Below are 116511 nucleotides of genomic sequence, written 5' to 3'. Positions count from 1 at the left end.
TGTTATCTCCTTATCAATAGTTAACAAGGGAAAGTGGGAGCTACAGTAATAACTACAGTGAAAGGTTATATAATATCGATTAAGAGTAAGATACCTGGACAGATCACGACAGAATGAGATGAAGAGTAAAGTAGGTAAAAAGTAGAAAATTTGAAATCGCAAAAGAGACTGATAGAGGGAAGATTAAATCGCCACTTGAACGGCTCCAAAACATCAGTTCTCATATGTAGTAAAACAACCTCTTGTGTTTTTTTTTTTTTGTTCATCCAGATTTCAGCGAAGCATCAACTTTAATCCACGGTACTCATCTTCGCCGAAGACAAAGGCGACAGATTCAGTCGGCGCGTGGCGTTCGATCAAGCGATGTATCACCGTCCCGCTATCCCAGTGGGACGTAAATAGGCTCAATTTTCTGAAACAGGCTTGTCTGTTACGTAACACGCGTTAATGGAAGAGTACAGTGCCAATGCATTGTCAGAGACGAGAGTGGAATTTACATCAATTATCAATGAGACTAATTTATATTTTCTCTGCCTTATGTTATTGCTCATTCTTTCCATTCGATCTCCATCTTTCAAGTGTCTTGATCAGAATCTTGCTTGACTCTTGAATTCATTCTCACCGATCTCACCCAAGATTTGTTCAATAATTCTCTGTTTCACACTTATCATTTTATATATCTGTTTCTGTATATTTAATCTCAATTTTATTTTTTTCACTCTATCATTATTTCCATATATCTTGCTGGCTCTTCACGTATCATTTCTTTCTCTCTGTTTATTTCTCACTCTCTCACCCCTCTCCAGCTCTTTCCCCTTTCATTCATCCCTCCATCTCCTTTCTCTTATTGTTCATTTCTTTTTATCTTCTCTCATTATTTTGTTTTCTCATCTCTCTCCTTTCTCACATTCATTCATCCCCTCTACAACTGTTCATTATATCTCTATATTCACTGTGATTGTTACATTGTAATCTTTCCTCATTTATTCACCCCCTTCCTCCCCCTTATATTCTCTATTGAAGTGTTCATTTCTCTCTCTCGCTCACACACACACTTCCCTCCATCATTGCATCTTTCTCTCTATCTTCTATCATTCATTCACTCATTTATTCATTCACTCATTTATTCATTCACTCATTTATTCATTCACTCATTCACTCATTCATTCATTCACTCATTCATTCATTCACTCAATCATTAATTCATTCACTCATTCATTCATTCACTCATTCATTCATTCACTCATTCATTCACTCACTCACTCATTCATTCATTCATTCATTCATTCATTCATTCATTCATTCATTCATTCATTCACTCATTCATTCATTCACTCATTCATTCATTCATTCACTCATTCATTCACTCATTCATTCACTCATTCACTCACTCATTCATTCACTCATTCATTCATTCATTCAATCATACACTCTTCCTGCCGTTCACTTATGTTCCGTTTAGCCTTCCCTCTTCCCAATTTCCTTGCCATTTTCATCTCACATCATTTCACAGTTTAAACTTGAAGTATGCAGAAAAGGAAGATGACTTTATGAACAGGCAATTTTATCATAATCCAAATACGAACGAAAATGTACAAAAACCTGTTTTGTATACAAAACAAAAATTGATCCCCAAGATACACATGTAAGTTTTTGTAACTCATGGAGTGTTCAATGTACATTGATAATAATTTTGTAATTTACCACAAATCATAATTTAAAAAAAAGGTGATCAACATCTTTTCTTCTATAGGAACACTTGTTTTACCATCAAAAGAAAACACATTTTTAAGTTGGTAATGTCAACAGTCTATCTTTCTCTTCATTATTTTAGCTGACAATATCTTTATCTGAAGTTTATTTCCTCCCATAATTTAAATAAAATAAATTATCTCAATTACCAATTCTCCGGAGGGTTTGCAAAAAAAATCTTCCCTTCTCAAATATAAATTCATAGATTCCAGTGATTTATTAAAAAGAAAAAAATAGTCAAACATCTAAAAAAAAATCGTCTACATCATCATTTTCTCCAAATGATGAAAACTATTCATACAGCTTTATCTAAACTTTAGTGTTCATAACCTTGTGGACAAATAGTCAATTATGCCACTGTTAATGTTGTATATGATTGTAAAAGAGAATAGAGAGGGGAAAAAGGGGGAAAGGGAAGGAGAAAAAAAAGAGAAGAGGAGGAAATAGAAGATAAAAAAAGAGAGGAAATAGAAGATAAAAAAAGAGAGGAAGAGAAGAAAAAAGAGAGGAAGAAGGGGAAAGACGAGAAGAAAAAAAGGAGAGAGGAAGAGAGAAAATAACAAAAAAAAGGAGGAAGAGTGGGAAAGGAAGAGGAGAAAAGAGAAGGCACGGGAAAGAAGAGAAGAAAAAGAGAGAGGAAGGAGAAGAAAGGAAGAAAAGAAAAAAAAGAGAGGAAGGGAAGGGGGGAAAAAGAGGAAGAGAGAATTTTCTTTTGGTGCATTTCAGCATTTTCATGCCAATTATTTGGTCGAGCATGGTGGAAAACCTCCAAACATGGTAGTCCAAGATATGTCCAAATCAGTGGAAATCAGCCTGGTTCATAACCGTTTGGAACCAGGCCAAGTTACACAGATTTCAAAGCAGCTAGGTAGGAACTCATAAGGCCACATCTTGGGTCCAATCAGACAAATTCCAACCAAATTTTGGTTGTGGATGATTGTCATCATGCTCCGCCAAAGAATGCTAAAAAAATGCTGAGATGCAAAGATATCATTGCTTCGGTGCTATATGGGGGTAATCCCGCATGGTCTGCAAAAAGAAATTTGAAAGAAAAAAAAATTCTAGATTATTTTGGAAAACTCTCAAAAGCTAAATTATGTGCCTAATTGAATTTCATACACAATTTAATAATAAGGACAGAACTACAAACATAAAAAAAAGATAACGCCCTAATGGATATCTGGGCACTATCTTACAAACAGAGTTACGATTGATCCAATCAATCACAACTGTATGGCAATCCATCCATACCATATTTTTTTTCTCCAGGAAATGTGCACAATCTCTCCAGGAAATGTGCACAATCTCATTAGTAAACAAAGTGAATTACACTGAATCTTCAAGAGAACAAGGTATGTATGAATATACATCATATCTAGGAATTATTTTGAACAAATCTGTGTTTAAGACGATGATGTTGCTAGCCATCCATACTTGTGGTTGATCGGATCAATCGCAACTCTTTGTGAGACAAGGCCAAGATGTTATAAAGTATAATCACAAAAAAGCCTCATAAACCGAGTATTATTGGCTAATGTAGAATATAAAAATTAAATGTGACATAAACAAATGTTCACACTACATTGAACTGAAAGATTGACAAATTCAGAATTTCATTTTCAGCATCAATATATAATGAATGAAAGAAATGACCCCTTTCATTCTTTTTATGTGAAAAGGATGTTTGATTTCACAATAAAAAACTTTCCCATTCTATTCACGCTCATTTGGATTAATGCTGTTTGTAAAGTCTTTTTTTCCCTCAGTCATTTCAAGGAGTTTCCAGTCATGACCCCTTTCTCATATTATTATTATTAACATAATAGCTGCCATTTCATGACGTCCCAAATGTGATAAGTAAGAAATTGAATATAACTCCACCACTTTGCTTGTGTCCCTACGCGGTGCATTTAAGAATTCTTGGTTGAAGTCACTTGCATTTTAATTCCAGGAGGAATATTTCCTTCCACAGGTTTACTACCCACAACTACAGGAGCAACAGACGGTGCACTGATGGAGCTTACAGCAGTATTTGTGGCATTAGGTACAGTGAAGACGATCTGCTTTGGACTTGGTGCTGAACCAGGAGCCAACCTTGGAACCGTTACCACACTTTTTTTCCCACCAACGGGCTGAATATTCTGTAAAACATTCTCACTCACAATTGCAGCTGGGGCAATTTGTCCCTGTGGCAACCCCCCAATCACATTATTGAGAATGATGGGCATATTGCCAGCTTGAATAGGTTGTTGTGGCATCTGCGAGACTTTGACCGTCTTGCCGTTGCTGCCTTGCTGTCCGGGTGTGACCTGTATGAAGAACTTGCTACCCTGCTGCACGGGCTGCCCAAGTGCTTGGACCAATGAAGACATGGGCAACTTGTTTGATCCCATCTGTAATTTGAAAGGCATGTTAGGAGTGCCCTGATTTTGTATTCCACCGCTGATACCAGGGTTGGCCTGCACGGTGAGGTTGGAAGTAGGATATGCCATCTGTATCCCTGGTTTGCTAGTCCCAACATAAACTACATTAGGTTGCTTGGACACATCATTCCTTGGACCAGGAACAAAATTCACAGGTTTCGTATGAGAGTTGATTACAACTTGCCCCGTAGAAGCATTCTGGCCGATGACTTGTGGCCCATTCTGTTGCACTGGTGGCATGTACATCTGCACACAAGAGTAAAACACCAAGTTAACAATACAGCAGATTTTACCAAAGGTGTAACATGTCAAATAATGATTTAACCTAGTGTTTAATTATGCACAAATGTGACACAAATATCTAAATATCTTATCCACTTTTGTTGCTCTGAATCTATTAGACACTGGGAATAATAAGCTTGAAACAGGGATTACAGTCAAGATTAGATATAATGGCTGCATGTATGGGATAAAGAGCCACATACATAAATGATAGCAATTGCTTCATATAAAAGCAATCAAAAATAATATAGACACCAAGCAAAGGACTTATCAAATCTGTATGCGTAGTATACAGGCACTTTCTGTTGCTTGTCTTTTGCACTCATCTGTACACATAGAAAAAGATTACTTGAAAGACATATTGATAGCAGACTCAAGGAATTTCTAGCTGCAAAAAAAAGCAAAGTTTCTGCTGGAAATTATGCATAAAAGGATGGGTTTTTTTTTCTTCTTTTCTTGTTATTGTAAGCATTTGCTGATGTTTTTATAGCCCTGGCCTGGGAAGAGAAGGTGATGGGTAGATTGTACAGGGGAACCTTTTTTTGTTGTCAAAAATTTAATGAAATTCTCCTTCATTTACGACTGAAACCCATTTTTTTCGGGGGGTGTCAGATTTTTCTTTACAAACCACTACCACCTTTTTCCCAGGCCCCTGGGCAATTTTAGCGAATTAATTTCTAAAAATTTAAATAAAATGAACTGAATTGATGATGGAATCAATACAAAACACATTTTTGTTGTGATCCTTTACCTTTCATATCATTAAACACATCAGTTGCAATGTACTTGTCAAATAGTGTAGTAGGTTTCACGGTACACCATGTATCTTTCTTGGGCAAGTGTTGGTCCTGAAAAGGACCCTCCAATCTCGACGTTTCGACAAGTGTGTTCTTGTCGTCCTCAGGAGAATGGGAGAAAGAGATTGGGTGGTCCTTTTCAGGACCAACACTTGCCCAAGAAAGATGCATGGTATACCGTGAAACCTACTACACTATTCTTCTTCGCCATGGAAACCTTCAGAAGTTATACTTGTCAAATATTGCGCATCTTTTGAGACCTCATTTGCTTGTAATGTGCAGTGAACATGGTTCAAAATTTACTTAACATATTGTAATTGGGTGTTGGACTAACAAATTTGCGAATAACATGATTTTGATTATTTTTATTACTAGGATTAAAGTTGATTAATTTTATTCTTGTTGTAACATGCATATCATCACCAACATATCTAACTGAAAAATACTAAAATGCAAGAAGTAAATAAAATATAATACATAAGAAATTAGAATAAAGAAATCATGGAATAATAAGAAAAAATTATCATCCTTATCACTTTCTTAAATATCTACATCGGGAGCTTTACAAAGCTTTAAAAAGACTGTTATTTTGATGACTGAATTTAGAAAGCTCAAGATTTTGGCTGCCAATTGCGCGATCATGATAAAAATCAGCACAAACCCTGTCCACAACATTTTCTCTATAATCCCATTCCTTAAAATATTCCCCCAAAACAGGATTTTCCACTATTCTTTTATTTATGCATAAAAAATAAGTTTATGTAGACAACATGTATACCAATATTCATTGCGAATGCGCAAACCTCTGACAATCATCAAATTTTGTTTGGCGGGGGATATAATAAAAAGGAGGTACGTGGGTCTGTACAAGAGATATATTAGGAGGACAAATCTTACCACCTTAGAGGGTGTCTGTGTGATTATCTTTGATGCAGGATTGACTTGCTGGGTTCCCATTGGAGAGGTCATGGATGCCATCTTCACATTCTGACGAGATGCAACATTTCCTGATGGCTGTGTCCACGAGCGATTGGGAATGTACTGGCCAGGATTGGGCTTCCTCAAGGCATTAGGGTTACTGGTAGTATTGCTTGTAGGAAGTGTATATGTTTTCTTCCGCGCAACCATAGTTGGATAATCCTGCAGAGAGCATATTGTTTATTGATTAAATGAATGGTAAATGTATTTTTTTGTCTTCTGTTTCTATAGCATGACATCATTTGATTTCCTTTGCAGTCCCCTGCATTGGCTACCTTCTCTCACCTGTGACCTTGCCGTGTGTATTTTCATGTCATTTCCCAAAGGGATTGGATCTTTTTGTCGTGACTGGGTCTATCAATTTCCTACTCTTTCCACAGATCTTCCTTTTGATGTCCTTTCTCTGAAAAGAATGTTTACATTGTTACTGCAACACATGTGTAACCTGACTGGTGAACCACCCATCCCCCCTTTTTGTGTATTTGTACATGTGGATGATGCACATTCCACAATGATCCCCCCCGGGGGATAAAGATGATTCATACCTCAGGGTCGGGTTCCCATGTTGGGTCATCATTGTCGCTTTCTTCACCACCAAAACCATACTCTTTCAGCCATGCTTGTTCTTCCTCTCTTACCCTCTTCTTCTTCTTTTTCTTCTTTCGACAGGGGTCATATGGATCCTGAATAAAATAGAATAAAATGATTGAAAGACGATACATGTTTATGACTGCTATTATTTCATGTTCATAAGAGCTAGAATTAACAGAGCTCTGGGGAACATTTCATGAAAGGACTTGTCAGATGTTTTATGCGACGAGTCCTGTTTTATCTGACAATGACCATGGGAAGTGTATCAGTTTTCAGACCTGACAAATTGTCAGACAAAAAATGTTGATGAAATACTCCCCAGGTGTGCATTTAATATCAGATTTCACTCAGTCTTCAATAAAAATATTTCAATATATTCAGGTAATAAAAAAAATCAAGAAAAAAATATGCTTCATTTTAACCCTAAGACTGAGGGGGGGGGGAAATTTTTCGTGATAAATCCGCCACGCAAATTTTATTGACCGCATCGCTGACCTATTGCCTCAAGTCTCGCCCTACTCTTGAGAACAAATTGTGAATCTGGGTACACGGTTCTGAAATTATGCAACATTTTGTAAGTGCATGCTGACTCAAAATTGCTCAAAAACATGAATTCATGTAGTTGTACTTATCTATTCAAATAGTGTTTTTATCCAAAATTCATAAATGTATTATTAATTTTCCTTTCACTGATTAAAATCAAATAATTTCATCTTATTTATGGTCAAAATAAAGTCCCTAACAATTTCCATTGAAAAAAACAATACAAAATAAAAAGTCGAAAAACAAAGAAATACATAAGAAATTTAGAAAACAATTAAATAGATAATTTATGCGATGTTGAGATTTTTTAAAAAGTTCATATGATCAGATTTTTATAAATAGTCTGTGAACCAAAAATTAGCATTTTAGGGGCATTATTTATTTAATTAGAGCAAACTTTTGATTTTACTCATAAACTAGCATAATTAATTCGGAATGAGATTTTTTGCAGAATTTGATTTTACAGTTTTATAGATTATACCATGGGTAATGCGCGTGCCAATTTTCGTCGTGATTTACGACCAAGATCATGGGGTAGGGGGGGGGGGCTGAATCAGCCCCCCCCCAAGTCTTAGGCATCAAAATAGCCCAGTCTATTCAGGGTTAAATCACACATCCCGTATAATCTTAATTGATGCAAATCAGTAGAACACTCATGAGAAAAACTCTCAGGAATTGAACTTACCACTACTGCAGAAGGGGCAAATGGGAAATTCCCAGATTTCTGCTGACACTTCTTCTCATGCTTTTGCCAATGACGCTCCTGACAATTATAACTACAATAGCTAGTGTTCCAGCAGCAAAAGTAATTAGCTTCCTGACGGCAACTTGCACACTGCAAAAGAAATAACAAATGGTGAAATATGAAAAAACTATTATTACTCTGAGCAACCATGAATATCTGATTTCCTTTAATTTGAATTTATCTTTCCTACATTTTTTTCAATAACTGGAGCACAATATATTTAACTGTCAATTAATATCAGCCTTCTTTTTTTGGGGGTGGGGGTGGACTTGGTGACCCTCAATCATCATTGCCCTATTGAAAAACACAATTCACCCGAGTGACATGAGGTGTGTCATCAAGTAAATACAAGAATAACGAGTTCATAATACTCTACAGCATCATACACAGCATGTGTGGTTATGGGTCATTTTAAAACCTGATGAAAATACATATTTAGCAAAGCCACTCTCAATATTACTCAACAAAAAGGAAAAAGACAGTCAATGTTCTAGAGCTGTCAAACTATGAAAATCTGAACATTTAGAAATTCTTGTGCTTTGGTGAATAAAATTGATATATTGTTCCTGTCAGTAATGCACTTTTGGTGTGATTTACGTTTCTCTAGAGAGGTCCTAAGACTGTTATTTTCCATAATAATTAAACAACGCCCATCATTATTTATTCACATGCTTATACAACAAAAAATTGTCTTAGTACCACTGACAAGAATTTTAAGGGTAGCAAGACTGGTTAAGGTGGGAACCCAAAACAACTGCCTTCTCAGCTGATGCAAGGGCTGCTCTCATTATTATGATGCAAGGGCCACTCTCTATCTATGTCTTACCCATTGCTTTCCCTTGGTGTCAAAGATAGCATCTTTCCTCTGTAGGTCAAACTTTCTCTTCACCTTATTCAGCTTGCAATCTTTACTGTATTCCATCACTTGACGGATCTCTGCTGCAGCTAGATCTACAAGTCAAAAAAGGATAATCAAGGTGACTGTAGTGCTGCAAAAATTAAGATTTTTGCACGATTAATTTTTTGCGTTCTGCCCAAAATTGTAATTTCATGTGTAAATAAATCCCTGAAAGGCTCTTTTTTATTTGCTCAGAGACTTTCTGACAGACTCTGATCATCTCCATATTAAAAAGAAGTATCAAAATGCTTTCTTCTGTATTGCATTGTTCTTTTATTTCATATATATATATTTCCTTATTTTTCGACTTAAAAAAACAAGAATTTTGATGAAATTGTCAGCGATACTTTTCTATTTACTTATAACTTACAATTCATTCAATTCTAGATAAGGAAAGTAAAAAGAATTCTCTAGTTATGAAGTGGTTGGAAACAGAATTTGCTAGGGATTAGGGGTTTCACATCCACTTTTACAAAATGTTGCGCATGATAAGGTATAACAAATTGGGCTCAAAAGACAATTTTGGCACCATGCAGTGAAAGTCAACATGCAAATTTTTTTAATCCTAAAATTCCCACTGGAAGATAACTCAATAATGTAAGAAGCTCAAGCAAGGTTTTAGGATTTCTTTTCTTTCAGGTCTCTAACAGCTTGCAAAATTAGATTTGAAGCCAAATTCTGGAAGGACACTTGCTAATTGCCACAATTCTTTAAAAAAAAAACCCTCAATTTGTACTTACTGTTACAGTGCATCATTTCCTTCTCTTGAAGTTCTTGCTTTGCTTTGAGTGAAATTACTTCTCTCTTCAGATCAAGGACAAGCTTCTTGATTTCATCACTAGCATCCTCAAGACTAGAATCAAGCTCTTTAAAAGACTTCACTGCATCATCAACAACCTACAATAACAAGAGATGTAGATCAAAAGACATTACAAGGCCTGTTTTTTTATTATCAAATTGGCATCTGGCTACAGTTACAGTATCACTGCACAGTACTCTGTTTTTAAAGGGGCCTAGGTTTTCAGATCACTTAGTTTGGCTTTCAAATATCACCTGCCACGGCCTCAATCAGAAAAAGAAACATAAATACTTGGGTTGGGGTTGAATATGGAGCAGGCAAACATGGATAGGGTATTGGGTTTAATAATGCTGTGGCAGCAATAACCACTGAAGCATAAGTATGTGGCTCATAATACATCAATGTTAAATTGGTTTAGTCAACTTGCTTATGCATAGATCTGTATACCATGAAGAACTACCTGTTCACATATCTTTATTTGAAATCAGATGTAATTTACATAATTAAAAACGTGTGGGCTGACTGATATCTAATGAGGTTTATCTTTACCTTGGCAATTAACATTTTGTAGTCTGGATCCATTTCCACAGGTTTTGGAGTTCCATCCATTAACTGTTTAGAACTCTTTGACAGTTCTGCAACTTTCTTGTCTCCCACTGCTGGTATCTTCTTGGCCTCTTGACTGCTTTCTTTGTCCTTAGCTTCTTTGTCCTTTGCTTCTTCTTGTTTAGCTTCTTTGTCCTTTGCTTCTTCTTGTTTAGCTTCAGGCTCTGTTGATTCACTAGAAGATATGTCCTGACTGACCTTGGGTTGTATCCCTTCTGGTTTCTTTTCCTTCTGGTCGTTAGTGTTTGCAGGAGTAATGTCTGTATCCCTTGTGATCTTCGTTTCATCATCTGGTTTATTGCATTTTCTTGTGGCATCTTCTTTCTTCTCTTGATCGCCCGACTCGTCATTTCCTTCATCAATGAGTAATGCCCCATCTGAGGAATCCCCATCATAATCATCAACATCTTCACCAACATCATCTTCATCATCATCATCCTCAATATCATCATCAATAGAAGCTTTGTCATCCATGACTTGGGTTGACTTTGCCTGGGCTGGCATGTCTTTCAACTTTTCATCTGATTGAGACTCATCATTCTCTATAACCTTAGAAGACTCTGCCAAAGTCTGATCATTTGTCTTCTCTTTCTCATTGCTTTCATCACCCCTCAATCCTCTGGAATTGATTTCCTCACTATCACCGACATCTTCTGTCTCCATTGCAAGACTATCCTTTTCAGATATAACAGGACTGTCCACACCGTCTTCAAGTGTCTTGACTACCTCTTTCAAAACCTTATGAGAATCTTTGAGCATCTGATTCACTTTACTTTCTGTCATATTTTCTCCTGCATACTCATCAGTTGCATCATCCATGGTGCTTGTGTCGTTAGAAGGGCTTGCAGCCTGAAAGGATGCTTTCTCTGTTTCCTCTTCCTCATCATCAACCTCACTCTCCATTGTTTCATCTCCTGTCATATCAGCATCATCCAAACCATCCTCTTCGTCTCTGCCTCCTTCATCTCCCAGCTCTTCTTCCATATCCTCATCAATGCCTAGGGATGCCTTACAGGTGTCGATGGTCTTGCTCAGGTTAAGAAGAAAGGTGTCCTTTCTAGGCGTTGACTGATTAGATTTCACCTCTTCTTTAGGGATGCTTGAACTTGCTTCAGATGAATTCACATTGGACTCTAGATCATCAAGTTTAGGAAGGCGGCTGGGTAGAATACTAAACTTGTCATCATCTTTGGCGACGAGTTTCTTTGAGACTGGAGAATCAATGGTCTCGACAGTGTGAGTACCTTCTTCCTTTGTGACATCCCTGGGACAAGTTTTAAGTTTATCAGGATCTTCCGCATCTGGTTCTACAGTACCTTGTCCTGTTCTTCCTGGTGATAGGTTGCTATCCTTGTCTGAAGACATCCTTGGCATCTTCTCAGGCTGTTGAGGAGACTCAGAGACTTTCCTTTTTCTGTCAGTATCAATGGATTGTCCCTCATCGTCATTCTGGTATTCCTTGCCTGCTGTATCAGAGTGTTCACCCTCATCCTCCTTCACTCTTGACTGAGTCACATTTTCATTAGAATCGTCAATATGCTTCTTTTGAAAGCCCTTCTCTGTTTCTTGGTCCGCTTTTCCCTCCTCATTTTGCATTGTCAGGAATTCCCTTGAAGCATAGCTATGCTCCAAATCAACATGGTATGGAGACTGTGAGGAGTCTCCTGTTACATCCAGCTCACTGCCATCCAGACTAGATCCTGGAGAGGAGTCTGTCTTCATCTCCGTCAATGCATCCGCTTTCCCATCTGTCTTATCATCCTCCACACTAGAGGCAAGAGAAATATCCATTTTGTCATCTGTCTCTTCCTCTTTCTCCTTCTTAGAGGCCTCTTCACCATTTTCAACAGCCTTCGCCTTCGATTCAGCATTCTTTCCTGCATCAGTCAGGCACTTGACTTTTCCATCGGGCATGACTGCCAGAGAGCTAGTTGTGTAGCGCTTGTTGGGATCATATGGAGTCAGGTGAGGGGCATACTTGAAGGGGTGACCTTGCTTTTCCTCCAGTTTCTTGATATGAACCTCTGCCTCCTTGATGGCAGCATTAAGTCCTGTTAGTCTCTTCTTTGAGGCTGGGAAGGGGATCTTGGTAGAGTATTGGAAGCAGTTGTGAGCTGGGATCATGGCTCTATCGTGCTGTCCAAAGAATCTAGCTTCAATGAGACCATCCTCTTCCTTCATTGCCTGCATTAAAAAAACACACAGATATGATCAGTGGCCAGATGATAGGAATACTGGGGTTGATTAAGAAAGCTTAAGTATTTTGGACTGTTACACTTAATTCAATTCAATTCACTTAATTAAATAACTTTGAATGTTTAATCAAGTAATGTTTGGGAACAAAATTAGAATATTTACGTTTCAGAACTAAAATGATTCTATTTCAATGCAACAAAGCAGTGCACAGTGCTACTCCTTGCTAACAGGACGTACAATCTACTTGATAAAGTTCTGACAACTATCCTCAGACTGATTCTTTGGCCACATGCTTCTAAGAGATGAAATTGAAAATAAGAAACTTTGACTTTGGATAGACAAAAGACAAAGAATAAGTGTGCTGAAACTGAGAGTACAATTGAAAAAATGTAACATTGTATATTTCATTGTATTTCATTATTACTTCAATGATTGGGTGGGGGTTGAGAATGGGTTGAAAATATGCAAATTATAAATCAAACACATTATACTAACCTTAGCAGGCCAGAAAGGGAAACCATGCAGCTTGGCCCAGATCAGTGGATGAGGCTTGGTCTGAAATGTCAAAGCAAACTTGATAAGTCATTAATCAATTTCAAAAGTTTGAATTCACAATTTTAGAAACGAATATTAAATATCAAATGAATTATTCTCGTTTGACAGATGCAAAATAAAAAGGGTTAATTTATATACCTCTCAACACATATCATAAAAGCAGGTGCAGCTATAAACTCTAAATTCATTTAAACAAAAGACAAAGAAAACTGGTATGCATTTAGCTGAAAAAGATATCATGAAGGACTACAAAAATATATATCTTTTTGAAAATGCTCAACAGATGATTTAGGTGTATAATGAAGCTAACAATTATGATACAGTAACATAATGTTGTAACCCGCACCCGTTGCGGTACGGGTTAACCTGCCGGTATGCCTCAGATCGCGGGTTGCGGGCCGGGCCGAGTTCATTCTCAAACCCGCAGACTGTCATGCGAAAAAAAGGGAGAATAAACGACGCATAATAAAAACATTCACAGTGAAAATTGAGTTAAGATCATGTGCTTCTTACGTGGCAGATTCTTTTAGAGACGTAGATATTTCCTTTTAAAAAATGCTGGCGTATTTTTGTCTTGTGAATAGTGAACAGGACTGAGTCTGAGACAGTTCATTATGATAAATACATCGAGTAATCGAGTTGCTCTTTCAAAGGCCAGCGCCTGTGCATGCAGCGCAGTCAAAAGCAACCGCATGGGCCAATGAAACTCGATGTTGAGTTTCCCGTCCCATTTTTTCCAGCTCATAATGAGGAACCGATTTCATTATTCATTACTTTCAGAAGATGAAAGTTTGACTTCTGTTTATTCTGTGGAACTTGAAGCCAGGGAAAAATTTATCATTTTTTTCGGGGGCTCCATTTTCATTTTTCTTGGTAATATTTCAGGAACTCTTTTCAAATGCTACGTTTTTGTATTTTGAGGAAATCCTGTTCACTTATTAAATTAATTATTACTTGTTGTTTAATATTGTATGATTTTTAAAGTTTTTTTCATGCTTAGAATCTTGGATGTGGGTGTGTTTGTGTGGGTGAGACTGTGAGTTGAACTTGATATAAATGAATTTAATATCTAATTTTTACTCCATCTAATTCCAGTACTTGGCCATGTAATAAAGGCCCACATACCCTAGACAGCTGGCAGCCGTCTGTTTCGAGGAGTTTTTTAACATTTTTTTTTTAATTTCTCCTCGTACACAGACGGCTCGCTATCGTGCAGCCACCATTAGGGGACTTGCAATGCAAAATCCCCCCATCGGGGCTTTTCAATTTTTGTCTTTAATGAATAAAAATTTCGAAAATTATAGTGACCAGAGTGCAAATTTATATTCCCTCTTGGCATCAATTGCCAAAAAACGGAGAAAAATGAAGTTAAAAGGAACAAAAACAGTGACTTACCTCGGCTGTCGCGCAAATTCACTTCCCCGTTTTATCCGATCTTAAGTACATAAACATATGGCCATTGAGTCCCCTGTACAGATCGCGCTAGAACTTCGGTCTCTGTATTTGGTGAGTGAAGCCAACGAAGTTCAGCTGAACAACCAACAAAACAGAGACCGAAGCTTTTGGTCTACACATACCCTTACTTTTCCTGAAGTTCTTTGAAAATGCAGATCTCCACAAAAATTGTCTTTCTCTATGGGGGAGTCTAAATTTGGTGATAATGAACTCATTAATAACTTAAATATACATGACAATGAAGAAATCATCAAACTTCATTGGCAGTTTTGAAAAATATACCCGAAATATAAACTCTGTCTGAAGCAGAAAATCACCATCATTGAGGCCTTTACATGCAGAGTGAATTGTACCCCAGAGCTCTGGCAGAGAGACAGAGCTCAGACTAGCTAGCACAAGCGCCAATGCGTACGTGGGTGAGCCTCCCGTCGGCTTTGTAACAGATTGAGCTTTGATGATTTTTTTTTCTGATATTTACCTCATTCTCTGGAAAAATAAAACAAATGATTTTTAAGTTATAATTAGCAAATAAGATAAGTTATTTTGGATGTTACTAGGCCGTATAATAACTCACCAACGCGAGGTTACTAGATTTTGGGATTTATTGAGGTACATGTAGCTCAACCTTACCTCGAGCGATGTTCGTGCAGGCTCCACCACTTCTACGGTTGTTGAGTTGAGCCTGCACGAACATCCCTCGAAGTATGGTTGAGCATGCAGCGTCATTCCATTCACAAAAAAAGAAAGAAAAGATTTACAGGTATATACAAGATATACAAGTAATTGTGTTACTGAAAAGCTTATATTAATGTTTTAAATCAGTTTTGAATCTAGATATCCAAATAGTTTATTTTCAGAATTTGATTTTCAAACGCGGGCCAAATTTCATAACACAGGCCGGCGACGGGAAACTAAACATCGAGTTTTAGCGGCCATATTATCGAATGAAATACAAAAACAGAAGGAAATAATATAGAGATAAACGAGAAGAAAAAATTGACTGTATCATTATCCAGGTATTTATTGCAATTTTGATTACTTTATAGACGAGGTCCCATAGAATTGAATATTGTAATTATGATAGTTGTGAGTCGCAGTGTCGACCGACCTGGACTGAAAAACAACATTGCCGTCTGCCGATCCTTGCTGGGCAGCCTGGGCTAGCTAGCGCGCTGAGCTGCGGCTCGCAAGTAGCTCCGATCAGAGGCGTTAATTGCGTAATGCTTTCAATTTCGAGATCAGAGCGGACCCATTTCGTGGTACAAAGTCACCCAAAAAACATTTTCTCTTCGGAATAAAAGGCGAATTTGCAAATTGTAAGTAAATTCACTCTAGGCTAGGTAGTAGTAGACATATATTTTCCTGATTTGAGCCTGTATAGTGTGGGGATTGCAGAAATAATGTTTTTCATTTTTCAAAGATAAATTGAGTTGCGGGTTAAAACCCGACGGGTCAGCGGGTCCCGCTTGCAAATTATTGGATTATACGGGACGGTACGGTTCGGGTTTTCACTTGCGGGTTACAACATTACAGTAACATAGAGCAAACAGGTGCTGTGGCCTTAGAGGAGGTTCTCCAATATGCAAACATAAACCAAAGAAAGAAAATTAATCCTTAACTGAACAGGTTCCAAGGGTGGGGGTTTTTCTTTTAGAATAAGTGGTTTTCGTGATAAAATCTGAATGCAAATTTTCCCAACATGTCATATTTATTTAGCTGTCACATCTCGCACAGTTCGAGACCTTTTCATGATGATTGTGTCGACCACTCCATAGGTAATTTTGCTGATAATTGGCTTTGCATGTAAATCACATATTTTGTAAAAAAATATTGTTAGATATTTGCCCCTCGGTTTCCCTTCAGATTAAAAAATTCAACATAATGCTGAATAATATAATCAATAACAAAATCAGGAGAATATAATGAAATGCATAGGGAAATAAAGAATGTAGAAATGCATTGAAACTTAGATATCATAAATCCCATTAATCAAATTCATCGATCATACGCGGCGGGAGTATTTCATGAAAATAAGCAAGAAAATGAGAAATATTGGAATTCATTTTTGATGTGCCTATTCACATAATCTGCATACAGTGAGCCTACAAGACATGGATACTTACACAAACTTCAGAGAACCACTGAGGTTGTTTACAAACAGCACCTAGGTAACAGTCTGGACATAACTCAACCTCAGCCATCTAAAATAATAAAACAAATAATTCATTTTCTAATAAGGTGAACAACATGGGATAAGATGTGGAGGAACAATCTAAAAATATGAATATCTGAAATTATCTGCAAACAAATAAAAAAAAATGCAAAAAAAATTAAGTTCCTCCTAAATCAAAATGGTACAAATTTACCCTGAAAATATTTTGAGCATAGTCATTTTGTAGAAGTATTCTTACACTTATTCAGCAATGGGTGTAAAATTGAAGTTCATCCCTTTCGTCATTCATGCAAGGGCACAAATTTAAGGAAACATTGTCACTTTGGAAACTTCACAATAGACATTCTAATGCAAGCTTTTTATTAACCGGGCGCAATCTTGTTCCTGGTCAGAGGGGTTTTGCGCCTAGTTCCTCCGAAAACTAGTATGCCAGGGCGCCAGAAAAATATCACAAATTGGCGCCCGGTACACTATAGCCTATAATATAAGCGGAGGCTGCAGTAAGTGTCTTTGCTGTTATGTCAGCATAACAGCAAAGACAATAACTGCAGCCTCTGCCTTGATTGTAAGCTAGGTACACTACGGCAAAATGCGCAGCCGACCGCCGTATACGAGGACGATAGACATAGCATTTTGCAGTTTTGATGTGCAGTCGACAGATTTAAAGTTTTGGAACTGACTGAATTTTTAAGAAAAAGTTGGGGCTCCTGGTTCCATCAATGTGGCTCCTGGTCATCCAAAAAATCAAGGGGACCAGGAGCCACTTGCCTTCAAATGTGGCTCCTGGTCTACGCCGAGTTAATAATAAGCTTGTTCTCATGTCCTCTGAATCTTTTTATTATTATTATTATTTATTTGGCGTCACCTGTGCCTGGGAGGCGAAGAGCGAACTGAATCACTATGACCCGCAGGTCTCTCCTCCCGATATAACTGATTGGGGGAAATGCAGGTGGACCACTACACCGGGGTTTCCCCCTACTCTTATACGAATAGTGCAGTGGGTTCTTAACGTGCAAAGGTGGTGACTCTCCTCTACACGGGGCCTCCATTTAACGTCCTATCCGAGGGACAGAGTGTTTTCCATTGTAACATAGCCTGCATCTATGAAACATGGGAGAGACGTCTACACACAACGCACCGGCTTCAGTCATCCGCCCGGGGTGGACTCGAACCCACGATCTTTGGTTCGACGGGCAGAAGCGTTACCGACTGAGCCAACACCGCTCTCCGCTTTGTATTTACTGTTGTCTACAATGATGTGTGCTTACTCAACTGTAAAATCAAAATTATCACAAGTCTACAAACCAATTAATTATACATTTTGTAACAGCATCTGTTTCTTTTCATAATTTCAAATACTTAGGAAGGAAGAACATTACAAATATCCCCCATATTATCTCCATCAGTTTACAAGACAAAATAACTCTTAGCAAAGATGTGACTGGGTGCAACAATAAATGATAAATGAACATACCAGAACACAGAATATATAACAATTTTTTATTAAAAACGGCTCTTTTGAAATTCAAAAAGTGACAACTTTGTCATGATTTACAGCGCCCACTCCTGCCAAAGCTAATGGATGACTTAGATTCCTACACAGAAGTTAGTAAAGTATAGGAACAATTTGAATAAGCAATTTTGCTATAAAAACTACATGTATTTCACCATTTTGATCTAGTTTCACCATTTTGATCTAGGAAAAATCTTAATTTTACGAGGATGCACTGCATAACCTACCTCTGTTTCACAAGCCTTTAAAAAAGATTTTGCAGCATTGCTGTACCTATTTCCACCTGCCAAAATAAAATGTTAAATATATTCATACAAGTTGTTCAAGAGTCAAGACTCTTACTCTCATTTCTAGTACTAAAACATGATAAAAGTACATATTATTTGAAACAATTACCCTAAAAATGTGTTTTAATCCATTATGATTTAAATAAACTACTTTGTTTCAAAATTGATGTCATAACTGCGAGGTCTACTCAATCTAACACATGATTTACAATAATGGTAAATAATAATATTATAGGGTATTTATATTGTGCACATATCCACCTTGTTAGGTGCTCAAGGCGCTCCTATATTACCCGGCTAAGCTAGGCGTTCATAGCGCACACAGCTTGTTAAGGAAGTACTTCCTACCGGTACCCATTTACCTCACCTGGGTTGAGTGCACATTGTGGATCAGTTTCTTGCTGAAGGAAATTATGCCATGGCTGGGATTCGAACCCACGACCCTCTGTTTCAAAGTCCGAAGACTAATCCACTGGGCCACAATAAGGTTTGAATATCAGATTGAGAACTGTGTTTGTACATGCCGAATGCCCCTCCCCCCAAAAAAAAAATTATTAATAATAATTATAATAAAATATATGAATAAAATAAACATTTTTTTGAATTTTTATTAAAAAATCAAAAAAACTTTTATGTTGCAACAAAGAAACCCATTTGTTACTGCTCTTGGGAGACAAGAAGAGGTTTCAATCAGCAAAGTGTCCTTTTGTACATGCTTCAGATATAAGTCATAATATAATAGAAAGAAACTCAAAAGATAGCTTTGGCAGACACAGTCTACATTATAGAAAGTTTTCAGGTAAAATGCTATGCATCACATCCTTAAATGCATTTTCATGACATTAGTACCATTAACAACAGTTCTGATGGAAAATCTGCCCTTCTATAAGCAAACCTATAAACACAGTATCAAACCTAAGCTTATCCCAAATTCAAATCGTCATATTATCACCCCCCCCCCCCTCGAGACAAATGTCACCCTACCCCGCACAATATTTGAGAAGTAAAGACATAGCAAATTTAGCAGGTGATACCTTCTTATCACACCCCTGGGGGCCGTTTCATAAAGCTGTTCGCAAGTTAAGAGTGACTTGAAGAACGACTGGTGATCCTTTCTCACGCGACAAACCTTCGCCTACGGTGTATACCATTTACCAAAAGAAAGGATCGCCAGTCGTTCTTAGAGTCATTCGTATCTTACGAACAGCTTTATGAAACACACCCCTGTATTGCTATAAATGACTACCCTCAAACTTACCTCCAAAATACACAAAGGCATTGTGAACAATCCATTTGGCATCAGCAAGGAATGATTCCGTGGAGCCATACGATCTACTCTGCACATTCTGAATAGGATAGTGTATGAAAAGAAATAATGAGGTCATAGGATTACTCATATGTCCAAGTTTTATGAACTAGATTCATAAACATTCAAAGTTACGATGGTAATTCAACACCTTCCCCCCAACATGGCCAAAGTTCATTGACCCTAAAATGATCTTTGACCTTGATCATGTGTTCTGGAACTCAGGCAGGATGTTCAGTAATACTTCACTACCCTTTTGTCCATGTTTTATGAACTAGGTCCATGTAATTTCTAAGTTATGATTTCAAAAACTTAACCTTAAGTTAAGATTTTGATGTTCATTCTGCCAACAAGGTCTAAGTTCATTGACCCTAAATGACCGTTGACCTTGAAACCAAAGCAGGATGTTCAGTAATACTTGAATACTTTTATGTCCAAGCTTATGACAGATAGTCAGTGAAAATAACAATTTGTTATATTAAATGCTCTGCTGATTGTGGAAAGAGTAATTTTTCAGTAACAAATTCTGTATGAATAAGTTATAAAAAGTAACTGTTTCCTGATGAAAAGGAGTGTTGGTGATATTAATTCATTGCTATTCAGAAGTGAATAAATAAAAAACAAAACACTAATAATATCCTTTTCTTTGAAAACACTTAAAAGTATGTAAAAGATAATGCCCGGGTACAGGTTATCTGTAATATACTGTAATAGATGTAATAAAGAGTAGAATATTAAAATAGACAAAAAGGTCATTGATTCACTAAAGAATTAAAAGCATAAGGCACCTTTGGAACAGTTCAAGCATGCCCGAGGCTTAGCCGAGGGTATTTGGACCATTTCAAAGCCAACAACTGTGGGTAATTACATGTATATGAATGCTCATGAATGAAATATGTGTATTACAGGTTTCATAAGAAAGTGATATGCATCTTTATTTATCATTTCATAAACCATCCTCATCTCAAGTCAAAATTTTGACCGGTCACTAGAACTCGTCATTAGTACCAGCCTGTCAGTAGCAAATTTGCCTTTGGTTAAACACAAATGACTGGTCACATGATATATGTCATCCAATCCTTTCATTAGACTTATGTCACCATTCTTTAGTACCTTTTCCATTAGAGATAGGTCCATGGGATGGAAGATAAACTGTCTGTAATCTCGAAACTCTCGAAGGTCATCAATTGGTGTAAAGAGCAGAGACTAGGGACAAAATACAGAATGTCAAGATTAATAACGAGTCAAGTTATTTTCAGTATTCAAAAACGAATCTCATTTCATTTTTTTTAATAAATATGAGCTAAATGCTTTTAAGCCTGAAGAAATAGATCATAGACCATAAATAAAAAACTGTGACTTCTTGATTAATCTTCACCACCACAGCACTAGCGTCCTTTGGCAAGGCGTTTATCTAAATTTGCCACTCTCGACCCAGGTGTAGTACATGGTTACCCGGTAGGAAGAATTCCTTGAATGCTCGATGCGCCCGATCAGGGTAGCCGTGCTAAAGCCGGGTAATAGTATGCAGCACTTAGAAACATTTGCATTAAGCGCTATATAAATGTTGCATATTATTATTATTCACACAACAAATTGAATTAAGGCAATCATCCTCAGTCGCAAAAAAGAACTTGTCCATACCTACACAAATCTTATAAATATAGCAATTTCTGGTACTATCTGACATCAGTATATACATGTAGGTGGCAACATATATCTAGACTTGTTACTTGCATTGAAACAGCAAGCCCAAAGACAGAAAGGGAAAAGTCTTTAAACACAAGCAAAAACTTACATTTGTGTATCGTTTCATCTTTCCAATGGCTGTACGTAGAACCTTTGCCAGTTTATCAAGAGAAAGCGAAGCCATAGCATTGGATTGCGTCTCTGTACATTCTGCATCTGTGATATTCTGATATTAAACATTATATTGACATGATAAGAACAAAGATTAGTTCATTGTAAAGAAGAACAACAAAAAATGTTGCTTTGAATATATCGTACACAACACAAACAACTATCCCTAAATGCACTTCTATGCATTGATCACTATATAAAAATCATAATTGAAAAGTAAACTCATGCACCAAAATCAGAACTGACTCAAAGATTCTTCATGAAGTTTTATTTTATATAAAACTTGTTTAGAAAAGGAAAGCTAAATGTTCTTTTGAAAACATTGCTAGAGATGCTTTATAATGACCTGCTTTTTACAGAGCTCATAAAACACATACAATGCTATTTCTTTACCAATATTGTCTTGTTTATTTTCAACTTGGACCATCATAAAATATGACCAGCCTGCCATCCCCAAACCAACAATAAATTTCCCAAAATGAATTTTGAGATATTCATTGCGATTGAAAAAGCATATCCTGAGCTTTGAAATTATACATATTTTTAAAAACAAGATTTGAAGTTTGAATTCACTCAAGCATATGTGCATACTGTGTCATCGTGGTGAAACTTGGAAGCAGTCTGCAATTTTTTTTTATTGTCTTTCATTCCACTTTACAAAATTCAAATTTTGACAGTATGCAAAAGACAAATTACTCTTTCATATGAGGTTATTTTAAATTTCTTACTTTTTGAAGACCAAAATTTTGATTTTGGCTACATTGAGAGAACCATTAATGGTGGCTTATTATTGGTTTAGGGGTGGATGGTCTCGAATGGAAGATAGGGAGTACATGGTGATGCTCATAGATGTATTCTTTTCTTGCAGCCTTATGCCAGGCACAGAGTAACATAGCTCAAGAGACACACAATATTTGCAGATTTCAAATATGACAAGACATAACTCAAGTTAAGGACATGCAATGTACAGTGTCTGCATCAAATTAGCAATAAAAAGATGTGTTGGTTCTTGGTGACAAAAGCAACCACTAGAAATAATATTCTAAAATTACTTTTTGTAAGTTTGATTCATTAACAGCTTTATGCAAATGGTGCTGAGCAATTGCTTGGTCATGACTTACTTTTTGATACCATAGTTTGGAAGAGCATGATCATCTTTGAGATTACAGCAGATGATGATGATGATAAAATACCTCCACAACCCAAATATGGAAGTAATCAGTCCTTGGAATTCCAAGATATGACCTCATGAATACATAATAAGCCCCACTGAAATCAAGGTATTATTGGCCTCGTTCCTTACATTTAGAACTAGGCCAATAATAAATTGACTTCAATGGGGCTAATTATGCATCCATGAGGTCACATCTAAGGCCCCCATTGACCGATTCCCATCAAATTTTGGTAGTGGGTGCCCTGCCAAGATATGGCATGAAAAATGCTGAAATGCAAAAAAAGTTGTTTGTGACGTCATCAATTCGGTTCTCTATTAGGAGTGGATGGGTAAGAGATGTGACTTCTCCTTTTGCATGAAGTTCTTACCTCACATTCCAGACACACCCAGTCTGGTTGAGGACAGGGAACATTGGCGCAGGTGTCGTGGTAGGCCCTCGGACAGACATTACAGTACAAGAATTTACCATCATACCTCTGGTTGTGGCAAATCCAGCAGTAGAAGTCATTGTGTGGATGCTGAAAGTAATTGGTGGGAGTCATGTCAAAGATGGATAAGGCTAATATCTACACAGCAAGCAGGCTATACTGCCCACCATCAATCATTTGGGTAACATATCTTCTGGTTCAGTTTCTGGCACTAGCCTACATTATGCAACTTAAGATCCATCATTCTGGCATTTTGGCAGATAACTCAACCTATTGGCACAAGAAAAACACTGAACAGGCTCAAATCTATCACATTTTTCTTAGGGGTAAAGGTGGAAATTTAAAGCACAAAGGATGGCAAACTATGCCAAATGATCACCCTGGCCTACTTACTTTCTATGATGATTTAATGCATACATATATAGCAAGCATAGAGGAAACTATGTTGCCTTGCTTTTTGACATTTGACCTGTCCAATTGAGTAATGATATTGAAAGTATTGATCAATATCAGTATAGAGGGTGGTATGAATTAAATAGTTCAAAGATACCTATTAAGAACCCAATTTAACGGATCACGTCAAGTCCAAATTATAAGTGATGCAAATAATACAAAGACACCATTGAAGAGTAAGCACTGTCATTATAACTGTGAATAAGTGTAAACAGCTTCTTATTAACACAAGCACAAGGAATTGCAGATTACCGACAGAGCCTCCGAGAATAGACAAATGAGTAAAAAAAATAATGACCAAATAAAATTACGGAGAAAATCAAGAAACAATACGAAAACAAAGAAAGGGGGAGAAAGGAGAATGCAATGGTGGAGTAAGAAAATTACATTAATGCAGGAGAGACAGAGAATGAGAAAAAGAGAGTAAAAAGAAGAACTTGTATTGAAGACAGTTGAAATGAAAAAGAGGATACTGAAAGGACAAGGAAAAAATAATGAATACAGAGAACAGAAAATGAAATTAAATGATATCATCAACAAGAGAACAGTCATAATATTTCCAAGTAATGTATGAACGTCCACTTCATGACAGACATCCTCTATAGGAAATTTATATTCTGTATAGCTTTGTGGATGGAAAGTTGCTACTTACTAGATTCTTGATAACTTTAGGAACAGGAACCTTGTGTTTTGAGCGCATAAAGTCAGCTGCCAGCTTCGTTACAGATTGTGTAGAATTTGCTGCAGTATTCAGTGATGCAGGAAGTTTCTTTTTCTTTTTCTTCTTCATCTCTCTTCGTTTATCTAGAGGGCAAAACATAGAGAAGCCTGGTCAGTAAAGAGCATTTTGTTTGTCAATGACTCTTGTCAAAAGAAGTCAGTGTAGTCAAACACACTTGTTCCCAATCATTTTCCCTGTGACCCACTTTGATTTTGTCAGAACCAGTATACCAATAAAAATACTTGAGAAATCTAAACTGATTTCACTTCTCACATTTTTTTTCACATGACATTGAATTTCAAATCTTACAAATTAAAACAATAGAAAAAAAGCAATTTGCATGCTGGATTTCTAAGTTTTCTTGCTTGTATTCATGACCTCAATAATTCAAATATTACTTAATCAAACAGTCAGTAAGCTGCCATATTTGACCCCCATACCAAGATTGTGCAATAAATTAGCACCATCTCGAGGGGGGGATATAATAATAATAGCCAATTTCATATAGTGCTTTTCCCAAAATGGCCCAAAGCGCTTTACCGCATATTGTTGAATATAATGAATAAGGTAAATTAAGCAGAAATGGTGTAGTAATGTAAGAGGCAGATACACAGAAGCAAGAAAATTGAGAAATCTTGCACTCAATTAAAATAGAGAATAGTAGTTAATTAATGATTCCTGATACCTTTTTCTTTGACTGTCTCTTCCTCAGCTGCCTTTCTTTTGGCTCTGCAAAAGAATGAAAGTATATTGTTCTAGACTGTACAACAAAAGATGTAATATTTAAAATTTATCTGGATTTGTACAAGGCATGATCACATTACACCAGGCATATTTCTGCACAAAATGAAGAAAATTTTTAAAAAGGACTCAACAAATTTTTACAGACCAACACCATATGCCCCTTCCCCTCCTCCTCATCATCATTAATATCATCAAGATCATATTCATCTAGTAAATTAAAAGGTTTTTTTTTAATGATTTTCATACAGATCGAGCATACTGATCTTATGATTTTCATTACAGATCGAGAATACTGATCTTAAACAAATAGGAGTAATGCCGAAAATTTGTTAAACAAATCATATTCATCTAATAACTCATCATTGTCACCATTATCATCCTCATCAACATCTTCAGACTCATCAGAAACATCATTGACCTTCTATAGCATAATTTTTAATCATCATTTTTAATCTTTGTTACCATCATTTTCCTAATCATGAGTTTATTTTCATTTAAATGTTATGAAGTCTTCTTTTGTAAGAAAATGAGAAGCCTTTAAACCTAAATGATATTAATGAGATTATCAATTATTCCTACCCTGCATTGGCCCGATGTGTCCGTCGAAGTGCAATTGGTACGATCTGACCAGCATCACTGAAATCCATTTTGTCGTTTATTCCCCCTGCTGTTCTTCAAGTTTTCAACTGTTACCACATGCCTCCTGGGTAATACTTGACCAATGAGAACCCCCGAAGGAGGAATACCCTAAAATAAAATAAGAAAACTTTATCTCAATTTCCATTTAATATAAAATTTAAGAGAATGAACCCTGAAAAAAAAATGAGTGAAAGAGAGAAAAGGAAAAATGTAAAGTGACAGCGGATGGAGCAATGGGAGCTTTTTTCCGAAACTTTATCAGCAATCACTTCCTGCCAGCTGTCAAGAGGGACAAGGAGGAGTACTAGTAGTCTACTCTTGTACGACGGACACGAATCCCATATAACTGTTCCCGTCATCAAGGAAGCCAGGAGGAACAGACTGACACTCTTTCTTCTGCCTTACACTTGCTAGAACCACTTGACATGGGATGTTCTGGGCCTATGGAGTGTCATTTCAACCGCCAATGTGCATCCATATCCAGGCATGGTGATTTTGAGGCACATCATCGGGCTCATCTCGCCCGCTTACCTGAAATCAATGACCCACACCAACCTAAAAGCGGCCTTCAGAAAGACTGGTGTTTGCCCATTCAATACATCTAAGGTGGACACCAAGACAGCAACTAGGCCCAGTGTGGTGACTACTCCACCAGACAATCATCCAACTCAAGATACTCAGCTAACAGACAAATCACCATCAGAGAAGTTTCTGTTGAAGAAGAGACCAGTGACCCCATCACCATCTACCACTACAAGAAAAAGGAAAGCACCTTCATATGAGTCAGGTGAGGTGGCAGTAACTGAAAACGGCATATTCCTAAAGATATTCAGAAGACACCAGCAGCAGGATGAGCACCATCAGAGAAACAGTCAACAAGCAGGACCTAGACAACCCAATCCATGTCCAATACCACCTCCACCACCAACACCATCGCCAACTCCCATGAGTTTGAGAGAAGACGACGACGATGATTCATGCTGCCAGTGTAAACAACATTCGCCACCTCGTCACCTCATAGATGGAGGGGTCTTCATCATCAACTTGGTTCAGTGTAATAAGTGCCATCATTGGCTTCATCTTGATCTGCTCACCAGTCATTCACGTAGGAAGAGATGAAAGATTTATCTGTTGATGTTGTGTGAATGAACCATAACCTGCTGTTATATTCCGACTTTTTCTCATTATATCATTCTCATCTCATTTCGCCTTTCACTTTCTAGCCTCTCACATTTACCAATTCTATCTGTTTTGCTGAATCTTATTATTCAGTCATTATATTTTGTGAATGATGTTTCACGATGATTATGCAAATATACAAATACATATAACATGTAAATATTTTTATATGTGAATATGCAAATATATATGTAAAAAAAATTAAAGATGTGCATGGGTTTATAATGTAAATATGAAAATATAACTCACTGTGACACTTTCATTCATTTTATCGCTTAAGATGTCGATAAAATGAACGGTTTTATTCAAGTATTCACCAAGTGAGACTTCTTTTGATTATGTTTATAATTCTGTTGTTTGCTTGTGATCCGATTGAGATGAAATTGGTGTAAAGTTTATCTGATGCCATTGTGGTGGTTGGATTTTTAAACATGCATATGATTGGTTAAATGGTGTAAAATTTGGGTGAATGTGGTAAACTATGCCAATATAATGCACATAAAAGACAGAAATGGGTGTATTATGCCTGATATAAATTAGAAAATCATCAGCTTGGCCTCTGAGATTGTGGTTTGCACTTATCATATTTGATGATGTGAATATTGCAGGAGTAAAGAAATCTTCACTGACCCCCCCCCCCCCCCCGGAAAAACATACTGATAATGGATAATGAATAAAAAATCATTATAAAATAAAATTAAAATAAAACAGACCTAAATGAAAAGAAATCATGAAAAACAAGAATGTCGCAAAGGTGCGCACATAGTATGCCGACATGTAACACCGAAAATTTTAAAAATATATTGAGTGGAATTCTCTTTGTGCACAATCACTAACCAATATTTTTTTAAAAATTTTATACTTAAATCTATGTAGTCATCGCACTTACGCATATGCGCATTGCAAATTAGCACACTTTTTTTTTTTTACCGAACTTCGGAACCAGGCCTTTAAGTTCGGTTCGGAAGTGCCAAGTTCGGCAAACTTCCGTTCGGTTCGGCTGCAGCACTAACAGTCTTCTGCCACTACCGTATGATAGTGGGCCCCAAGTCTGCGCACCTAACAATTTGAGTTAAGATTTAACATGAATTTCTTCTCATTTCACAAAATCTTTTGGTTAATAGTGTTCCTTATAAGTGTACCAAATTTCTCATTAAAATTGAAAGAAAATATATGATTTTCTTGAAAAAACCATGGGCAGTCATTTTCAGATTGAAAAAAAAATGGGACCCCATGTCTGCGCACTCATTCACATTGCACACGATTCGGGGATTTTGATGACAAAGGCTGCATTTCGACTTTGACTTAGGCTGTCACATAAAATGCCCTGAACTCATTATTTTTCCACCATTTTGAGTCAGATTTTTTTTATGTCTACTCTATGTATTGCATATATGTGTAAAGTTTGTGCTCATTGCTTATCTTTTTTTACTAGAATCGCGCAGATACGCGGGTGCGCAGACTTGGTGGACCACACAGACATGGCCTAGGGGGAACTGACCATACTTTCATTTCAACAACCCGGAGTCAAATTTCATCCTTACTTAGTTTCTATGAATTTTTCAAAAAAATAAACGGCATTATCGTGATATAGGGAACCACCGTTCACTTCATAGAATCATACAGCAGCGCTTTATTCAGTCACACGCACGGTTCCCTAAGCTATTTCCACCTCCATTTTGTACACAAGTGCGCGTACACAAATCTACGAGTGGTTCCCAAAAGCACGATTTGGCCAAATAAACTATAAAGTGCCACTTTTCACAAGTATGTATATGGCCATGGGAATCAATATGGCCCATGTCTGTGACACATTATCTTGCGTTTGCCTCTAACGTTTGCGTATATGCCCCTATTAATTTGATTCCCGTGATCCTTTGCGGTGACATACGCCCTCATGCAAACGCGCGCGATCGTCTTGCATGTCAATGTCAGTCAACTTATCGTTAGCTTAGAAATGAAAAGGGATTTTGATGACTTACTACTGGAGCAATGCGTTCTCCAGACACTAAATACCGCGATGAAATGCCACTTACAAAACTCAGACAGTGATTCAGTAACAACCCACAAAATACTATCACAGAGTAACGGTACTAGAAGAGCAAAATTGTGTGGGGATGATAGGCATACGACCACGAAAAAAGGCCTTCATACGACGGATGTACAGATTTTATGGTAACCTCAAAAATCAAAATTGAAAAGGATTTTTTCCTAAGGTTTTTTTGAAATGAAGATTCAAGGAGGGTTACTTTCAAAGCATGGGTTTAATTAGATTGGGTAGATTTCACATCACTTGATTATCTAAATATATAAATCTGCTAGATATGATTAAAACTAAGAAATTTTATTTATGAATTTTCATCAAAAAATAAAAATGCTTCTATTCTATCGCGTTTTCTGATCGATACACAGCTCATTTAGTTTTCTTAGATGAATACTTGAAAAGAAAGCGAATGAATCACTCTTTCTGGTTATATATATCGGTTAATTTTTTTTCTTTATATTTTGACCACAACATAATTATTTTCCTTGCATAGCAGTATAAGCAAAAATAAGGATTACTTTAGGACTGATATGTCTACTTCCAGAACATATATCTGGCATTTCATATCCGACCATCAAAGGGTATGCTGACAGCCTTCTTGAAACAGGAATATAACCCAACCTCGTTCTTCTAAAAGAGATCTTATTCCCCGATCTTACTATATATATTTTTCTCCATTTGGACATAGGGAGTTCAGTGACAGCTAGACCTAATTCCGACTAGTGGATCTGTTACCTCCTCCCTCCCCCCCCCCCCTCGTCGATGTATTTTAGGGTAAGTCCAACACCTACATTTGCTTTTTTTTCTCAAGTCATTCTCGGAATGATATTTTACTTCATGATTATATGTAAAAACATGCACAATGCGTTTCAATGTTTGTTTTTTTACTGCACAGAGGGAAAAGCGAAAATCTCCAACTTCTGCTTAAGACCATTCCAAATTATGATTGCCCGATAATTGTTCTTGCCACTTTTCAATCTACTCATCAAATTGCCAATTTGAAATTTTTTTACAGTCGCAGTGATCTCAATTTTCAAACATAAAAGGGGAAGTCCACCCAAACATAAAGTTCATTTTGACAAAAAGAGAAAAATCATAAAAGCATAACATTGAAAATTTCATCAAAATTAGATGTAAAATAATAGTTATATTATAGTCTCAGTTAATTTCACGAAAAAGTTACATGCACATCATGGACGGTATGCCCAATGAAGAGACTGATAACATCACCCACTCCCTATTTCTTTTGTATTTTATCATGATATACTTTGATATTTTCCTTAGTGTCATATAAAGAAAATGTTCATCCCTAAACATGTGGAATTAGTATTGTTTTAACACATTATACTTCAGTCAAGTTGGTCACTATTACAAAATCCGTAAAAAAATGAAATATTTTAGATGCAAACATAAAAAACAAAAGAAATAGAAAGTAAGGGACAACATCAACTCTCTCACTTGTATATCACTGAGCTATGAATATAACTGTTTTGTGAAAAACACAAAACTTTTAAATGTCATAACTTTCTTACTTTACATCCGATTTTAATGAAATTTTCAGCATTATGCTGTTTGAGGTTTCTCTATTGATTCAAATCAACATTTTTCTCAGGTGGAATTGACCTTTGTTAACTTTATTATGCCACATCAATTTCTCTCAGACTTTCACCACTCTACTCTGTTATGTTTTCCTTCCACACATTTCATTTGCAAGGTTGATTGGTCCTTTAATTAAATGCTGATAACTTTTAAATTGCCTTCCAAGCTCTGAATACAATTCAAGTATGGCTATGCTCTCATGAATGTCATTATTCTAGAATTTATATTACCCACATCACAATCATTCCACATTTTTCTCTTCCAATAAACAAACATAAATGCATTCTATAGATGTCATTTGGAGCTGTTTTATTCTACAGAACATACATATACATACCCAGGACCAAAATCCAGTTGAAACCAATTAGAACAAAACCAATTGAAACCAGTTGGCCAACTGGTTTCAATAGGGAAATTGGAACAACTGGTTCCAATTGAAAACCAGTTGCCAACTGGTTCCAGTTAAAACCAATTGGGCAACTGGAACCAGTTGGCTATTGGTTTTCAGTTGGTTCCAGTCGTTCCAATTTCCCTATTTAAAAACCAGTTGAATCCAATTGGAGGCAACTGGTTTCAATTGGTTCCAGTTGAAACCAGTTGGAGGCAACTGGTTTTCAACTGGAACCAGTTGAAACCAACTGGTTTCCAACTGGATCCAATTGAAACTTCCAGTTGGAATGAACTTAATTAGTTACAAATTAATTAGCATTTGCACTAACTATTGCTCATGCCAACACAGAAGCAGTGTTATTTGTCTATATTAATACCAATGTAAAGGGCATTGATAAAATACAGACTTTCATATGTATATATTCATATTGGAGTTCTTCAAATATATGTATTTTTATTTGATGTAATTTGGTAACAGTTAGTGGTGTACTAATTATCTTTCAATCTGTTTTAATTATAATCTATAACATTTATGAACATGGTTTTCACTGCTAAGTATTGGAAACACTTATCTGAAAAAAGTGTGGAACGTCAAATCGAAAAAAATAAATAGATACATTGTAAATTATGATGAATCTCATAAAACATTAATCTGTGCACACTGGCAGAAAATATGCAAATTAACTGGTTTCAATTGGATCCAGTTGGGTAACTGGAAAATTTCCAATTGGAAACCAATTGGAAATCATTTCCAGTTACCCAACTGGATCCAGTTAGGATTTCCAGTTACCCAACTGGTTCCAGTTTTATTTCCAGTTACCCAACTGATTCCAATTAGAATTCAGTTACCCATTCCAGTTAGAAGTCATCTCCAGTTACCCAATTGGTTCCATTTAGGTTTTCCAGTTACCCAACTGAGTTAGAAATCATTTCCAGTTGGAAGTCATTTCCAGTTACCCAACTGGTTCCAGTTAGGATTTCGAGTTGCCAACTGGTTCCAGTTAGGATTTCCAGTTACCCAACTGGTTCCAGTTAGGATTTCCAGTTGCCCAACTGGTTCCAGTTAGGATTTCCATTTACCCAACTGGTTCCAGTTAGAAATCATTTCCAGTTGGAAGTCATTTCCAGTTACCCAACTGGTTCCAGTTAGGATTTCCAGTTGCCCAACTGGTTTCAATTGGTTTCAACTGGAAATTGTTCAATTCCAGTTAAAACCAATTGAAACCAGTTGAAACCAATTGAAACCAATTGAAACCAGTTGGAAATCCAACTGGTTTCAATTGGATTTTGGTCCTGGGTAAAGTCCGGGTTATAATTAAGCAAGGTGCCACACGAAAAAGGAGAAATTTTCATATAGTGCTTCTAGACCAGTTTTTTACGCTGAATATGAATATATGAGGTAACCAGGCTGTATCCTGAAAATTAACCTGTGAGGGCGCTTTTTTCAAAATGGCCGCCAAATTTTCAGAACATTTGAATTTTCGTACATAGATTTTGACATAAACATTCAATTGCCACAAAATTAGTGTCATATGAAAGACAAATAAATTTCCTACAATTTGGTACCATTTATAGGGGATAAGTAGGTCATATGGCTGAGATTTTAAGTAAAATTTTGTCATTTTTTCCCAAAAATTGAAAATTTTGCAAATACATGATTTTGCATAATTCTAAGAAAAATGAATCAATGACCTTGAAATGTTCCAGAAAACTTTATTGATATACTATTATTATGTAGATGAAATTTCAACTCTGTATCATTCTTCTTAGCAAATTTATAAGGTATCAAACTTGAATACTTCAATTTCAGAAATGTCGCTTTTTGTATGCATTTCCATAGACTAATACGTATAACATGTATAATATGTATAATGTATATAGTTAAACATTAAATCCAATTATCTCCGCTCGTTAGTCACTTGGATAGTTAAGAGTAGGCTTTTCTATATCAGTTACATAAAACAAAATGTTGGCACATCAAGGCCTAACACTCTCATGGGGTGGGGAAGTTGAAGCCCCCCCCCCCCTTTGGCTATATTATGTTGTTGTATATTGCCTATGAATCACCCATTGAGGCAAAAAGCATTTTTGCTATACAGTAGAGCCACTTTAATTACTTTGAAACCACTTGGAGAGGAAAAGAGTATTTGAACATTGGTTTGACTTTTAAAAAATCTGAGCTAGAAGATCACACTTGTCACCTGTGTCTGTGATATGTTACAAAAATGAAGCCCAGAAAAAAATGTGTTCAAAAATAATTATCAAGTGCTTCAAAAATTGAAATATAAAGTGACCGGAAACACCATCTTAATTTCATCCCATACACTTATGTGTACTATTTAGGTGTCTATAAGACGCCTATTTACAAAATCGGGGTTTCCCTTGTAGTTTTAGCTTTTCATTCTCAATAATGGTTGTTTTCAAGGTTTACTAGTTCTAATACATGCACTTGTACACATGTTTAATCTTGGTTTGGGAATTTTTTAAATCGGCTGCTCACAAAGTTAAACAATACCTTTAAGCTTTTTAGCTACATCGAAAGTAGTGACATGTACATCGAAGCCAACCCCTCTGGGGGGGAGGGGGGGAGGATCACCCCTCCCCCTTTTGCTTATTGCCAATTTATTTGGAAATTCACCATTTTGGACCCAACATTGAGGAAAAAAAAGCGTTTGTGCATTATAGTGTTTTATTGCTTTGAGAGAGTAGTGTGTTCTACCAGCTACATAAATAAGCGCTAGCACATCGAACCCTAGCACTATAAGGGGCTGTCTAATGTCACCCCCTCCTCTATATCATGTATTTTGCCTATTTATTGAAAATTTCAACATTTTGGATCACCCATTGAGGCATATTAAGGGGCGTTTCTATATCATACAGCCAATTTTATTTTCTTGTAATTACTTAGAGAGAAAAGCGTAGGCTTTGCTCTATCAGCTACATATTATTAGGAAGTGCTGGCACATCGAAACCTATCCCTCACACGGGCTGATAAGTCAACCCCCCCCCTCTATTATCATGTATAATACCTATTTATTGGAAATTACACCATTTTGAATCGCCCATTGAGGCAAAAGTGCGTTTCTACTATACAGCCAATTTCGTTTTCTTGCAATGACTTGGAGAGGATAGAGTAGGCTTTGCTCTATCAGATACAAATACATAAGTGCTTACAAAGAAAAGCCTACCCCCTCCGGGAAGCTGTTGAAATTAACCCATCCATTTTGCATTATAGCATATTTATTGAAGAATTCACCATTTTAAAGCCCCCATTTAGGCAAAAAGGCGTTTCTGATATATAGCCCTGCCACTTTTACTGCATTGAAACCACTTAGGGATGAAAGAAGAGGTTTTTGCTTTATCAGCCACATATAAAGAGGTGCAGGCAAATAAAAGCCTACTTCCTTCAGGGGACTGTCGAAATTACCCCCATCCCCTCGAAATTCACCATTTTGGAGCCCCCATTTAGGCAAAAAGGCGTTCCCGATATATAGTTCTGCCACTTTTAATGCCTTGAAACCACTTAGGGACGAAATAATAGGTTTTTGCTTTATCAGCCACATATAGAGAAGTGCAGGCAAATAAAAGCCTACCCCCTCCAGGAGGCTGTCGAAATCACCCATCCCTTTTGCATTATTGCCTATTTATTGAAAAAATCACAACCTTGGAGCCCTCATTGAGGCAGAAAGTCATTTCTGATTATTTTTCTGCCGTTTTTTACCCTTTAAAACACTTGGAGAGAAAAAGAATAGGCTTTGCTTTAACAGCTAAATATAAAGACATGCTCGCAAATTAAAGCCTATCCCCATCAGAGGGCTGTTGAAATCATCCCACCCCTTTTTTTTATTATTGCTTATTTATTGAAAAATTCACCATTTTGGAGCCCCCATTGAGGCAAAAAGGCGGTTCTGATAAATAGCTCTGCCACTAGTACCGCCTTGAAACTATATGGAGAGGAAAGAGTAGGCTTTCCTCTAACAGCTACATATAAAGAAGTGGCTCTACTATATACTAGAAACACGTTTTTTTCCTTAACGGGGGTTCCAAAATGGCGATTTTTACAATGAATTGGCAAAAATCGTAAAAAAGGTGGGGTAACATAATTATAGTCCCCTGAAGTGAGTCAGGCTTCGATATGGCAGCAATTTGTTCTATATAGCTGAAAGAGGGGAACCTATTCTTTCCTCTCCAAGTGGTTTCAAGAAAGAGAAATTGTGTGTTTTATACAGCAGAAGTGCATATCGCCTCAATGGGGCTCAAAAATTTTGAATTTTCAAATAATTAGGCAATAATGCAAGAGAGGTTGGGTGATTTGACAGCCGCCCAGATGGGTAAGCTTGAATGTGCCAGCATTTCTTTATAGAGCAAAGCATGTTCTTTGTTCCTTAATTGGTTTCAAGGCAATAAAAGTGGCAGTACTATTTATCAGAGATGCCTTTTTACCTCAATGGGGGCTCAAAAATGGTGAATTTCCAATAAACAGGCAATGACGCAAAGGCGTGAGGGGGCTGATTTCGACAGCCCCCAGAAGGGTCCGGCTTTTATTTGCCAGCACAAAATTATGTAGCTGATAGAGCAAAGCCTATTCTTTTCTCTCTAAGTGGTTTCAAGGCAATAAAAGTGGCAGAACTATATATCAAAGACACCTTTTTGCTTCAATGGGGGCTTTAAATGGTGACTTTTCAACAAATAGTCAAATAATGAAAATTAGTTGGGTAACTTCAAAAGCCACCTGAAGGAGATAGGCTTCGATTTGCCAACACTTCTTTATATGGAGCTTGTTATGTATATAGATGTAGAACACAATAGACATGCCAGCTGGCAGAGAGTAACTCAGAGCATAACTATTATGCTAATACATGTACCAGTGAAAGTAAGCAGAGCTAGCCAGTGACATTGGAACAATAGATGTATGCACCTGCCTAACATTTCTACTTTAGGATGAATGCCATTGTTGTTCCACTACACTGCACTTCACTTCCAGCAGCCAAGCAGCTAGCATGGACACACCCTTACCTCTAAGGTAATAATACAGACCAATACATGCTATAGTGGGTATAAGATATAACAGTGGCGACGAGGTAACAGAACTCCACCATGAATTTCGGCCGCATTGAAGAGTTTCAACCTGAAGCAGGGGATTTTCAAACCTACATTGAGAGATTTGAACAATTTCTCAAGGCAAATGATGTGCCAGAGGAAAAGTATGTGGCAGTATTTTTGAGTGTGATAGGTGCAAAGTCTTATGCATTGCTCAAAAGCCTTCTTAGTCCTGAGCAGCCTTCACAGAAGACATATTCAACTTTAGTTTCTACTCTAACTGCTCACCTCTCTCCAAAGCCTTTGGTTATTGCGGAAAGATTCAAGTTTCATCAGCGTAACCAGCTTCCACATGAATCAATTTCTGATTATTCTGCAGAATTAAGACGCTTGTCAAACACATGTGAGTTTGGTTCCTTCCTTCTAGAAGCATTAAGGGACAAATTTGTGTGTGGTCTTCAAAATCGTGTAATTCAGAAGAAGTTATTGAGTGAAGCTGATCTCAAGTTTGACAAGGCATTGTCATATGCATTGGCCATGGAATTGGCAGACAAGAATACACGTGAAATGAAGGGAGAAGCTGTTGGAGAAAGTGAAGTGAAGAAGGTCGGCGCAAGTAGCATCAGATATAGTTCTCGAGCAAAGAAGCAGCAGAAAGGAGATACAGTTCTCACTTTAAAGAAACAGTCTGCGCACACTTCTAAGGAGAAAGGAGTTTGTTATCGATGTGGAAAGGGGCAACACAATCCATCAGTCTGTAAGTACAAGTCGTACAAATGCAACAACTGTGGAAAGATTGGGCACTTAGCAGCAGTATGCAAGAGTAAGTCAACCAAATTTGTTGTTTCTGAATTGCGAGAGGAAGATGATTGTGAAACGCGTACCCTTGGGTTATTCTCTCTGTCTGAGAAGTCAAAGGAAGATGCACTCAGAGTGACTGTTGAAATAAATGATAGACCAGTAGTTATGGAAGTTGACACTGGTGCATCAATGAGTGTGATTCCAGCAGACTTATATCATGAAAAGTTGAGGCACATTGTTCTGGATAAGCCTACGTACAAATTCAAATCCTACTCAGGGACATTGCCTCTTTTGGGGCAAGCCCAAGTCAAAGTTCGATATGGTGACAAACTAATGTCTAATGTTTTGATAGTAGCAGATATCAAGGACCAGCCAGCAATTCTTGGAAGGAATTGGCTCGATAGCATCCAGCCAGATTGGAGATCGGTGTTCAAGGTGACAACAGTGAAGAAAAAATCATTGAAGGAAAATATTCGACAGCATGGATGTCTGCCTGAGATTCAACAGAAACATCAGGCAGTGTTCGAGCCAGGTCTTGGAACCATGACAAATCACAAGGCCAAGATCAGAATCAAATCTGATTCTCAACCTCGCTTCAATAAAGCACGACCAGTACCGTATGCTTTGAAAAATAAGGTAGAAGCTGAACTGGAGAAACTGGTTGAACAAGGAATTCTCATTCCAGTATCACATAGTAATTGGGCAGCTCCGATTGTTGTTGTGCCGAAGGCTGACAAATCAATACGAATCTGTGGAGATTATAAGACGACAATCAACCCTGTTTTGGATGTAGACAAATATCCCTTACCAAACCCTCAGGACTTGTTTTCAACTCTGGCAGGTGGATGTTATTTCACCAAGCTTGACTTATCGCAAGCATATCAGCAGATGACTCTAGAGGAAAATTCTCGGGAATATCTGACAATTAACACACATCGTGGACTTTTTCAGTATACTCGACTTCCTTTTGGAGTGGCAAGTGCCCCTGCCATTTTTCAAGCTGCCATGGAGCAAGTTTTACAAGGTCTAGAAGGTGTCGTGTGCTTCTTGGATGATATGCTCATTTCAGGGAGGACAGAATCAGAACATCTCTCAAGATTGGATGATGTACTTCGACGTCTGGAGCAAAATGGTCTTCGACTAAAGTTGTCCAAATGTGAGTTCATGAAACCAACGGTAAAGTACCTAGGTCATGTGGTTGATTCGGAGGGTTTGCATCCCACCGAAGAGAAGGTTCAAGCTGTGAAAGATGCACCAAGACCGAAGAATGTGCAAGAGCTACGTTCGTATTTGGGCATGCTGCAGTACTATGCAAGATTCCTGCCGAACTTGTCTTCAGTGATCCATCCACTCAATGAATTACTATCAAGCAAAACACCATGGAAATGGACTCATGAATGTGAGAAAGCATTCGAGGCTTCTAAAGATGAATTGGTATCTTCTCAAGTGCTTGCACATTATGATGTGGATCTTCCTCTAGGCCTCGCCTGTGATGCTTCACCATATGGCGTTGGCGCTGTTCTTTCACACATTATGCCAGATGGAGAAGAGCGACCGATTGCGTTTGCATCACGGACATTAACTAGCAGTGAGAGGAACTATGCACAGCTAGAAAAGGAAGCTTTGGCCCTGATCTTTGGAGTGAAAAAGTTTCACCCTTACATATATGGTCGTCAGTTTACGCTTTTGACTGATCACAAACCACTAGTTACCATACTAGGTCCAAAGTCTGGAGTTCCAACGATAGCAGCAGCTAGGATGCAGCGTTGGGCCCTAGTTTTGTCTGCGTACAGCTATGATATCAAGTACAAGGGCGGTGCACAGCACATGAATGCAGATGGTTTGTCTCGACTTCCTGTTCATGTGAATCATGCTAAGGATGAGGAAGAGAGCATTTTTCATTATACTCAACTGGATGAGTTACCCCTGACAGCACAAGAGATTGCTGCAGCTACAGCTAATGACCCTATACTATCACAAGTGTTGCAGTATACACAGAGAGGATGGCCCAACTCAGTGGATGATGGTGGTCTTAAACCATATTTTCATCGCCGACATGAACTTTCAGTTGAGCAAGATGTTTTGATATGGGGACTAAGAGTCGTCATGCCTGCATGTCTGCAGTCTAAGATGCTGACAGAGTTACACGATGGGCACATCGGTATGAGTCGTATGAAGAGCTTAGCAAGGAGTTTCTTCTGGTGGCCTAAATTGGACAATAACATTGAATCACTGGTGAGGAATTGTCACAGTTGTCTTAATTTGAGGAATCAACCAACTGAAGCACCACTTCATTCATGGAAATGGCCTTCAAGAGTTTGGGAGCGAGTTCATGCAGATTTTGCAGAACTAGATGGTCAGCATTTCTTCTTGCTAGTTGATGTTTACTCCAAGTGGATGGAAGTGTATCCGATGAAAACGACAACAACTAGTGCCATGATTGATGTGCTGCGACACATATTTGCTATACATGGTCTACCTGAACACTTTGTTTCGGACAATGGACCACAGTTCATTTCTGCACAGCTCGCTGAGTTTTTCAAGTTGAATGGTGTGAATCACATTAGAGTTCCTGCTTATCATCCTTCTTCTAATGGAGCTGTTGAACGTTGTGTACAAACTTTGAAGCAGAATCTGAAGGCATACAAAGAGAGTGGATTGACTACTCAACATAAGATTGCCAATTTTCTCTTCACTTATCGCAATACTCCACATTCCCTAACTGGACGTACACCGGCTGAATTACTATTAAGGAGACAACCACGTACTCGTCTGAGTCTCATCAAACCTTCCTTGGCTGAAATTGTAGAAAAGAAGCAAGCTGCTATCAAGAAAACACATGATAGAGGGAGTAACAGCATTCGTCATTTTGCACCAGGTCAGCAGGTGATGGTACGTGCATACAGAGGGATGAACAAGTGGGACTATGGAACCATTGTGAAAGCATTGGGACCAGTAAGATATGTTGTGCAAGTTCGTAATAAAGAAAGACATGTTCATCTTGATCAGATCATTAGGGGACCCGTAAAGGACCTTCCTACATCTACTTTAGAGGATGATGATGATATCCCTCTTTCACTAGCTTCATATGACCAGTCTGACGGACAAACATTATCACCTCAGAAACAAACTACATCTGAAGGAGGATCACGCAGATATCCTGTCCGTGATCGACGTCCACCGGACAGGCTGGACTACAAATAAAAAAAAAAAAAAAAAAGAACAAGAGTGCATGCATACATATATTTTTGTTTAACTCCAAGAAAAAAAAAAAAGGAACCAGATGCATGCATTAATTAAATTATTTTGCTAGACCTGCAAGAAGGAGGAGTATAGTTTTGTTTGTGTATATCCAAGACGGAGCAGCATTTGATTTGATTTACTCATTTACAAGGAGGCAAATATTTTTGTGCAAAAAGGAAAATAATACATTGGAAGTGCTTAAGGAAAAGTTAGTGATAATTCATTTGGATGATTTCGATGATGATCAACAAACACCATATTTTTGGATGATGATACTTCATTTGGATGATTTTGATGATGATCAACAAACATCATATTTTTGGATGATGATCGATGAACAAGCAATGTGATGTGGGAGGAAGTGTTATGTATATAGATGTAGAACACAATAGACATGCCAGCTGGCAGAGAGTAACTCAGAGCATAACTATTATGCTAATACATGTACCAGTGAAAGTAAGCAGAGCTAATAGAGCAAAGCCTACTCTTTCTTCTCCAAGTCATTGCAAGAAAATAAAATTGGCTGTACTATATAGTAGGAATGCGCTTTTGCCTCAATGAGTGATCCAAAATGGTGAAATATCCAATAAATCAGCAATATACATGATATAGAGGGGGGGTTACTTAGACAGCCCCCGAGAGGGCTAGGGTTCGATGTGCCAGTGCTTATTTATATGAAGCTGGAAGAACGAAGTCTACTCTATCCTAAGTGATTTCAAATCAATAAAATGGGGTGTGCAACAAAGCACAAACGCTCTTTGGCCTCAATGTTGGGTCCAAAATTATGAATTTTCAAATAAATATGCACTATTAAGCAAAAGCCCCCCCCCCCCCAAGAGGGGTATGCTTCAGTGTGCCACTTCTTTGGATGTAGCTGGTAGAACAATTAAAGCCTACTTTTTCCTCTCAAAGTGGTTTCAAAGCAAACAAAGTGGCTGTACTGTAGTAGAAATGCCTGTTTTTGCCTCAATGGGTGCTTCAAAAAATAGTGATTTTCCAATAAATAGGCAATATACAACAACATAATATAGCCAAAGGGGGGGGGGGCTTCAACTTCCCCACCCTATGAGAGTGTTAGGCCTTGGTGTGCCAACATTTTGTTTTATGTAGCTGATAGAGAAAAGCCTACTCATAACTATCCAAGTGATTAACGAGCGGAGATAATTTGATTTAATTTTAACTACAGTATACATTATACATATTATACATGTTATACATATTAGTCTATGGAAATGCATACAAAAAGTGACATTTCTGAAATTGAAGTATTCAAGTTTGATACCTTATAAATTTGCTAAGAAGAATGGTACAGAGTTGAAATTTCATCCACATAATAATAGTATATCAATAAAGTTTTCTGGAACTTTTCAAGGTCATTGATTTATTTTTCTTAGAATTATGTACAATCATGTATTTGCAAAAATTTTTGGAAAAAATGACAAAAAATTCACTTTTCTACTTAAAATCTCAGCCATATGACCTACTTATCCCCTATAAATGGTACCAAATTGTAGGAAATTTATTCGTCTTTCATATGACACTAATTTTGTGGCAATTGAATGTTTATGTCAAAATCTATGTACGAAAATTCAAATGTTCTGAAAATTTGGCGGCCATTTTGAAAAAAGCGCCCTCACGGGTTAATTTTCAGGATACAGCCTGGTTACCTCATATATTCATATTCAGCGTAAAAAACTGGTCTAGAAGCACTATATGAAAATTTCTCCTTTTCCGTGTGGCACCTTGCTCAATTATAACCGTACAATAGCGAAAGACGGACTAATATTACATCAACTGGTTTAATGCCATTTTCCAGCTGACCCTGGTAATCAAGATACAAAGCTTATGGGAATTACACTGTAGTCATCAGGTTTAACATGTATCAAATATAGAAATACTTGTGAAGAAACCTGATCCATAGCCTATATTAATTCGTTTGTACGCACCACGAACTGTCCTCTCTGGAATAGATAAGGGTGCTCTGTCGCGCCTCGCGATTTCACCACAAACCTTCCGCTCTGTTACAATGCCCACTGTAGTGTAAAAATTCACTTCAAGAAAATATAAAGATACGGGATGAAACTTTGGAACTTGAACTTTTTAACGAAGACACTAGTAATAATTTGCTCTCTTTGCAGGTGCACTTATTGCTGGTTTTAAAAAAGCTTTTCTTTAAATGCGTTTTCTGCAAAACTAACTTTCGCATCGAAGTGCGCAGAGAGGACGGTTCATGATGCGTGCGACGAATTGTTAAATCATTAACAACTTCTCAGTCTCTTTGAGTCACTGTATCCCAAAGTTCAGTGGCATAAAAAATAATTATTGATAGCAGATTAGCAATTAATGTTAAATCATGGAAAGCTTCATCTAAAACTAATGGGATTTTAATTCTATGGGCCATGGGATGGAAATAACAGAAACCAATAACTTGACATTGTTTTAAAGGGAAATTCAACCCAATAAAATCAAACACATGACATTACAAACTTATACAAAGATATATCATTACATGTCACCTTTGGCTCTAGCACCTATCATGATTCAAGTTTATTATTTGTTTCATATGTAAAAACATTGTTATCTTGGAGTGTTGATCCATGTGTTGGAGGGGGGGCATAAGTGAAAAAAAAGCGTGCTGAATAATTGACAATATGGTATGTTTAATAGAATTCTCACGTTTAGTGGTTTTAAAGTGCTTTCCAACGTTTTTAAACCACAATTTTGTATTGCATATTAAAAATCTAAAGTGATTTTGATTCATTCAAGCCAACTTGCAACTGTTGTAGATTTATACTGTTTTAATCATAATTCAGATATTATTATTAACACTTATTACATAAGTCATGCAAACAATTAAGAAGGTCTTTAACCTGTTCTGCAATAGGCTTGTCTAGTAATGCAATTTCTAGAACAGAAGTATTCTTCCATGGAACCCACAGTATCTTTTTTTTTTATTCAGTGTAAAATACAGCAGAAATAGCAATCAATATCAATAAATTATTGCTCTAAACCCAAATCTTTTCTTTTAATAAAAACCTTTGATGGCCATTTGCTTTGTCTACAATTCATTCAATAAGGGCTACTTTCAAAGAAAAAGAATTACATGGATACATCACTGGATGCAATTAAATCTATTTTCTCAACCACTGCCAGAAGTTCAAGCTGAACCTTCAAATCTTTTATAAGTTTTTGAGAGACAGATCTGTATCCAGGTACAAATTTACCTCTTTATCTACCTTTGATCCCATGACCCAAATGGTAAATGATAGTGAATTTAAACTTAATTGCTAGGAAAGCATGAATGCTATGCTAACCTTGTAAGCAAGCAACCAGAGAACCGACGGCTTAAGGCCCTCTCCAAGGGACCCGGTAATGAGGATTAATGCCTTACCAAAGGGCACTAGCGAACCAAGTGGAAATCGAACCCGGGTCACCGGAATACAAAACCCCCACTCTACCGACTGATTTATCGCACCTCTGATCAGATCACCATCAAATAAATATGCAAAATGAGGCAAGGTCGAAGTTGGTTCTTTTGGTATTATGTTAAAAATGGTGCAGAGAAAACATTTTTCTTCACCAACCCAAGATAGAGAACTTTCACATTGCAATATTCAAATCCAAGTGATCTCCAAGTTAAACTCCTTCAAGAATACTTGATTATCCAGGGCTATTGTCCATCAGTCAGGATAAAACATGTTGCATTCAACAAAAAGTTTGTCAAAGTCATTATATGGCTTTTATCAAAATCTTCCTAAGCAACTGATGAGCACATCCCTCAGCTGTTTCCTCAGCTTTTCATTCCCCTCACAAAAGATATGTGTTGACCCCTCCTCTAGTTGTATAATGGTATCTTCCGATTCCTGTGTGAATGGGAGAGTAATATGAACTTCTTCAGATATCGTGCTACAAAATGATGCAATAAAATGATGAAGGAAACATCACATTGTAATAAATGGAACCTGTCTCTCAAGGTGAACACACATCATACTCAGCCTAAGAATTGACCAAGTGATTGTTAATTATAAAATTACAAGATAATTTCATGGAATGCATTTGTATATAATTACAAAAAAGTATGTGGTACAGTACAATGTGAATTCAGTTGTTTAAAAGAACATTTTCATTCATTTAACTGATTATTACAAAATTATTTTGTCTTCAAGACCTTTGCAGAGGTGTTGTGGACTAGTCTCTGGACTATGAACCACAAGGTCCGGGGTTCGAATCCCACAGCAGTACTTGTGCTCTTTGGCAAGGTGTCTTTCTATATTTGCCACTCTCCATGCAGGTGTAGTAAATTATTATTTATATAATTACTATTATTTAATTTTTGGCACCTAGACAAGTCATATATGCTAACACAACTGACAATCAAAACAGCAACTATATTAACATATTCAAAACAGGACTTTGTCAAAAAGATGACAGAAATGAACTCAATCCAACCAAAATGAAAACTTTGTAAAAAAAAAATGCAAAATGAGTGTTATAAATTTGATCTGTAAAAAATTTGCTTTCAATGTAGGATTTTTTTCTTTAACTATCCTGAAAATGGTTAATCTTCTGGGCTTTGTAACACAAATTTATGATTTTCATGCTTGATTATATTGATCAAATCAACTGTTGATGAATTGCATAGGGGAGCAATATTGTCTTACCAAGTGAACTATATGACCTGATCCTGTGCTTTCTACCTTAACATCAGCAATGCCATTCTATAAAGAAATAGATAAAGAGATTAAACATAATCACACAACTAGTAATTCTTCAGAAAATGTGTATGTAAGTGGGGGCGTTGATCTGCAAAATTTTGTATCTAAAGGACAAATCTTCATCAAATATTTTTGGATGAGCACAAAAGGTAGTAAGAATACAATAGGAAAATTAAAATTAATAAATGTATATTAAACCTTAGATCGATATATACAAACTTGAAATACTTGAATGAAACAATCATAATTTCAAAGAAATTGTTAATGATTTTCAACATGTTGATAATAGTCCTGCCGAGATACAGTACTTTGGAGACATTTCATTTATATGGTACAATCCTGAAAATGTCTGAGAATTTGTTTCATGACATATTATTGTTTTGTCTTGTTTTGTCATTTGTTGTGAATATTGTTTTGCGCACTATGCATACACCCATTATTACTTCATTTGTCTTTCTTCAAACTATTTGCTGTGTTTGTATCACTGTCATTTATTTGTTATGGATCCCATTGCTTTTCAAGCCACTGTTTTCAAGGGTGCTTGATCCTCACATTTTACAATGTATATATTTAATACTTGTGTGACTTTTATCTAATAAGTAAATTGAAGTGAATTGAATTATGAAAACTATTATGAAATACTATTTTTATTTTCATTTAAAGCAAGTACATGAGTTGAGTAATAGAAATTCTTAAAGATTCGATAAGTAATATCAACAGGCATTCATACCGAGGCAAGACTCTGGACAAACTCTTCCATGTCAATATTACCATAGACATAGTTCTTAGGATGAGAGGTAAACACTTTGGGTGTGGTCTCTTCTTCTCGTTTTCTCTTTCTCTGAGGTTGACCAGAGCCAAGCTGTAGGCTGGCTTGAGGTGAAGGCAGCTCCTGAAAATTGAAAACATTGCTTTTAAGTCAACCAATAACACCAAAATAATTTTATCGCACCATTATCTAGATGTTGCAATGCTCAAATTACTATCTGCTTCATGTTTATATGAATTTCCAATTGAGGCCAAAAGTTATGAGTACTGTAGTTTGTCATAAGGAAATCCCCCCCCCAAAAAAAAAAAAAACCCTGCCTCATTCTTCAAACAAAAAAGAAAAGAAATAAGAATGTAACCATCTGGTTTATTTACTTGAATATTTCAAATGATCCTTTCGCCAACACTTATCCAAATGAAGATGGGTGAGTTTTTAAAGTTTACCCAATCAGCTAAAGAAAATTCAAAATTTGAGTGATAAATTCATTATTTTCAATTTGTGGCTTTCACCCTCTTCAGAATATAACACCAGAAACTGCTTTTAAACCCTTTGAAAGTTTCAAAGCATATGACAATAACGGGAACACCCCGACAAATTACTTGTAACTTATGAAGCTTTCCCTGGCGAAAGAGATAGAGAATTGTTCTTACCTCTAGAATAAACTTGTTGTCATGGAGATTAAGTTGACCAGTAACAGTGGACACCAAGACACCTGGTTGAAGTTCTACTGGAGATAGACTGCTGGCAACCTGCACGATGAAAGACATGAGAAAGCATGATGAATATCACTGCATTGAATTTGCCAAATTCTGGATCCACTGCTGAAAAACTTCCCACCATATCATTCTTATGACAAGACCTCATGGTTTGGTTCTTATTATTCTCTTCCAAGCCACGCAAAGGACTGAGACGGGCCAAAGCCAGTAAATTATCTGACCCAGTGACAGTCTAAAGACCTTTTCAATTCTGGCAAATAAGTGAAGGTATTATTATTCAAGAGCACATGCCAATGTGCCACTCCACAATGTTAATTCTGATGACTTCATGAGACCAGGGCCTCGTCTTACAAAGTGTTGCAATTGATCTGATCAACCGCACCTATGGTCGAACCAGCCACATCAACATCTAGAAGGCAAATTTGTTCAAAACATTTTCTAGACATAAGGTATATTCATACATTCATCGTTTTCTTGAAGATTCAGTGTGATTCTTTGTTTACTTGAAGATTGTGCAAATTTCCTGTAGAAAAAATTATGATAAGGATGGATTTCCACACACTTGAGATTGATTTGATCAATCATTACTCTTTGTAAGACGAGACCCAGTATGTTCACTTCTGTGATGTGGGGTTCATTAATGCGATGATACATTTCTTGCTTGGCGCCTTTATCTTTGGTAGGAGATTTAAACTGAAAACGATGATTAACACAAGAAATCCAAGCCTGGGGCGGTATTCTGAACATTGTCTTTTCTCTATATTTTATCTTATCTCAGAGATATGACAAAATCGGTATTCTGGTGGATGTCATAACTTTTGTCACAAACAGTGTCATAAATTTTGTCTCTTCTCTTTAGCGTGCAGCAAAAATATGCGGCTTTAAATGCGCGTAATCTTTTTATACAAGCAAAAGATATGACAAAAGTTATGACAGGAGTTATGACAGGGTGGTAGCTGTCATAAATTTTGTCATATCTTTTAGTACCAAATATCCCGATACCCTGCCGACTGAATGTCAAGCAAACAATTATATTATTTAGATTAGATTGTGGTATTAGTTTCACTCATCTTCCATGACAATTTTCAAAATTATTTTTTCATGCTACAATTAGTTAGGCCCTTCATATGAATTCCTCTTTTTTCTCTGTTTTTCTTCTTTTTTTTTCTACTTCTCCTCTAAAATCCTTCACAGCTCCCTGTCTCTCTTTGTAATTAAGCGCATCAATATACGCGTAGTTGCGCGATGCCAGCAACTGTTTTGGGGATACGCCCTACTTGCCACCGGGCTTTTCTATTGGCTAGAAGGGCTCCAACCGGGAACTAACGATGATTTTGATTGGTTTGCTTCCGAAAAGATGTGTGGGAACTTTGAGAGATATGACAGGGAAAAGACAATGTTCAGAATACCGATTTGTGACAATCATAGCGCTGTCACATCTCGGACAGAATGACAAAATTTATGACAAAAGTTATGACAGAGTTACAGAATACCACCCCAGGTTCCTAAAGGTGCTGTGGATGACATTTTAGGGTTTAAGCGACTAGTCTTTTTATAAGTCACTTGCTTTATATACAAATCATATTAGACATGAGGCCTTGTCTGAATGAAAACTAAAGCAATTTAGCATAAATATGATTTATGAAGCTTTGATATGGAGATGATTGTAGGTTGCTAACACCACAGTAGTAAAAATAAATAGAAATTTATCAGTAACTACATCAGCCAAACTTGATGTTGCAGTTAAAGATAGTTTCCATCTCAGCACAACGTGTCTTCAGCCAAGGACAGTGAGATAATAACCTTACCATATGAAACAATGTACAGTTCATTACACAGTGTTTACATATAACTATCCATCCTGTGTAGACCAGCACCCAAATCAATTTAACATTATCATTTTCAGGTATCCCCTATATTTACCTCAGGTGTAATCTCAACCTTCTCATATCTCCTCTTCACTAGTAACCCAATGACATCATCACGATTGTATGGTGTAGCTGCAGGCTCCTATCACACAGAAAAATACATATATCAATCTTTTTAATGAAAAATTCACGAAAGCATGGTATTTATTGGAAAGGTAGGTAGGTATCATTCCATCAATTATGGGGCATGTTTCTTTTCAATAATAGTTTCTTGACAAAATCAGGGCTCATATTCCATAAGCGACAGAAGCAATTTGCTTCAGTTTGAGCATTTTTCTTAGCATTTTGCTTGTCTATGAAATCTTTTCTAATGATATTTTATAAACTTTGGGATATCATTCTTAACTCAGACGTTATTGTTAAGCCAAATATAAAATCCTATGACATCATGAAAAAATTGCAACGTCACACAACTTTTGTCACAAAAGTAACAGCTTCCCCGGGAAAAAGCATTTTATGTAAAATAACAAGGCCTTGTTATCCAAAAGACTAACATTGTAAGATTACTACATACCACTTCTACAACTAGATCTGTTCTCAAAGGATGGGATTCTGGTGGATTGGTGTAAGATTCAGGTAAGACCACTTGTAGAGGCTGTCAATTAAAAAAAAATTAGACGAAACACTCAAATTTTTCATTGATAGATTTGGAATAAACCATCAGGACATAATTTGGTGATATCTGCTGACTTTTTTTATGAATTCTTCACTATTAAGTCAATCAGTTTTTATAAAAGATGAAAAATAAGAGAAATTGTATGAAATACATGGATATAATGTGATGTTAAATGCCAGCAGCTCCCTAATATAATACATTAAAATCGGTACCAAAATCAATAAACATGTAATACATACTTTCAAATATTGTTCATTTCTCAGAAAAGTGAAACAGATTTTATCACTGAATTCCATACATAATTAGACAATGCGAAAAATGCCATACATGATTCTATTAAAGAAAAACATTTAATAGCCAAAAACCATGAAGATATAGAAATTCATATAAAAACATTGGGTAGGTGCTTGCAGGTGAAATTACAAAATTAAAACTTAAAGCTGTAAAAATCATAACTGTTATTATTCATAGATTTCGCAATGCTACTTATCAAAAAGCATCTGAAAAAAGCACCTATGAAATTATAAATCTTAACTTGCTTTATGCCTCAAACAGCATTTTGTATCCTTTATAAAAAGGTTCTATATAAATCCAATCTATTATAACTAATTTTTCTGCCGATGATGATAATTAATGAAATCTGGTGATATTGATGGCAATGAAAAGGCAAATAAAATCATATTCAATTTTACAATACTGTAAGTATTACCACAGTTGATGATGGATAATTATCAGATCACTATAGGGGATGGGGAGTGTTAAACTGATACGATGATTATTGTTCTTACCTTGAGATCTTTGATTAACTTGTTTGCTTGAGGAAAGGTAAGAGCTGTATCAATGGGACAGTAGCAAGCCTTCATTGCTAACGGTTGGTATGGGGCCAGAGCATCCAGGTACGCAAACTCAGGCTCTATTCAACAATGAACAATATGTAAGATTATATCCGGGTATAGTTACATCAATGGCAGATCACGGTGGGGGTACAGGGGGAGCATGCCCCTCTATATTTCAAGAATCATCCATTCAACATACATTTTGATATTATATTTAAATCTAAGAAAATAGTAATCCGTGCCCCTTTATGTTCAAATGAGCCATAAATTTGCGCCCCTTCTGTTTCAAAATCCAGTATTCACAAATACATGTAGTTACATCTCATGCACATGTCAATGATGTTACTCTATCTATATATTATTGTGCTAATAAACATGAAAATTCCTTCTGTAGACGGTTCTCTCCAATTAAACTACACTAAAAAAAAAAATCAGTCTTTAACCCTTGACGTGCCAGATAAACTGCAGCTCTATGGGATTTATGGGTATCATTTGGTGACAGATGACAACAGCAGCATGGCACAAGTTAAAGACAGGTAATTCTTAGAACATCCTAGCTAGTTTAACTATATATTGCATTGTAAATCCAACTCACCAATAAAGAGTACTGTATTGTTACTATTCTTGCCCCACATCTCCATGAAGTGAACGGCATCTCCCATTCTTAGAGAGGGGTGTCCAGTGAATACAACGCAGGGTGTTTTGAATTGGTTGCTAAATTCACCTGTATGAATAGACAATGAAGATAACTTTTGAACAAAATATACAATCTGAATCGGATGTAATCAAATTCCATTACGTTTGATATCAATTAAAAGTTTATTACATTTAATAAATTCAAAAGGCATTATGATAGTTAAACAGCTCAATTGTTCATTAAAAAGACATGCCTGGAACAAAAAAGGTTTCCTTTTAAATTCTTGGTTTAACATAGATCACATTTTCTTTGCAAAGATTTAGACACTGCAAATACATAAACAAACTCTGATAATGTAATTGAACAATAAAAATATGGGCTTCATGAATATGTATTGTTATGCACCCTGTTCATGTATATTTATGACAAATATCAATTAAAGATCAAGTCCACCCCAGAAAAATGTTTACTTGAATGAATAGAGAAAAATCAAACTAGCATAATGCTGAAAATTTCATCAAAATCAGATGTAAAATAAGAAAGTTATGACATTTTAAAGTTTCACTTGTTTTTCACAAAACACTGACATGCACGACTCAGTGACGTGCAAATGAGACAGCCGATGATGTCCCTCACTCACTATTTCTTTTGTTTTTTTATTGTTTGAATTATACAATTTTTCATTTATTACAGATTTGACATTGAGGGCCAACTTGACTGAACCATATAATGTAAAGTAATGGTAATAGTACATATTCAGGGAGGAATTTATTGCTGTTTCACTTGACAATGGGGAGTTAATTAGAATATTTCATATAATAAAATACAAATGAAATAGTGAGCGGATGATGTCATCAGTCTCCTCATTTGCATACCAACCAGGACATGCATATAACTATTTTATATTACTATGCATATTACAATTTTGTAAAATTAAGTGAAACTTTAAAAATGTCATAACTTTCCTATTTTACATCTGATTTTGATGAAATTTTCAGTATTATGCTTATTAGATTTTTCTCTTTTGATTCAAATCAAGTTTTTTGTTTGGGTGGACTTGTCCTTTAAATTTGATTGCACATATTTTTCAATAATTAAAAAAGAAATATATAGCAGTCTTTATCGTGTAAACATTCAAATAGGAGTGAGATATTTTTTTTTCTTTCAGGTAAATATAAATTTTTAAGGAAATCAACTAAAAAACAAAAGTAATGTGAAATATGTAAGCCCAAGAGAGAAATAGCACAATCCACACCACCTTTTATATCGTATCAAGTACTGTTATCATTACTATCATTATCAAACATATAAAGACCAAATACAAGTAATGGGATAAGTTGCATGGTATAATTGTTTTAGAAGTTACCAAGGATTCTAGCATTGATCCCCACATCCAGATACATGCTCTTTCAGTGTGACAGTGATCGCCACTATCACTGACAAACTCATTCCAGTGATCATGTCTTGACACACTTACAGAGTACATTATGTGTATAGTAATAGTGCAATCAAAAGCAACTTACCATGCACACTTGGGAAGTGTTTTAACCTGCCATTCTTAATCAGTTCTGCATGAGGGAATGGAGGTTCTGGTAGATAAACCCTAGATTGCTTCGATCCACACAGCCTGCTCAGAAAAAGAGATAGAGGGGGGGGGGGTGGGGAGAAAAAAGGTTTTACACTTGTCTTAGGTTGAGTCAAAGCAATTAGTATGCTTGCCCTGTATCACCAAGTTTAGCACTTAGTGATTCATCTGCATAATTTACATTGATCATTCTATAAAATCAAGCATATATATCAACTGTATGAACAATATCAAAACTTTACGTAACAGGCACCATGAGAGAATTAGAGCGAGGATTAAATTCTAAGTTTTAAATGCAAAGTCTAGCTTTGGTAAGGCTTCAAACACAATAAAACATACTTCCTTGTTTTTAGTAAGGTAGAATAAAAGTTAGAATTGAAACATTGTGATTCTTTCCGCTCACAGAACATGGACAAAAATAATCAAGACCTGTCACTCATACAACTATTAGTTCAGTACCTATAACATTTATGATAACCAATCCATCTTGACTTGTATTAAAAAGAAATGCAGAGGAAAGGGCCATCAGTATAATATGGATATAAGACAACTTTGTTATTCATGTGAAGTAGATCCTCAAATAGTCATACATAAGATAAGCAACATATGAACAGTGAATATAAAAAAATGCAGATGAACTAATTTTCTGATCATCTAATACCATAATGGCTAATCCCACTTGGTCTACTATGACTTGGTATAGTTAGTTTGTTCCAATTATCACTTGTACTTAATATCATTTTGACTAATACCCAGTTGGTCTAATTTCCATTTATCTACTTATCATTTTGCACTTTATCAAATGAAAGTTTGGTTCATAAACAGTTCATCTAATTACATAGACTAAGTTGAGTTAGGCAGGTGGATATTGTAAATGGGTAAAGCATGTCTGAATGAAGATCCACAGAATTTATATTACACTTGGTAGAGTGTCTGTCTCACAACTGGCAGGTCAGGAGTTGAAACCCAAACCACGTCAGATCAAAAGACGTTACGGATGGAAGTTGCTGCTAACCTATTTGACGTTCAATGAATTAAAGGATAGAGCAACGTTGATCTGCAGAGCTGCCAACCTGAATATGATCATTTCAGTATTATAAAAGCTGATAATCAGTATTTTGGTGAGGAAATCAGTATTTTTAAAGAAATACCATAGAACACTACATAAAACTGGAACTTTAGAAATCAGTATTTTGCATGAAACCATCAGTAATCTTCTCATTTTTCAGTACTAAATATGGAAAACCATTACTGCTTGGCAGCTCTGGATCTGGCACTTAACAGTGGCTGCCGGGCCCATGATCGATTGGGCAAAATTAATTTTCATAGTAATTGAATTTCAGATATCTATTTCAAACAATAGATGGATGGGCTCAGACCAAATGTAAGTATACACACTAGTTGTAGACAAACTAAGATTAGACCATGTGAAATGAGAACAAACCAAAGGTAGATAAAGTGGCCCATATTCTGAGATCGGGTTTAATTTAAGCTCTGGTTTAAATACGTGGTTTAACTAAGGATAGCCAATACAGGCATACATGTACATCTATAACACTTACATTTCAATGTATCAGCTCATTTTTCCCTCAAATCATTTGGATGGATAAATAAGATAGCTTTTGTCACCATTCACAAGTTACAAAAGAACAGAGTAAACATAAACAAACACTGTAAGGAAAATTTAGACAGATTTGGCTTTCCTTAAGTTTAGGACAGGGTTGAACCATAGTCCTAGGTAAGCCTGACTTCAAAATATGGGCCACTAAGAGTAGACCAAGTGGCAATTTACCAATGTTTTTACTACATACCATTCTGACAGTATCTGTGAGAAAGCTAAGGAACTTTCTGCTACAGGTGAGATGAAATAGAGAGGTGTTTGCCAATGTTTTTACTACATACCATTCTGACAGTATCTGTGAGAAAGCTAAGGAACTTTCTGCTACAGGTGAGATGAAATAGAGAGGCATTTGCCAATGTTTACCAATGTTTTTACTACATACCATTCTGACAGTATCTGTGAGAAAGCTAAGGAACTTTCTGCTACAGGTGAGATGAAATAGAGAGGCATTTGCCAATGTTTACCAATGTTTTTACTACATACCATTCTGACAGTATCTGTGAGAAAGCTAAGGAACTTTCTGCTACAGGTGAGATGAAATAGAGAGGCGTTTGCCAATGTTTACCAATGTTTTTACTACATACCATTCTGAGAGTATCTGTGAGAAAGCTAAGGAACTTTCTGCTACAGGTGAGATGAAATAGAGAGGTGTTTGCATCAGACCTACACTCTCCATGTAACCAGCAAGACATTCAAATAGATCATAGATCACACCAGAAGGATAGCATGGGACTAAGACATTTCCTCCACTCTTGATGGTCATGGCTAGATAGGGGTAAAGACAATGGATATCGTTATCTTACATTAATCCATTTAATGACATAAAATAATAATTTAAAAAAGAATAAATTTGAAATGAAAATTGAAAACATTCTGTTCTGATGCATCAACATGTCTCGATTAATTCATAAAATTATGTGAAATGGAGAAAAATTAATTTCTGACATTCAGCTTTAGTTTATGGCATTTTTCAAATTCAATATTTAATGAACTCCTCTGTTGTTAATGAAAGTACAACCTAAACTAAATTCACAGATATTATAAAGAAGGGTACTTTTCCAAGTTTTTATATTTTAATTTATAAAGTATGTTAATTGAATGAACAATTGATTGCATATCCATAAGACAGAAAGGAATTAGGATGTGACTGATCAACATCTTTAGTCCATCATGGTCAGCTGCAGACAACCAGGAGATATATAAGGAGCATTGTATAAGACAAACAGTCACTAATTTTCAACGACAACTGTTATAAGCTACTGATATCCATGCATCTGATTGGCTAATATTAGACTCACTGAGTGTGCTGCAGAACTCTCCCAACATGCTATCAGGATTGTGTGCTGGAGTCTGTGTGAGTCCTGTCAGTACAATGACATCACTGTTCTTTAATGGGTCTTGGTTGATGGGCATAGAATGTGTGGTGAGAAAGGATGATGCTGATACATACGATACCTATCAGATAACAAAGGTTAAAGGTCACTAGAAAGGGCTCACTAATGGTTGCCATCACTGACCAGGGGCTATGGTAACTGTCCACTCTCTCTGAATAGCAACTCAGATAACAACCTCGATCAAATAATGTTCACATTTTAAACATCTATCTAATATGATCTAAATATGGTCAGTCATGACATCATACAAGACAGTTGTATAAATGTGCAATACCGGGAAGTCTTCCGTTGTACATGTACTTATCCAAAGCAAGACAAAGCACTGTGTACAGTATTACATAAACATTCTTCATTAAAAAAATTGCCATCATAAACAACCAATGGACAGAATTAAACGTAATGTAGAATTATGCAGAAATTTCAAAATATGGTGACATTCATAATATGAGTTAATATTACTACAGACATTGCATCATAATAGATATTTCAAGAAATCAGGTTGAATTATTTTCTTCCGTCCTCATAAGAATCAATAGAAGGGATAATGGTCCATATTTTGTAAATTGACTCACCTTTTCATAAGCTGAGCTGATGATCCAGTTACAACTTCCAAGACAGAAACCAGAACTCAATGGAACTAATGTCAGGGCTCCAAATAAACTCTAATATAAACACAAAACAAATAAAAATACAAAATAATATTAAGTGCTTTTTATAAGAATACAAAGCACATTTAACAAATAAAGAAATCAGAAAAACAAAAAGGGTCTGAATTTTCTACAAACATCATAATAGAAGCAGTAATATTGGAAATGTAGGCAAGTCGACACAAATACATCATTACATAAATGTTATCATTGATATCCCACTGACAAACATTGCCTTGACATGGTTGAGTCTTGATACATGTTAAAGTGATTGGTTAATATTGGTTTGATTTTTAAAAAATCCGAGCTAGAAGGTCACATTTGTCACCTGTGTCTGTGATATGTTACAAAATGAAGCCCAGAAAAAAATTGCATTTGAAAATAATTATTTAGTGCTTTGAATTGAAATATAAAGTGACCGGAAACACCGTCTTAATTTCATCCCATACACTTATGTGTACTATTTAGGCGTCTATAAGATGCATATTTACAAAATCAGGATTTGCCTTGTAGTTTTAGCTTTTCATTCTCAATAATGGTTGTTTTCAGGGTTTAGTAATTCTAATACATGCACTTGTACACATGTTTCATCTTGGTTTGAGAATTTTTTAAATCGACTGCTCACAAAGTTAAACAATACCTTTAAGGTACAACTCGAATCAATCACTATCATCTCCTATCTATTACAGTAAAACAAACATTTTACAAAACTAGTCTTAAAGAAGCAACTGATTCAATTGATAAAGCATTAATATTTGTAAGATGGAATCCAAGATAGATTCCAACGAGACTCTGATATGAACCACTACCAAGAATTAAAATATTGTAAACTTGTTCATTGTTTCTTCGACATATTTTCTTGATCTAGGGTATTAAGTCTATTTTAAGATGTTACAATCCAGGCAATCATCCAACCTGAATGAGCATGAGAGTCAATTGAATATAATCACTTTCAAGGACAGAACATGTTGTAAGGAATGAATCATAAACCTATTTAATAACATCAAACTGTCAATCTACCAAAGTGAATGCTTACTAATGGTGCTTCCATTGCAAAATTTTGACTTTATCAAAACCACATCCAATTTCAAGGCCCTTTTGTATAACAGTATTGCTGATGGGGCTTCCCTGTTGAATGGAAATGACATTAATAAATGAATTATAAAGCACTAACCAGCTTTTCTGAGAATGCTGCATTGGTAATTTTAGATAGACAGGCATTCACATCATGTTTACTGTAGCACTTCTTCCAGCATCCAAGCCATTTAACATCTTTGAGCGGAGCAGGGAGCGATTTCAGTAAGTCTGGCTTCTTCCAGGGGGAGGACGATTGCTTCTTGGGAACTCTTTCCATATACTCAACAAGCTCTTCCATCATTTGCCTGTAATATAGTAATTAGCTTAATTGGATGAGCTTGCGCCTATGAATGTTTCTGAACAGAAATATGGCACAATATAAATGCTGTGGATCACCATCAACATCCATAATACAGTCATTTGGAGGATAAAAAGAAAGACAACTGACAAATCAATCTCAATAAACTTTGTTTGAAAATAGGCAGTTTCTTGGTGAATAAAAAGCAGGAATTACAGTAGTTTTGTGTGACAATAATAATATTCCATAATAAATCAAGAGCAATTTCTCTAAGTGCTGTACAGACACGTGTATATTATCAACCCGGTCATTGATTCTGACTTGCCCATGCACAATGTATGCACCTTCTCCACTCCCATGGGAGCATTCCTGTACAATGATTCTCACATGGTCAGGAGATTATCTGCTCAATTATCACTGTGGTTATTTAAGTCAGAGTGTTGCTATCATAGCACTGAAAGTTACACCATCCCACTCACAAATGTTGTGCATTCATCATTAAAAGTACAGAAATACTCTAAATCATCTTTTATATCAACGTACAGGTAACATGGTTATTCTTGTTGCATCTTTCCTAGAGAATTCTATGACAGTTTGAATTGTTCAATTCACTCTGAAGTAGAAATGCCCTGAGCGAATGGCCCAGAGGTATATGTATAAGGCACATGACTTTGTCACATGAAAGTCTGTGGTTCAATACCCTGCCACGGCACCTATGCCCTAGAGCAGCCTATTTAATCAACTAATGCTCTTTTATCTTATATTCAAATTAATGAAAATACAAGAAAGTATTCTTGGTAATAATGTATGTGCACTTGTCAAAAAGAAAAAAAAAGTTTACTTTGTACCTGCCAATTTGAATAGTTGGTTCTGTTGCATATATGACACCTTTGAAACCTGTAAACTGAATGATAAGGATATGTAAGTTATTTTAATTTCGAAACAAACAATTTTGAGGACATATCAGTTCATTATCATTGATATATTCTTATTCTAATTGGAAAATTGAAATATCATGCAGTATAACTAACATAAGAATAGAAGCAGATTGTCAGATCTGTGATTATATTGATAATTATATATATGATGATAAAAAATAACATTAGATAACACAAGAAATACACACAAAGAAATATAACCATAAATTACATATAGTTTTACATATCTATACTGTTCAAAATGTTGAAATTTGTCAGGATATTGAGAAAAGGTTTAGTGTATCTTACCTCTGTAATGAATGGTAGTCCAAGCATACAATGATAGTTAGAAATCAAGATGGCATCTACCGTTGACATGTCAATCATTCCAAACTATGAATTAAAAAAAAGGTCAAAATTTAATTTTGAACCCGATAGGCCGGAATACCGGCCTGCCAGAAAACACGCAAATACCCGATAGACCGGAATACCGGCCTACAGCCATGTGACTTCAAAAGCATGGATTCTAAATGTCAGGTGATCTTCTAAAATGACGTCATCTTTCTAGTACGTGTGGGAATATTTAGTCGATGATTTCAGTCAATGTCGGCAATGATTTCGGAAGGATTTAGCTTCAAAAATGGCCAAAATATGCCACTTTTTTGTGATTGCTCGTGTCGTAGGTGCGGTAATACGCGGCGAGTCACGTGCTTACTATGGGGAAGCAATTGGTATATCTCACTTTGGTGAAAACAGTGATTTTGAGCCCAAAACAGACACTGAATATGATATTTCTGATTGTAGACTAGGTCTACGAGAAGCCAAACAACTTCAGCCGGCTCGGGCCGGGTACTAGCGGGGGGAAGGTGCCGTTGGGTCTCGAATCATGGGGGATTGTATGAATGTAGTCGAGAAGTCATATATGTGCAAATAATTCAGGGTGTATGTCACGACCGCCCCAAATAATTCAGGGTTCAAAGGGTTAATGTTACAATTTTTCATACAAAGTTCACTAGTTAAGAAACTTGTTCATAACATGTGAAACTTATAAAACGAATATCATAGGATTTTAAGGATTTTAATGTTTTTTTCTTGTATTTGTATAGGTTTTTTTTTTTTTGGTGTACATGTGACTGTTCAAGTTCAATTACTGTTCTTTTGTATAATTTTGTTTTTAACCATTGCGCAGAACTAAGGGGGATTGGCCTCGATAGGTCTTTGGCCTTTGCCAATCCCCTATACCACTGCGTATTGGTTTTTACCATTTTCTTTTGTCATATTGATTTTTAATTATGTATTGATTGATTTTTATCATGTTTATGTAATTATTGTATGTTTTGTATCCTTTTTTAATGGATGTGAATAAAGTGAATTTGAAATTTGAATTTGAAATTAATTTGTAAATTAAAGGTGAAATGATAATTCAAACATAGTATTTGTATATCTCTTATCAAATATTTAAAAAATAACCATCATCTGTAATGATGCACATATCCATATCTTGAGCACAGTAGGAACTGGGCTGTTAAAATCTTGCATCACAGAATATATAAAATTTACGAGTGGAATGCCTCTATGCGTCTATTTTCATGAAATAGATCCATTACCTTTTAAAGTTATGACGCTAATTCAACAAATACCCCAACACGGCCAAAGTTCACTGACCTTAAATGATCTTTTATCATAGTCATATAAACTCAAATGCACACAGAATATTCAGTGATACATCGTTGCTCATATGTCAAAGTCGAATGAATTAGATCAATAAACTTTTCAAGTTATGATGACAATTCCACAAATACCCTAACATGGCCAAAGTTTGTGACCCTAAGTGACCTTTAACCTTGGTCATGTGTCCTGAAAGTCGCGCAGGGTGCTCAGGGATACTTGATTGCTCTTATGTTCAAGTTTCATTAAATAGATCCATGAAATTTCAAAGAATTGGATTATTGTTGTTTAATAACTTACACCATTTTAAAACTTATAATGTGCTTTATATCAAATCAACAAAAATCTCAAAACTCATTTTGGGTGACTGTTGGTTTGGTTGGAAGGTAAAAAAAAAGAGATACAAGGTTTTGACACCCCTCCAGTGAAACATAAAGCACCACATTGCATGCACATTTATTTCTATTCTGTCTGCCATTAAAAATCTTTACATCCTGGTACTATTTAAAATCCTGTTTATTACAACTGATGTCAAGTTTATAATTCACCTTTACTATATAACTTGTAAGCTACTGAATTCTGCTTTTCTTGTAGGCTTTATAGAGTGCTCATTCTGTTCTAGTAGACTGCATGTAAATCCATCACTATATCTTTCCAATACTTTTCTATGTATCAACTGCTGTATATTTACCTCTGGAGTACAAACTTCTGGTGTGGCATCAACAAACACCCGTCCACTGCACTCCTTCAGCTCCTGTACAAAGTGATCAGCAAATCATTTGGGTAGAGGCAAAATAAAGTTAGTTCAATCATTAAATTTGTTATTTTTCACCAAGAGAACCCATGTTCAGTTTGTAAGCTTTAAGAATGATAATCCAACTTTCACTTTCAACAAAGTACAAGCATTAGCATCAAAGCATAACCAGTGTGTTGGCTCAGTTGGTAGAGCGTCCGTCTCACAACCGGGAGGTAGGGGGTTCAAACCCCGGCCGCGTCAGACCAAATTACGTGAAAAGATGGGAGTTGCTGCTACCCTGTTTGGCGTTCAACAATGAAAGGGATAGAGCCTCGTCGATCTGGCGCTGCAAAGTGGCTGCCGGGCCCATGATCAATTGGGCAAAGCAAATTTTTGTAGTATTTCATTTCATGTCTATTTTGAACAACAAATTATGGATTTAATTTAATTTCAATTTAAGATTTACATTTAATGGTTGAAAACTAGATGTTAGTCCTCAAAATAAAATTGAACATTATTTCATACAGTATCATTAACAATTATTTATTTCATTTTCCCCTTCCCTTCCTCTTTGATTGGTGGTGATTTTTTACCTGATTGCTAAGAAAGCATGAATGCTTGTAAGCAAGCAACCAGAGGACCGACGGCTTAAGGTCCCATCCGAAGGACCTGGTACTGAGGATTAATGCCTTACCAAAGGGCACTAGCGCACCAAGTGGGAATCGAACCCGGGTCACCAGAATACGAATCCCCCGCTCTACCGACTGAGCTATCGCGCCTCCTTAAATTCTTTAATTCTTCATACCTTTGAATGTGCAAGTCCATGGCCTTTCTCACTCGGCTTCCAATTTGGCATTTTTGAAAACTGGGTGCTACAAGAATAAAGGGATAAGATAAGAAATTATTATAAAATGAAATCAATAAACTTGATGTTGCTTGATGAAGGGATCCACTCAATCAGATATTGACTTCAGCAATTATCTCATCTACACTGGTGATAAAATACTCTGGTATTATGTATTTCAATGTGTAGGTATTTTCATTTTATGCATCATGACGCGTAAGTATGCATTGCAGCTTTTCTTTTCAATTCAATATGCAGACCAATGCACGAGTTGATTGTCATTTTCAGAATAAACATTTTGAACATAGATGATGGCTTTCTTCTTGAGATGATGATATATTATCCAGGGAGTGACAAAGGGGCTCGTGTTCCCCCATGCCCTTTTTGTTGATTCTTTTCTTAAAGTGCCCCTTCCCCCTTTGGAAAATCCTGGATCCACCCCCAGATGATAAAGATCTAATCAGAGATGAGGATGATTACCTTGGAACCAGAGGCATTGGAAGGAAATGCTGAAGACTGCCAAGGTCTAGACTACAGTCTAAAAGAATTGTTGTCCCTTTGAACGTCAATAGAAGACATGGTGCACTAGGTTGCTCAGACAGACAATACTGTGATAAAGAGGAAATAGTCAAGGTTTAAAAGTTCATAAATGCCTCAATTCCACAGAAAATGCAAGCATGTACAATATAAATCTTCGTAACTTATTTATAAATAAAGCAATTCGTCGAGTAGGGATCAGTTTTATGATAAATCTGGAGGAGTTTTTTTGATGACACATCATTGATATTGTGAATTGTGCCCATTTGAAATACCTTTAGCTCTCTAATTACTATAATCACAATGTCATAAGGCCTGTATTTAAATGAATACATTCACTCCCGCATCATGCTCTAACGGTTACCCCATGTTGAATAGAGGTCTGCGCCTGTCACTAGCCATCAATAAGCACTTTTAGAAATGTACGTCCACGTAGTGGACTGGTACGAGATGACGTCATTTTTTGGCCTGCCATATGCCTCAGGTCCTCACACACGTCCACTATCAGAATTGAGAACCTCGCCACATCCATTTTGCGGTTCTCCTAAATCATAGACGACGTGCACGTGAGTGACGTCATTTTAACCGTTCAAGCTCAGCATGAAGATCAACCTTTCCCTTTTAAAACACAGTTTTCAGTGACTTTTTACAAAATTAATGTAAGTTGTACGATGCATTATGTTTACCATATTTGAAATTGCTTTCTGATCTACAAAATATATATCGATATATTTCCTAACTCGAGTAAAAAGGAATCAAAGCGAGTGAAAGGGCAAGTGTGCACAAGTTGCACCTTCGCATCACCCGACCAGGTCGCCAGGCGATGGTACGCCAGATCTTCCGGGTCGGGCAGCGTGTCATGACCCGCTGGTTATCGTGCTGTTTCACGTGGACGTACGTACACGTACCAGTCGAGTGAAATCTAAAATGTTCGCATCTGTAGTGAACAAGGGCAGACGACGACGTTGATTCGAACGATCAGAGGACTGCGACGCCGTTCACGTTCACTGCTCCTAAAAGTCTCTAATATCTTTTCTTCTCTTACTCTCTCTCTCTCTCTCTCTCTTCCACTATTTCTAATCCTATTTGCTTTCCAATTCATTTCCTGTATCCACTCATCTCAGTTTGGATAAGTTTATTCTTAGCTAATAAATGTAAACATTATTTGCATAATTTTCATAATTATAAGTTATCAAACATGCCTTGCCATTTGTCCTACAAATCATTAGGACACTGCTCAAGCACAGCCGGTGTGATTCCCCCCCCCCCCCCCCCTCTCTCTCCTCCCTATTCACTTGCCCTTTTTTCTTTTATCTACCTCTCCCTGCCTTTTTCTTGCTTTTCTCTTTTTCTTTTACATCTCCCAGCTCTGTCTGTCTCTCTTTACAAACATACTCACTTTAACCTATATTATTGTATTATTTTTTCCAATCTAATTTTGGGTATAAATTGACACATTTCTTACAAATGAGAAAATCTAAAATGATCATGGTAACATATTAGGCATATTTACATGTATTTTGCATATTTTCCTATTTGATTAATGAGTATCAATTTAAATTTATTTGTGATATACTTTATTACATATAGACTAGGCCTGGGAGTAAACATTGATTGATCGAATGGCTTGCCACCGATCGCTATTAAATCGATTAGCAAAATTTACAATATTCAGCAGATCCCGATTAGACAGTTGGGATAACTTGATTACTCAAGTGATAGCAACAAAATGACAAGATAACAATTATAAATTTTTTTTTAAATATCTATACAGTTTTAAAAAATGATGTTACCAAGATAATTTGTCAAAAATGAACAATGATTGTATCACATTTACAATTAAACACCAACCTGAAAGAGGTCAGAAAGTTTTAATCCCACCCGGCCTTGCAAGCCCTTGATACACAATGTATGTTATATGCATAGACCTGTGTATACAGTGTGTCCAACAAAAAAAAAAACGAGATTTATCAATGGTTTAACTTTATCATAACTTAATCATAAATACAATAGACAAATGACCTACCAATGTAAAGCTTAGATTTTTTTTCATCTGAAATTACTTACATTATTTCTCATTCACGCATGAGTGAGCAAGAACAATTTGAAGAGGGGATACCAAAAAGTCACTTGGCGGGCTGTATCTGGGTTTCAACAAGATAACCACATTTTTAAAAAGTTCAATATCTGCTTTTTATTTTGATACATAAATTACAGAAAATGGTCAAGAAATAACAAAGTTCTGGTTATTTGAAATAAGGCTTGAATTTCAATAATTTCATAAAATGAATAGGTTTTACAGGCTAGCATTGAGACTCACTTGACACTCTGTTCTGTTAATGATCAGCCATGCATTAAGTTTTTGGTTAATCGTGCGATAGCTTTTGAGGCAGACCGGTGAAACATGTTTATTTAATAAAATTATGGAAATACAAGCATTGTTTTGAGGGAACAGTACTTTTTTACTGCTTGACCATTTTCAGTGATTGAGGTATCAAATAAAAGAGCAGATATTGAACTTTTTAGACATGTGATTTTCTTTTGAAATTCAGATACCCCTGCCAAATTAGTTTTTGGTATCCTTTCTTCAAATTATTTTTGCTCATTCACCTCCCATACCTCGTACTCTAAACACTTGGGGCAAAAAGTACATCTTTTAAAAATATATTAGTCTTAATTTTTAGACCATTGCAAATTTGACCCTAAACACGTAGCTTTCCTAGTGAAAGTAGATATCCGTTTTTCAATATTTTAGTGTTTTTGACACCCTTAATATTACGTTACGTACGTAACGTGCCCTATCTTAAAAAAAGACATCCTTTTTAAGTGTTTTTGGGGTTGCACACGGTATCCACTCGACCACTCGTCAATTTCAGTGCCCCCCCCCCCTGGGTTTGTCAATGTTTCACTTTGAAATGTTACAGGGGCCCGTTTCTGAACACCTGGACAAGTTAGTCATATCTTTATCCACCAACCACGGAGTTAGTTCCAATCTTACTAAACGCGTTCCTCGAAAGGCTTCCTAACTAAAATACCTTGATATCGATATTATCGGTAAAAAGAGCAGACGAGACGTAGCCTTAGTCACAAAATAGCATAATTTTCAAAAAGAAAAATTATAACAAAATTGCAAATATTGTGATGAATTGGGAATTTCATCTTTTAAGAATAATAGCACAGGTATATTATGCACCATACATACTTAGACCATGAAGACTTGAGCATTCAATTGCTGAGAATTATGAATAATTGATCTCGTGACTAAAAAATCACATGTGGACGTTGAGATGGGTACCCCCGGGATATCCAATTTTAATAGTTTACGAAAGTAAAACCATAACGGCTTTCGTTGTAAAATGATGATAATTATACGGTATTTTACGATTCCAAACATCATCAAAATATAGTTTAACAATTTTCTTTTAAATCTTAGATACTGAAACTTACTATTTGACAAATTCTATGCATAAATTAGAGATAGAATTTATCAAAATGTTAATAGGGGTCTGAAAACGACAAATATGAGTCCATTTATGGATGGCCTGACGTAGTAGAATCTTTATCAAATAAATTATTTTACTATTTCAAAATGAATGGTTTTGTGGAGTATTACTAACAGTTTTTGTAGATTCTTTGTATTACCATGATCATAGAATGCATTATCCAACTTGTTTTTTGATGTAATTTCAACATCTTTGATTGATTACATAAGATTATAATTTTCACATTTCTAGGCACTTTTGCATGTCATAGTCTACCCACATGATGCCACTACGTCATTAAGAAAGAAGTTGTGACAGGTTCGGAGGTGTCATAAATATTTAATTTAGTGAGGTTGTCAGTTGTTGTACCCAATCTTGGTAAAGAGGGCTTCGTGAAACTATTAGCGGACAAGTAGCTCACTATCTCTGATTTAGTCAAGAAGTTAGACTTATGACGGTGTTAAAAAACGGGCCACTGGTTTCTAATTCTAAAACATTTTTAGTTTGCTAACAATTTTTAAAATATACCGGTATTATATAAAAAAACAAATACATTATCAGTAAGAATTTTGTTAGATGATTGAATTTCTTTTGTCTGAAGTTTGAGTTTTCTTCCTCTTTCTTCTTTCCTTTCTTTCTTTTCTTTCCTTTCCTTCTTTCTTTTTTCAACCTGAATTCTTCTTTCAACAGCAGCGTCTTGGAAAGTTGGACTCGTCCTTGCCGCCTGCCTTGCCCGGCTATAAATCTGCTGGATTAACATAGCTCCACATGCTAGCTTTCATGTTATTGTTTTTGTGAATGATAGCAGACCGATCATTAATTGGCTGTAAAAGTCACAAAAACACACACTTCAACAATAACATAATGGCAGGAGGTCGGATAGGTTTCCTTACCAATTTCATGCTGGCTATTCCTGCTTTTTGTATAAAATGTAGGATATTCTTGCGGTGTTTTCTTTTCCTCAGGCCTCTGCAGCCAGCAGCACAGATGGTATGGTACGGTATTCTCGAGATAACAAAATACGGAAGAAACTAGGACGACGGGCGCCATCGATCGCGAGACGAGTGTGGTTGTGGAGGATCCTTCGGCCCCGGCCCGTTCGGCCGGGCAGCGTTATAGGAACAGGTACCGGTACGTACAGGTAGGCCGCGCCTGTACGGTTGCCGCATCGCAGCCGGTCAACCAGACGCCATATGTATCACATCTGACATCTCTATACTTATCAGCGGTTGACCGCGGGTTGGTTATTGACTACATGCACCAGTTGGAGATTCTCTTAACGAGTATTTTTAATCAGATGTATCCGAGGCAGTGGGTCGTTACGTCAGCAGCAAGAGCGACAGAGATTTGTGGGTAAAGTGCATTACATTTGTGGGTGCAAAGGGGGGAGCTGCACATTAAAATCACAATCCTATTGTCATATTTTTACGTTTATGTTTGGAAAAAGGTAGGGGCTGAAGTCCCCCCCCCCCCCAACTTCCGCAACCATACCCTAATATGTTTTATCCTTGTCACATTGCATCGGGAAAATGTCCCCATCCCCTTGTTGAACGAGCACGATTTTATGTTGTGAGGGGACGGTATCACGAGTATGATATACTGTTGGAGCTATCCCCACTGCGTGCAAAACGAACTGTATGTATCCCATAGCGTGGGGATTGTATCACGAGTATACTATACTGTTGAAACTGTCCCCACTGCGTAAAAAGTGAACTGTGTATCCCATAGCGTGGGGACTGCATCACGAGTATACTATACTGTTGAAACTGTCCCCACCGCCGTGAAACTCAAACTTTATTTCCCATTGAGTGGGGACTGTATCACGAGTATATAATAGGGAGAGAACCCTTATATACAGTGTGTTTCATTTGTGTGTGTTATCATTTTGCTACAGAGCTGTGCGAGAGTTGGGGACTGTGTTCTGGAGAAAGGAAGTGATTTTCATGCATTCTGGTAGATGTGATTCTAATAATCCCCGCTTTTGGATTTGGGGACTATATCACGATTATGCCAATTTTTGTCTTTATTTCTGTAAAATATATCAAAAGAACTGTACCAAAATAAAAATTATTCTGTTTTGGCCTGAAATGCACCAAAATGGGGAAAAATAAATCTTAAAGGGGGAAAACAGTGATCCACTTACTTCGGCTGTCGCGCAACTTTATTTCCCAGTTTTATCAGAATACATAAACATATGGCCATTGGCCTTGTACAGATTGAGCTTGAACTTCGGTCTCTGTATTTGGTGAGTGGAGCCAACGAGTTCAGCGGAACAACCAGCATAACAGAGACCGAAGCTTTTGGTCTAAGTCCCATAGCCAGGCATCTAGCATGTGTAACGTTAAGCCTAGATCTACACCACTCATTCAATGAACAAGATTATGATATAACTGGATAAGCTACAGAAAGAGACACCAAATTCCTTTACATTTATTTAAAAATTTTCTCTTGCAAACAATCCGAACTGTGTCTGGTTAACCTTTTGAAGAAATATGAGCAGTAAAGGCACATGGCTGATATTTGAGTCTCTCCAATTTTGAAGACAATCTCTGATATTGGAGACATGCTGTGCAAAAGAGATATAAGAAATAACGCCAACAACACTGAACTAGAATTCCCCTCCAAAATTTGCAGCTAGGTCAAAATCACATAACAAAAAATAAATGAAAACAAAAGTAGATGGAGAATTCTTGAGCATATATGGTTAAGAGGAGTAATTTTGCCACCATGGTATACCCTGTGATGCAAATGTTAAACAAAAAAAATCTTCTTGCAAAGTGGAGACTGTCTCTTTAAGGGATGGTCCAGGCTGGAAATATTAATATCTCAATAAATAGAGTAATATTCACAGAGCAAAATGCTGATAATTTTATCAAAATCGGATTTGCATTATTCCGGTGAAACAGTTCTAGGCATGTCTTTATGAATATTCATTAGGTGCATGGGCTGATGTCATATATGCCCACTTGTTCTTGTATATTTTGTTACATATGAAATTTGTTTTGTTCAAATTTTTTCTACCAAAAACTAAAACAATTGAATTGAAAACTGATTAAGTGCATTAGTTATTTATTGATGCAACTTGTTTCATCATAATGCAGAAATATCATTTACAAATCACATGTGTGAAAACAATGAAACATTTATGATTCCATGTAATAACATAAGAAAAAGGAAAGTGGGCATGTGACATCATCAGCCCACCAAATGAAAATTCATGACGATGTGCATATAACTGTTTTCACAAAATATTGATAAACTTTAAAATTCAATAACTTCATTATTTGTTATCTGATTTTGATGAGATTTTCAGCATTTTGCTCTGTGAATTTTACTCTTTCTATTTAGATATATAAATATTTCCAGCCCGGACCATCCCTTTAAATTGAATACTGATGTACAGGACATGATCTCCAGAATGGGGTAGAGTCTCCAACATTGGCCGTGTGCCTCCACTGAGGAGCTTCAAAGTTCAATAATATTAGTAAAATAATATTGATATTTAACTTTTAGATGAAAAGAAACAAAAAATTTATATTATCTTTTTTTTTATTACAGACCATGGAACTGTATGACGAAGCTTATGATGAAAAATGGATGAAGCAAGCAGTATGCATGGTTTGTATCCAATTACTATGAGGCTGAAAATGAATGGTTAAAGATTTTTAAAAGTTCTGTTAGTGATGTTAATAACCCTCAGAAACCCTACCATGTCTACTCTTTAGATTGCTTGTAAGATGTAGTAAAATATTTTGTAGTGCACAACGATCAGTTCCATATGAGAAATCAAAATATGTTTTATTTTGTGCAGGCTAAGCAGGCCCTAAGTAGAGGAGAGGTCCCAGTAGGTTGTCTCCTTGTATATAATGATCAGATCATAGGGACAGGTGGCAATGCTGTCAACCAAACCAAAAATGTAAGTTGTAATGCTTATTACATGCTTTGAAGCTGCAGAAAAGATAAAGCTCTGTACTAAGGGATCAGAGCACTATATTATTTATGTCATTTTGCACCTCTTGCATTCTGCACCTCATGGTGCAAAGTTTGAATCTTACTGCAAAATCCTATCCATATATTGAGATGAAAAGTCCATTATTGTAGCTGAAACTCAGATAAGAATTCCCATGATTGATACCCTCCAGGTCTCAGAGGTAATGTGACTCAGTGTGGATAAGTCTCCCGACTTTGAACCACAAAGTCCGGGGTTCAAATCCCACCGCAGCACTCGCGTCCTTTGGCAATGCGTTTATTTACACATGCCAATCTCCACCAGGAGTAGTAAATGGGTACACAGTAGGAAGGAATTCTGTGAATGCTTGAGCATCTGATCAGGGTAGCCATGCTAAAGCTGGGATATATGCAGCACTTACAAACCAAGATCGTGAGATTCACAAACTTTTCAAATACTCTACTGTAGAACGAGAAGTGTCTGATTTTTAGCAATTTTAAAAGGTAAAATAATATCAATGCCTTGTAATTTATTGAGATTTGTATCAAACCTTTCTTTACATCTTTATTCAATTCATTTTACTCAACATAATATTAGATTGATTTGATATTAATTCATATAATCAATGAATTTTGGATTGAATTGCTCTTGTAGATAATAACTTTGTATTGAAAAAGGAAAATCCTTGTCATAGGTAAAGTTTATCTATGTTTTGAAAAAGAAAGTAATATCAGCTTTACAGGGTTTCCCTCAAATTTGAAAAAAAAAATGCTCTGTATACAGGCTTATTGATTATGAATTTCCAAGTTATTGCAGAATTTTTGAAAAAAATAACTAGTAAATTTGTCTTAATGGTCAGTTTAGTTAAATTTTTGCTTTTGTAGATTGTATGATACTAACACCTCTCATTTCAATGATGTTCATTCTACTGCACCGTAGGCCACAAGACATGCCGAGATCTTAGCTTTAGAAGTAGCAATGAGATGGTGTGAAGACAAAAAGATGAAGAGAGAAGAGGTCTTCTCACATACCAAACTATTTGTGACAGTAGAACCCTGTATCATGTGTGCTGGGGCTCTGCGTATTATGGGTGAGTTTTGTTCTCATTTAGAAAGGGCTTCATACTCTGAGGTTAGGTTGACAAATCTTAACTGCAGTATTTTTTCTTATAATCTCATTATTAAATTTGATCAGCTAGCCTTTTGTATGAAACTTGTCTGATAATGGGGATTTGGTAGTAGACATTGACATGGTAGTTGTACTATTAGATCTTGTCGCTTTCTGCATTTGCTATTGGAATGTGAAGCTTGTTCTGCCAAGGTGTTTTTCATTCTTTAAACATAGGGGCCCGTATTCTGATAGCAGGTTTAACTGAAACTCGGGTTTAAAGTTGTGGTTTAAGTATGGATAGCCAATTGTTACATAAATCACTAACAGTAGAGATATCATACTTCAGCTCACTTGCCTCTCAAATCATTCATGATTGTCTAGGAAGTATAAAAAATGATTGTCTTCACCATCAATGAATTAGGAAAGAGCACCATAAACACAAGAAACATACAACTTAATAAAAATTTTGATACTTTTGGCTTCCCATACTTAAACTACAACTTTTTCATTATTACTTAATGTCTTACATTTTGGCTTCTTTGCCTCCGAAGAAGATTCTGCTGGGATCGAAAGCTTAGGCCCCTTTTGACTCTCTGTCTTACATTTTATTTGAATTATTTATGAAGAATACAGCAGTCACTTGATTAAAAAAAAAAATCTGTTTTTAAAGGGGAAGTTCACCCTGACAAAAAGTTTATTGTAAAAATAGCAGAAAAATTAATGAAAAATATTGCCGAAGGTTTGAGAAAAATTCATCAAATAAATAAAAAGTTATTAGAATTTCAATTATTTGATTTGTGACGTCATATGCGAGCAGCATTCCTACATAGCGAATGGTAAAAAATCAATGAAATGTCATTTTCTCAGAAAATTGAAAATGGTTTTCACTCTAACTTTTGTATATCAATAGACAAATCGTTTCACACCCGATCATGAAAAGAAAACAAAATTAAGTCATCAGAAACCATACAAAATTTGAAATTCGTGCATTTTATATTGCATAACACATGGGACAGCTGCTCGTTTATGACGTCACAAATCCAAAACTTTGAACTCTAATAACTTTCTTACTCTTTAACGGATTTTCCTCAAACCTTCAATATTTTTTACTATTTTTTCTGCTATTTTTACAAGAAAGTTTTCTTCAGGGTGAACTTCCCCTTTAATCTTTTTATACAGGTATTAGAAAGGTTGTGTATGGTTGTGCTAATGAAAGGTTTGGCGGTTGTGGCTCCATCTTGTCTGTACATTCAGATCAGCTAACATCTACAGGAGATACTTTTGAGGTAAGTAAAGCTCATAGAAAAGAAGACATATTCCACATCCAAACCAGATGGGTGTTAAAATGTTAAAAGACTAGGCGCCGCTTTTCCGACGGCGGCGGCGTCAACATCAAATCTTAACCTGAGGTTAAGTTTTTGAAATGATGTCATAACTTAGAAAGTATATGGACCTAGTTAATAAAACTTGGCCATAAGGTTAATCAAGTATTACTGAACATCCTATTAGAGTTTCATGTCACATGACCAAGGTCAAAGGTCATTTAGGGTCAATGAACTTTGGCCGAATTGGGGATATCTGTTGAATTCCCATCATAACTTTGAAAGTTTATGGATCTGATTCATGAAACTTGGACATAATAGTAATCAAGCATCACTGAACATTTTGTGCAAGTTTCAGGTCTCATGATAAAGGTCAAAGGTCATTTAGGGTCAATGAACTTTGGCCGAATCGGGGGTATCTGTTGAATTACCATCATAACTTTGAAAGTTTATTGGTCTAGTTCATTAAACTTGCACATTAGAGTAATCAAGTATCACTTAACATCCTGTGCGCGTTTCAGGTCACATGACCAAGGTCAAACGTCAATGAACTTTGGCCGAATTGGGTGTATCTGTTGAATTACCATCATAACTTTGAAAGTTTATGGATTCATGAAACTTGTACATAAGAGTAATCAAGTATCACTGAACATCCTGTTCGAGTTTCAGGTCACAGGTCACATGATCAAGGTCAAAGGTCATGTAAGGTCAATGAACTTTGGCCATGTTGGGGTTTTTTGTTGAATAACCATCATATCTCTGTAAGTTTATTGGTCTAGTTCATAAAAAGTGGACATAAGAGTAACCATGTATCACTGAACATCTTGTGCGAGTTAGAGTAGTATTCAAAGTCAGCACTGCTGCTATATTGAACCGCGTGATGCAGGTGAGATGGCCAGAGGCATTCTACTTGTTATGAGATTCTTAATTGATCTTCAGGGTTTTTAGATTGACTGAAGGGGGGGTGTATACAGGATGAGAGTATTGAAAAGTAAAACAAAAAGTTAAGAAAACAGGAGGAACTTGTTTTATAAAAACCAATTTTATGAGACTAATATCTATCAAACATTAATTAATTGATTTGCCAAATTATTTACTTTGATTTCTTTCTTTCTTGTATGACTACTTTTAAGATATGCTATTTTTTTTTTCTACTCGCCAATAAAGAAAGCTAAATTTGTCTTAACAAAATTTCACCACTGCCATGAGTTATTTACAGTGTAACTCTTTCTTCTGCAGTGCAAACCTGGGCTGTATGCTGACACTGCTGTTCAACTTCTTCAAGAATTTTACAAGGGACAGAATCCTAATGGTAAGTTTCTTAGAAGATGTTTGTTATGCTTCCATCAGTCCCATTGTGAGGTATCAAAACTTTGCAATTAAAGTCATTTGTTTTACTTTTTAGCGTTTCAGTTTACCAATGAACTTCATTTGATATGTTTGACAGATTGCAACAACATTGCTTGTATTTCAAATGCTTAATAATATGGTTGTACTATTGAGGAAATAAAGTATACAATTTAAAAAATTTTCATTCCAATTAAGTATGTATATTTTTAAACTGATTAATATACCGGAGCCTCCATTTTCAAGCAGAATTAAGAATCAGTATATATAAACATATTCAATATTCTTTACCTGTTACAGATTTTGAGATTTGGAGATTCTTTATCTTTTGAATTAGAATCTATCAATTTTGAGTATTTCTTAAACAAAAAAAATCCCCAAGGCTACATTATCACATTTTATTTTCACAGCTCCAAATCCAAAGATCAAGTCATCTGGTGTGAAAAATGAAGGTCAACAGTCCCCCTCTGATAACACTGAATCCAAGAACCAAAGTGAAACTTCAACCCCGGTCAAATGAGGGTGTAGTGCTAAAAGCCAGTGGACTTTGCTGGTACTAACACCAAGCGATTGAGGTCTAGTGCTCTCCATCCAGTGGCTTTGTCTACAAATGAACACTAAACAGTGGAGGCCAGAAGCTTTAGAATTGACAGCTTTGACATCAAACACCAGATGAGGTGCAGTGCTCCAGTACCTGTGGTGTTTGCTGATATTCAACACCAAGCACTTGATGTCAACTCCTTTGTATCCAGATCCTTTGACTTCCTATGAATACCAAGCTGTGGAGGTTAGAAGCTTTAGAGCAAGCAGCTCTGACATTCCACACCAGAGAATGACCAGTCAAGTGTGGTGTAGTGCTCCAGAAACTGTTGCGAGTGCTTACAATAAACACCAAGCACTCAATGTCCATCAAACAACAGATGAGGTGCAGTGCTCCAGAACCAGTGGTGCTTGCTGTGAGTGCTTATATTAAACACCAAGGTTAGAAGCTTTAGAGCAAGCAGCTCTGACATTCCACACCAGAGAATAACCAGTCAAGTGTGGTTTAGTGCTCCAGAAACTGCTGCGAGTGCTCATATTAAACACCAAGCACTTGATGACATCAAACACCAGATGAGGTGCAGTGCTCCAGAACCAGTGGTGTCTGCTGATATTCAACAGCAAGCAATTTATGTCAAGTTCTCTGTATCCAGATCCTTAGACTTCCTATGAATACCAAGCTGTGGAGGCTAGAAGCTTTAGAGGAAGCAGCTCTGACATTCCACACCAGAGAATAACTAGTCAAGTGTGGTGTAGTGCTCCAGAAACTGTTGCGAGTGCTTATTTAACACCAAGCACTTGATGTCCAGTGAACAGTATCAAGTGGCTATGACTGTCAATGTACAATAAACAGTGGAGGTCAAATGTCACATCTATTGGGCAAGTGCTCTGTTTCTTGATGGTTAAAATGGAAAGTAAGGTATAAACCGTGAGCACAAACTCTAAAATAATAGTAGTGATATTGAAATCAAATTGCCAATTTCGAAATTAGGTCTTCTAGTAGCGTAGATAAAGCATTGTGATATCCATTGAGATTTTAATGGTATCATATTACCATGGATGCTTTGGAATGAGTTTTCAATCAAGTCAGACATGTATACAACAAAAAGAGGTTTAGGGCAAGGAACAAAAATCAAATGCAAGTCCAAAATACCTGCTGATAATAGGTTTGAAATCGAGTTAGATATGATTCTTTATGTTGTCTTTGATTGCGTATCTTCCTACAATGGTTCTCCTTGCTGTGAACTAGATACATAGAAAGTAAACAATATGCAATTTTTATCAGAACTCAATAATATTCATATTGGTAAATCTGAATAACCAATAACAAATATGTTTTCTGGTCTCTTCTGTTCTTTACACCGGTGTGTTGGCTCAGTTGGTAGAGCGTCCGTCTCACAACCGGGAGGTCGGGGGTTCAAACGTCAGACCAAAAGACGTTAAAAGATAGGAGTTGCTGCTACCCTGTTTGGCGTTCAACAATTAAAGGGATAGAGCCTCGTCAATCTGGCGCTGCACAGCAGCTGCCAGGTCAATTGGGCAAAGCAAATTTTTGGAGTATTTCATTTCATGTCTATTTCGAACAATAAATTATGGATTTATCATATTTTATTGTCTTGTCTAGTAACTTGTTTTGGTTTTGGTGTATACGGGGCTTTAGATGTAAATATTAGATATTGTGCATATTTTGGTCAGAAAAAAAGCTTCACTTCATTGACCATTTGATGTATAGGTCATCTATGCAGAATATTGTATTGGGAACTGCCCTATTCCAGTTAAAGCCAGGGTAATAAATCCAATTAATTGCCTTTAAATTGATTATTTCTAATTATATTCCTTCTTTGAATATTCACAAGTATTCTAAATGAGTGAGCGATTGTGTGATAAATGATAGTTTTCACTTTTTTCTGAGAACTGTGCATGCTCAATGAAATATAAATATTGCGCCGTTCTGCCCAGGAAAAAAAATAGTGAAAACTTATAGGAGCTCTCGCAAAGCCCTTGACACACTGAAACCGAATTGATCAGATTCTACCAATCAGTGGTTGAAAGAAAATCAAGAAAGAATTAGTGGGAATTATTGCTCCTTTCTTGGACGAGCAATTTTCCCCTAAAAAAAAATAGTAATTGCCAGCCCAAGCATTGATCAATAATTTCCTTCTATACTTTCTCAAAGCCTTGTATATTTGTATTGTTTTGTTGCACAATATATTCAATATGAGTATTTGATGATGATGATAGTGATGGTCACTTGAAATGATAATTAGTGCTGATGGATGGTCACACCTTTGGATGTTGATAGCAGTAAATAATTTCAAAATAAATGAAAAACTTTGAAATGAAAATAACATACGTAAATTGTTAGTTTAGATGTTTTCTCATGTCCATAATCCTTTTTATGGTTTTATTTTTCAAGAGAGACATCTAACAATACAAACTCTATACATATACAGTAACAACTTTCATATAAACCTGAAACTCACATACTCCTCCGTACCTCAAAAAACATCTATGTATCAAACTACATAACCAGGTGGTAAAAATCATATACCACATAATTCTGATTTATCACTTTAAGTGATATAAACCTTGTGTTCCTTCAAATGACAATTGTTTTTCTTGCACATATCACTTGTCAATCTACATTCCTAACAAAGTAGGCAAGCATCTGTGTACGACGTCATTGAGTTATACCATGGTCACATTTGTTCTACGGCGGCCGTACGGCGAGTCGAAAACAGTCGTTTTATTAATTTTTATTCAAACCACCTGTATGTAGCTGGTACAAAAAATTGTTAAAACGGCTGTTTTTGACTCGCCGTACAGCCGCCTTAGAACAAATGTGACCATGGTACTAGTGACATAATTGCATATTTTCACTTCAGTAAAATGCTATAAATTTAAAAATTTTCACTTTTATCCAGTCAGAAATGTACTGCCCCCCCCCCCATGTTCTCATGCTAATAAAATTAAGGCAAAAAACTAGTAGGGTTAAAAGTGTCTACTGTCTAGTAAATCCTAATCCAAACAAGTTGATCCCATTCATGCAAAAGCATGTTGGAATCACATTTTAATAATCCCCTTTATCTGACATGAATCTTGCACTTCAGGAAAAAATTCTTGTCAATAATTTGAAATGTTGTGAAAGAACTTCTGACAATAATTCCTACCAATGCTGAATCGGATATAAAAACTGTATATCAGTTCATATTGCATTATTTTCCTTTTACAATATCTTTATAATCAATGGCAAACATTTCTTGATCAACATTTCCATCACATTGACGATGACGAATGATATTGAAGATAATGTGATGGGTACAAGCAATGTTCGTTTTTACATAGAGTAAACTTGCCAATAAATTTTACATCACAAATTTGTAGTTTGAATAAGACATCTGTATCCTCTATCTCATGTGCTTTATGAGGTTATTACTTCTCATCAAACTCACAATTTATTGCTGCTTTATAGGTTAATTTCATAAAATATTCAACCCAATTGCAATTCTGACTCACGTTTTCTCATTTTTACTTTACTGCATGTACCCCATAATTTCAGAACACTTCATCTTTTCATATAAAGTCAAAAGCAGAGACAGATCTCTTCCTGCATATATGGGGCTAGCAATACATAGAATTTACTCTAAAGGACATTGGTTAACATTATTTTGAGCTGCAAGGTCTTCTTTCCTATCTTTGTCTGTGATATGTTGGAAAAATGAAGCCTTGAAATAAGTCGCACCAGGAAATCATTAACTGTTCAAAAAGGTGATAACTTAAGTGAAAGCATCCAACTTTTAATTCCATGATATCTAACCTGTGTAACAATTGGGAACCCAAGCATCAAAATTAAATGAGTTTCCAGACACATACATTTTTTTAATGTATCTCCATTAATTCTTCTTCCTGGATAGTTTATTTAATCCATATGAACAATATTAAATTAACCATGTAATTAACCACACATCGAAGTTCAGGATTTTTTTTTAAAAAAGACCTTTGTAACTTTAACCAATGTCTTCAAATAATTTCAATCGATACATAGAACAAGTGAACAATGTTGCACCATGTCATGTGAATCAAATACTGAGTTTGCTTGCTATAAAAAAAAAGTACTGATTCTTTCCTGATGACTTAAAATAAAGACAAATGAGTAGAAGGCAGTGTAAACAACATAACATGTAAAACATTACATTGTAGGTAACATACATTAGCTAAGTTAATGAGAATCTTTGAGCAGACACCAATACACTTCATTCCATAATGGAACTTGTTTACATGTACATGTTACCTCATTCAGTAATTATTTAAGGCACAGGATATAGAGGCAACACAATGATGGGTGGGCAACATTACATAATTTGAATCTGAGACATAATTGCATCATATATTGAATAGCCGATGATTAAAAGTATGACAAACTTTACCATTTATATAAAAAAAATGGAATGTTGAAGAAACCAAGATTATGTAATAATTACACAGCAATAAAATTGAAAAAATAAGATTGCAAAGAATCTTCATTACTGTTTTGCATTGAGTACAATTATTGATGCTTTTAGCAGAGGCACTCAAAACAATGACAGCATTTCAATAAAAAAATGAAGCACCAATTTAAGACATGAATTGGCAATTATTTAATGAATAGTACTAGTAATTCATGGAATTGTGTAGAGTTAGGCAACTTGTTGTATACTCAACATCTTATCACACAAGGCACTAATACTTGTTCGACATAAAAATTCTATTGTTTAAAAAATGCATGTAGTAATATTACATTGTAGCAAATGGACGTTATTGGCATTACAGACTTCATATTTGGTGGATAGTTTTGTTTTGCACCAGAGATTTCAATCTGCTTTCCTTTAATCCATCAATCAAAATGATTCTTACTCGCGAAGACCACATCTGAAAGCCGGTTTGCTGCTCTGTCACTACATTTTTCCATCTTACAAATTTCAAACTCATCATTCACTTACACCAGATACAAACACTGTTTTCATGAGAAACAGTCAAATGATTGAGAGCTTGTTAATGACTTGCCAGATTATAGACTAACTTTTAAGTTCATACATTGTCATAGGTGGATGGAATACCTAGAATTAGGCACCAGGTACCACGTATTAGAAAAAGAAGGTGAGAAAATAAAACGCTTTTCACCAGGTATTGAATCAAGGACCCACGACTCATGCTCTCCCACCCAAGTTATCCAGATTTTATCTGTTCGAAGAATTTCTCCAGTTAGTATTCTTGTTGATACTGATGGTAATAGGACAAGGTCCAGTTTGACTGTTAAACCATTAGCACAAAAAATGGATCACCCCCCCCCCCCTTCGAGATTTACATAGGAATGATAAAAACAAGAATGTATGTGTAGAAAGGAGAATGTATCATGGAATGGCATAAAAACATCAAAGAAACTTCAAAATAGTAAATGTCTTTCTGATAGTAAACCAAGATTGTCAAGTATTCAGGTTCACTTGGTTGTTAAAAACAGCATATGTCATTAATATCAAGGTGAACAAGATAATGAATATATCCTATACATAGTAAGGCATGGGCCTAGTTCATTCATTATGACATTGAAATTCTTATCAGATTAACATTTTTTTATTTTTTAAATACTTTTTTCATAATAATTTGTTATTACTCATTCTCTACAAACCAGATTCCCAACACTGAAAGGTATATTCTTTAAGGAGAATTTTTCATTCTATACAAGAATAAGCACCCCCTTCTTTAAAAGATGAATATACTTAAAGGTCAAGTCCACCTCAGAAAAATGTTGATTTAAATCAAGAGAAAAATCAGACAAGCACAATGCTGAAAATTTCATCAAAATCGGATGTAAAATAAGAAAGTTATGACATTTCAAAGTTTCGCATATTTTCAACAAAATAGTTATATGAACGAGCCAGTTACATCCAAATGAAAGAGTCGATGACGTCACTCACTATTTTTGTTTTTTAATTATTTGAAATATACAATATTTCAATTTTTGCGAATTTGATGATTAGGACCTCATTGCCTGAAGCACAAAATGTTAAAATAATGGAATTCCACGTGTTCAGGGAGGAATGAAACTTCATTTCACATGACAATGACGAGAAAATAGAAAAAATTCATATTTCATATAATAAAATACAAAAGAAATAGTGAGTGAGTGATGTCATCAACTCTCTCATTTGGATGTAACTGGCTCGTTCATATAACTATTTTGTTGAAAATAAGCGAAACTTTAAAATGCCATAACTTTCATATTTTACATCCGATTTTGATAAAACTTTCAGTGTTATGCTTGTTGAATTTTTCTCTTTTAATTCAAATCAAGTTTTTGTTGGGGTGGACTTGTCCTTTAACTTTTAGATATCGATAAGTACTTCATTGGCAGGAGTAAGATAACCAATGTCACATCTCGGAATATTTCTAGATTCTAATTACTTAGCCACATTTTCCCCCATTTATCTTTCAAACATTTCTCAATTTTTCAGTTTTCTTCAAAATAGAGATGATAAACTGATAAAGAATCATTCATTTTTGCAATATATTCAGCATAATACATTATCAAATTTCCCTGAAATAAGTTGTATTTCTTAAAATTTGACTATTTCCCAAACTAGAATTCCAAACATTCCCTGATATCAAAGCTGGCTGGGAACCCAAATAAAATTCTTAAACTCTCAAACAATTAAAACAGGCAAACTAACAATTCATATAGCTATTAGAATATATCATAGGCATCAAAGAGGTCTGAGATTCCTTCATTATCATTCAAAGCAAAGAGATAATCATCAACAGCTGGAGGAGAGAGGGCAACAAAGTCATCATCCAAACCATTCTGATCTTCAGTCTCTAATAGTAGGCTCCTACTCAACGCTGATAGATCGTCTTCTTCTAAGGCTGTAGCTTTCAATGCAGGGTCACCTGAAAAGAAAGGGGCAAAGGTCAACAGAAAGGTCAATGATTGAATCTCTCGAGAAGTCCTTTGATAAGCAATCACTGAGACAAGGAATGACAAAATTTCCAAGCATATTTTCTTAAATGGTTATATGCAGTCATTGGGGCATTTCTTTAAAATATGATAAGTAGTGGGAGCTGTAGGATAATTGCCATAAGAGTGATGAAATTGAATCTTATTTCTATGAAAACATTGATATAAGACATCAGTTATATTTCTATGAAAACATCAGTTATCGTGGAAGCGTCGTGGTGTAGCGGTTCTGACTCTTGCCTTGTAATCAGAGGGTCGTGTGTTCGAATCCCGACATGGCCAAGCGTCCTTTGGCAAGGCGTTAATTCACACTTTGCCACTCTCCACCCAGGTATTAAATGGGTACCTGGTAGGATGTGAAAGCCTATATGTAGTATGCCTAGCAATTGAGTCTTGGAACTCTTGTTGGAATGCTCCCCAGGGAGTGGAGAAGGTGAATACATTGTATGCGGGCATGCAAGGATCCGATGACCGGGGTAATAATATGTCTGTAAAGCGCTTAGAGACGTTGTTCCGATGTATTAAGCACTATATAAATGCGGAATATTATCATGTATAATCTGGTGGCAGGAATCAATAGAACAAACAAGAGTCTCATTGGTTCTTGACACAAATGGCATTGTCCACAAGCACAAATTCAATGTTTTTATTTTCCTTAATTTAGCCATTTCTATCCCATGTAACTAAAATGAAGGTAAAATGTACTTTGAAACTTAGATCTTATAATACCCATGCATGACATCACTTTTCATTCTATCTGATTAAACACTTGAATAAGAGTCAAAAGGGGCCTAAGCTTTCGATCCTAGCAGAATCTTCTTCGGAGGCAAAATGACAAACATATAAGGTGGAACAACCATAACATAGACTACAGACATACAACAGCAACACTGGAACAAGGAGACAAAAGGGGCATTAGTGAGAAGAGATGACCGATAAACACTTGAATATCCAAAAGACCACTTTTCCCCCCCCAAAACTAGATCACAACTTTAAGTCAATGAATGTTCTTTATATGAAAGGAAAGTAGGAAATTACTTGTTTGTTCAAGCTAATACTTTCTACCAGCCTAAAAGCCATGATTGAGCAAGGACTCACCCTTTGAGCTGCATGGTGATGAATTCTTTGATTCAGGGTCACATTCTGATGAACTGCTGTCATCTGGATTATCATCAGGACACAGGTAGACCTCAATCTGTCCTCTTGTACTCTTCAGCCATATCTGAATATTAGAGCTCTGTGGAAGAAAGCCATCATGGAAGAATATTATATATTTTCACCTGTATCAGACATCTGAGCTGGTCATTACAAAACCGTATTGCCCTAGATTCATAAATATCGGGAAGGGATAGGTATATTATTTGTATTTTCCTCGGTCTCAATGTGCATATTTACTTTGCATGCAGAGACGACGCAAAATATACCTTGGTATTTTCCCTGGTCTCTCATCCAGGATGCGTATAAAGAGATACGATTCATAAGGATCTGCGCGCCAACAATATACGTCATAATAAAGTCATCACTGGATCCAAGCGCTTGCAAGTACGTCATAATGGTAAAGTGCAGAGCCTGGACCCTGATATTAACAAGACACAATATAACTATTTTAATAAGAAATATCACCAATATCACGATTTTTGCTCTAGATATCTGATTTGGATGATAATAAAAATATTGACTGGCTCTTCTTTCGGGGAACATCAAATATATTGCCCTTAAAAGACCCATATTGCCCTCGCCTAAAGAATCGGGCCAATATGATTCTTTTTCTGGCAATATATTTGATGTTTCCCTCAAGGCCAGTCAATATTATATAATTATTCAACAAGCCAAATTTTCACATGATAAAAAAAAATCTGTATACCATGTACGTTATCTTTAACGGTGAAAATTTCCTTTCCGCCTTCAAAATGGAAGCGGGATATCATATATCATGTGCCTTTCACACCCTGTGATGCCACCTATGCTGTTTGGAAAGACTTTTTTTTTCTATTCCCATTTTCTACCAAGGGGTTTCAATGGTACTGGTTAATAAATTTAAAAAAAATAGCATCCATTTACACGATTGCTTCTTGCTTGAACACCAGGCAAGGCTGGTCAGCACTTTGCTTCTCTTTAAATTGGTCAAGAATGTGATATCATCATTGTCATTCCAATATAGTGCCTAGAACTTGAAGGAATACACTTGTCTAAATGTTAAATTTGAATAAATAACTTCAACTTAGAAAAAAAAATTAACTAATTAAATTATTAGTTGAAAACAAATCAAGAAAATACGCGATCTTTGACTTTGGCTAATTATTCAACTTACACAAGGTTTGACCGAGGTATACGTACATAGGGATCTTCCCATGAGGCCAAGGATTGTACATTCATCTACAGCATATTTATTTTCTGCTTTGCGTCATCTTATAAACTTTTTTTTGGGTTTCAAAAAGAAGTTGCATAGTTGATATCTACATGGTTAAAATTATCACAATATTTTCAAGAGTGTATTTTTCAGTCTATGCATAAGATTATGCTAAGCAGAAAATCTTTTAAAGTAGACAAACTTCTGTAATATTTGGCCTCGTGAAGTTTACATCTTGATAGGTTCCTGGATCTAAGTACTACTTACTTCTTTAGGATCAGGAACTTCTAGTCTTGTTTCAGGTGGTGCCTTGATTGCTATCACTGTCTGATCTTCAAAGCTTTCAATTCCTCGAATGTCATGATATGTTACATAAGCATACGTAATAAAGGGAGTTAAGGACATCTTACTCAGCATCCATTCAAAACTACTTTATCTCTGTTATTTCTCAATAAGAAGAGATTCAATTTAAGATTTGAAATACAATATTTTAAATAAAATACCTTGTGTTGGATATCCAGGTTTGTATCTACTTCATTTACAAGCAGATGGTCTAATTCTAAGACTGCCAAACACCATCATAGATAAACCCACTTGGTCATTAGTAAATGGTCTTAATTCAAAGATTGTCTAACACCATCATGGTTAAACCCACTTGGTCTACTAGCAGATGGCCAAATTCTCAGATCCTCTAACATCATGGCTAAAACCCTTTGGTTTACTAGCAGATGGTCTAATTCTCAGATTGTCTAACACCATCATGGCTTAACTCATTTGGTCTACTAGTAGAGTCTTTTGCTCAGATTATCATGGCTATGAAATCCTAAGAAACTCATGACTAAACCAAGTGTTGGCCATGCATCTAACGAGTACAAGAGCCTTGTAAATGTTATTTGAACCATACCCTGGCCTTTGTTAATGCAATATACATACTGCATATAACAACATTTCTTTATCTCCACAATATGCACAATAATAGGATTTTGTATGTCAAAAGCAGTTCTGATATCTTAAAGATGGTTGGACTTGGTTTTGGTAGAGTAGAATATCATTCCACAATTATTTCAAAGGATATCTTGCATTATCAGGATCTTCTGTAAGGGTCTTCAGCTGCGTAGATGCATTCCGTAGTAACTCATCTAATCGCTTCTCTTGAGCCTCTAAATCATTCAATTCTGGTTAGGAAAAAAGAGACATCAGTTAATTTTAAAAAATGTTAATTACTTTCAAAATGAAAATATCACTATGTTTAACATGGTAAACGAATAATCACAGAGTACCTCAATCTAATACCTGTTATTCTGTAAGGTTTTATATATTTGTTCAGCCGTTTTCAAGCTTAGTCTGGGTTGGGTACATAGACATTGTACCAAACTTCCTCCCGTAGCTAGGGACGTATCAAAGTGAGGGAACACGTCCATGAGGTGAATCGTTAACTTACAATCTGTTACATTATCTGAATAGGAGTGACCCAGAAAGATAAAAAACATTTTAGACATTAATGGCATGACAAAGTATTTTCTTTTCTTTTTATTTATTTTTTTTTGGGGAGGGGGGGATAAATCAAACAAAACAAAAGTACTGAATGCCTTTTTGTTAATTCATACTTTTTTTTTTCTTCATCGTCTTATGTAAATTAAGATGGATGTTCATATTCAATATCAAACAAGACTACCGAAATAATTATATGATTTCTAATTTGAAGGCTTAGATTATTCTAAAGGCAACAAGTCCATTGCCTTGGATTTCCCATTTGTAAGCCTTAATGCCACACTAATTTTTCATTCTTTTTTTCATTAAAAATATATTTTGCCCCATTATGGTGTAAAATAAACACACAATGGCCCGAATTCCAAAGCTGATTTTTAAAACCATCAGTTAAACCCATGGTTTGTGCAAATTTCCTGTATAAATTATGCTTATTTACAGCGTATATTAAAAAATGTCCAATGCTGATGCGCACTTTTGTCTCAGTGCGCCCATTGATTCCTGTTGACAAGGTTAAGTACACTACTTTATCCATGAGTCCACTGTTTGAAGAGAAGGCTCATTAATTCGAAACAGTGGACTCATGAATAAAATGGCGTGGATAACCACAGCAACAGGCGTCAATTTGGTGCACTGATAAAAGTGCACATCAGCATTGGACATTTTTCTAATATACACGGTAAATAAATGTAATTTATACAGGAAAAATGCATAAACCATGTTCAACTGATTGTTCTAAAAACCACCTTTGTGAATTCGGGCCCACAATGTAGGAAAGTGGAATTGCCTTATTGTAGTTCCCTCAAGGATCTATTTCAATACTCACCTGAATGTAGATTGACTGTTTCTGCTGATAATTGTGGATTGACGTAACCAGCATGAACAGCTACAGAACTATTAGCACCTCTGAAACCAAAAAATAGATTAGACAAAATAAGGATTGTGTAATAAAATAAATACTTTGTTTGCTCAAATGCATTGAGTGTAATCTATCCCCTTTCTCACATCTTTAGTTATGCAAATAGCATTACTGTCATGTAGACTTTATATCCCGATATATCAGATAAAGACTGAAACATACATGTAGATGCAAAAGGTTTGGTGAAATGTATATCATTTCATGAATTTATGAAAGCATGTGCTGTACAAGATTTTTCTCTACACATTTCTTTCAAGAAGTACATATTTATTAATAAGCAATTCAACCAATACATTTATCCAGCATTTTGGAGAAACATGTTAATAATGAAATTCATTTTCCATCTTTATGTTGCAATACTTTCTGGCTGCTCATGTCTGATGTATATTGCACACAGTATTGTAACTTCATTGGCATGAAATTGTAAGGAGTGATGCATCAATAACTACATTGATCAATTCCGAAAGAACCATCCTCCAGACCCCACTTTTTACTTCATCACATTAACTTGACTTTGAATAGCTTTTGTGACCCACCCATCCATCCTTAATGTGTGGACTAACCCTTTTGTTGTATGGTCACAGACAGTATGTTGTTTTTGACAGAGGGCACTGGATAATACATTAAAAATACAAGTCTGGATCCTGTTATTAATTAAATTATATTATCACTCATCGGTCTACCTATGGAACTTTAAAAATGATCATTTGAACAATACAAAAATTAGGCAATCTGCTTTGTTGTTTCAATTTCCTTCCTCCCTTGAAAAAAAACAAATGGATATTTCAATACAGTCAGGATTAATAATAAAACTTGTATTTCAAAGTTACAAAATAATGTATTTATTGGACAAAATGAAATGAACACAGATGACAAGTGGTATAAAAGCACCCCATTTGGAGTACAAGCACCACTGTAGTATTCATGTATGTGCAAGTCAGCTTAAAGCAACATCTTTTGTTATTCCCTTCCCTGTGCCCTCACAAAGGCAGGAAGCTCCACTCATCCTTGGTTTATGAATGGGAAGGCGAACAATAGAGGGGGTGGGTGAGAGGTATACAAATCTCCTTTTCTATGCATTGACCTTGTAACCACAAATTTAAATGACCCTATTCATCTTTCCCTTTAAACATGTTGGGCTGATGCTGTGTTGATGTCAACAGCAAATGAAGAGCTGCATCACATGTATCTACAGAACTTAGTTCCTCTTCTGAAAAAAAGGAGAATCCCTTCTTGCATTTGAAGTTTTCTGCACAGGCCTACCTGCCAGATGTCTTTCTTAATTATAGGGACAATTTCAAATTCATATCATGCAACTACCAGAAGATTCACAAAGCAGACTAAATCATTATCTTTTTTAATTATTTTTTGAGGCACGGACAGGGAGAGCAGCACCCAAGGCAGCCCTTGCAGTAAGCCCTTAGAAGGGCAAAGCAATATTTTTTAGGAAAAAAAAAATCCTTAGAAATACTCTCAGGGATTTTTAGAGCAGGAAACAGTTAACACTGAAGTCAGGGGTGGATCCAGGATTTTCCAAGGGGGGGGGGCACATTTTCCCTGAGGAAATATTTGGCAAGCCAAAGCCAAAGGGTTTTTAACCAAATAGTAAGGTATTTCATCCATGAAAAAATATGACTTTTAAGCAAAAAAAGAAAAAATCTTTACTTCTGTTGTAATGACATTTTTACATTACAAATTTTAATTGTGCCTCTCAAAAGGGTTTGGGGCATGGGCCGGCATTGCCCCCCCCCCCCCCCCCCCCCGGATCTGCCAGTGACTGAAGTCTCCATACTACTTTTTTTTCCAAATAAAAGTCCTGAGCAAATCACTTACTTCCATTGGATGTTATTCTTTGACTTCTTGGTAATGAGTTTAATGCCTTCTAATACATTTGTGATGTCATATATTCTCCTCTTCTGGACTTCAAGAACTTCTGCTGCTCTGTTCAGGTCAAGGACACCATCCGGTGCCCCTCTTAGTAGACCAACAAATCGCTTTGTTAGAAGACCTAATGATGTGTCGTATCGGGATTTTTCCATGGGTGACCTTGTGGGCGCTGTCATCAGTCAAGGAAGAGGGATGAAGGAAGACGAATGGGAAGAACAAATAAATTTGAATTTTGATGTACAAAGTAATCTGGCAATTCTCCCTTGATTTTACAGATTTCTAATGAACATCTTTAAGAGAACTATTCCTTTTAATACCAGCTAAAGCTTTGGTGAAGGGTCAATAACATGAATTAAAATTCCAATCATATAAAAGTTTAGAAGCAATCAAATAATATTCTTCATCCATTGGGAAAAGTAAATACCTTTATCCAAATTTAATTAAGACTAACAGTACATTATCTAGCTTTTACTGAGTCTGAATTAATTAAGTACAGAAAAGTTATATGAAAATTACCGCAAATTATGCTTGCACAAATATCTACTGAATGATATGCGCCGTATAAGCTGATCTTCTAAAAAAAATTACCTCTTGTCTTTTTTGTTTTTGCCGAGGGTCTAGGACTAGGTGTCTTGAAAGCTGTACTAGCAACATTTGATGATCGACCAGCAGCAGAGTCCAGCTCCAGTTTCCTTTTTGCCTTTGGAAAAAAAATGTTAGAATTAGAATAGTGCAATCAATAAAGAGTGCTTATTATGCCGGGACCAGCAGATGCAATACAACAGGTGAACAGCCTAGCCTTAAGGACTTTGTGATGATATATTTTAATATTTTGACATATACTTCTTCATCGCCAAGCCTTGAACCCCCTGCCATAGGCATATAAGAGACTCTTGTAAACAAAGATGGATTTCTAGGAAATCCATCTTTGAAGATAGAATTAAAAATCACGTAAATTTGTTTAAAGGGGAATCCAGCCTTGGCCATAAAATGTTGTGTTGGGAAGGAGAAAAATAAATTAAACAGAATGGTGAAAGTTTGAAAGAAATCGGACAAGCAATAAGAAAGTTATAGCTTCTTTAAAATTGAGATCACTAATACTATGTAGATTTCAAATTGGCAACTGGGTAAGTAAATTATGACAAGGGGCAAGGACAACTTTCCCATAGGCCATGCACTTTATTATCAGGGATTTGTGGTTTACTCCTAAGTTCTCATTCCCCTGGGGCAGTAATCTAAATATAACCCAGGTAGTATATTGTTTTATGTCCTCATGAAAGAAAAATATAATTTGAAATAAAACTTTTGGGAAAAATGACATTTTAGCCATAATATGTATTGGAGTACATGGAAGAGTAGTCCTTGCCTTACATCACTATGACATCCCATATGCGGCCAATTTGAAGTCTCCATGGGTATAGTGATTACCAATATTTACAACTTTTAAAAATTCATAACTTTCTTGTCGTTTGTCCAATATTGTTCAAACTTTCACCTATCAACTTGTCTGATTTTTCCTTCCTTGTAAAAGCAAGTTTTTATTTGGGTTGGATTCCCCTTTAAGTCATCTATACTGTATAGTATACAACTATTCTTTACTAAATTATTACAAAACCTAGGTCTATTAATTATTTATTTTTATATTTATAATCACATTTAAATTAAATTTCAGTATTTGTTAAAAAATTATTGTTATCTATAAATTTTTCTTCAAAACAGCTTTTTTTCACATCGCTAATAGAAGGTACGTCATTAACGAAGCGGTTCAAATGTCAGGCATATTGCATTTGCTTTTTTGACAAATGGATCGAGGGATCTACACGAGATCGGTCTGGTAAGAAAGTTAAGAAACCTCTAATTTTTGCCATTTATAGTAAAATAATTTTTATCTATAAATAGCAAAAATTACATCACTATAAATGGCAAAAATGAGACTCCCTCTATACGCATTAGACGTATGAAGGTTCATAGATAAATAAAATTCACCCGTACAAACCGATTTCACCCTCTATGAATTTCCTAGGGATCGAAATCCATCCGGGTGTGGAGGTCTCGCTTAAAAAGTTATGCTTCTAGTTCTAGGACAAAGTCTTCTATACTTCATGCCCAACATCAAGGTATTGACTATGAGACTACATGCATGTCTATATATGAGGCCGTTCTCATTACGCATTCTAAAACTAGTTTTCTGGAAACCGATTCAGGAAACCAGTTTGGAAGATCGCTTTGCTAGTGTTCCCACTTGATCACACGAAAGTGGTTTTAAAAATCACTTCACGTAAAGCGCTCTTGTTGCTATGGAAACGCTCCCAGTGGGAGGACACGTTTTGCGCAAAATTCGAAACCGCAGCATAGGCATTCTACACCTGTCGTGTGGAGTAGCGTGCTCAAAATGTGTGAAGATTGCTTCCCGAAGAACGGTTGTGTCCTCACTTACGCTAAAACCAGTTTAACGAGGTAAAGCGATCTTGAAAACTACATCGCGAGGTGGTTTTCTAAACTCGTTTGGAAGATCGCTTCCAAGACCGCTTTGACCGTTCTCACTACGCGTTTCCACTGAACTAGTTTCCAGTAAACTAGTTTTAGAAAAGTAGTGAGAACAGCTAATAACAGCCTCAAGGCTGTTAGTGTTATTGGGCGTTGTGGCGTGCGCCTGTAATCCAAGCTGTGTGGAAGTTACAAATTGATGCAGAGGTTCGAGCCCTGGTCACGTCTTTCGGATGGTGACGTTAAAGGTCGGTCCCAGACGTAAATAATCATATCTGATTGATACACGTCTGACAAAACTAAAATACACACACACGCTTCCTTCATCATGATGAAGAAGTAGGCCTAGGATATGTCAAATATTTATAAATATCATCACGAGGTCCTCAAGGACAGACCCTAATGACAGTTAGTGTTAATCCAACTATTAGAATTCCAATTCATTAAAATCTAATGTTAACAATAACATTGTTAAGCTAGGCCTTGAGATTTGTTGAGAATTGAGAGATTTTTTCTTTTTGATCATGATATAAAAAAAATCTAACGTTAGATCTGAATAACGTTAGATGATAAGGAAGACGAATTGAGCCCCATCTGAGCTCAGTGGTTTTCTGAGAGCCGAGTAAAAAACAAACAACAAAAAAGGGTCTATAGCAAAAAAAGTGATGCTTACTGGTGGTCTCCCAAGTTGAGGTCTCATTCCTTTTGTCGAATCAAACTCCGGCGTAAAGCCAACAACGTCCACTATTTCTTGATCAATTTCTTCCTTAATATTTGACGATATATTCGTTATATCTGACGACAATGATTGGTTCGAAAAGTCAGGGAGAATTCCTTGCGGTGACATGCCCAAAATTGTCCTTATTCTAGCTTCTGTCGGCTGCCGACGAACAGCAGTCACTGCTCCTCCGCGGGGCATTTTCGGGGAGAAGTCTGCGCGGGATCCGAGCTGAGCTGTGGACAGTGAAAACTGCTACGGACGGCTGACGCTGAAGATCAATTAGACCTACTAAGGACAACAATAACCGGTTAAATTTCTACTTTCTGGAAACAACTGATCGAAATCGATGGAACAGTGGGTATCTTAAAGATTGAATATAATGAAGTGCTTCTGGAATTTAAAATAAATGCTCAGATTCGTCAAGATTGAATGGATTTCCTTCCTTCATCCAAAACCTTTTCAATGAATGAAAAAGCCAGTCCCGTTTGGTCAGCGACATTCGGGCCCAATAAAATCAAATCGGGAGAGATTTCCCGCGACTCGTATTTCGCGCGAGACGTCTCACGTGTATGTTTCGCGCAAACACTGGGACCAATCGCAAACTTGTCACCGCGAAAGCGAGAAAAATATTTTTTTACATTTTAATTCTCTTGTAATCATTTTCAAATCATAAACATTCCGTGATTTACATGAAGTAGTTACATTCAGAAAAAGGAAATATTTTTCCTTCCATTCATTTGTTGCTTGTTTCTCAGCTTGTTCTCATAATCAGTTTTGTTTATTTTAGTGGAGTCCCCAGGAAAATGATGATATATATCGGATCCCGTTTTAGTTCTCCTTGCCAAATAAAAATGTAAACAATATGTTTTCAGATCCGAAGTAACTCTAGTCTACAAATGTAGACCCACATCTGCAGTGTGTGTACCTTAGCTGATTCAACGAGTCTGCATAGCAGACTAGGTCTACTGAGGCTGCAGAAGTAATGTTTTCAAGTTTTCTCTACGCTCGCCCTTTCAGGCTGGTTTGCTTCGCAAACCAGTAGCAGATCCCACCTCACGAGCCATTCAGAGTCTGCATAGCAGACTAAAGTAACTCTAGTCTACAAATGTAGACCCACATCTGCAGTGTGTGTACCTTAGCTGATTCAACGAGTCTGCATAGCAGACTAGGTCTACTGAGGCTGCAGAAGTGGGTCTACAACTTCTTTGAGCCACATCCACGAAACGTGGATGTGAGGCGGAGCTTGCTGAAACCCTCCGTTGCCAGTAGATACCATGATTGACAGCAGATTTGTGGAAGTAGGGGCAACAGAGGGATTAGGATCCAGCTGTTATGACCATTTCTTATCTTGTGGAATGTATACAAATAAGGCCATTCCACAGGTATATAGGTCCATGGCTATATACATGGGTAGATACATATATGTGTCATACTTTGAAATATCAAGGAGTTTGTGATATCGCCTTGGAAATATCTTCTATAACAGAGGAACGTGTATACAGAATATGAATACTGTATGTAGAAGATCACCCCGTCATGTAATTGGGCCTAATAAGTAACATAAAAATAAACATTGCCCTTTCTTTCTTTTCCTTTCTTTCTTCTTTTTCGTTTTCCTTTTTTTCCCTTTGATTCTTCTTGATTTTTTCTTTTCCTCTTTCTTTCTTCTCTTCTGTTTTCTTTCTTTTTTTCTCTTCTTCTTTTCCTGTGACCCCCTTACTTTCTTTTTCTTTCTTTCTTTCTTTCTTTGTTTCATTCATTCATTAATTCATTCATTCACTCTTTCCTTCCTTTCTCTTTCCATTTTTTTCTCTTTCTCTCTCTCTTTTACTCTTTCATTCTTTCCTTTCCTTCTTTCTTATTTTTATTTTTCGTTTTTCTTTCACTTGCTCTCTCATTCTTCTTCCCTTCCTTAAAGTATCCTGTTTTTAAATTATGTATCTTTATCATTTCTACATTATAATGGAACCGATTGATTAATGTGCAGAACCGTTTTCTAAGATAAGAAACTATGTAAGCGATGACTTGTTCTCCTCTCTTAATTTCTTCCCCTTCCTTCCTTTCTTTCTTTCTTTCTTTCTTCTGTATTCTTTTATTTCTTTCCCTGTCCCCTTGTCTCTTTCTCTTCTTTTCCTTCCTTCTCACATCTTAATAAATTAAGTCTTGTTTGCCCTGCCATTAACATTTAGCTTCACATTTTCTTTATACATGTAATTCTATTCTTTCGACTTAAATGTTTTCTGTCTTCATTAAGCCTATTGTGAATGTGTTGATGTTTTGTTTTATGGCTAATATCAAATAAAGATAAATTGTATACATATTTCTTGAGATGAGATTCAGACATCGCCATTGCACATGAAATACAGAGGCCGCGGAAGCAAGGGGGATCCAGTTCCAAAGCCGTGTACATAATCGTAAAAACGACCATACATGTATATATGATTGTGATTTTTTTTTCGTCATCAGCCCCCACTTTGAAAACCATTCCACGTCCCCTGAAATATACACTGTTCATCACATCAAAATCATAGAAACTTGTCGATATTCTATTCTGAAAAACAGACAATTTAGATATTTGGAATTCATAAAAGTGTTATTATTTTATTCCGTATCTAATATAGAGCGTGGAACTTGTTGATATTGCGGCATGAAAACTGGACATTTTAAAGCACATTGCATTATGAATAGGATGCACGGATGATATTTTTAACAATTCATGCAAACGCAAATCGCAAGCAGACTCTAAGTTTTTACATGTTTTATGAAATCCCATAAAAAGCGGATTTTAAGTAGTGTGTAATAGAATTAATATACAGGTATACTGGACCTACCAATCAAAAATGCTAGCGCAAAGCGCTAGCTCATATGCCTACTTTTTCAAAATCAGACACCTCAGAAGGGATATTTTGAAACTTTAATGTAATACACAAAGACAATATGTACAGTACTTGACAAACTACATCATGCGAACGCACAGCGAAAGCTGAAAATGTTGATATTCACACCATAAAACAAAGCACTTATGAAAAAAAAATCATTTGTAAAACAAAATAATGAAAGCTCGATGTCGGAACTGAAATAAGATATGTATCTCATCGAACAGGCAATGTCAGCGCGAAGCGGGAGCGAAAATTTTACATATTTTTGTTATTTTCCCGGAGTTCCCCTGACCTTATCTTATTCTCTTGTCTTTCTTCTCTTTTTTTCTTCTTCCTCTCTTTTCCCTTCTTTTTCTTTTTTATTTCCGCCTTTTTCCTTCTTTAAGTTCTGCCAATATAGGGGGGGGGCGGACACTTCGGGCCCACCCTGGATCCGCCTATAAAATGATATAAATAGCATACAATACAGCCAATAAAACTGGTAAGCACATATTTAACAGACAACAAATATCTGACCTACTTTCCACAATTCAAATCCAACAAATTAATATTTGGAAACAAAATAATTATCCATGTCAGCAGTTAGCACTAGTAAATAAAGCATCAAGGCATGTACATGTAGCTCCCGGGCATAACTATATGCAACTTTCACATCTTTGGCATCGACATTGCATGTGTTGACAAAGCTAATTGTTTTCATATTCAGTTCATTCAGCAGGATTGGCTGATTTAAATCACTATGATGATTATTTTTTTCAAATCATTATTGATTTAAAGGTCATATCCACCCCAGAAAAAAAAGTTTAATTGAATAAAAATAGAGAAAAATCAAACAAGAATAACGCTGGAAACTACATCAAAATTGGCTGTAAAATAGAATAGTAATATAACATCTTAAAGTTTCGCTTATTTTTCACAAACCGGTGGGTGTTTAATAAAGCTGTTCGTAAGAGCGACTTTAAGAACGATTGGTGATCCTTTCTTGTGGTAAATAGTATATATATTGGCGATGATTTATCGCGTAAGAACTTGTGAACAGCTTTATGAAAAGGCCCTTAGTTATTATGGACAATTCAGTGATGTGAAAATCAGAGAGTCGATGGTGTCACTCACTCACTATTTCTTTTGTATTTTTACTTTTTGAATTATACAACATTTCAATTTTTACGAATTTAGAAAATAGGACCCTCTTGTTTGAACTACAAAATGTTAAAACAATGTAATCCCACATGTTCAGGGGGGATGATTTTTTTTTGTTCATAAAAATATTTCATATTTCACATAATAAAATACAAAATAAATAGTAAGTGAGTGATGTCATCGGTCCCCTCATTTGCATACCGACAAGGATTTGCATATAACCACAACTGTTTTTTTTTTAATTAAGCAAAATTTTAAAACTACTTTCTTCTTTTAGATTGGATTTTGATGAAATTTTCAGTGTTATGCTTGTCTGATTTTCTCTTACTATTCAACATGTTCAAAGCAGCTTTTTGTTGGGGTGCATGATTTGTCCTTTAAATCACTTCCATTCGAACATCTACAAATTTGGGATTTTTTATTGTTTGTGGCAGTTTTACTTTTTAAATTCAAAAGAGTAAGATTTTACCAACTTTATATCATGAGAAGAGGAATAAACCCTTTATATCTACTCATAACAATTGAAATCAAAATCAAGTCAATCTTGCAAAACCAAAGATGTACATGTAGCCTATATGGGACACCTACTCGACTTGTATATGTATATGAGTGGACTTTGTAGATAGTAAAACAAAGTTCTTATTTCTTTTTGTCGAACTTCAGAAGTGTTTTAGAGGACAGTTTTCAAGAAAGAAAAGTACAGGAACTCTGAACTTATCAGCTTATTAGGCTGAATCTCAACATAAATTTTGCCAGGATGGGTTATAACCTTGGATCCTACTAGAAAAAGCCTGTTCAGACATTCTGAGTGAGATTGTGCTTCATTCAGCCAGTTCACTGAAAAAGATTCAGTAAAATGTACATTTTTATTTTAAAAATGTATGAATGTTCTTGGCAAAGGGCACTAACATGACTAAATCATAGCAACTATACATTTTAGTGCCCTTTGTCAAAAGGATTTATGTTTGTACATTTTTAAGTGAATGTTTTTAATGGAGTACAATAAAAGTAAAATTCTGCAATGTCCCTGGTGACCCATTACGCCCATGACACCCATAGTTTATCATTTTATTCTTTTATATGTCTTATTCAAATAAATAGGCCGACACAGTAGGATAAGGGAACCCGTTTCTTATTTTTGCGAAACTTCTAACAACTGCCAAGTACTGGTATTCAAGTTTATGAAAGAAATCATTTAAATCAACTTGCAGGTGTGTCAAAAAATTTGCAAGCAAATGCTTTGAAATAGTCCAATAGTTCCAACTATGGCTCAAAGAAGAACTTAAAGGAATTGTCCAGGCTGGAGAAATTTATATCTCACTGATAACGGAGTAAAATTCAAAATGCTGAAAATGTGATCAAAATCGCATAACAAATAACAAAGTTATTGAATTTTAAAGATTTCTTTTCCATCTTTCCGGTGAAACATTTCTAGGCATGTCTTCATGAATATCCATTAGTTGGGCTGATGGTGGCATATCTCCACTTGTTCTTTTTATTATAATTATATGAAATTAGGTTTATTAAAAAAAGAATTAACCAAGAACTAAAATAAATTGATTTGAGAACTAAATAAGTACATGAGTTATTTATTGCCGCAACTTATTTCATCATAATGGAGACCAGGCGCGTACGCAGGATTTTTGAAGGGGGGGGGGGGGGGGTTCGAGCTGATTTTTTTTTTAATCTCCCGCCCAGTCTCTAAAAAGTGATGAGCGGGGGGGGGGAGGTGATGATTTTTTTTCCTTTTTAACATTTAAGTGGGGATGGGGTATGTAACAGTGCGGTCATTATCAGCGAGCTAGCAGAAATGTTCTCGTTTTTGCGTTGAAAACATAACCTTTTTGTCAATAGTTTGTTGGTATCACAGTCGATGCTACATGTCCTTCGGATCGTAGCACTCATGATATGGCCTTGATCAGAACACTAGAAACTTGAGAAATGTCATGAATAATTACGAGCGAGCGGAGCGAGAGAGCCGAAATGTTTGCGTTTTCCGTCAAAACATACAATTCTTCTCAATAGCTTGTTGGTAATGATTACATATTAGTTGATGATACATGTCCTTCTGCTCGTAAGTCTCATGGTATGGCCTTGATCAAGAGACTAGAAACTTAAGAAATTTCATAAATGATTACGAGCGAGCGGAGTGAGCGAGCCGTAATTTTCGCATTTTCCCGTCAAAACATACATTTCTTGTCAAAAGTTTGTTAGTAAATCAAATATTAGTCGATGCTACATGTCCTTCTATTCGTAACACTCATAATACGGCCTTGAACAGGAGACTAGATACTTATGGAATTTCATAAATTATTACGAGCGAGCGGAGCGAGCTAACCGACATTTTAGCGTTTTCCGTCATTTTGGTTTTCATATTGGTAAAACATATTTTGTAAGAAAACGTATGTCTTTGTCTTGGTTCACTTGTATTCATAAGTATACATCATGATAATCATGTATGGCCTTGTTAATGGCGATACCGTGATCATGTCGGCGACATGCGGAAATAAAAGATATAATAAAATGGATCGAGCGAAGCGAGCGTAAATTTTATCTGTGTTTTTCGTCGGAAACATGAGATTCTGTTCATTATTGCTGTCATATACATTATTGGGTAGGGGAACTGTCCGTAACCAGACCAAGGAGTTATCAGGCGCTTGCCCGATAACTCCTTGACCAGACCGACCTCTGGGGAGACAAGCAAAAAAAAAACAAAAAAAAAACAAAAAGGGGGGGGTTTGAACCCCCTAAACCCCCCCCCCTTGCGTACGCGCCTGATGGAGACACATTATTTACACATGTATGAAAAATTGAAATAATTATGATTTCGTGTTATAAGAAAAAGGAAAGATGGGATGTGACATCAAATGAATATTCATGACGATGTAAATAAAACTGTTTTTCACAAAATACTGATAAATTTAAAAATACAATAACTTCATTATTTGTCATCAAATTTTGGTGAAACTTTCATCATTTTACTCTATATATTTAGATGTGAATATTTTCAGCCCGGTCCATTTCTTTAAGGTTGAATGCAGTCGGTCAAAGTTTTGCAAGCCAATGCTTTGAAACAGTTGTTCCAACTGTGGCTCAAAGAACAACTTGGGGTTGAAACAAACAAAAGATAAGTGCAGTTTTCTTTAACATTATGATCTTCAATCATTGGCTTGAAAATAAGATTTAAAAATGTTTCTCTTTGGAGAATTTGAATCTCTGGGTCATTGAATTCTTCCAAATAAACTAATTCTCATTAAATGTTCAGAGTTTTAAAATGAACACCAACTTTGCAGCATTAGCTGTACAAAGACAGTTCCTTTGAACCAATCAGTAGAAGCTCTCTACATTCACTTTAGACACAGCAGAAAATGTCAGCCTATTCATGGCTTTAATATTTTCTGTAAATTATATTTTGACTGGATTTGATTATGAAATAGTTAAGAATATTCTTAGTGGTGAAATGTATGATCTTAAAATTGATGTCAGTGTAAAGGGTTAAATTTTATGTGTTTGCGCTTTGTTTAAAAAAAAAAATCTGTTAGAAAAAAATCATATTAAAATTTTAAAAATCTGATTTAAATCAAATAAATCCGATTTAATCCGATCTATTATTCAAGTTCTGAACTCTATGAGAATGGTGTTTTTGAGTTGGATAATATTTCGAGTTTAAGTACCATTATGATACATGTTTTAAGGAATACTGGTTTAATTTACAAACTTAAGCGTAGTTTGCTTCATAAAAATCTGATAACTTTATACCATTCCATGATTTGCTCTTATTTAAAATATTGCAATACCAATGTAACCTCATATGAATTTGGACTCAATATTCAAAATTCAAAAGAAACTTAGAATAATTACCAATTTCCATTACCTAGCACTATCCGCGCATTTATTTAAAGGACAAGTCCACCTCAAGAATAACTTGATTTGAACAAAATGAGAAAATTTCAACAACCATAACACTGAAAATTTCATCAAAATTGGATGTAAGATAAGAAAGTAATATGGCATTTTAAAGTTTCGCTTCATTTTACAAAACAGTTATATGCACATCTCGGTCGGTATGCAAATGAGGAACCGATGACATCAATCACTCACTATTTCTTTTGTATTTTATAATATGAAATACGAAATATATTTATTTTCTTGTCATTGTCATGTGAAATGAAGTTTCATTCCTCCCTGAACACGTGGAATTCCATTATTTTAACATTTTGTGCTTCAGCAAGGATGTCATAATCGTCAATTTCGTAAAAAGTGAAATATTCTATAATTCAAACAATAAAAAACAAAAGAAATAGCGAATGAGTGACATCATTGACTCTCTCATTTGGATGTAACTGGCTCATTCATATAACTATTTTGTTAAAAATAAACGAAACTTTGAAATGTGATAACTTTCTTATTTTACATCCGATTTTGATGAAATTTTCAGCATTGTGCTTGTCTGATTTTTCTCCATTGATCCAAATCAACATTTTTCTGAGGTGGACTTGACCTTTAAAGCACAAGTCCACCCCAACAAAAAGGTTGATTTGAATAAAAAGAGAAAAATCCAACAAGCATAACACTGAAAATTTCATCAAAATCGGATTTAAAATAAGAGAGTCATGACATTTCAAAGTTTCGCTTAATTTAAATTATGTGCACATCCTGGCTGGTATGCAAATGAGGAGACTATGACGTCATCCACTCACTATTTATTTTTTATTTTATTATATGAAATACGAAATATATTTATTTTCTTGTCATTGTCATGTGAAATGAAGTTTCATTCCTCCCTGAACACGTGGAATTCCATTATTTTAACATTTTGTGCTTCAGGCAAGGAGGTCATAATCGTCAAATTCGTAAATATTGAAATATTCTATAATTCAAACAATAAAAAACAAAAGAAATAGCGAATGAGTGACATCATTGACTCTCTCATTTGGATGTATCTGGCTCGTTCATATAACTATTTTGTTAAAAATAAGCGAAACTTTGAAATGTCATAATTTTCTTATTTTACATTCGATTTTGATGAAATTTTCAGCACTATATGCTAGTTTGATTTTTCAGTACAAGTCAGCATTTTCCCATTTTCCTGGGGTGGTCTTGAACTTTAAGAAACTGTCCTTATGATATTAATAAGCAAGAACTCACAATATTTATGTATAAGTACAAGCAGATGTTGCTACCCATGTAGTTTTCAGATTTTTTTTCAATACAGTAATCAAGTTCATAACCATAATGCCCGTTCTTCCAATAAATTTCATTTATGGTCTATCAGGTCTAGTCACGAAGCTGGATTATGTAGGTCCCAAACAATGGAATGAGATTCCCCAAATAATAACTAATTCACAATTTTTATCTCCCTTTAGAAAACAGTACTACAAATTTTCTAGGAAATGATTAATTCTCACAATTGATATCAATGCATACTTGTACTGTATATACCCCTCAACTCGTATTCTTTGTAATGTGTTGTTGTTTTTTTCTCCTTTTTCCTGCACTAATTATTATATTAATGATATGAGATTTTGTTTTGTATAAATTGTGTTTTTACTATGTTCTGGTGATCCAGCCTCACAGGTTGACCTTCATGGGAAGCCACGCAATTTATTTTTATTATCTAATCGCATTATTTGATGTTTCCTTGTATTTTTATCCCATTTGTGAAATAAAGATTGAATTGAATGAGTTTGATATGATGAAAAGTGTTTGATAACCATGATACCATAGAGCTATCCACTACCATGCATACACAAGAATAATATGAAATGTATTGGTTTGGGCCATGGAGCCATACATGCAGCTGCTCAGTGGAATGTCATATGTAAACACTGTCTGATGGCCTGAGCCAAATGCAGGGTATTATATAATAACCCTGCTCATGGCTCTGTGGTTAAAGTAGGGGATTATCTATACTCTTCAGGGGTCCTAAAATTTGGTTGATAGACAGATGAAGTTATCCAATGAAAGCTCTCTGAAATTTTGGGTGGGTGGGACTTATTTTGACCGTGGGAACAAGATTTCCAAAGAAGAAGCAGACTCTGAAATGTTTTCAAGTTTTCTCTACGCTCGCCCTTTCAGGCTGGTTTGCTTCGCAAACTAGTAGCAGATCCCACCTCACGAGCCATTCAGAGTCTGCATAGCAGACTAAAGTAACTCTACATTCTACATTTTTTTTACAGTTTAGTGGGGTGGGACGTCGCTCAGCCTATAGGGCCGTCGTTATGAGGGGGGGGGGGGGGGGGGCGACACCCCCACTAATCTGGATAGCGTCGGTAAATCTATCGGCAAATAAGCGCTTCCGACAGAAAAAAATGAAGAACTTCGGGGCGAGAGGGGAAAGAAGAAAACTTGAAAAAATGAAAGAAATTGAAAACAAAAGGAGAATATCGGGGTAGACAATATAAACCTGTGTGTCGGGGCAGAGTCTGAGATGTTGGAAACTGCTACTGGCTGCGGCTAGACTGACGCCTGCAGTGTCGGGCAAATGACATCCTGGGCCACGCAGAGCTGGTCCAATTTACTGTTCCATGTACCTTCTTGCTCAGTCTTTGAATTCCATTATCTTTAATTGTTGACAATATTGCATACTGTTATCCTTATATTGTGATTTCCCCTAATGCAAACATGGGGAGCTCTCCATACCGACAGTAAAAGTCCCGCTGAAAGTTTCAGGTGTAAATCTAAAAAAAAAATATCAGCTCGCGCTTCACTCTCGCTTATTCAGTGAGATTCATATCACAATTTCCTTGATGTTGGACAGTGCTTAAATTTTCTCTCATATATATCTAAAATTTCAGCACGCGTTTCTCTCCTTTAGATACATATCTTGTTCAATTAACATAACTAGGAATCATTGAGTTTGTTCTGTAAATATTAAAAACTTGTGAAAATGTTGATTTTTTTAGTTGTCAGCTCGCGCTTCTGTATCGACAGTGATTGAAATTGATGTCCCGGTTTTTCTCCAAAAAAATTCAGCTCTCGCTTTGCGCTCGCACTTAAACATTTTGTTCAATTGCATATGCGGAATCTATATAAGTTTGTTCTCTATATAAAATAATAATAATAATAAACAGTTCTTGTATAGCGTATATCACAATTATAAATAATGTCTATATGCGCTTCCAAAGGACGCGTGTGAATATATAACAAGTTTTCAAGTCAAAATAATAATAAGAAGAAGAAGAATAATGAGACTTGTAAAGCGCCAAATCCACTCTGTATAGAGTGCTCAAGGCACATAAAGAGCTAAATGGCAAAGTTTTTAGAAGATTTTTGATAGTTTCGACAGAGGTACATTTTTTATGTCTTCAGGAAGGCTATTCCACAAAGTGGGGCATGCAAAAGCACATGATCTTTCCCCCAAGTTTTTGAAATTTTTGGAATGCCAAAGTTGTCAGCTCGCACTTCTGTATATTTGATGTCCCGGTTTAGGTATAAAAAATCTAAACAAACATTCACAGTGGCGTAACTACGGGGGGGCATGTGCCCCCCAATCGGCTGACCAAAAAAAAAAGGGAGAAAAGGAGAAAAAGAGGGAAAAGGGAAGAGAAACGTAGTGGGGAAAGAAGAAATTATTGTTCATTATTATGTTATATTATGTTATGTGATATGTTATGTTACATAAGAAGCATTTTTTCATAACTTTATAAAACATTATTTGCTTCATTGTGTCTTCATTGTTCATGTTCTTCCTGGTGCTCGCATAGACTGTTTAACTATATATATATAATCCTGTTGTACTAAAACCTCCCGTTTTCAATCAATATACAACAAATATATTTCCTCGCAATTCGAGTTATTATTGTTTTATGTATTGACGTATTCTTCTTTTTCATGACTACTTAAAGTGATTGCCCTATTTTAAGGTCTTAATATAAAACATTTCCTGTCCGTGCTAACGTTCGCATAAGTAGATTGGTGGGATTTCTGCTCTTCATGAACGTAAATCAGTCCTTAAAACGTCAATTTTTCTGATCTGAATATCAAAAATGTTCAGCTCGCGCTCGCATCACTTGGTTAGTGAAATACGTAGGGTCTTAGTGAATTTCTACAAAGAAGCCTTAGAATGCCCCTCTTCAGGTCTGAATTTCCTACATAACTTTCAGCTCGCGCTTCGCTCTCGCAGTATTTGATTAGTGAGATGCGTATGATAATCGTAATTACAATTACTTCAAAAAGTACTTCATGTGTTTAGATGTAATTCTAACAAAATCAGCAAGCGCTTGGCACTCGCATTAAATAACTATGGTTAGATAATTATGTATACTCTTAATGAATTCCTATAAAACAGTCCTTAAAATATCCATGTTTGGGGTCAACATATAAAAAGAATTTAGTTCGCTCTTCGCGCTCGCATCATTTGGTTATTGAAATATGCAAGTTCTTAGGGAATTCCTACAAACCATCCTAGAATGCCTCTCTTCATGTCTGAATTTCCTAACTTTTCAGCTAGCGTCGGTGTGTATTTTAGTTTTGTCAGACGTGTATCAATCAGATATGATTATTTACGTCTGGGACCGACCTTTAACGTCACCATCCGAAAGACGTGACCAGGGCTCGAACCTCTGCATCAATTTGTAACTTCCTCACAGCTTGGATTACAGGCGCACGCCACAACGCCCAGTTTCAGCTAGCGCTTCGCGCTTGCAGTATTTGTAGTAAGATGCGTTTGATAATCATGATTACAATGACGTAAAAGGTGCTTTATGACTGTATTTAGATGTAATTCTAATAAAATCAGCAAATGATGGCACTAGCATTAGATGACTATGGGGAGATATACTCCTAATGGATTCTGAATTATAGTCCTTAAAATTTCCCTGGTTAGGGTCAATATATACAAAAAAAATTAGCTCGCGCTTCGCGCTCGCATCGTTTGTTTGGCGAGACAGTTACGTGTCATGATTAAAATAAAATTGCTTATAATGTCTCCTTTTAGCTCTGAATATCAAAAATTTTCAGCTCGCGCTTCGCGCTCGCATTATTTAATCAGTGAGATACATATCCGTTTAATGGCACTGCATGTCCATAAAATATCTCTATTAGGTCAGTATACCTGACAACTGAGCGCACTTCGCGCGCTCCCTAAGTGACTCAAAATTTTTGCTGGTGCCCCCCCCCCCCCGCCCCCCCCCCAATGCCGTGACCCACGGTACGCCACTGAACATTCAGCTCATGCTTCGCACTCGCATCGGATTTTAGTGAGATTCTCACAATTTTCCTTCATGTTGGAGAGTGCTTAAATGGTCCCCTTTCGGGTCACTTGTAAATCAAAATTTTCAGCTCGCGCTTCGCGATCGCATTACGTTTATTGAGAGAGAGAGAATTGTATACATAGATAGATAAAAAGATAGATGTTATTTTCACACGGTAAAACACACAAACAGAATGAAGCAGAGTCTGATTTGCATTCTACAAAATAATGTAGACCCACATCTGCAGTGTGCGTTCATAAGCTGATTCAACGAGTCTGCATAGCAGACTAGTATGCTTTTCACACTACACACTAAATTGGTGGGGGCTAAGGGGGGGGGAGGGGGGGTCTTACTCTTAGCCCCACCAAATTCCCGGGGTTTAGCTTAGCCCACTTCGTTTTCACACTACGTTTTAGCAAAGTGGGCTAGCAAGGTAAATAATACGGTACTATCTGGCCCTGCAAAAAGCAGGGTTTTAGTAGCCGGCTTATTGTGGTGCTAGCACCACAATTGCGGTGCTAAGATATGCAGTGTGAAAACGAAACAGGGCTAAGGAAAGTGGGGCTAAGCGTTGACCAATCACAGAAGTCGAATTGCACGTTAATCACGCTCTGTATGGTAAAATCATCAGTATTCATGAGCTGAGGGATAGTCCGCGGGGTTTAACCACGGTTGAGCACATAGTATCGAAACCCGGGGGGGGGGGCACTTCCATTCACGAGTGGATACCTCGAAAAGCGTATCCGGACATCTACCCCCTGGACATTTACCCCCGGACATCCACCCCCCCGGACATCCACCCCCGGACATCTACCCCCCGGACATCTATCACCCGGACATCTACCCCCCGGACATCCACCCCCTGGACATTATTTTTCCCACCATTATTTTTCCCACCATATTTCTGGACCAAAATACGAACTCATTTGTATACAGCCAATAAGAGACGATTGTTTTTTTCCTCTCGATTTTTCGTCTTCGGAGTACGCATGCGCATGGACTTCACTTGTGTCATATACATCAATAAAGATAGTATCTTTGCTAAATATGCTCGTAATTAATTGTGTGAACTAAAATGTTTTGGGCAGCGTCGAGCTAGTTCAGAAATCAACTTGAAGTTGAATAGATCTTCTTTCTGGACAAAATGTCCAACATTGTGTTGTGCTCGCATTCGACCGAGGCAGAGCCAGATCCTGAACAAGTACGCTGGTTAGAGGTAAGTTCATATTTGTGATAAGATACCGTCTAAAGAAACAAGTTAAGGACTTTGTCGTAGACCCTACATCGACGAGCGAAGTTCGTGCAGGCTCGCTCCACTCCACTACACTAGGGCTAGGCCTAGGTGGAGCGAAGTGCAGCGGTAGTGAAGTGTGGCGTGGAGCCTGCACTCTGTAGTGTTGCACGAACTTCGCTCGAGTTAGTTATACTAAGGCCTACTAATTTTATTGAATATAGACCCCACTCATTCAATGAACAAGGTTATATATAACCTTGTTCTCAGTTACATCTCCATGTGTGGCAAAATAAGGGTGGCAATGTTTGGCTTATTTTCTATTTTTCTATGAGTATGATGAGACAAATGCTTGATTTTTTTATACTGTCAGTTTTCATTAGGCCTAGGCCTACAGCTATCAATCATATACCTTTGCTCTTATGTAAATCTAATTCCTTAAATTATTTTTTCTTAATTAAAAACACAGACTGAAAATGAAAATTTTCTTGCCATATTACTTTCAACCAATAGAGGGCGTACACAAAAATATACCCAAAATTCAAGTTTTTGAGCACTCTGGTGAATACAAAAATTATTCCCAAGTTACTAATGATAAATCAATGGCAAAATCGTGATATAGCCTTATAGGCCCAGCTCGAGAAACATGCATGGATTATTGCTGGGATAAGAGAGTCTAATTTATATATGCTGCTGCTGGCAACCTGTCATACTTAGTACATTTCAAGAATCAAGTTTGCACATGTTCCAGGTGTATAATTATTTTAGGCCTTTTCAAATTTCAAATGTCAAGATATTACAATTTGTTCATGCATATTTTTGCACTCATTTCAGACTGAATTTCGCTGCCAACATAAAGCCAAACCAAGAACAGCAACAGCTGATCAACGCAGGGGGTCAAAGAACACATCTTTTCCAGCGGGCCTGATTATTGTTGTGAAAGTCAGCACCTTTGAAAGGTCAGACGGGAGAGTAAGGAAGTGCGGGTAATTTAATTTTGCATCCATTTTGTACAGGGTATACTGTAAATTAATAAATAGATAACTATAAATTTTTGCACCATATTTGATTTTACTGCTGGTCAAGTAAGTCCATTGTTTGACCTGGATAAAATTTCAACATAATTCATTTCTGTTGTAACAACAGTAAGTATCGAAAAAAGATCAGAGGAAAAAAAGGGAAATAAGAATAATTTGCATGGATAAAAATTGCAATTTTGCTCGTAGGCTAATAATATGCTATTTGAATTTGAATTTATGGAGATATAAGGTCATGTTTAATTGTACATACTGCATGAGTTTCAAGTCGCATAACCAACATCAAAAGGGTCAATAAACTTTGGCTTAGTTGGGGGTATCTGTTGAATTACCATCTTTAAAAGTTTATGGATCCGATTCATGAAACTGGGACATAAGAGCAATCAGGGCTCCGTAACACAAAGGTTTGCGATGAATTGCAAATATGAAAGAGCCGCTCTGATTGGCTCCCTGTCATTTTAAACAGAGTGCGCATGCAACGATGATCTTGATTGGTCATTGGTATTTAGGGATTGATTGCAAACCTTTGTGTTACGGAGCCCAGGTATCACTAAAAATCCCGTGTGAGTTTTAGGTCACATGACCAAGGTCAAAGGTCATTTAAGGTAATTGAACTGTGGCCAGTTTGGAAGCTATTAGATTGCTGTCGTAACTTTCAAAGTTTATATAGTTTATAAAATGTGGATATAGGGTTATCAAGTATCACTGACAATTCTTGGGTCGCATGTTCAATTGCCATCTATTGTCAATGAACATAGTAATTGTGTTTTTTGTGAATAATTATTTTATAGTAAGTTTCAAAATAAGCACTGCTACTATATATACATGTAAAATGGCGTGATACAGGAGAGACTGCCAGAGGCACTCCACTTGTTTCTAGATTCGCTGACTAGACTATACTGCATCATCATCACAATCATGTTACCACATGTTCATCCATCCCAGCTAGTAAATTAATTTGGCAAAGAATAAATACAGTTGAACAAATATTAGAATAGGCATGGTACATGTATATACTGTATAAACAATTCTTACAAAGCCAATGATATGCAGGCAGAGAGGACAAGACAGTTGTTTTAGTAGATGATTTTTATTTATAGAGAATTAGTAAATGAAAAGACTTTTTTTATAAAAAAATATTGTCAAGCTGGTTCTTACGAACCTTGTCACATAGCTTTTGCACATATTTTTTAGGGCTCAACTTACCCCAAGGTTTGGGCAATTTGAGACATTTGACTCTTTTTTTTCAAAGATGACGATGCCTTCATTGTGAGGGGTAGAAAGTTACATATTGGAAAAAATAATGTTTCCAAATAAATGAATTTTACGGCAAGTTACTTATTTCTACAAGATTATTGGTCATATTGGTCCTAAGTTACCTAACATGCAAAAGGCAAAACAATTTCCCCTACCTGACATCAAAATACAGCCCCAGTTTGATCGTATCCAGGGGATGTGACACTTATTCTTGTTGTGAATTTTGTTTCTACATTTTCTCTATTTTCTCAACATGTGGCACTGATATAAATTGTCTTTTCATTTCAGGTTATACTGTCGAAGCATTGGAGGCAAAGCATGAGGAAATCATAAATGATGAAACCTTGGAGACATAATGCAAATGTACATAAGCATTTGGAGGACATCTATGCCAGAAAGATGACTGGGGCTGTGTGTTACCGAGCTGACCTGAACATTCGTAACAACACAAAAATCTTCGCAGAATGTGCCATGCGCATAATGAAGGATCAGATCCTTGAGAGGACCAGCTAGTCGTCTTCATTGTCACAAGGGTGGAGATGTATTATGAAAGACGTCTTATCGATGTCTGCAATAACAGACTGGACAGAGTGCTCTAGTCGCGATTTCTGCCAAGTATTGCAACTGGATCTGAGATTGATCCCAACAAAATCATGAGGTTTTAGGACAATCAAAAAGTGTTCTTGGTTTCTAGTGAGACGGATGATACACAAAATACAAGGTGGATACTGCTCTCGGTGTGTGGGATTGCAGGAAAGGAATGGCAGGTAAGACTGAATTTCATTTTTGTCACCACTGTAAACCCCAAAATGTTTGTGTGTCGAGATTTGACAGTACAATGTAAATGTCTTTACCTTAATCCGATTGGGAAGGGGGTATTATGGCCGCCCCTGTTGATTTTTTTACGATATATCTACAGATGGATCAGATACAGATGGGGGGGGGGGGCATAATAGCCTCAATGGACTCCAGTCCAATAGGGTTAGGGTTTATTAAAAATGTATTTGAGTTAACAGTACTTTAATGAGAGCTTTAAACTGTATGAATTAAGCTTTAACTAACCCAATCTGGACTTGGGGCATCTAGGGCATCAAAGACCTCAATTCCTCAACACTTGCATGATTTATCTTCGGACTGCTAGGCATGTTTGTGCGTTGCTCTATAAGATTATCTGTAAAAGCTTACACATCATTTGAGACCAAATTTGCAACAACCGGTGTACAACAAGAAAAATCTATTGAATCTGTGATCTTTTGTGCTGTTATTTTTCAGTTTATTCTTATTATACACTATTCTGTTACTTTTTAGCCTTTTTAATGTTTAGGTTTTGCTTGATTATGAGTAAAACAAAGCGTTGGCATTAATATTTAAAATTGAAGAATTTGTAACTTTGAATACCCGTATTGTCATGTTGTCGCTAGTTAGTGCAGTTGACTCTCCTAAGAAAAAAATCCTTGCGACCAAATAAATTATTTATATCGAAATATTGTTATACATAAATCAGGGTTGCAAAACTTATGCAAACAAAATTTGAAATTTAAGATCAGAAGAATTACTTTGTTTATATAGTGGGAGTTATATCAGTGTTCTTTGTAATGAGAGTAGGCCTACACTGTAATTGGTAAATAAAACATGCGCGAGCTTAATTAAGGAATGGGTTGGGGCAGTATTTTGCAGCAAGGAACCAAAGCCCTGGTGGAAACTTTACATGAATTAGAGTCATCCTCTCAATCACATAAATATGAACTGATGGGTCTCCATAGCTCTGCATGAGTCTCATCTGATATTATATATGTCTACTTCATGGCATTCTTTCTCTCTGTCTCTACAGGTAGCCCATGTAAACATCAATACATACATGTAGTTGTCAAGAAGTTCAACATCCATTGCTGCTGGAACTTCATTTCTGCCAATGATGTACCACTGAGGAAACTGTTGTACAAGGTGGCCACAGGCTGTGCAAATGCCCCAGAAGAATGGTTTATCTCTTTGAACCATCAAAGTGGACCAAAACAAGCAGAAACCAACTTGATAATGGAGTCCATAAGCAATACAACTTATGAAAATGATGGTATTGATGAACACAGCATGGACTCGATGAACAATGGGGAAAACAGAAATGAAGGAGCTGTCTGCACAGATGTTGAGATTTCAGACAATGGACACGATTGTCAGATCTTGGGACTGAAATTCCCAGTCTGGTAATAGATTTGGTTCTGTTTGAAACGAAAGTAGTTACCACTTGCAATAATCACACAATCATTCAATATCTATATATAACATAAATTTAATTCAGAGCGACCAGCTCTATAAATGTACATATAGTTAAAGAAATTGAACAATCAGAATTAAATCATGAATCACATGCATATCAACATAACATCAAACTGTATTTAGCAGTTAGCATCAGCATGAATTAACCTATACTGAATATGTTGCAATATGTATCTAATGAGAGTGATTTATTTATATTTAATCAAGGCCTAATAATTTGGCATCCAAACGTGACAATATTTTTGGTTATTAATTCCACCAATTAAGTTTCAACAAAAGAGGGTTTATACTTGGATGAATACCTACACTGGACCGTAGTATATCTAATCTGGTTATAATTTATATAGTTCAGAATAAGGACCCCTTCGACATCGTCAATGACTATCGTTGGTCCGATGAATATAGTCGTCTAAGAGCGAGCTGCGGTGGCTTCGACGACGCGAAGTAAAGCGAGCGAACTCTCAACGAAAAGCCAGTCCAGAATCGCGGACGAAATGATGAGGGCTGAGAGCCACAGTACGAAGATTGCTACGATGAATCACAAGTCACGAACTCTGAGTTCGAGGATGAAGTACGAGCCCAGCTCGTCCCTAAAGAGAGTAAATAAATAACCATCTCCTAATAGACAAGGTCCAGTAATAACACTATAAATGTTCACAAGTCAGTTAAGATATACTAGCTTGAATTCACTGAGCTACTTACGGAAAATAATGTAAAAACAAACTACGGTATCTTTTATCCCTAAATAGCAAAAGGAAATCTCTCTTCTCATAGAAGTATAACTTCTCAGTTCAATGAATATTTACATCAACTATATCATATACAACATCAATACACTGATCCTGGCTATTACTCTTGTTCAGTTCACAAGCCATATATCACATAACTATCAGTTTAAAATATATGGGAATCGTCATTGTCATTGAGCGTATAAACCAACAATTCTTCCATAATAAAATGTCTACTTTAATAACATTTAATTACTTCATCTTTATATCATTACTTCATGTTTAGTTGGTTTCTCCTTGGTTTGATTTCACAAAGTTTTCATTTATGAAATATGATTTACTATACAATACAACAAAGCATTTAATATTCTTTGCACTTTAGTGTTCAATACTCCAACATTAATCATAAGCAAAATAATTACTGAATTACTGTTTTCTTTGAAAACACTAAGTTTTGCTTTTAATTACAATAATTAATTATACCAATAAAATAGTGAACTTACAGTTCTTTGGAACAGTCGTGCCTGGTGAGATGAGGGCAGATGTGGTGGCTTTACCTGGCCTGTGCTGCCTGGATCCAGCCTGCCAACGATGGGGATTAAGACTCAGCTGTGCCTGCACTACACAGCCTGCAACATACACCCAAAGTAATGGCCTACGAGAACCACACCCTCACACTCCGAGTTAAGACCAAATGTGGAAGGGTCTTCCTCTCCCGAGAATCAAACGATTTCTGATTTGCTTTTACTCAAACACCACTCCATCATGACTCTCACAAAGACAAAGTCATTAACATTCTCAATATTCCTCTGCTTTACTCTTCCACGCTGAACATATCCAATTAAAACTACTTAACTATCCAAGCTTCAATTTCACCTATTCAAAACTCCCATCTCAAACATTCTCAACAATCTTTTCCTCTCATACATAAAAACAAACATCTATAGAATTTTAGAGCCCCATTGAACTTAACTAAATATATCAAGTTAAATGACCCAATGCTCATGACCTAAGATTGTCAAGAAGTCAAAGTAAAATTCTAATCCTTACACCCCAGCGGGTTTGATCACTTACTTAAAGATACAGTTGATTGACTCTGGGGCTATGACAAGAGTCAACCACCCAAATTCCTTTTATTATATACAAGCTGAATGGTTACTAGGGGTTAACACTAAATAGACTTACAGTCGCATTGTGACAACGATGCTGTTACGAATCCATGGCTAGCAAGTTTACACTTGCAACGCTCTCTTCCAAACCAATTTGATACACGCGGTTGCACATCAAAATGAAGTGCTGAGAACGGAAGTGACCCAATACTCAATGAGCTAAACAAGGGATTTCTTGCTTTACAGCAAAGCTACATAGGAGACTAAGAATTCCTTGGAGGACCAGTACATAAATTCACCAAGAAACTTCTGAAACTAAATTCTGGAACGAATACTGGGTTAGCTTCCATGCTTCACTGCTTTGGCCTTGAACCCCCATTCCACAGAGAACAAGACCGCTGTAAGACCTCAACAATCTTATGTCTTTCAGTGGTCTTTCAATGGTCTCCATTCTGTGGAATGGGGGCCTTACTCTGGGGTGGCAGGTGCTCTTGGCAAGAAAAAAAAATCTCTAGTCAGTATGCAGACGATTGGTGTTCAGCCAACTGCATGATCTAGGAGAAAGATGGTTGGTGGTGGTAAAAACCGCTTTGGTGCTGGCAGACCGTCAAAGGATTGTTTGAAAACCAGGAAAGAAACTGCTGTTCAATTCTCAGCGTATTCCTAGATTCAAAGCATAACATTAGTGAATGTGTTAAAAAATAATCAATCTCTTGGTAAAGCACTTTCTACAAAGTAATGGCCGAGCTCTATTGAAATAACTACCCTTAGTGATATTTTCCTTTCATGACTTCTAAGAATGTTTTTAATTGTTAAAAGAATGAATTGGCAAGTACATACTGTACATGTTTGTCATGTCATTATGATGAAGTCTTGGACACCCCCCCCCCTTTCATCTAACATGCAGTTTTATTAAAGAACTATTAAAGTGTCATGTCTCGAGATGTACTTCACTTTTATATGCTATTTATGATACAAATATTGTTTTTTTTATTTGAGTTTGATATTTACTCTTGCGTGTTAGTATAATAATTGACATGCTTGGTAACAGCGGAAATACTTTTTTTACCCATACCCTACTTTTTTATGAGTATGCCAAAGAACAATATTTCAAAGTGTGGCATGAAATCTGGTAGTCATGGAGAAGAGATTAAGAACAGGTTCTTTTGTTTGGCGTAATGTCATTTTGTCTCTCAGCTGCGTGGCTGAAATGTAAACCATTTTTCATCTATTCAATATTCCCATGTTTCAAAGCACTGCACTTGTATAAGATATAATCATAGAAAAAAGTTATAAAAAATGTTCACAATCTTAATTAAAATCAAACATGCATGGATTATTGCTGGGATAAGAGAGCAATAATCAAACTCGGATTTCCAAACCGTTGATGATTTATGAAACCTTAGACATATTGCAGGCTTTGCAGCTTTTGACTTGTGATCTTACCCGACATACGTGTATAGGCCTGGTCACACCGCCCGAGCGTTGTTGGAGCGGTTGTTGAGCGGTAGGGGGAGAGGGTCGAATTTCGCTCACAAAATTGGGGAAAAAATTGAAAACAAAAAAAGAAAACAATCAAAATCGAAAATGTTGAACGGTAGCGAGCAGTGATGATTTTTTTCTCTCCGCTCCATAACCGCTCCAACAACGCTCGGGCGGTGTGACCAGGCCTTTAGAGCCAGATCAATATAGTTGAACAAAATGAGATTTCAAAACTTTTTTTAGAAGTTTATTTCAGTAAGGTGATTCAGAGAAATTAAAGTAATTTTGGAACACAGCATGCATGTTGTATTGTCCAGGTAGCGGTAAATTTTTAACATTGAGAAACCAAGTTGCCAATTTGAGATTTGTATACATGTCGTGTTCTTATTTTTCAAAGTGCCCTTTAATACATGTACTTCTCATTCCTTGTCGAAATTTCCTTCAAACTTTTATGCTCATTTTTATCTTTTTATTCTCCCTTCACATAAATCTCATTATTACTAAAGTATGATCCCTGAATAAATGGTAAGCGGATTTAGGGACACTTGTAAAATTTACTAATGCACATACTTTAATTTTAAAACTCAAAATTTAAAATTCAATCTTATCTTTAATGTCATTCCTTTCAATAAAATTCAAAATTATCTATGAACAGTTTTTGTATTTTATGGACTAGCTACAACAGTTTAGGAAACATTTGCTACATTGAAGTTAAGGCATAGTGGCATACACGTCTGTATTATTTCATGTGACAGTAGACACCAAAGTAATTTAGAGCTTAAATCGAATGTATATATAGTTCAGTGGTGGTATTTGATTTTCAAATGATATTCAAATATTTTGCCAAAAATCTATATGCATGTATGTTACAAGCTCTTATATCAGCAGTTTAGGAAAATATTTTAAAAAAACTATAGACTGCTTTTGCCCACAAAAATTAGTATTAAAATTTGTTGAAACAGTAATGAAATTTTTAAATAGATTAATTCATTTTTTATATCCCCCAAATGTGGAAAAAAGTTCATTTAAACATGTTAGTATATGACAGGCAATGAATGGTGACATAAGTGACTAGATATATCTTTACCCAAGAATAGCCCAATCAGTGAACAGCATCGCACATAATGGTCAATTTTTAATTCGATTAAAATTCAAGGACACTCCAAATTTTGTCTTGATGTTTAGCTGATTATAAACATACATTTCTCAAACCAGCAGTTAAGATTTTAAGCACCCTCTATCCCACTACTGAAATCCTCTTTGAATACTTATGATTTTTTCTCGAATTATTTTATCTTTTAGCATTTTCACATGTCACACTTGTTCACAAATATTTATGGATGGACCATGGATGCCACAAAATTGTACCGAATAATAATTATTTATGTTGAGAATTTTTGGACCTGCAGAGTTTGATTTTTTTAAAAAGATTCATTCTGACTAAATATCATGTAATGTTATCAAGTTGATGAATTAAACTAAACTTTGGGAAGTAACATTTTTGTTTATGTAGATATATATTCTAAATTCATGGACAAAAGAGGTTTGTTGGTCCTAGTTGAAACCCAGTTGGGAAATGCTTTAGCGATAGTAAAAATTGGTATAGTGTCCTAATATTTCTATCTACCAGTCTATATGATGGAAATATATGTGGTCTTGTGTTAAGTAGTTATATTCATGTGCAGGTTTTGATAAGTAACTGAGCTGGAAACTGCTTTAGTATTTTGTTTAAGAGTGAAACACTAGTGGACTTTGGTTTAATCGTCTTCATGAGAGGATAAGTTTATACAATTAAAGTTTTTGTTTCTTAAACGTGCGAAATATAGTTTACATTAAATCATTAAATGAAAGGGTGCACACTATTGGTCAGCTGATTACTTACTGGCTTACAAATGATTCAATGCATGAATTGTGCAATTATATGCTCATTTTCTCTTTCATGATGATGATGATAGCGGTGATGATAATGCTGACGAAATTGATGCTGATGATTCTTCTAGTGATGAGGAATTATGATTATTATGATAATCGTGATGATGTACTATATGTTAAAGTTGATGTTCTTTGTTAATGTTGATTTTGATGGTTTTTATGTCGATAGCTGTATTGATGATTGTGATGATGGTGCTAATTATGTTGGTAAAGGAAAAGACCACCCCAATAAAAAGTTGATTTGAATAAAAGGAGAAAAATCCAACAAGCAGAACAACGAAAATTTCATCATCACAAGCGGATGTAATATTAAAAAAAGGTATGACATTTTAAAGTTTCGCTTATTTTCGCATAACAGTTATACTGTATGTGCATGCTGGTCAGTATGCCGATGAGCAGATTGATGACTTCAATCACTCACTATTTGTTTTGTATTTTATTATATAAAAAAATCTCATTTTCTCGTCATTGTCATGTGAAGCAAATTGTAATTCTCCCTGAACATGTGGAATGACCATCATGATTAAGTTAAGTTGATACTTGTCAAATCTGTAAAAATTGAAATATTGTATGTAATTTAAATTAAAAAAACCACCCAAAAATAGTGAGTGAGGGACATCATCAACTCTCTTATTTGCATAATGAGTTGTGCATATAACTGTTCTGTTAAAAAAAATAAGCGAAATTAGGAATGTCATAACTTTCTTATTTTACATCCGATTTTCAGCGATGAAATTTTCAGCATTTTGCTTGTTTGATTTTGCTCTATCAGTTACAATAAACAATATTCTGGGGTGGACTTGACCTTAAAGATGCTGGTGCTTCTACATTATATTACTTTGATGAATGATGTGGATTATAATGATGACTATATGATGATTTTAATGATCTTTAGAATATCATTGTCAGATGAATTATCAGTCATCTTCGTAATCACAATCGATGACTACCACTACCATCACTTAAACGTCAATGTCTTATGAATTGTCAAATCCAAAAACACCAATGGCATACTGATAATTTTGTAATAACCTATGGAGCTTTAAAGAACGTAACTGAAACTCACTCCTAAATTAAACAGGGAAGAGTGGGATAAATATGGCCACCTTTTTGTATAATTCCAATTATATCTTTTTTTTTCTTTTTTTTCACATTTGATGTTATTTTATTTCATCTGTAGGCATAACCTTAAGATGGTTGCACAGAATGTTGATGGTAAAATGCACACAAGGTTTTGAGCATTACATGCACCAATTATCCTGATTCAATCACAAGGAATCACAGATTTTACAAAAGATCTTGCGAATGTTCATTTCTTTGATCCATACACCGTTCAACACAAAATGATCTCACATTAATCACCAGTGAACATTAACACAGTGCATCTAATCCATTGAGAATAGTACAAAAAGCTACATTGCCTTACAAATGATATGTATAAATGCCTCTTTTTCGTATATTTTTATAATATTTTTTTTTAGATTTTTGTAAATTGAAATATATTTGTGGAAGAGTATTGCAGTTTATCGTGTGGCTATGAAACAAAAGGAGCTCGTTGTCAGCTGTCGACCTCGTCGGGGGGCGAGACCAGGTACTGATGCTTCAGCAGTTGCTCTCACATGGTGCCATCTCAAAGTCGTCTTCGGCCACGAGTTCGTCTTCCATGTCGATGATCGTTCAACCACCTCCCAATTATATCTTTTTAATGTAAAGCAGTAGATATGTTAGATGTCTATGACTAGATCTAGAGTAGACCGACATTATTCATTAGATGTGTTAAATCAGTTGGTTTGAAACAATAACTAAACATTTAGTAACAATTATATTGTTGCAATTTAGTTATTTGCCAAAACTCCCCCATTTTATTATAGATTAATTAATCCCATCCAATATTATGGGG

General features: G+C 36.0%; 5 protein-coding genes and 1 long non-coding RNA gene across 14 annotated transcripts; 3 read left to right on the top strand and 3 right to left on the bottom strand.

The window, feature by feature from the left end:
• Nucleotides 1-3036: 3036 nt before the first annotated feature.
• Nucleotides 3037-29254, bottom strand: LOC121429218 (protein kinase C-binding protein 1-like). Of its 3 annotated transcripts, none has more exons than XM_041626181.1 (18): nucleotides 29080-29254; nucleotides 25859-26026; nucleotides 25221-25264; nucleotides 24467-24618; nucleotides 23302-23451; nucleotides 21698-21814; nucleotides 21013-21105; nucleotides 19852-19939; nucleotides 18534-18589; nucleotides 16744-16821; nucleotides 13106-13165; nucleotides 10358-12598; nucleotides 9750-9906; nucleotides 8938-9062; nucleotides 8052-8201; nucleotides 6778-6915; nucleotides 6152-6394; nucleotides 3037-4421 (listed from the first exon to the last, which is right to left on the bottom strand). In XM_041626181.1, the coding sequence occupies exons 2-18, from the start codon at nucleotides 25924-25926 to the stop codon at nucleotides 3663-3665; spliced, it is 4719 nt and encodes a 1572-aa protein (XP_041482115.1). In that variant the 5' UTR covers nucleotides 25927-26026; nucleotides 29080-29254; the 3' UTR covers nucleotides 3037-3662. The 3 variants fall into 3 exon arrangements, with proteins under 3 accessions (XP_041482115.1, XP_041482130.1, XP_041482122.1); XM_041626196.1 differs by having other exon boundaries at nucleotides 6155-6394; XM_041626188.1 differs by having other exon boundaries at nucleotides 29134-29254.
• Nucleotides 29255-36227: 6973 nt separating this feature from the next.
• Nucleotides 36228-40175, top strand: LOC121405671 (uncharacterized protein K02A2.6-like). Its single transcript, XM_041596570.1, has one exon. It carries the CDS (start codon nucleotides 36228-36230, stop codon nucleotides 40173-40175), a length of 3948 nt encoding a protein of 1315 aa, XP_041452504.1.
• A 3272-nt stretch (nucleotides 40176-43447) lies between these two features.
• On the bottom strand, nucleotides 43448-66239 carry LOC121429171 (integrator complex subunit 9-like). The gene is made up of 19 exons (XM_041626109.1): nucleotides 66131-66239; nucleotides 61699-61826; nucleotides 61180-61246; nucleotides 60330-60392; nucleotides 58280-58363; nucleotides 57902-57957; nucleotides 56853-57060; nucleotides 55604-55693; nucleotides 54936-55092; nucleotides 54222-54402; nucleotides 51955-52058; nucleotides 50390-50518; nucleotides 49747-49871; nucleotides 48857-48937; nucleotides 48338-48424; nucleotides 46349-46447; nucleotides 45660-45821; nucleotides 44876-44932; nucleotides 43448-44077 (listed from the first exon to the last, which is right to left on the bottom strand). Exons 1-19 carry the CDS (start codon nucleotides 66137-66139, stop codon nucleotides 43958-43960), a joined length of 2007 nt encoding a protein of 668 aa, XP_041482043.1. The 5' UTR covers nucleotides 66140-66239; the 3' UTR covers nucleotides 43448-43957.
• Nucleotides 66240-66386: 147 nt separating this feature from the next.
• On the top strand, nucleotides 66387-74958 carry LOC121429182 (tRNA-specific adenosine deaminase 2-like). 7 transcript variants are annotated; one of them, XM_041626148.1, is made up of 8 exons: nucleotides 66387-66590; nucleotides 67132-67190; nucleotides 68796-68855; nucleotides 69049-69153; nucleotides 70126-70276; nucleotides 71476-71582; nucleotides 72858-72930; nucleotides 73376-74958. In XM_041626148.1, exons 3-8 carry the CDS (start codon nucleotides 68799-68801, stop codon nucleotides 73483-73485), a joined length of 603 nt encoding a protein of 200 aa, XP_041482082.1. In that variant the 5' UTR covers nucleotides 66387-66590; nucleotides 67132-67190; nucleotides 68796-68798; the 3' UTR covers nucleotides 73486-74958. The 7 variants fall into 7 exon arrangements, with proteins under 7 accessions (XP_041482082.1, XP_041482065.1, XP_041482056.1 ...); XM_041626131.1 differs by lacking the exon at nucleotides 67132-67190 and having other exon boundaries at nucleotides 66387-66586; XM_041626122.1 differs by lacking the exon at nucleotides 67132-67190.
• A 4833-nt stretch (nucleotides 74959-79791) lies between these two features.
• Nucleotides 79792-90933, bottom strand: LOC121429162 (transcription factor E2F3-like). The gene is made up of 8 exons (XM_041626098.1): nucleotides 90301-90933; nucleotides 87729-87840; nucleotides 87087-87309; nucleotides 85161-85240; nucleotides 83922-84021; nucleotides 83114-83228; nucleotides 81595-81733; nucleotides 79792-80429 (listed from the first exon to the last, which is right to left on the bottom strand). Exons 1-8 carry the CDS (start codon nucleotides 90544-90546, stop codon nucleotides 80227-80229), a joined length of 1218 nt encoding a protein of 405 aa, XP_041482032.1. The 5' UTR covers nucleotides 90547-90933; the 3' UTR covers nucleotides 79792-80226.
• Nucleotides 90934-112004: 21071 nt separating this feature from the next.
• LOC121406597 lies at nucleotides 112005-113580 on the top strand. The gene is made up of 2 exons (XR_005968832.1): nucleotides 112005-112357; nucleotides 112866-113580. It is a non-coding gene; the product is annotated as an uncharacterized LOC121406597 (long non-coding RNA).
• The last annotated feature ends 2931 nt before the right edge of the window (nucleotides 113581-116511 follow it).

This window comes from Lytechinus variegatus, chromosome 1 (assembly GCF_018143015.1).
Source record: "Lytechinus variegatus isolate NC3 chromosome 1, Lvar_3.0, whole genome shotgun sequence".
NCBI classification, from domain to species: Eukaryota; Metazoa; Echinodermata; class Echinoidea; order Temnopleuroida; family Toxopneustidae; genus Lytechinus; species Lytechinus variegatus.
This window is presented reverse-complemented; position numbering and strand designations above follow the sequence as displayed.

Coding starts and splice junctions, on each gene's coding strand:
- LOC121429218 (XM_041626181.1), bottom strand. CDS start 25,926: ATGGATTTCAGTGATGCTGGTCAGATCGTACCAATTGCACTTCGACGG. Junction 25,265..25,858: donor ACACATCGGGCCAATGCAGG/GTAGGAATAATT, acceptor ATTCTTTTGCAG/AGCCAAAAGAAAGGCAGCTG. Junction 9,907..10,357: donor ACAAAATGTTAATTGCCAAG/GTAAAGATAAAC, acceptor TTGTTATTGTAG/GTTGTTGATGATGCAGTGAA.
- LOC121405671 (XM_041596570.1), top strand. CDS start 36,228: ATGAATTTCGGCCGCATTGAAGAGTTTCAACCTGAAGCAGGGGATTTT.
- LOC121429171 (XM_041626109.1), bottom strand. Junction 58,364..60,329: donor CAGAAGTTTGTACTCCAGAG/GTAAATATACAG, acceptor TTTAATTCATAG/TTTGGAATGATTGACATGTC. Junction 54,403..54,935: donor AGAGTTCTGCAGCACACTCA/GTGAGTCTAATA, acceptor ACCCCTATCTAG/CCATGACCATCAAGAGTGGA.
- LOC121429182 (XM_041626131.1), top strand. CDS start 68,799: ATGGAACTGTATGACGAAGCTTATGATGAAAAATGGATGAAGCAAGCA. Junction 69,154..70,125: donor CTGTCAACCAAACCAAAAAT/GTAAGTTGTAAT, acceptor ACTGCACCGTAG/GCCACAAGACATGCCGAGAT. Junction 71,583..72,857: donor CTACAGGAGATACTTTTGAG/GTAAGTAAAGCT, acceptor TTTCTTCTGCAG/TGCAAACCTGGGCTGTATGC.
- LOC121429162 (XM_041626098.1), bottom strand. CDS start 90,546: ATGCCCCGCGGAGGAGCAGTGACTGCTGTTCGTCGGCAGCCGACAGAA. Junction 87,841..90,300: donor CTCAACTTGGGAGACCACCA/GTAAGCATCACT, acceptor TTTTTTCCAAAG/GCAAAAAGGAAACTGGAGCT. Junction 80,430..81,594: donor ATCACCATGCAGCTCAAAGG/GTGAGTCCTTGC, acceptor CTTTCTTTTCAG/GTGACCCTGCATTGAAAGCT.